This window comes from Vanacampus margaritifer, chromosome 3 (assembly GCF_051991255.1).
Source record: "Vanacampus margaritifer isolate UIUO_Vmar chromosome 3, RoL_Vmar_1.0, whole genome shotgun sequence".
Taxonomy (NCBI): Eukaryota; Metazoa; Chordata; class Actinopteri; order Syngnathiformes; family Syngnathidae; genus Vanacampus; species Vanacampus margaritifer.
Genome location: NC_135434.1, coordinates 21,760,682 through 21,904,860, shown reverse-complemented (window position 1 = coordinate 21,904,860; position 144,179 = coordinate 21,760,682). Strand labels below are relative to the sequence as shown.

General features: G+C 39.4%; 3 protein-coding genes across 9 annotated transcripts; 1 reads left to right on the top strand and 2 right to left on the bottom strand.

Annotated features, from left to right (window-relative positions):
• Positions 1-57,312: 57,312 nt before the first annotated feature.
• tbx1 (T-box transcription factor 1) lies at positions 57,313-65,589 on the top strand. Of its 2 annotated transcripts, none has more exons than XM_077562600.1 (8): positions 57,313-57,822; positions 58,884-59,214; positions 60,506-60,607; positions 60,834-61,005; positions 61,758-61,913; positions 62,619-62,686; positions 63,220-63,320; positions 64,634-65,589. In XM_077562600.1, the coding sequence occupies exons 1-8, from the start codon at positions 57,639-57,641 to the stop codon at positions 65,014-65,016; spliced, it is 1,497 nt and encodes a 498-aa protein (XP_077418726.1). In that variant the 5' UTR covers positions 57,313-57,638; the 3' UTR covers positions 65,017-65,589. The 2 variants fall into 2 exon arrangements, with proteins under 2 accessions (XP_077418726.1, XP_077418725.1); XM_077562599.1 differs by having other exon boundaries at positions 58,833-59,214.
• Positions 65,590-67,864: 2,275 nt separating this feature from the next.
• On the bottom strand, positions 67,865-113,181 carry gnb1l (guanine nucleotide binding protein (G protein), beta polypeptide 1-like). 6 transcript variants are annotated; one of them, XM_077562523.1, is made up of 9 exons: positions 113,071-113,171; positions 112,711-112,838; positions 98,255-98,409; positions 95,884-96,009; positions 95,630-95,792; positions 89,967-90,059; positions 83,105-83,320; positions 72,222-72,534; positions 67,865-69,416 (listed from the first exon to the last, which is right to left on the bottom strand). In XM_077562523.1, the coding sequence occupies exons 3-8, from the start codon at positions 98,362-98,364 to the stop codon at positions 72,265-72,267; spliced, it is 978 nt and encodes a 325-aa protein (XP_077418649.1). In that variant the 5' UTR covers positions 98,365-98,409; positions 112,711-112,838; positions 113,071-113,171; the 3' UTR covers positions 67,865-69,416; positions 72,222-72,264. The 6 variants fall into 6 exon arrangements, with proteins under 6 accessions (XP_077418649.1, XP_077418648.1, XP_077418650.1 ...); XM_077562522.1 differs by lacking the exon at positions 67,865-69,416 and having other exon boundaries at positions 70,246-72,534; XM_077562524.1 differs by lacking the exon at positions 67,865-69,416 and having other exon boundaries at positions 70,246-72,534; positions 112,717-112,838.
• Positions 113,182-123,149: 9,968 nt separating this feature from the next.
• On the bottom strand, positions 123,150-144,012 carry txnrd2.2 (thioredoxin reductase 2, tandem duplicate 2). Its single transcript, XM_077561635.1, has 17 exons — positions 143,926-144,012; positions 143,487-143,552; positions 143,344-143,400; positions 143,131-143,275; positions 142,291-142,365; positions 141,419-141,497; positions 141,098-141,160; positions 139,658-139,728; positions 135,379-135,398; positions 134,889-134,980; positions 134,642-134,816; positions 131,215-131,351; positions 129,216-129,311; positions 128,930-129,022; positions 126,658-126,729; positions 126,027-126,124; positions 123,150-125,943 (listed from the first exon to the last, which is right to left on the bottom strand). The coding sequence occupies exons 1-17, from the start codon at positions 143,999-144,001 to the stop codon at positions 125,820-125,822; spliced, it is 1,539 nt and encodes a 512-aa protein (XP_077417761.1). The 5' UTR covers positions 144,002-144,012; the 3' UTR covers positions 123,150-125,819.
• Positions 144,013-144,179: the final 167 nt, after the last annotated feature.

The window sequence follows — 144,179 nt, the reverse complement described above, 5'->3', positions numbered from 1 at the left end:
AGAGGTCTATCTCTCAGAGTTCAGGTAGTGGAGGGGGGGGGGGTGTTGGGGTTAGCTCCTAAACCTGGAAAAGGAAGCTAATCCAGGGTTAAAGAGGGTCACGGTGTTGACTGAGATTTCACATGGGGACTTGGGTTTTTATATCCAGCATCTTCATTAATAGACTGCACCTGGGCCCGAGACCAATCCTAGGGGAGCCCACTCATGGTCACCACTAACATGCACTGCCAGCCAGGCCCTTAAATCTGTCGCCAACTCTTTATCCTCCACCTATGCATCCTTCCCTCTTGTTCTACGCTTTCTTTCATTTGGGGTCAAACTCAGAGTCACAATAATGAGCCAGTAAAGACAGGAAAGGGATGAGATAGGATTAGAGAAAAAACAGGAGACCAGGTTTTGCAACTTGAAAAAAAAATGTTAGAGGTGTCTCTTTTTCCTGTGTCCTTGGGATATATATTATTGTATATATCCTGTACATGTAGCCTACTGTACAGTCTTCGAGCGGTGCAGGGTTCAAATTGTGCTTGATTGCTTAAAATATCGCATCCACTGGGTAAATATTTTACTTTGATAGATATATCCTCTCTTAGTAATGGATTTCCTTGATTTGAGCTAAATCTAAACAACCAGATGTCTTCTTATATCAACTACCAACAGCTTCACTCCATTCAAACAAATAAAGCCCATAGTTGAAAAATGTTGCAAGGCCAAAAGAAACTTTATTTTCAATCTGTAAAAGACAAAAACTGTATTTCACATTACACTGATCGGATTTTTGTGATACTTTGTTAATCTAGTCAAGAATAATTCATAGTCAAAATAAACAAACAAACAAATAAATAAATAAACAAGTAAATAAATAAATAATTGTATGCGCACTAAAGGTAACATTTTGCTAATTAAACATCCATGCTTTTGATCTCCTAAAACATCCGTGTGTGTCAGCATCGGCTGATTGGCGAGCTGCTAACTAAACAGCCTTCAGCAGGTTGACTGACCGGACTTGGATGTACTCGAATGACTAAATACAACAATAAATCTGAATATCTTCAATCACAATCTTTGGTTATGACGTTTATCAACAAGTAATCAGTCATGAGAGCTGTAAACGTTTACAAAATATGTTGTGTGAAGTGTACATGATTTGATTGACCATCATTTCTCAAGGTAAGCATGCATGTAAACCGCCTTAACTATCATTTTAGCCTGTCTGCCAAACTTGTTTCACTCCGGGAAAACAATGTATACTGAACTGAACTAAACAAAGTCAGTATAAAATGCTTCTCATGGTTATACTGTATTTCTGACATTGGTAATGTGTCTTTATACTGTAATAGAGTACCTACTGTATTTAAGCTTTTGCTAAAACCACATCTCAACATTAACCGCGTCTGATGTATTGCGGAATTCCGCCGTATTTATACAGTATGTGCTATGAGGTGAATTATTTAATTGGCGTTCCAGTAGGCTTGTTTTCTGCCACGCCATATGCGCTACAGAGAATTTGTTTACACCACTGAGATTTACAAGGCAGTAATTTGGACCAGCCAGCCAAGGCGGCCGTGGCGTCATGCAGCTGCTTTGTCCTCTTGCCGGCCTCAATTTGTGTTACTGTATTGTTGCTGGTTGCATTACCACGTTAATTGTGACAACGTACAATTTGTAACAATAAGAGCAAATTGGCTTGATGGCATCTGTGTACAACAAACGGAATTCTCTGCGAGCAGACGGAGACGCAGACGCACACAATGAGAGAAATGAGGCTGCACCCAAAGCATACGTGAGTCCCTCAAACACAGCCAGGCTCAGATTTCAAGCCTTGTGGTCTCCTAAAAATATATCAAAATACACATCAGGCTGCGTGTCACTACTGTTTACAGGAAAGTGATTTATGGGGCTTTTTGCACAGAAGAGGGAAGGGTTTAAGAGAGAAGGTCAAGTCAATATAAGGCCTTTAAAGAAGCACCAAAAAATTCATTAATGAAGATTACTATTCATTTTTAGACAACAGCGAATATGATATTAATATTTAATATCCACTTGTTAACCAAAACAATTGATTAAATGAGTCTTTATAATCAAGTTGTTTTGTGGATTGATAGAAGGAAAAAGTCTTCAAAATTCATTAGTAAATGCCAATCATAGTGTGCATGCTGTCAAATGTGGCAACTTTATGACACCGTCAGATGTCTGCGTTACCGTATCTTGTTTTCATTTGACACACTCTTTGTGTTGGATCTCGTAGAGAACAACTGGTCCGCCTGGTAAATGTTCTATTTTCATTGTCGTTTAAATGTATGCACGCACATTTCCACGGGGATTGTTGCACATGTGCACATTTTACGAGTCCCTAACTCTGTATTGTGAAAACATCATCATGTTGTGAGTGAATGTGTCACTAGGGAGTCATGGTGGCATATTGTTAGGAAAGATAAAGGAGTGAGATAAAAATCTTTTGCACAGGGGGAAAAAAACTCCGTTCATCTCATCATAGCAAAGTGTGTTGCTTTTCACATGACAGTTGGTAACCTGAGCCTTGTTTTGTGTGTCACAAGACCTATCTAGACAAAATCTGCTTTCTTAAAGTTGTCAATTGAAATTCCAATGACACCACAACCATTGCTCACATATTTCCATTTCTTTTTCATGAATAGATATTGTGTGTACATGTACTGTACATGAACACACAAGCCGATCCAATACAACGAGATCTCACTCTTATTCAGCCTTATTTGCCAAATTTTATAGTTCATCCTTGATGAAAACCTTTAAAGAAATATCACATCAATTAAATGATGTGTGTAAATTAACTGATCAGTTATGCCTGTTTTGGAAAAACAAAAGCACTTCATCTTGTATTTACAAGGTCAAATGTGCTATGCAGGATGTCATACAATCCAACTACTTTATATCAATCTGGGCTCTGCAATTTGGCCTTCTGGACGAGCTACAGCGCTTAAAATAGGCTTGAAAAGTAATCAATCAATTTTATCGATACTCGGAAATAACGCATTGGCTGAGAAGGTAAAAGTAATGACATTCTGTACTTGGGTAGACATATAATTATTTGTGTAAAAATGACTTTGGTATCAGTAAAAGCACTCATCAAATGTTTACTAAGTGCAGGCTCTAAAATTTCCTTGGAGAGTACATGTCAAAAGAGCAAAAGTCACAGATCTTTAAAACTGGAAAAACAGGATTGGTTTTAAAACGGTGATGTGACAAATCAGGCAAGTAGACCTACTTCCTAGAATTAGGTTTATTGGTTTAGATCGTCACTTTTGTAAATGTTCAACAAGAACAAACAGTCATTTGGGAGCTTCACCTGCATTGTCCAATATCCCCCACCCCCCCCATACACAGTCACATTGGTTGAATTTTTGTCTAAAAGGTTCAAATGAATTGTTTCGGATCGTGTCATTATAAATGAACCATTATCGTCATTGAATTGGTTTGGCAATCTAAATTTGTGATATGAATCAAATTTATGTTAAAACAAAACGTTACACCCCTAGCGCTATGCTAACCATGCTATCAAGACACCCCTTCCATTTTAGTTTCACTTGCCGATTCAAGCAATTTTGATTCCCATTACGAGTTTGATAGAGGTCAACTAGTGAGCAAAGCAATATGAGCCACATGTGGGTTGCTGCACTTACAAACCACATGAAACAAAGGAAACTTGAGGGTGAGAGAGGGCGCAGGTCACCAATTCAATCCAGATATGTCCACATTTAAACAATTGACGGAAGGTGGCCTGGGCTCAAGTGCCAGGCGACCACCCAATAGGCACCTTGTGGTCTCACTAAAGATAAATGGGCTGCTGAGGTTTGATGCAGCACACAAGGATAGATCCAGTTTCATTGTTGCACTGAAGCTTAATCGCTACTCTGGGTGGTGTTTTAATCACTGAATAACACTAAATAGTCACAAGAATCCAAACAAAGCTGAGGTACATCAGGGGAAATAAATGACTAAAATAAAATTAGTGGTTATGGTTTGGGGTTTTCTGCAATCTCTGCAAAGCAGGGTAGGGAAGACGGGAATGAAACCTGGCATCAGGCCTATGCCAACAACTTCCTAATGCAGCATCAAGGGACAGATGCTGCAAACATTTGGCTGCATTTGGCCGCATTCCAAGTTAAAACAAAGCTCAACTCACAGACAAGGTGTTTGTCTGTAGTGGCTTGGGAATAATTTTGAAGGGTTTCTTCAATTAAGGGGAAAGTTTTTTGACTAAAGTTTACTAATTCCATTCCCTTGATCCACAACTTCACGTCTTCCCCCACACACAGACACAGCAGGAAAATCCCTCTGTGGCCGGGCATTCCTTTTTAACATGATATGCTTGTGAATCACCCCCAGAGTTGCGTTGCTGCTCTACTAATGAACACAGAGCCCACAGACAGAGCTGCCCATGGCCTGCTATGCTCAATGGCCGCATCAGCAAACAGGATCCAGCTGCCCAGCACCCTGTCATTACAGCAGAGAAAAAAAAATCTCCCAGAACACCCTCTGTTTGCCCCTCGACCCAATTCATAACCACTTGAATGCATCCTATGGTCTGGACATAACCTTCCTTCATGACTTCAACTCCAGCTGCAACTTCGATAGAGACCACCACACAATATCACATCTGAAGTTAGAGGAATTATACAGGATTTTGATTTTCCTCTTGATGGACAAGTTGTTTGTTTGTACTAAATTCACATAGCGCAGCCAACCATGCCATAGTCGCAGATTTATTTATTTTTGGGGAACCTATACTCTGGCCTTGTTCAGACTGGTGAAGAGGAATAAACTTATTTGTCCTCTTTGCGTGTTCCAAAACTTGAAGACAGATTTAATGTAAGAAAAAACACCTTTGCAAAAATGATTTTAATCTAACAGAGATCTCTGGACATCGTGACAGTCTCCAAACATCACATAACAGGTGGAATTTCAGAGTGCCGAATGTGTCTCTTCCGCGTATAAAATGGCTTCTTATAGTTAAAACCGACCGCCTCTCTTTCATTTGTAGACAAAACATACTCTCTGGGTACTTTTCCATGAGCGATGGCGAAAACAGAGTCAGGGGTGCGTGTTCGAAACAGATTCTGTTCTCAAGGACCAAATGTGTTTTCCCACAGAGAAGGAACTTCTAGACCAAATAATATGTCCCAGCTTAAGGTCAAATTATACTGAGTTCAACACTACTTGCTTTACACGTCTATAAAACCTTTCAACATGGTTAATATAAAGAATTAAGATGTTAATAATGTATAACAATGGTTAATATATGAAAATAAAGAATTTAAATGTTAATAATATCTAACACTGGCAGCCCAAATCCGATTTTTAGCCCATCCAGATTGAATGTGGATGGCTCTTTTGTAGTCTGAACAGTCACAAAGTAAATAAAATCCGAATTTTGCGGGACGGATTGAAACCACATGCCGGAGATAGTTTCATATACGACTTGGACAGGATACGTCTAATCAGCTCGAAACACTCAGAACGGATTTGACTGTCCTGACGTCACTCTACGCGTGCAAAACCAATGCAATATCCAATCGGTTCGCTGCCCGACTGTTTCCTCGCATGCTCGGCAGTCAATCGCCTTGACGGCTCCACTGTCATGCTCAACCGGAAATACAGTGACAGTTTACGTTACTTGCGCTAAAGCCGGTCTTGCTACCCCATCAGATCTACACATGCGCAACCGGAAATAGCGAAATAGTGCCCGATCATGGTCGTAAAAAAAAAAAAGAAAAGAAAGAAAGAAATATCAAAGAAAACCAGGAAGTACGGAGCGGTAAACAGCGTCACATGACATCAAACACTACACGCCCTGGGCGCCGCCTCCGTTCGACGCCTCTGCTATAGCAACCTGTCAGATTGGTCAATAATTTGGCTCAGTCTGAACAGGGCCAGATCAGATTTGGCCACTTGCTAAAAACAGTCTAGACAGTCAGCCAGGATTTGAGGAGGCCTGCAGTTTGAACGCAGCCTCTGTTATTCACTGAAATATTCATTGGCTTGCAATTTTCACAAAAATCTAAAGTACCTGTATTTTCAGGGTAAATTGTTGGCTACATGGTCGCTCACCACATTGATCGATTAGCACCTATGACCCTGCGCTAGTTTGCAGGCAGACGGTTTCTCCGGCCTACAAGGACCTACAAGGTCATTGCCATTGTCTAGAAGGGCACCATCGATGTATAATATCCCACAAAAGTGAATACAACCCTCACATATCTGTAGATATTTCTTTATATCTTTTCATGGGACAACACTGAAGAAATATCAATGACACAATAAAAAGCGCACATCAGTGTGCATTTTATATAACAGTGTCAATTTATTGTTCCCTCAAAATAACTTAAAATATAGCCAAAGCTAATCCCCAGGCAACAAAAGTGAGAACACCCTCTAAATGAAAATGGCCAAAATATCAATATTTTTTGTGGCCACCAGGTCAGGGGTTTTTAAATTCGTCATCACCAAAATTCATTTGAACCATGCCATTATGGACATTCATGCATGTTTTGTGCACTGAGGCCAGTCATGCTAGTTGGATGCACAGAATGGAGGATGAAGAATGGATTTGCATGGCATTGCATGATATGCTACGGCATGGGATTTGGCCCACCAGCTCAGATAGGCACCACTGACATTTGCACAGGCAGACAAAACATAGCCCACACGCACACCCACGTGCAAGTGCACATGCCCACCTGATACCAGCATCAGGATAGAGTGAGTATCTGAGGCGCTAAGTAAAAAGTAAACAGCACTCAGGCATCAGGGCTTGCCACTCTCTGACACACCAGCTTGCATAAAACTTGTCTGGGAAGTTCAGCATTGTGTGCGTGTTGCATGCTTGTGTACGTACGTACCTGTGTGACAGCTGTGGAAATGAGATTGTGCTTGGCCATAAAACAGCATGTTCTTGCTGTCAAACACACAAATTAGATACAAGATTTGTTGCCATTAGGAATTTAGACTCTTGTACGCCACACACGAACACCAACTGCTCATCATCAACCTGCTCTTAGGTTTTCCTCTAAGCTCTCTTGCCTGGCAGCTCCATCCTCATCATCCTTTGACCAATCTTCAGCACTCACTATCTCACTGCTCTTTTTTTTCCCAACCTTGTGATTCCTAAATGTAACCTCAACATCTTCATCTCAGCCACCTGCAGATCCACCTCTTGTCATCTCTAGGTGTCGTCTACTGTACATCATGGCTGGTCTCACCAGCTTCCAATACTCTACATTTTTGAAGCCCTCGCTATCTCTTTTCCGTGTGGCCTCACTCTTAAACTATTCTAACATATTTCTCTACCACTCCAGACTTCCAAAAATAATGCATCTGACACGCTTACTTGGCATGAAACCATGCTGCTTCTCACAAATACAGCCGGGCATTAACTCATGTGTTGGTTACAAGCCTGGCAAATCTTAATGAGAAAAAAACATGTAAAATAAAATACAGTAACGTAAGTTTGGGAAAAAAAATAAGACATTCTCATCTGTCAGTCGACATATCTGCTTAATGCACTGAACCCATGTCCTGTTCAATCAAATATGTTTGTAGGTCTAGCATTTTTCTTATGCCTATAAATTCCTATATGTTTGTGCCACTTAAATACAGGTATATCCCACAGAGACATTTTGGTGGCTTTTACACGTTGCGACAAGAAGTGCTAGCCACAAGCTATCTCCTTCCAGACGCAAAGGACAGGCAGCAGGCTTGTCCAATACGTCATCGCCTCACTTTGTGTGGTGTCAGTGTGTTGACCCACATAACAGAGACACTTCATGGAACCGTTTATAAAACTGGGATGCACAAATTATCCAGTAGCTCATGCTTCATGACTGACATTCAAGCACATGCCACCTGCTAACTAAATAATGTACTCACAATAACATTTCATCATATTACAGTCGCCTGAATAACTCAAAATATATAACACTGGGGAATTTTAATAATAACACTGAGTTGTTCTGTACATTGTGACATGCAGGAAAGATGCAATTTTCAAGGAGTAGGCATAGCTACAGTAGCTATGATGTGAAGTGAAAGAAACAGGCCAGGTAAGTATAGCAGCTCGCAATTCCGAGAGACAGCCGCTAATGTGAACATAGACACTCAAGTCCACAAACAGTGGTAAGGGGTGACTCAAGCTAGACAGAACATTTTTTTTTTTTTTAAATAAACAGTTTACTGAGGACAGGTCAATGTTAACGCACGCACCTCCTCCCCCGCTCCACCTCAGCCAGATAACTGTTGAAGGAATTACCATTAGTTGTAATTGTTTGCGTGTTCAAATAATTGCAAGATGAGATTCTGGTGAAGAGGGTCCTTGCAAGGTTGGTTTATTACAGAGATCCCTGGTCACACAGTTGCACATCACCCAAGCAGTGTCATCCAATGTGTGTGTCTTCTTTTGCCCACACAGCCTCTTTATTCAAAACATGAGGAAACGCCTCTGTCATCCCAGTAAACTATATCGTCCTTGAACTTTTGACAACCGGATTTCTGATGAACAGCAACTAGACTTCTTAGATAAACATAGAAACATTTTAACTTTCTCATTTCTGGGAAAACAGTAGAAAAGATAGCAAGAATGTCAAAAGCATTACTCACACAGGTTATATCAGGTCAACATAATTACACCTTCATCAACACATCTATAATGAAATGTAAAACAGGTAAAATGTAAAATAAACCAATAAAAATGTTAATAATGTCAACACTGTTATGAATCCAGTGACATTTTTTGTTTGCTCTCTATCCCCTGCCTATAATCATTTTATTGTGAAGTATCTGTCTCATATACATCACAAACAACTGAGCATAAAATTAGCCAAATGGCCACCTAATTAACTAGTTTAACTCTATACGCTAAATCAATAATAATAGATAACGTGTTGACGATGAAAGGAAGCTCTCTGTGGTCCATGCATTGAAAAACATTGGACTTTGGATCATTGTGATTTGATTTGTGGGGATTATTTTGAGTTCAAAATGGGATGAACTGCTGTTTGAGTCTGGTTTGTATTATGATAGTAGTCTCAGGCAAAAGCAATCCATTACGTCGTCGGTGGTCGAAGCATTTGCATTGAATTGCATTGTGGAAATATCAGAAATGCCCGGATGTTTGGAATTGCAAATGCCTGTGAAAAATACCCTTTTGCTTTCTTGTAATGACAACAGTCAATCTTATTCATTCTCGTACCCTTGGTCTGTTTGGTTACAATTTATCTATTTATTGGCTGGAAAGGGGGTGGGGGGTGTTATACATTATTAACATTTTTAATACTTTATTTCATATATTAACCATTGTTATACATTATTAACATTTTAATTCTTTATATTAACCATGTCGAAATGTTTTATAGATGTGAAGTAGGTAAAGTAGTGTTGAACTCAGTATAATTTGACCTTAAGATGGTACATATTGTTTGGTTTAGAAGTTCCTTCTCTGTGCGAAAACACATTTCTGTTCGTGAGAGAGAGCGCACACTTATATAACTATATTACATTAGGAGCTGTCGAGTTCAACTTGTTTGTGAGATTTTTGTTTTGGGAGAAAGTACGAGAAGTGCCTTGAAAGTATATTTTGTCTAGAGACGAATACAGCTGTATCTGTGTGCTGAGAATTCTGTTTTTCAAACTGTTTTTTTTCCATTATATAACATATTTACTTATTCATGAGGGCAGGAGTTGGAGGCATTGTTCTTTCAACTTGATTGTAATAAAAAGTTGGCTCTTCGAAAGAGGTGTGGGATTATTAATCTGAAACTGTTTGAGTTTTATTCAATGATGTGACGGAGATCTCCGGAATAAATCATCCTGCGCAGGAACTCTGTTAATTTCTTATCTCACAATTTGATTTATTGGACACGCAAAAGTATGGATTTTTAACATACTCCTTCAGGGGAAGGAGCTATACCTACAGCAAACAGCCAAGCGAAGCATCTCCCTGCTCTCTTGGATGAAACCAAAGAATGAAGATCAAAGGTCTTAGCTATCATTTTGTACAAACCTTAACGGTAAGTTATTTCTATGCTACAAGTCCTGCAGTCATGTTGCCCTAATAGGCTGTTAACAAAACTAGCTGTGGGAGATTATTAATTATTATTCTTATCATTATTTTCATTATTATTATAATATGTGTGTGTAATGTTTATTGACAGTTCCGAACATCCGGGCATTTCTGATACTTCCCCAATGCAATGCAAATGTTTCCTTCATACGGTGAAAGCAAACGTCTTTTGTCTGTGACTTATTACCACAGATTTGAGATCTACTTGGGTGGGTGGACTCGGCGAACTAATGTTATATGCGGTATATCTGGTCGCGACACTTTAAAAAAATACATGTTTTTATTACATTTTTCTTGAAATCTACTTGGGTGATGGCCAATTTAATTGGGTGGCCCGCTCAAGTATTAACATGGTGTGGGAAACACGTCACTATTATATAAGCTACATCGATTGTTATAGTAGTCAAACGACATCTCATCACATTTTGAAATCCAAATAATCCTCACAAATCAAATTACAACAATCCAAAGTCCAATGTTTTTCAATGAGCAGATAGATTTCGTTCACCAAATTGACCACCATCTTGACTTGTGATGTCATCTCAGAATTGTCAGTAAGGTATATTTCATATGTGCAAAAGCACCCCCCGGATCACTTGTCCCTCAAAATGTCTGTGCACGGCAATGTCCACAAGTATGTCATCAGGATCCTTTTAAGTGAGTTTCTAACAACAACTGTAATCATTGCTACATCCTGGTCTAAAACTATTGTCTTCCTTTTCTTCCATGATGGAGTGCAACAACACCAGTGAAACTTCCAGATACAATAGTACACATTCTTACTGTTTGATATAGTCCAAAATTTTTTTTGCTGAAGCACTTGCAATGACTCTTAATCGATTCCATACGTCGGTAGCGTTACATTTCAAAAACGTCTTGCTGATCAATGAAATGTGATTCTTCAATAGACCCATCCACTGTGCTTGGGACAGATATAGTTTCCCATTCCTGTGTTTGTTGATATGTCTGCCAGTTTGTTGATGCGCGAGACTGTGTGCGTGTGTGTGTGTGTGTGTGGCGGACTTGGCTTTCAACAGACTTCCATGCTGCCAGTGTTGTAGAGTAGACACAATAGAGACACCATCAAACATTGCATAGGAAAAGCTAACCTATCTCATCCTATACAATAAAACACCATGTCGCAGTCTGCCTTTTTTTTTTTTGGGGTGGCCCCCAAATGTTTAACAAATCATGTTAACAAATACCTCCGTTGGCGTATCCTGTGGTTTGGCACTCCCAAGTACAAGGACTTGTGAGCTTTTGTTGTGGCCACTGATATTCAAGATGTTTTTTGAGGAGGCCACGGGCATGTGAAAAATATTTGTAGCCATAAAGAAAGGCCAATTGGTATTAATGGTGTGGCATGCACTTGAGGCCACAGGAAGTGTATGTGTATGTGCGTGTGTATAAGTGACTGTGTTTGCTTTAAGTCAGTCAGACACACTTGTTTCCCAGAAGGATGGATCTGATGGGGGCCACAGGGCAGGCAGCAGACAGATTCATCAGAGTCGTCAGCTCAGGGTGTCCAGTATCCCAGAGCGCAGTGCAGCTGCCAGGTCTGCAATGGTCAGCCATGATGGGCTCCAGGTGGACTGGACAGGACCTTTAGTTTGTGACCCACTCGTATTTGTCCCCTGTCCTCTCTATAGCATGTATTGGAGGAAATTTACAATAACGCATGCAATTAATTTATTTCCTGTAAAAATACAGTAGATGCTACAAATAAATAATAGGTTTTATTTCATTATATGTCAGAGATGTATTACTCAAATATGTAAGGTATCCTGTGCAGCAAATAAATGTGTACTGGTTTGGGTTTTGAATCTGAAATGTCCTGCATGTTCTTAATCATAAATTGTACTGTAGTGAAAATAAAGACAGGGTCTGACATCTTGAGTCAACCCACAATCCTCGCATGGATTATAAATCCACTGACTTGACCCCTGTGAACCCATGACCAAAAACACATTGGTCATTTCTCAGCAGTCATGTCCACTTTACGCCTTGCTCTTCAAGGAAGGAATCAGCTCAGCTGCATAGCAGAAATATTTCTGGCTTGGGCAATAGTCACAAAAGAGCCTTGAATAAATTTATACAAAATTCATGCTAAATTCAGTAATAATAATTTGAAGTTGCTTATAATTCTTCCTAACAGTTCTCGTTTAGACTGCTAAAACTTTACTCTACTCCTAATCATATGTTTGACAAATGGCTTTAAGGAAATCTGGTCCATAATGGATTTTTGTCTGTCTTTCCTCTGACTTCAGGATGCTTGTTAAATTCTGAAATTTGTGACAAGTTTGATTTAGGACTGTTTGGACTGAAACGGCACAAGCTCCTCATAGCAATCCATCAAATCATCCTGAAGCCTGTTATTTTTTTCTCAGCTGACATGCATTGTAGAGGTACTACGCAAAACCAATAAATAAACATACTTTACCTTGTAGACAACTTACACTTACAGTGCAAGGAACTAAGATGAAAGGTTTGCTTGTTGTGCTCTCTGTGGTCATGTGCATAAAATGCATTTATCCAGTTGGACCACCAACAGGTGGATGTCAAGGTAATTCGGTAATACATGTAGTGATTTATGTCAGTGAATTACAATCCAAGTTTTTTTTCTTAGACATTCAGTAACATTGCACCATCGAACCACAAACATTTGACAAAGAGTTTGTAACAATTCTGGGAAATGCCTTTGTGCATGTAATAAAAGTACAGGCATGTCAATAATTGAATCCCTTTGTGATGTGTGTTTATTTAATAGGTGGTGACGTAATAATCTTTAACACCATTCATTTAAAAAAAATCTGTCATAGAAAACATTGTTCAGCAGTTTTTTCTTTGCTGCACATTCTTATTTCATTGTGCATATTGACTTATTTTTGTTGTACGAAGCAATCAATATGATCTTTAAATAGCATGCGACATGTGCAAGGGTTGGTGTAATTTAATGTACATATTATATCGTCACCCCCTTAAAATAATTGCCTAATTCTTTTTTTTCTCTTTTCTTTTTTTTTTACAAAAAAATATTATTTTTGCCTGTACCATCTCCTCATGATGCAAATGGTTACATTTTTTGTGTTTCCTGAAAATTCTGAAAAAATAACTTAGGTGATTATTTTAAGAAGGCATTTTTATGTGATTTGTGTCCCTATTTGGGTTAAGGTTAAACGTATCCCTTAAGAGACTTGACGAGGAAAAAGGCGTCAACAGTCTCCTACGAGCGATTTCCATCATCTCTGTGGTGTCAGCTTAATTCCTTTCCAGCGCTTGAGTCTCTGACAGTCAGATTCCTGTCTCTTAAAGAATGTACTAACTAAAGATTTACGACATACAGTAAGCCAATACATGAACCCGGGAAAGCAGACGCTGCACCCATGTATTAAGGCAAGACAAATTACAGCAACATTCTCTCACTTTGGTCGTATAAAAAAACACAACCAAAGAGTAACATGTTGATACCAATTATCTATTACATCATACAGTTGACAAAATATTTTTTATGTCCACTCAACGCCTCAGTAGAAGAGACACAAATAAGTAATGTAACAAAAATAGATCCTAATGTATCATAATTAATTGTAATATTACTTAATTATCTATCATCTTTGTCCAATGACAACTTTAATATACACAAACTAATAAACAAAATGACTGTAAAATTTTCATGCAAATAAAAGTATGTCCGCGTCAGAACAAAGACATTGTCATAACATAATTGTATGTATGACACATTAGTGCCGTGGCACAGTGGTTGTCAGATCATGGCTGCCAGATCGTCAGGTGTTGCCGCAGGAAATCATCCACGGCCCTATTAGGTCGCAAGTATATTATCTCGGATCTGTGCCCATTTCCTGAAGAGTATATTTGCTTTATGCTTGACAACTGGCTCGCATTTAAACTGAGTAAGTATATCTGTGGATAAACTGAGACACAGATCATCATTATTTCAGTATACGACATGTAATTTGTTTGACATTTTTCTTTCATGGTGTCCCATGAGATTTTTCTTACAACAAACAATACGTGGCTCAATAAAGGTTGGGAAATAATGCTCTCGGCTTTTGGTGACGATTGGTTTTCAGAAATCAAAAGTGTGTGCAATTGGCCCAAAGCCGCAATTGCACTGTCAGTAAATCAAACTCAGGATTTATGGGGGGTTTGTTGAACCTGTCTAAACATGTTTAACAAGAGCTAAAGCTTATTCATGCTCGTACTTACTACGTTGGTGTGATTCTCTGTGCTATTGTTGGATGACCAAACTTGAAAAGGGGGAATTTTAGCATTCTATTCCTTACTGACGTATAAAAATATCACATGCAAGACTAAAACCATTTCTGTGAAGACTTTCAGCTGCGGCAATCCCCTTGATGCCAAAAGAAGGCAAGATGATGCCATGCCCTTTGTTCTGTTGCGGGAAATAGCTCAATTAAAGTAAATAACACTTAGGAATATTTATACAGAAATAGAATACAATATAAATAGGCTAGTCGCATTCCATATTTTGAGCACAACTCAACATAACTCTTGAATATCGTCTCACGAGATCAATAACGTTTTTTTTTTTTCTTTATAACATGTACGTGACACTTTTATGACATATTAATTCATGACACTTCAAAATCCGTTCTTGGGCAATTATTTCAATTATTGGACAATAATATTTCCACTTTTACAATTTTCTTTAACTGTAAATGGATGGATGTTTGGATGGATGGATGTATGGATGGATGCAATAATGTAATAATTACTGTGTATAGATTTGCTATATAATTCGATTTTATTAACTTCTAACACACTATATCTGTTAAGCTGTTTGTTAGTTAGCTGACTTTCTTACTTGGGTGCTAGTAGGACTAAGCAAAAAAGAAAACCACAGATCCAAGTCGAGCAACTTTCAATCAATTTTAGTGCAATCTGGATAAAATGGTGGCGGAAGGATGCAAGTCACAATGGAACCATTCTCCTGCCCCAAAATGCAAATTGTTGAGTCCCAATCATCTAATCCAGTATATATTTATAGGGTGGTCAACCATTTTTCACTTCAGTTCAGTACTTCTCAACTATTTTTTTTGTTATGCCCCCCCCCCCCCCCCCCCAAAATCCACCGCGACTACAAAAAGGATAATTTGTTAATACTCTTTGTGCACTCTATGACAATGAGAGCACCACTGCCACCTACTGTAGTGGATGTGCAATTAAAATGTATTCTATTCCTTAAAAAAAAAAAACGTTCCCTGGGTTCACACGCACCCTCCACCCCAACCCACTGACATCGCCAAAGAACTTGAAATGAGAATTTATTGTACAGTATATGGGTAATGTTTGCTCCTCAGCTAAACTATTTAAATTTTATTTGTACAGCATTAAAAGGTTTAATTATGTAAAAAGTTATTGATTAAATAAAATAAATCAATTCTGAATCCAAGTAAGTTTTTGGGAAAAGCCTACTGTGGTCCAGTTCCAATTGTCTAGAGTGAAATCAGTCATGGAAAGTGTGAAAGATCAGTTAATACGTCACTTTAAATGTTGGCTCTGTGTACTAATTTTCTATTTGAGTTCAGAAAGTTCTGAAATAATTCATCTTGGTCCCATTTTACACACACGCTTGACATTTCATCTGGAGCGTTTGTTCTCACTGTAAATCCACCAGCATATTTGCATGCAGTCATCTGAAGCAGCTGAGCAAACAAATATCCTTAGTAAATATGATTTCTGATTAAACATTATGAGCAAACACTGAGAGAAGAAATGAACATGATTGCCCTCTTTGCAAGCAGCCTGATGCACAGCCCTTGTACCCATAATACGGCTTCTCATGCTTATACAATGCGCATATCATATGTGTCTCTTTTTAAAAAATATATTTCCTTTTGTAAGGTGCTGAGAAGGAATCAAACAGGCACAGCAGCCAGCAGGTTAGCTGCTGGCGAGTGTCCAAAAGTCATGAGTCACATCTCACAGACAGCAGATGGTGCGATAACTCAGCTCCTTGTTAACTTTGGCAAGGCGCAAACTCTCTTGCTGGAACCCATCCCACCCGTCCATCCATGTTCCTCCTACCATGCATCGAACAACACCAGAGGCGTATCATAAAAACAGAGACATAAATTGCAAAAGTAAAGTTTACCCGCACGAACAATAGTACAAGCGGAGGTTATTTTTAGACTGCAGATTCCAGAAAGGAGATGTAGCTTCCTTCTTTTCTTTTTTTGCTCTTTGAGAGCTCAGTATTATTCACGCTGCAGCTTTACCGAATAAACATTTCATAATCATCTTTTTTTCTTCTTTTTTTTGCATGTGTGTGTATGCGTGCGTGCATGTGTGCACTCTTTAATTCCCCTGAAACGCTTCACCTAAACCGGATACTTCAGAGTTCCAAAAGAGTCGTGAAGTTGTCAGGAGACCGGAGGAAGGATCAAAGGAAGGAAAGATGACGCAGAGTGAAATCCAACACCAACCAGGCATCACCCTCTATCCACAGAGTTACAAATCCAGAATCATTCACCAATCCCAGATACATCTGAATTCCAACAGGATTCAGGAGACATCAAGAGAGCAGAGGAAGGACTAAAAGAATGATGGAAGGTAGGATACATGAAGCAGAGTGAGATCCACAACGCCAACCTCCACTGATTCAGTGACCAGTGGGAGAAGCAAATTCTTTTTGCGTTTCAGTAGATGCTGTTACGGTGGATCTCGCATGCATGAGAGACTCCACCTAAGAGGGGAGCCGTCGACCTTGGCCTGACAAGGCAAGCACAGCCCCCTAGAGTCCTCCAGCCCGTGGTATGGGGCTTCTTTGCAGGTACACGTCACCTGAGTCCCTGTCCGACATGACAAAGATATCTGGAGCACATTGGAAAGATCAGTTTTGTTTGCTTAACTACTATTGCTGAAATGTGTAAATATCACAAACACTTATAACCATTTGTGATGAAAAATATTACATGCAGAAGTCATTATGATAAAGTAAAATTCTACAACATGGCAAACTATAACCACATGCATGGATACTAATTTATCTCTCACTGTCAGTCATAATTGAGCATTATTATGTATCATATTTGATAAAACTGTTGTATTGCATAAGTGAGAGTTGTCTCGATGTGCGCGGTATGATGAAAAAGAAAAGGGAAGGAAACGTCTTCACTCCTCTTCAGACCAGACAAATTCATCGGTGTGGATAACCATTGTGCTGCAGGCCGACACATTCCAGAAAAGACGACAAATAGCCATTACCACCTGTGTTATCAATCACGCATACAGTGCACTGTCACCGGCTGGTTTGGTACATTCCAAATGACAGTCATGACTTGGTCTTGAGCAACTTCCTCAATCTATCAATGCTGTCAGAAGAATAGCATGGCGTTGTTGAGATTAATTACACTCTTGCCGGTAGGAGCTGTCACTCATCTAGTCAGGTGAGGTCCACGCTATCACTATCATGTTGTGAATGAGAGCGATGTCATGAGTCAACTACCAAATATTGCGATAAACATTTAGACAAAGAGATGGGAATGAAACCAGAAAATCATTTTGCTGCCCTTGGGCACGGTTTCTCTATTGTCCAGAAGAAAAGAAACAGCTGCTTGCATTAGTGTGTGAAATGAATGCTTATCCTCTGAGACAAAGCAAAGCTATGCCACTGTTGTTCTGTGCAGAATTTGAATCAACCTGGAGGGGATCTCAGGGGAAGTGCGCTTGCAGCAGAGTTACAGTAATGTGTTTAGACTGGCATAACACACATCTGACCAAGAGATTCCTGGAGGCGCATTTCAATGCTCATAAACTAAATATTCCCCCGTTTCTTCCTTCTGCTTGTCATGCAGATGACGTTGAGTTGGTCCAAAATGAACACATTACTACAATAAATACCCATTGTGTGCGTGCGAGTGTGTGTGTGTATGTGTGTGTGTTGGCTTGTGTAAATGCATAAGTCACAGCTTGTGTCCGTGCCCAAAAGGAACACTTGGCTGTGTACCAATGTAAGAGTATGCAGTACAGAAGGAATCCAACCTCTGTTTTGCACCTCTCCCCATGTTTACATTTGTATGTGCTGCTCAGCCCTAACATAGCTGCCTAAACAAACAAATGTAAACATTGAGGAAAACTAACAGTTTCAACATCCAGGGAATGGAATTTGAGGTTGTAATCTGTAAAATAGTGATGCTCCCACTTCTATGACAACCGAGATCCCAATACAGGGAACAGCAATAATAATAATTCACAAGAATAATTTTTTGTAATTCTGGAATTAATATACATATCAGGGGTGTAACGGTTCACAGAAGTGACGGTTCGGTACGTACCTTGGTGTTGGGGGTCACGGTTTGGTACAAGTTCGGTATAACAGGAAAAAGCAAGAAAAAGTATAAAAAAAGCAGAGTTCCCATTTTCTTTAGCAGACAAGTAACAGTTTGTTCAACATAGTTTCATTTACAGTTTGAACTCGTTCATATTTTTAACGAACATAAACTGAATGTAATGCATTGTTGCTTTGTGGACGTTTCTATGAACGAGCTCATTCAGGGGTAAATGAACAGCTTTGAATGCATAGTTAGGAAGTAAATGCCATTATCTGGCAAGTCAGCGGCGACGAACGGTCGAAAGGCACATACGTCATCAAAATGCGACACGAGCTTGTCCGATGTAACTCACAGCATTGCTGTGTGTTCCTTGCGTGGCAAACGCAGAGTGTATGTGATTCTACCGTCCCTAAATAACACACATCGGATATTTAAATACAAAACATGCTTCGTTTATAAAACATCGCTGGCGGGTCCCATTCAAATGCTAATGAGAAATTAGCATCAACTTCAGGAGTGTTATTCCTTCAAATAAACGGCTATTCACACACAAACGCTTTGGAAACACATACACACAGTCACACAGGTAAAATAACACGACTCAAAGGTACAATTTTTTTCCCAAACTGTGAAAAACGACTTGTATTACATTTAACAAATCAAATGTGGCCTTCTTCCATCCCATTGTACTCCATGCATGCCCGGCACACTGCCGCTAAGAGACCAACATGTGTAGGAACCATCCGTCTTTTTGTTCTTTATTATTTTATTTTAAAATTGTCAAGTTATGCATTATTTATTTTAGTGTACACTATTATTATACTACTTTCCTACTAATTCCATTTCTCATCGTTCTTTCTTTAACCCTATCTTAAGTTATATTTAAAGTATAAGTTAAAAAAAAAAGAACTATGAACTAGTTCATTTTTTTGGACCAATCAATTTAGTTAAAAAATAAATAAATTATGAACTATGGATTGAACTAGCTCGTTTTAAAATTTGTGAGCTGAACTTTGAACTAGCGTAGAAAAGGAACTTTCCCAACACTGGTCATTTAGAACTTTTAGAACGATCTGAGACAACTAAAAAGCTTGTTACATTGCAAGCTTGAGCATTTTTATGCTAGATTTTTAACCGTTACTCCACAGCTGTTGAAATAAACAAGTCTTAAAATTATTTTTATTAATTTATAGACCAGTTCAGTAACTGTCGCATCATGGTTGGGTTTTATTTTCCCATTTTTGATGGAAACATAGTAGTGTACTAGTGTTTGGCATATCTAGCTTGTAATTGTGAGATTCTGGGTTTGAATCTCATTTTTTTTGCATGTTTTCACCCATGCTTTGTTTTTTCTTTGGGAACTGCAGCTTCCTGCATGCCAAAAACATGCATCTTTAATTGAAGTCTCTGAATTGTCCACAGGCGTGCTGTCAGTGTGAGTGGTTTGCCCTGGGTGGAGCAAACCTAAAATGTGGATGTTCCCTGTCAAATTTGGCCATCTGTGTATTATCCCATCGACTAAAGCACTTTTTCTCTTAAGTGCTTCTGCGGCTGTGTTACAGTTTTCCGCCGTTGGTTTGGCTCATTTCTTGAAATAGAAATTACTTTTCATGGATTTCATTGACATTCACAAATCTCAGGGAATCAGTATTTTCCATTATTTCGATTCAGCCAACTTTGTCAATGAAACCTCTCTGGTATCGTTCACAACTTAAGCGTGGTGGGTGTGTGGACGGTAGAATACCCGTAAATGAAAAACAGGTAGTAGCACTATGGGGCGTGGTGGTCATTGGGAATTTTATGAGTTTTCCAAATGGCTGGTCAATTTTCGGGCCAGTCGTCACTAGGGATCACATTTGAACCGGTACTGTTCCAATTCTCTGAATACCTGGGAATTGATACCGGTACTCAACAGTATCAATTTTCAATACTTTTGTACTCTTTTTATAATTTTCTTTCTTTTTTATGTTATTTATTTATTTGGGTGGTAATAAATGTTTATCATTGTTTATTTAACAGTAAAAAATTTTTTTTTATCTATTTCACGATTATTTTTTCATGTTTAAAACTTGACAAATAACACAAATGTAAAATTTAAAACAAATGAGCCACAGAAGAATCGTAAAAATAAAGGTATAATATTTTACAACTACTGAAGTCTAATTTATACACATAAATTAATATTACAAAAAAACAAAGTGTAAAGCAAAGTTATGTGCAATGAACAACACGAGGAATGAAGTTAAACACTAACAGTAAATATATAAATTAATAATCGATGTTATCTTTGTTTCTTGTGCAGTTGTTTTTCAAGAACATGAAGCCTGCCTCACGATGAGTTTGAAGTTCGAAATATAGCACAAACAAAAAAACAAAAAATACAATTGGAAGAGGACATGACATGAACAAAGAGAATAATTGGGTTCAAATTAATCATTTGAATGTACCCCTCGTGGTCTGTAACGCTCACTATATTTTGGCCACAGGCTTTATTGTTCCAAATTACAATGTATGTTTACCGTAAAGGTACAGCCAAGTACCTTCCAGCATGATTCGATTCGCTGGGGGAAGACGGACCTCTCGGTTTGGGTGTTGGTGAAAAAGGCGGGTGACAGCACGACGCGCCCGTGCTCCCTCTACAGCAAGTGAAGACGGCGCCAGCACGTCCCTCTAGCCATGCACGGACATTGCCATTCTCCACCCGGTGCGGAGTCATACTTCATAAACTAAACTGTATTTTGTTTGGCTTGGCACCACAAAAATCTTACTCGATTCCAAACCAGGAAATAATTTTTTTAGCGGGTGAAAACCAGCGCGAGTGGATGGCGTCAGTACGCTGGTGTATGTACAATGTTGCGTTCAAGTGTGCCATGGAAAATTGTCAACTCTTCTTCTCCTGCACCGGCACAACTTACTTGACGTGCTTCAGAACTGAAACATGGCACTGTTTGATTTTACGTGAATCGGTGCTCGAAAGTGCAGACCCAAATCGGTCTATACTACAAAAAGTACCATCCTCTGTACCCATCCGTAGTCGTCACCCCGCTGTTGATTAATAAGAATCGCCGTATGTCGGCGGCCACTGTGAGCATACCTCTCCCCTCGTTTAGGGTTCCTCCGCTGCTTAGAGATTGAGACCAAGAACCAAGAAATGCATCTCCATTACACATGAACCTCTAGAGGCAAAATGTGGGACCAACAGGATGCAACCCTTAGGGAGTGTCCATTGTTTAACGTGTCTACAAGTAAAACCAGGGTAAGGCCATCCTCCGACCACATGCTAATGCTACACGACTCCAAGTACAATCTTACCCCTTGATCCTTATCCTTGTCTGAGCAATACAAATGCAAGCCTGCTCATCAACACTTTGACAGCACTCAGGCAAAAACTTTTCAGAGTTCTGTGTGGAGCCCCACTGGTGAGTGTTTTGTTACAATATTCTTCTTCACTGGGCGAGTGCTTGAAACCAACGTTCCAGCTGAGGAATTCTTGCATTAACATGTCATTCTGCTTTGATGAGGTCCATATGCAAAAATACAATCAAGTGAAAGGGAAAAAAAGAACCTCGGATCAGAGAAATAAAATCATATGAATGTCATGCCTCACTTGGAGTGGCGTAGTACAATGTGGTGGTCTGCATGAAGGAAAACAAATACTATGTCTGAATACACAGTGTTTGTGGCTGCTGGTTTAATGGGAATCGCATGAGCAAAAGTGAGCATCGAGGTGGCTAAAAATCTGAAGCTTTCGTTCAGTTGTTTATTTATTTCACGGTAGATTGCAGGAATACTTTATCTTGTCCTTAGGAAGTCTACCAGCCTTTTGCTGGGACATGTCATAAACCAAGATCTCTCTTGGTCACAGGTTGTGTTGGTGCAACACTAGGTGGTCACATTTGGCAGCTTTCTATGTTTTACACTGACTGTGATCATGGTCCTTTTGCCTCTCCCTCCTACCATGGATGAAACACATTCATGTCATACTGCATCTGCAAGACGGAGACCAAGTCCCACCCTCATTTTCACAGTTGACTGTCAAGTTCCAGGTCACTCAAGCTGCGGGGGGACATCCATCTTGCTTTTTGACACACATCACAGATGAAAAATGAGACAAACGAGATTTCCACATAAAGAGGTACTCAGGCTACTTGCAGCCCTGCCAGCTGAGAGGCATGCATGCATGCTTTTGGCTCACACAATAAAAGACTTTTATAATATCATTGGCTGTATTTTCCATATTGTGTGTGACTGACCAGCCCAGCTTATGACAGTTCTGCTATATAGCTCAGAAGAAACTGACAATACTTTTGGTGACGTTCATATTTTTTAGAGGTATCATACACCACCAAAAGGGGGAATGGGATAGAGTCATCAGGATTTTCTGATGACTCTGGTTTCATGTCCTCCCCCCTGCTGCTCGACCCTTTCATCGAGTAGCGCAGTTGTTGGTTTAACTCAGACCCCTCTCAGCAAGCCATGGCACTGGGGAGGAACCTGGGGCCAAGCAGAATTTGGCCAGAGAATGAGGAAAATCTTTTCCTCAAGTACCGCCTACCTCCAGTCATGCATTAGCCAGACTTAGAAAACAGTCTTGTCTAAATATATCCTGCAAAAAAAAAAGTCATTAATATATATATATATATAGATATACATATATACATACATATATATATATGCATACACATATATATATATATATATATATATATATATATATATATATATATATATATATATATATATATATATATATATATACACAATAATCAGGCATCTTGGCGGTCGTTACAACATTTGTGTTTAAGTGCTGCAGCAGCACGTCACACACGGGGAGATAATGACACGCTTTATTAAATTGCACACTCACTTCACTATGGGTGGTCTAGTTGGGCCATTGCATAGGGAAGAGGCAATTACCATTCAGGTCAGACTTGTACATCTCTGGTTTATACATTTGACATAGCTGGACTTAAAACCGCACTCAGATGTAAAGTACCACAAAATGTTTGTTGTTGTTTTTTTGTGCTCATGTGTGAATGCATGTGTAAGGGGTGCATGCATGTTGCATGTGTAACTGTGAAAGTACTTACACTCTTCTCCTTGTTTTTGTCTGCCTTCAGTGGGGATTGTTCTAAGTTCATATGCTACTGTATATTCTACTGAACAGAGTATTTTTTTACACTGGGGAACAATTAAAAAAATGTTGAGTTGATTTTTATGCTGCAATATACCGGCAACCAGTTCAGGGTGTACCCCGCCTACCGCCCGCCCGCTGATTCCAAAATTGCAGTCACGTTTTTTTCTCCACAGCGTCCAATTTCCAAACATTCCTCGACGACTTCGGAGACGCAAAGTGAGCACTCATAGGCAGACAAACGAGGCTCGTAATTAATGCCGGTAAAATGAAAGCATACGCCTCATAAGATATAATTCCACTGATTAGCTGTAGTAAGACTGCACTGTAACAAATTGACTGTAGAATTTACAGGAAATAACTGGCAAAAAAGTTGCCAGCTAATTCTTGTAAAATCTCAGTACATAACTGTATTTTTTTTTTACTGTATACAAATCACAATTACTTACTGTGTTTACTTTTACAGCAATTCACTGTAATCTAGTTTACAAGCGTTTCTTGCATTCTACGTAATTTACTGGAATGTACTGGCAACTAAAGTTGCCAGTACATTCCTGTAAATACATAATACAACATGTCGTTGTAAAATCCATCCATCCATTTTCTTAACTGCTTATTCCTCAAAAGAGTCGCTGGAGCCTATCCCAGCTGGCTTTGGGCAGGAGGCGGGGTACACCCTGAACTGGTTGCCAGCCAAACGCAGGGCACACAGAGATGAACAACCATCCACACTCACAATCACAGCTAGGGATAACTTTACAGTGCTCAATTAACCAGCCATGCATGTTTTTGGAACGTGGGAAGAGACATGAGCACCCGGAGAAAACCTACACAAGCCCGGACTCGATCTCACGCCCTGAGCACTGGGAGGGGGCTGTGCTAACCAGTCAGCCACCATGCCGCACTTGTTGTAAAATCAACCCTCATTCTGCAGCTGCGTGCATAAATGAATGTTAGCTGTAATGTTGCCTGTTTATCGGAGAAATGCGATGTGAAGACAATGCAAAATATTGTTCTTGTCCTTGCTCCGGTGACAATACAGGGTCCGCTATTTGCTTCTTCTTCAATAGAGATACCCGCCAAAATCCAACAATCTTTACAGTATTTACCTGTAATCCACATATATTCATGCCAAAACATAGTTGCTGTAAAATATAACGTATTTTACCGCTAATTATACAGCAAATTACTGTACTTTGCTTTTACCCATAATGCATTGCAGTATACAGTTAAATTAAAAAAACAAGAAAATTCTGTAATTTTTATACTGTAGATTTTACAGTGCCGCTCCTAATTGGTCACTAGGATCAATATCTGCAAATAAAAAGCCTGCATAGAATTAAAAGGATTAGTGTTGGATTTTCTCTTACTGTATCTTACAACCACAGGCATACCGTAAGGTCTATTTTGTGATTTTTTCCATAGCTTGTAACTATTCCTAGCGTGTTATATACACACATGTACATTTATTTCATATTTCTTAAGAAAACAGGGCCCCATGGAAGGACAAAATTGAGGTGATCCAAACTGGCCTCGCCAACGGGGGACAAAATCCCCAATCAATGCATTGATACTCAACAGGTTAATTTTTTCCCGCTGCCCTTTGTTCCTTCTTGTGTGGTTTGGTCTCATACTATTTATGTAGCTGATGCAAATATTGCCATCAACATTTATAAGACTGTAGTGGCCATGAATCTTTGCGAGAGAATGCAAATGATTATTTTTTCCCTACCATGTCACCTTAGGGGCTCCTTAAGATCCTTAACGCAAAGGAGAAAATAATAAATAAATAATAAATGGTAGACCGCGGTCCAGCTCCGGACCCCGAGACCCGGACCTCCAAGAATATGTACTGGGGGGAAATATATTCAGTTATACCGATAGACGATTTTTGAATAGGTGCGCGTGAGGGCAGCTATCCTTGAGCCGGGGTTCAATAAGCTCACAAACTTTTATTTGTTTTTCGGGGTACACACATTCTCACAACCATTGTGATGAAATATGGCGTTGTCAAAAGTCAGAAAAGAAGACACTGAAAACTGAATGGAATGAGGCGTATGCTTTAATTTTACCGGCATTGAGGGCTACGAGCCCCGTTTATCTGCCTACAAGTGCTCACTTCGCGTCTCCATGGTCAAGGAATGTTCGGAAATTGGCACACATGGTATTTGAAGAGAAAGAAAGACAGCAACTTAAGGTCCGTCAAATTCCCTTGCTATCCACAACAACAAGAGCGGTGCTGCACCCGGAGGATGTGCACTCCCAGATGGACAGCCACAGCGCCATCCAAAGTGCTCGGTGTGTTTCACCAGCTGTGGATAAATCAATTCTCAGCTTTTGGTATATGTTCGATTCTATCAGACTAAAATGATTATAGAGGATGAATATTTGCACAATAGACTAAAAATAAGTTGAATTATTTAAGAAATTGAAGTTTTTGTCAATTATTGACATGTTTACAATTGAATAAAAAAGCAGAAAATTAAATGAATGTGGTTGGGTGTTTTTCATGTCCGGACCCCGGTCAATTGGGCTGATCGGGTTAGTGGACCTCTTGCCAATTTAGTTGGGGACCCCTGCTTTATACGTTCACCACAAAATGTGCCAGGCTTAGGTACAGACAGTAAGAAAACAAACAACAGCAGTACACCAAAGGGTTAGACGGACCCATAATGTGGATGTAACAGTCTAAGCCCCAGATAGTGGTTTGTGTGTGTGGCCATCCTGCTGTGAGATACCACATCCTTCATCATCTTATTACAGAGGCTTATAGGAAGGATAAAAATGGATAGATACGCTTTATAAAGAGTCATCACCATGGGATATTTGGTTATCAGAGTGGGATATCATACATATACACTCGTTTTCATTGTTAGACAGCTGTGGCTTTTGTTAACGCCGTCTGATCTCAAAGATTGTGCACGGTCAGGTGTAGCCGTCAATCAAAGCTCTGGCTCCCACTCGGCAACTTGGCAAATAGCCTTGAAAGACTCATCCAAATCCACTCTTAGATACCTGAATTTGTCATCCCTATAAAACAGTCTACATCTGAATCATCTTTCCGAAACAGCACAGTCCGTACATTGCGAACGACTTTTTGCACCGTGTATGTGTTGCTTACAAAGTGGCCTATCCCATCCGCCATCAAACTCTCAGATCCAACCTTGATGTTTTAGTAGCAGTTGGCAGAGAATGTTGTCTATTCAAAAGGACATGTAATCATTCTTGGCTGTGCAGCTTCTATGCTTGTCGGTGTAAAGACAAGCAGGAAAAGCCCAGAGGGCAATGCGTCAATCCTTTGAGTGTCTTGGAAGATGGCCAAGGTGCGATTTTTCTCACCATGCATGCCGCAACACACCTTCGGCTCAGGAGATAGATGGAAAGATTGAGGCATGAATTACTGTATTGATAGATAATGCCGCTGCAAGTTTTTATTTCATTTGTCTACTTCGCAGGAAACTTATTACACAAAATGAAAACGTTTGTGGTTTGTTGCCCTGATGCTCATGAAGTTCTTTAGGGTTTTGTTTTATGATTTCTGTAAAGATTTGACACTCCTAATGTGATAAGATAACATGACGTTTTAGTTGTCAGCTTCTTCTAATGCTTGTAGGCACTCATACCAAACAACGGCTTTATTTGCTAGAGGGAATATGAATTGAAGCCCGTGATTTCAGTATAATAATGATTCTGATAGTCCACTTTTTTCAGGAACAATTAATCACATTACTTTTGTCAGTCAATTAGTAATCAGATTACAGTAAGTCACAAAAGTATATTGAATAGCCTTTAATCACGTTGACAAGAAGGTGACATATTGTTGTTCAACAGCGAATAGAACTGCAGTCAATTGCCTGTGGGTTGTAGTAGTGAGTAAGATTTCACATTTAATTAAAGATCACATATTTTACATGCAACAAAATTATCAGTCCCCTGATATTAAAATACGGCGAGGCACCCTCTTACTAGCTTAAAACCACACAACAAAAAAATGTGGAACACAATTATGGAAACATTACTACAGTGTTTACAGCTTAACGAGAGGCATTGTGGGACTTCACAACTTCACATCCCGTCTCGGGAGTGACGTGATGTTGGCTAACTATTGGAGCACAATGGAGGAAGGAGAGAGTCACACTTTCATGCTTGGAAGCACAGTGGCTATTTTGAGTTTGTGTCAGCTAAAGATGAACATTTAATGTTACGTTACACTCTCTGTGCTGTTGACAAAGTGTTATCCAGCTTCAAATACATTACTTCAAATTTACCACAAGTTTGTGTGACTGTCCCAAATTTAGCATTTACATTTATAAACAATGTACTGTACATTACAAAAGTTAAGATTTGCCAATACAATATTAACAGTATGCAGCTCAAAAAAGACTACCTGTGTTTTTATTGTTAAAAAAAATTACATTTACTCATTTTAATTGTTTTATTTATGTGAAGTAATTAAAAAAATGTAATGAAAGAAAGAAAGAAACAAAAATAAATAAAAATAAACTATTTTTAAACGTTATGTTGACAACGGACTTGCATTTAACCGGTTGTCACTTAGATAGCTAATCAGAAATTATGCGGCAATCAACATAGTTACTTTTAAAATCAAGTCAACTTTTTCAAGGGAGCTGTGACAACACTGATTACACTGGCCAACAATGTTGTTGTATTTTTTAGTGGCAAAGATATTTTATGGTTTTTGGATAATTTTGGGCTGCAGAGTTAAACAATCGCATCTGGTTATATTAATCCACTCAAATTTTTTAGATATTGATATTTTTGCCATTTAAAGCAAATACGATTTGATTCTTCAATTCATATTTTCATATTTCTGCCGATGAAACATTGATTTACAGCTAGATTAATGTAACCTGAGGGGGTCTGTATCATTTTTACTGGCACTAACTAACTTTGAGGTGGATGGTGTGAACTCTGCCACGCACAAAAAACCTACAAAAGTGTCCTTTCCCCAGTCGTTCCAAACGGAAGTCGAACGTCTACGTGCGATTACTGTTATCATGCAGAAGCTACAAAACACCCCAAGAAACAACGATTTTTGTCTAAGGCGACAATAATAATGATGATAAAAAGCCTAAAGAAGGTAAGATCACAACCACCGTCTGTTGTTAACATACTTGACAAACGTTACAGTGCTGTATAAAGAAAAAAAAGAAAAAAATGGAATGGGAAATGTGGTTCTTTCAAGGGAAATTAAAGGGAAAACAATATCGCTTTTGTCCAAAGATGCCGCCATAATCAACGAAAGCCAAATGCTGCTTTGTTCTGCTTTAATTGATTGATAATTAATGTGATTTGTAGTAGTGTTTGTGCTTTGACGTTGTTCTTGCATTTGTTGACTGCTGATATTGTGTTACCTTCTGAATGTTTGCTAGATTTTCACATGAAACATGATTTGCATATAAAAGACTCTCCGAAATAACGATTCCTACTTTCACAATTTTGCATCAAAAATGAAAGAATATTGTTTGGACATGTTTGAAAAGACAGATGCAACCTCAAAATATGGAATATCTCAAACACTAGATTCAGTTTGGGAATTCAGCGACATGAAAATGCCCTAAAACCGTTGAAACTTTCTTGGCACCAAATTGTGTGTTGGCCGATGTTATAGTCTCCAGTTTACATGTAACTAATGCAGAAAATTCCCTACAGGAGAAACATGATCCTTTCAGTTCTTGTCAGCGTAGAGATGTTTCAAAGCATGAGATCATGGAGTGCATTTTACTTAATCTGCAGGATCTTGTTGAGTCTGAATTTTAGGTGACATCACTGAAGGGAAACATGAACAATTTGTCACTATGAGGTATACTGTACGTCACACGTCATGAAACATGCAGAAGCAAAAAATGAGTATGACCTTTTCATAATTTTGTAGACACAATATAAACTCTCCAACTACATCATAAGCACTCTCTCCTAAAGCAATAGTTTGATTTAAATAATAATAATAATCCCTATTTTCACTTATTGTATTACAGTTGTTTTAGGTTGTACTGTGGAGAGGGATAATATTTGATTTAAGTATGACCTAGTATACAAATCCCTCCACGCTATCCATGCTAAGATACACGTTATTGGTGGATAGGTTCAACAAGTGTGTTCATGTAGCAAGCGTATGCAAAGATTTCCTCCAGTTCCCCATCATTCAGAAGCTTGGCAACATTATGTCTGTTCCCTCTCTTGTCAATTAAAATATTGTCCACTGAGTTTTGCAGTTATCTAAGACTGTCTGTATAAACGATCAATCCTCTTATCTAGCTGTTGTCGATTGGTCTACCCATTGCCTCTACCAATCTGTGGCCAGACGAACTCTGTCCATCCAGTCAGTCCTCGTCCACTCAAAGACATTGCAGCTGTCCAAGCTTCCTTCCAGGTCAAAGGGAAAGTCCTAATGATCATCTCACTTCAGACTAGCACCTGTCTGCCCCGTCTTACCCCGAGCCTCCTAAAGAAAACAGAGAATTCAATAAAGCAAGCTTAGAGCCACGAGGCCCGACGCAGTCTGTGTTCAGACTACTCACGTCACCTTTCATCCCTTCTCATTAATTAACAAAAAGCCACCCTAACAACCAGTTAGTGGTAATCCAGTGACTCCGGTGCATGTGTTTGCCACCTAACAGCTTGGTTCCTTATCAGTTTTAAGTCAATGTGATGTTCAAATGCAAATTTCGAATTCCATAACTGTCACGCTTTGCTGTGCCGGAGGAAAATAGACAATGCGTGATGTTCATAGGTGATCTTCTGCAGTATTACCAGAAATCCCTGACACAAAGAAGGGATTTACTATTGTGTGGGAGGTCCATAGGAATGAATGTCTGTGCATTTTCTGTGATGTAAGCTGTCCTAGTGACACTTCAATCCTCACGATCCCACTGGGTTCCTGTATCACGCTCACCTCTGCTTGACTTCCAATTAACTGCAGTTGTTAATAGGCTCAAGTAGAATTTACCCTGTAAGCTGATCCTACGATTAGGACTTGACTTTGCATAAATGGGGGCCCAGCTTCCCGAGGGACATGAGGCAGAAGAAGGGCGTCTTTGACGGACTGCCAGGCCTGGACGGACCTCCTGAGATGTTGAGGGCCAGATGGGGGGGGGGGGGGGGAGTTGGAAGTAGAACACATAGAGGGAGCTCCTGCCAACAGGCTTCCCCTGAACCCTCTGGGGTTGTACAGGACACTAGTTGAACCTGCAGGAAGCCAGATGAGACCCAGTGGGCCAGTAAATCTCAAATGCAGATACTCAAGAAGATTCCATTGCAGGAAATTTGGACACTTTTTTTTTTTAAACCAGAAAACCCAGCAGACCTCCTTTCCAATCCACGCATAGTGATCTTGGTTTGATTCTCTGCTCTTGTTTTTCTGTGAGGCAATGTAATTGAAGGGTTTAAATTGTGGTGTTAATGTGAATGTGAGTGGTTGTTAGTCTATTGCGAGTTTAAGGTGCGCAAAGTTACATGTAATAGGCTCCAACTCACCAATAATATTTTTTTTTGTATTATTATTATTATTATTAATGCTACGGATGTTCGATACCACTTTTTTCAGATCGCTACCCGTAAGAGTACTCAACTCGAGTAGTCACTGTCTGATAGCAAGGCTCGATACAGGTAGTACTTTTGATACATAAAATTTCCAAAGAAAAACAATGAGATCATTTAAAAAATATATCAATATATCCTAATATATACTTTTTTCCCTTTAAATTGCATGAAATGAATGGCATTTTTCTATTCATTTCATTTCAAAATTCAAATTTTGATCGTAAAGCGGCTACAAGAGGTCACAAGTACCGATAACTTAAAATAAGGCTCATATTGGCACAGATACCGAAGCCTGGTATCTGTACTCGCCCAACCCTAATTAACAGGTTAAATAAAACAAATATTGCTCACTAGGATCTGTTTATTTTACAGTTCCAGAGAAATAGTGGCATTGAGTACAGATCAGAGGTGGGCATTTCGTCAGTACTGATGGTCCATCAACGACGGATGCCCGTTTTGTTGACAATTTACAAATAACAGCAAACAAACAAAAAAATGTTGAGTTTTCGTCCATCAATAGCCGGGTTTACATGGAGCCATTTATTCCTATTAGAATGAAGAATACGTCCACTTCTTTCTTGGCACTGTGGCCGAGCCACTCTTTTTCTCCTGCAGTAAACAAGTAAATAAATACACACTTACCAGGTATGCTAACTTTGTCGCACACCATTCTCCAAGCCTTCTTTCTTCTGGCTCTGTCCCAATACTGATAGCAGGCCATGTTGTAAAGTTCGGGTGACTCCAGGCTGTGATGATCCTGTTGTAAATTATTCGTTATTGCTACATATATGCAAGCACTAGTTTAGTGTTCAGTTTGTTTATTTTACGTTAGGCAGGTTATTGAACAGTTGAGGCGTCCTAAAAAGGTGAGTCTGTTGGCCATGCGCAGTAGTATTTGCAGCATTTACCACTGTGTGCACGTACTATATTAGGCGACATTAGTGAGGAAAAGAAAAATGTCAAGCAGAAAATAGTGTATAAATGTATTTTAGCATGACGGAAGTGTGGTTAAAATAACGTTGGCGGACTCACAAGTGACGGAGTGCACCCATGAAATTTATAGTCAGCCCTAAAATAGCGGCTGTAATTTAGCGAAGCCTAATTAATACAATGTTGATGGATTGATGATTATAATTTGGTTCGGCTTGAAATATTGAGGGATTGCTGACGATGTAAGGGTGTCCTGAAGATTGCTGAATGACAGATACTCAAAATTCATTGACGCACCAACCTATGGTGCCGATTCAATGTCTTTCTTACATGATGTACAGTACATTAAAAATATCGTTGCCCAAATACATCTAATAGATTGAGATTTTCAGACTGTAGTTATCAGGGGTGTGAATTGCCTAGTACCTGGCGATTCGATTCATATCACGATTCATAGGTCGATTCGATACTGATTAATCCCGATACAAATCTATAAATTGATTGTTGCGATTTTTTTAAAACTCAAATTTAGAAAATACTAATAACTTGTACATGTACATGTAAGATTTGTACGAAAATGTATTTATCTGAAACTTTAGGCTTATAACTGTGAGCCACTTTATTTAACCAACAATCCGTTTCATGTTTGAACAGCATTGAAATAAAAATATTAAGGCTTAATGTTCCATTAATATAACATTCTTCCATGCTTAACGTGTGAACATTAACCCTAAGTAAGACGTTTAGTTGAATATTTCCATTAAAAATTGATGTTTAAAAATCGATTTGACCGCATATTGAATCGATTCGAGAATTGCGTGCTGTGATATCGCGATATATTGCCAAATCATTTTTTTTTAACACCCCTAGTAGTTATCATACATGCGCAGATTTTTCTTCTGTGCAACACGGTGAACACATCATCAATGAAAGTATTATATATCATTATATTGTGCAAGTTTAATCAATGTTGACTTTGATACAAGTTCACAAAATGCAACATTTGGACTGGACATGGTGCATTTCCCCCCTCTCTACTTTTCTTAATCTTGAAGCCATTTAAAAATGAGTGTCTGAAAACTAGAACAAAACCATAACTCGCGGGTACTTGTCAGGTATTTGCAGATAACAAGAATATTACTGCAGGGGGATTCATGGGCCCAGCTTTGAGTGGGAATTACCTTAGAGGATTTATTAGTGGAAAATGGACTTTTTAACACAGAAGAAAAGAACGTCCCTCGCAAATCACAGTGTGTAAACTTTCTGATGACTGGACATTCATGTGAAGAGACAAGTTCACACTTTCCTTGAATGATCAGTAATTTATGGCAGTCTCACTGTGCTTGGTGTTTGGTCTGCTCAGACTTTCCTGTGTAGAGTTTATATGTTCTCCACCTGCTTGGGTAGATTTCTCCACATAGTCCTGCTTCCTCCCACATTCACAACGAATGCATGCTACGTTGAAGACTCTAAATTAGTGGTCTCAAACTAGAGGCCCAGGGCCCATTTGCAGGTCGTAGGATTACGTGCGTGTGTGCGTGCATATTTTTAATCTGCAAAATGTATTTCCAAAGTGATACCAATAGGAAGGAAAAGATATCCTGTCACCGAGATCGAGTCATGTCTTTTTTCAAATCTGCCGTTAAGAGAAATGTTTGCGATGAGAACAGCCAATTTCAAGATATACAGCAGACAGGGCTTTATTTTCTATCTTTACAAAACATATTAAGATATGCTGACAGTGACTGGGGAATTTAATTTATAACAATTTCCATACTTAACTAATTGCCTTGTCCAGATTAGTTTTCTTAGTTTCCGACTTCCAATTCCAATTCAAGTGCTCAGCCACATCTAGAATGTTTGTTTTACTTGTGTATGTAGCCAATGACATCATTATAGCCTGTGTTTCTGTGAGACACATGTTTACAACATGTTTACAACACTCCTTATCAAAGACTAATTAAAGATGCGATAAGCACATGTGTCTGAAATCAAGTGCCTGTTATATTGATCAAAGGGCTGTCATATTTTGCTGATGATCATGATGGCTGTTTAAAAAAAAAAAATACAATGTGTTTTAGATTTAAGGTCACATAGGGTGCGATGGCTTCAGTCCACACTATTTTCATAGAGAAGCGCCTAAAATCTCATCTTCATTTTTGTGCCAAGGCAACTATGTACCATTTTGGGAAATTTTAGACTGCGTTGAGCCTCATTGTCTTCCAATGTATTCGATTGCAGGCCCCCAGGACATCTGGCAACTTGGTGACCAGAAGTTAGACTAGATTTTAGACTAGCTAAAAGCAGGTCTAACTTGGGGCGCATTTTGATCGATTTGGGTGAGGTGCAAGCAGACGGATCCTGAGCTCCGCAGACATGTCATATTTCATTCATAAATGTGACAACAACGTGGGACAATCCCTATGAATCACATTAGAAATAAATTCATTGAACAAATGATTATTATCATCTGTGGTGTTCCTCACATCCTGAACAGAGAGAGAGGTTCCGAAAATTGATGGATGGATGGAAGCAAAACAAAACAACTGTGAGGCACCAGAGTCCACCAGTGTTTGCTTTGTGGTTGGACCTCCTGTTGAATCAGAGGTAGAAGAAGGTGAATCTGCCAATTTGGCTGATCTGTCTGCACCAAGCTGGGCTTTCTGGTAAGAGTGTGTTCTTTAACATGCAACCAGTGTATTTGGTGTCAGAAAATCTCTCTAACTTTACTTCTGCAGAAGTATTGTTGTCATAGTCTGCTGTGTAAGAATTTCAGATCTCTGACCTCAACACCATCAAATCCTTCGTGCTAAACTTAGATGAAGTACATCCATCCATGCTCTGTACTGCTGATCATCTCTATGGTCGTGGATGTAATGGAGCTCACTGACTTTAGGCGAGTGGTAAGGTACACCCTGGTGGCAAGCCAATCGTAGGGCTTATATAGACAAACAACCTTTTACACTCACATTCACACATACAGACTATTGCAGAGTCTTCAATTAACCTACCACGCAAGTTTTTAGAAAGTGGGAGAAAACTGCAGTAGCAGAAGAAAACCCACAGCCAAGGGGAAAACTCCAGAGAGGAAGTCCATCCTTCCACCTTTTTTTGGGTTACTTTGTCACAATAGGGGGACAAAGTCTTCCCGCCAATATTCTGCCTACAGAAACGCATGTCTTACTGAAGCTCCTGTGTAAAAGAGAATTCCAGAACAGCGAGGCGGGGTGGGAATCTGACTCCTCGCATCAGATTGTATAAAAGAATGAGCAGTTGCTAGATTCTGTGTAAAAAGCAATGTATTTACTTTTATGACTCTGATGCAGCTATTTTGTGAGATCCTTAATGTGTGTGTAAAAAAAAAAGGCTTAACACAACAGCACAAAGACTTGCAGCTGTTCCGAAGGAGGGCGTTTGGGCAAGATATGTGAAACCATTTTTAGTAAGATACTTCATCTTTGATCTCACCTCCAGACTTGTAAAGTTTCCATGACTCAAAAGTGAATGTGGACGTGTCACGTTAAGTGAATATTTCCAACATTCAAGGGATTTAACGTGGATTGAAGTGGACTAAAAGCCCATACATTCATGAATCCCTGTCAGACCCACCCTCATGAGCTCACCTCACCTTGATGAATAGCTTTAGTTGCAGGTGGACACACACTAGTAGACAGGGACACACACGTGCAACAAATGAAAGCAAATATGGGCTTCGATGTGCCTTTCCAAACATGTAGTAACACACTCAGTCAGTCGCAGTATAAAATGGGAGCACAATCCAAGATGGCAAAACTTACTGTTATATTGTACATAAATGTGCATATCTTCATTATCTGATATTGCTTAGCTAATTCTAAGAAACATTTGTTTAAAAAAAACAACAACAACAACAAAAAACACCGTATTCACGTCTTCACTGTCATATTTACGTCATTACATGTTCAAAGTCATAAGAATGTGACATCTATCTTCCCGGGTCTTACGTATTGTATATAACATATAATATTCAGCAATGACAAGCTACACATCAGTCAAATCCACTTATCAAGCCATCTACAGCTGTTCTCATCAGACATCAGTCGCCAATGTTAGCAGCTAGTGGCCAACAGCGAGCTGCCTTGGCCATAACAGTTAAAGGTCAGTAGTGTGAACAGCAGGGGGCTCAGCACACAACCCTGCATGCGTGTAGCTAATGCTGAGGGTGATGGAAGAGTGTCGTGGATCCAGACAGTCCGTGGTCAGTTGTTTAATTAAGAAGTCCAGGATTCAGTTCCTAGTGATGGACTCAGCCCAAGAATGTGTATCTTTTTCACCAGTCTGTTGGACGGTGGTGTTGAAGGGGAGGAGAAATCCAGGAAAAGCAGCCAAACGCAGGAGTTCCTGCTTTCCGGGTAGGTGAGGGCTGTGTGGATGGATCACTAATGAGACGGCAGCCTCAGTAGAGCAGTTCTTCCTGTAGGTGTACTAGAGATAGTCTACAGATATGGTTGTTGATCTGCGAGATGATCAGCTTCTGGGGCTACTGTTTACTGTCCGGCCGTTTGTGGCAATTAAAATGTTTCACGCACATCCTTCTGATGGATTGACAGAGTGGAGGAATTATTAGAGCCTTTGGTGATGATGTTGGGGAGCACAGGGGTGTCCAGTCTGATGGGTTATCAAAGCAAGAGTAGTGGGTGATGAGGCTCTACTCTTTCGTCTAAATCTTCCGTCTAATCTGGACACACTTTTGACTCTGGCCATCAAGACCGATAAAAGAATAAAGGAGGGAGAGAGGGAGTTTTTCGAGTAATTCACCACACTCAATCGCTCACATCACCACTTCCTGACTCACTTTCTCAGCAAATTAGCTTCCAGGTTTTAGATTCTGATTACATGGCACCCTGGCTGGTATTACATAACCCCCACATTGCTGGTCTTTGGGAACGGCAACTTTATGGGAAACAAACTCTCAAGGCCAGATGTGACCTAAGACTCTTGTTCTGACCAATGGCAGCAAGGTCAATAGAGGGTGCCATGTTGCCGTCCCACCACTCAGCAAAGTCACCTTGAATAAGACAAAATGAAATTAGGAAAAATATGTTTGAAATATATTTGTATTTATTTCTATATGAGCAGGATTAACAGCATAAAGTTAATAATGAGTGAAGTTGTTTTGTACATCCCTGTTTGATTTTTTGATGTATTTCCGGTTTGGCGTGCGCACAAAAAGAAGAAGAAATTAAGTAATTCAATGAAGTCACTTAATTAAGGCAGCACCTTTTGAGAGGAGAACATAAGAGCTGATTATTAGTACCTCAAAAAGCAAAAGCACACATGACTCTATAGACTTACCGAGGAAGACAAGATTTTCAAGAGTATTCGGTTTAACTGGCTCCTTTCTCAAAACTCAGAATCTGACCTATCATGGATTAAGACAGCTATGACTCATTTATATAATAATATGTCGCTTTGTAAACGGGCAAAGTGTTTTTGTTTTAATTGTGCATGTCAGGTCACAGCATGTCACCTGGCGTAACAACTGGGGCATGTTACAAAATAAGAAAGTGCTCGGAAGTCCCTTCAACATGATCACGTCCCTTTTCAAAGAAATAGAGTACTGCTTGGACAGGTTGGGGAGCAACAAAAAAATAATGCATGCTAAAATTGCGAGCCTGACTTGTTTTGCTGTTGTAGGCGGAGCCATGCAAACAAATACAACCTATGCTGAGCCTTTACTGGTGTCTGTAGGTTGACTAGGTAACACCACCATAAAACTTTATAAACATGAAGGAAAACACAAATTATCAGCAATTAATTTACTCTAGGCTCATGTGCAGCAGCTCAGTTGCTTTTTTCAATTACCAGGTCAGTTGCCTCAACTAAAGGGCTGCATCATGGGCATTACGTCAAGTTTTCGGTATGATGAAGGTGTACACTGGAGCTGAGTAGAATGCCAGCCCAAATGCTTCAGCGTGTGTGGATTTGATCTAAAAATGTAAACAGTTAACACTTCGACATGGAGCTTGTTGAAATATTTATTAACACTAAACACAATTTTGGTAAGTTGAAGAGATGCTAAAAATAGATGAGAACTTGACACTCCTAGGCTTGGAAAAATCCCCAAATAAGCCACCATTGTTTGAGCCGCAGGGTTTAAACCTGAGGGGGGGGAAGTAATGGTTTATGGTCTGAACTTTACAGTAAGCCATTAAGTAAATGATCTTACATGAAGAAAATGTTCAGGCCTGTAACATTCTCTTGAATTTGTTGAAATCAAGCCTGTTGTTTGTTGGTGGCTCTGGCGTTCCTTTTGTAAATCTGCAATGTAGATCGTGTTCTCTAGAAACACATCAAGTCTATTGATTATTGTGGATGCAGTGTCACATAGAAACATAAAGGAATACATCAGGAGGAGATTAGCACAAAAGACAAAGCAAAGATACGAAACTTTTGGACTTGTATTAGGGGGAAAAATGCCACTAATGGCTTCTGAAAATCCCGCAGGATGAGGCTGTGAATGAGCTGCTATGTGTGTGTGGGAGAGTAAAGTGGCGCATAATGCCTGGGAATAAGCCTGTAATCTAAGGTATCAAATTCAGTGTGCTGGTTAAAGGCCATCCAGGCAGTGAAAGAGCTCTTTGTGGAGGTTGTGGCGTGCAGCCTCATTTGCATCCAGTGATAAACGTTGTTTACCCTGCACATACAGCTCTGTGAAGTGGTAGGTATACACTGTATGAATGATAGATTTACGGCCTCGTAGAAGAGCAGGCACTTCTGTAGTGAGGGCACACACACAAATTCACATAGACCAATTTATGCAAACACAAGCTTCACAGTTACATATATGCAAACATACATGTTCAGATGAACTATTTCATGCAACAAGACTGTGACATACAAACACACAAACAAGATCCAGTCTCCTGGAAACAAATTCACAATTACATACCAATTATATCCATTGGTCATATTTCTGTCACTGTCGCCATAACACCCACACATTGTCTATGTTCGCCTTGTAGATTTGCTAAACTCGTAGATATAAGATGTGGAGCTCCTAAATTGAGAGGGTTAGTAGGAGACGTTAATGGATGAGGCTGAGCAGGTCCACTGCATCATTCCAAAATGAGAAATCGCTTCTCTAAGCAGGTAGGGCAGGCAAAAGGGAGCGAGCCATGGCCACGAGGGAACTTGGGCCCCGGTCACGGGACAGCAGGTGATTTGTCATCCTTTTAACCAGTCACCAAAAAGAGTTTGGCTGAGGTGGTGGAGTGGAGGTAAGACATGGCAGACGGGGCCAGCGATTTAGGGCTGGAAATGGGTTTCGGGTCACTAGTATCACACACTGGTCCAGTCACTCGGCTCTCAAACTGGACATGTTGGAGGGAACGGGATTAGGATAGAGGGTGGGATTCAAACTTTTGCCTGCTTTACACAGCCACAGCATTGCTTCGGAATCTCCATGTCTGTGGTCATTTCATCTTGTTCCTTTTCTAAACAATGCAGAAGCCAGGGTATTTTTTTTATCTAATAGTAAACTGGGCTGCTTTCAAACATATGCGAGAATTCATCTATGCTGAGAAATGTATTTTCAAACCACAAGCCCACAATGCTCTCTAAAATAAAAGGTCCAGTGTGTTCAGCTGGCGTTGGAGGATCGTGAGTGGATGGACGTATACCGCTGTTGCATATATAGTAGAAAACTGCCCTCATGCCGCCGCAACTCTACTAAAGCTAATTGTATTTGGCCAAACACTCGCTTGCCGTAGCAATACATGTTTTTGCTCAATAGGAGAGTGGCCATCGATCTTCACCACTGGTGACTATGTCAAAGTGTCTTTGAGCGAGTCTCTGAACCCTCATTTGCTCCCAGTGAGAAACGGCAGCACCTTGCATAGCAGCAGCTGACCAATGGTGTATGAATGTGAGTATTTGAATGGCTGAATGTGATGTAGAAAGCGCTGAATAAGCTCAGTCCATTTAACTTATATAAGACTTCATTCATTTTCAATTATAAATGTGTGAGCTGTAATAATTATGTTAAAATGCTACGATATTGTCGGTGATCAAAAATGCAACAACAAAAAAAGCATCAGCACAAAAATACAATATTCATATGACTAATTGTCACTGTTGTGCGCCATTGTTCACCTGTGCTCTTCAAGTGTTCCTCAACCCAGCCCGCCACTACTCAGCTACTCCCACCTCATTAGTCACTCTACTCACCTTGAGCTCCTGTCACCCATCCTGCCTCCTCTGACGTGTACCTTGTGAGTGCTGCCTTCGCACTTCCTGCTTTCTATCTGCCTGTCCCCATTGCAGCAGTAAATTCCCTGTCCTTCTAGCTGTGGATTTCTAAAAATTGAGATTTGTACTTGTCCAGGCCACAAATCAGATCTGCAGTCCCGCTTCATCTGAAAGCTGAAATAAACTGCATAGCGATTCATCTTTTTGTCTTTGGACCTGTTGAAGCTGATATTAGAAGTGATTACAATCATTCCTGTGAGCTAGTGTTTTAACTGATACACAATTAGGATATGCCATGCACCATTGCTTCTGCATGAAACCATAATAAGGCTATCATTATCATGTTAGACTATTGAACGACATTTCAACACTCCATTAACCTCCCTTTAACAGTTGCAATTTTGTAACGACAGTATAATTTTCTTCTCAGCATTGATGTTTTTTTTTTGTGTGTATTTCTTTAATTCTCTAAATGTTATTTCATTGCAACTTGGATGAGAACCGTGAGAATAAAAAATTCTGTCACATCCTACATTTACAGCTGCCCACATCCCTGATGAAAAATGCCATTAAAAAAATAAATAATAATGACTTCAGTGCAATCTGATTGGAGGACTAGTACATGCTTTGAAGTGATGTCATAACGCAATTCTTCTCTGTATCTTTTCCGTCCATTAGTTCACCCACCCATCATATTACAGTACACTACTTCTTTTTGTCCCATTTAAAGCCAAGTGGTAGAATGCCAGCACAAACCCTCACTGCCTTGTGATGGCAGAATCCCAAATTGCCCCATTTAACTGCTGCAGCATGGCAAACAATAATTGCTTACACACAGTTGTCTAAATCCTCTTTTTGAGAATCGCATGAAGCGATATAGACATGCATGCAACACACAAGACATGATTTAGCTGATTTTGACAGAAGCCTGATTGGTGTCTCTGCCTCTGGGTGGGCTGACCTAAAGTGTCCCCAAGGTCTCGTTCCAGGTAGAGAGACAGACAGCAGCCTGGAATCCAACTCCTCTTCATCCCTCTACGACAGCTCCACCCCCCACTCCTGACACCCTTCACGCAGACACACACGTCCTCAACCTCGTTCGTCCACTCTGGAACCACAACTTCTCACATTAGCCCCAGTTGTCCACATCTTAAAGATTGCATGGGTTTTCGCAGCCCTTGCCCATATGATGATTTAACACACATTCCCGCCTTCTGGATTATTATTGGAGTGAATTTGCAGAGCCTTTTTTTTTTTAGCTGGATCTGCATGACATCAGCTCTGGGTGACTGCAACCAGGGCAAACTGCCGAGCCATGTGGGCCAGGGAAAACAGAACATGGGATAAATCAACTAAGTGGGAGAGAAGGAGGGAGAAATGCCAAGGAGCCAAAAATTGAGTGTTCTTTTTAAAAAAAATCTAAAAAAAATCTAAGTAGCCTAATTATTGACCAAGCAATTAGGCCAAAGGCCAAAATATATTAATGTTATGATTATCATTGCCTACATGTTGATTGCATGAGTTTAAATTGTAAATTAATTATAAATGTTACCATCTGTACACAACTAATTTCGCAGTGTTTATCAGAATTGGTGTTAAAGTAACTCTTTCTACAGTGTTAACATTTCAGTGTAAAATTAACTCAAAACTGAGTAAAGATTTAACGCTGGCTAACACTGCACAGTGTTAATACAATTTAATACTACAGGTTCAATAACTCTAGAGGGAGTAAACATGATTCCAGCAGTTTTGATTGTTTACTCTAGTGTGGTAGAAAATCAACATCTCACTCAAATGTTCTTTAGCAATTCATTGAGTTATGGAAGATTAACAATGGAGACTCAAATAAGTCTGGTAAGTGTTAATTTTACACACTGCTGTGTAGAAATGCAAATATGTTTTGATATGTCCTTCCTTTATTGTATTTTTTCCCCTTTTTTCCCCTTTCGGACATAGTAATAAACAGCCTTCAACGTGGAATTTACTAGATAACAACATCCAAAAAGAAAAATGTCTGACAGGTGATGCCGTGGCTTATTAAACCCTGTCCCCAATACATTTAAAATGCATCAATTATCAAGACCGTGATTTTTAAATCAGTCAAGTGGTTAATGTGTATGTGTTTTTTTTCTAGAATCTAGATTTGTTTTTTTCTTTGAATTTAAACCAGTGTTTTGAGTCAATTTCACCTGCAAGTGACAGATATTGAAGCCTATCGATATCTGTCAATCTATATTTTCAAATATTTATAAAAGCATAACAAGTATAAAGGTAGTTATTCAACCCAAATGACACTTCTGTAAGATTAGAGAATAAAAATGTATCAATTGGTTTGATAAAATTTGTATTTCTTAACATTTAATCTACTTTATTTTTCCTTTTGTAGGCTGAAAAAAACACGTGTTGTAACTTCAAATAACAAATCATGTGGGGTCCATTTTTAGGTGCCCACAACTTAAGTTAGCAAATGTTCCATGGTTCCTTGCCTGATAAGACTTAAACACATTGAATGCTTATGAAGCATTCTGAGCATTATCATATAACGAAACACGAGCTGACCCCCTCACTGTACATGAAAACTAACTATTCTGGTGCTGCCAAGTAGTTGTCATCCAAATGGCATTTTTCCACTTTTAAATTGAAATGAATATCATGGATAAGCCTTCAGAGGTAACCTGAAGCCTGTTTACTTGCCCTAATGCAAACAGTCACAAACCTGCACACACACACACACACACACACTTACATTTGCACACTCACACGCTCAGACTTTTCTAAGTGAGTGACACTCACGGCTGTTAGAAGGAAATGGGGGTATACGGTGTCCAGTGAGGGTGGGTAACTTTGGTGTGGTAATCACAAATAATCCATGTCCACAGTTATGCAGTAATGAGCTGCCTTCAAAGCTTAAAAGTGAACTCTCTTCAACTTTTAAGGTAATGGCTGGCTTTAGAGAAGCACTGCACATTTTCACACATTTTAGCGACCCCTTAAGATAGAAATTAGCGACGTTCGATACCACTTTTTTTCTCAGACCAATACCAGTACGAGTACTCGACTCTTGAGTAGAAACTGATACCAAGTATCGATACACTAGTACTTTTGATACATAAAGTCCCCCCACCCCATAAAAAACAATGACGGATCATTTTAAAGAAAAAGCTATATACTGTATCCCAAGATGATATTTTATGTTAAAATTGCTTGAAATTAATGCCAATTTTCTATTCTTCTAATTTCTAATTTTGAGTTGCTGATCATAAAAAGGCCATCATCTGTCACAAGTACTAATACCTTGAAATAAGACTGAATATGATGGAGCACATTCACCCGTGTGAACATATATAAAGACATCCAATCAATGCTTGCGAGTACAGTTAGAGTTGAAGGTGGGGGGAAAAAACATGTATTATATTTAGTTGTTAATGAATTCAACCAGAACCACCAAGTCATAGGATATTTTTCAACAAAATTGGCCTTCACATTTCACTTATTTATTGTAATTTTACTGGCATGCACTGATTTGATGTGTTTATAATTTAGGTCAGTCTCAATGAGACCCTTTTTTTTTTTTTTATAATTACCCAACCTCCCTAAAGGTGAATGTGTTCCATTATTCATGTGTTTGTTTGTAGTCTGTTCAGTGAAGTTAAATAAAATGTTTTATGTTTTATTTTTTAAAAGTCCAATTTCCACACAACTTAAGCAAATACTGGTTCAATAATAATTTGTCTAGAAAAAAGCAATTATTATTGTTAATGTCATCATTCGACATTCTTAGTACACAACACATCCAAGTGGTTCCCACAATGAACAATACTTTTGCTGGAGAGAAATGTGCATGCACATTGTTGTGCAGATGTGCTTGCTAACCACAGCAGCTAGCTACCACATAGCAAAGATGCACTGAACCCTGAGGTGCTCCGCACAAGCTCCAACCACCTTGCGTGGCAGCTACGACACAGGCCATTCAACTGCATGCGTTTGTTGAGGCACACCATTTTTTTTGTGTCAAGATCAAACGGCAGCCTCACTACAGGCAACTCCTTTAAACGTAAACTTGGCTGCGTTCAGTAGTCAACTAACCATTGTATTGTATGTTCAAAGATAATCAAATAGCTTTGCTAATATTATTGTTTTATATTATCAAGCTAGCTGTGGAGATTTGAATGTGAATTTTAAATATACAGTAGCTCCTCCCCTTAGCTGTTACCTTATCCTGGTGGAGGGGTTTGTGCGTTCCAGTGATCCTAGGAGCTAAGTTGTCTGGGGTTTTATGCCCCTGCTCGGGTCACCAAGGGCAAATGGCTCGTGGGTGAGGGACCAGACACCTCCTAAATAAAAACATTGGACTATGGTTTTCCTCGCCCTGGATGAGGGTCACAGGACCCTCCATTAGAACTAAGCCTTAAGGTGGGTCTCGATGGCGAGTGTCTGCTGACCGAAGCCTACGCCAATAGAGTCCAGCCGGACCAAGACTGAAGAACCCTCAAACATGGGCTACTCGGTCCCTTTATGACCAGTGTTGGCACTTGTTTCCAGTGAGAGTCAGCCATGATGACTGGTATGTTGCAGCTAATAACACTGATGGACAGAATTTCTAGGTGTAGCCTATCAATTGAGGAGGTCCAGTTTGGTAACCTAAGCATTATGTCACATTACGTCAAAAAAAAAAATACATAATCAGTGAACTTAAAGTTTGTGAGATGAAGAAAATACGGACAGGAAGTGGTTACCGATTGTGCTGATCCTAACTAGGATTGACAAGAAAAACAGATCGTGCTTGTGATCATAAATAAATGCATTTTTCAGCTGCTTGGGACGTGCACTACGACTAACATACCTGAATGGTGAGTTTGATTGAAGGCATTCCTTCCTTGTGCCTGAATGCACAGAAGTGGGGAGGGAGAGAGACAAGTTGAGGACCCCGCTTGCTCCATAGACTGTTCCGCTCTTCGCTCTTTTGAAAGGTGCCGACCACTAATTTGTATCTGTAAACAAGTCATGACGGCTTTAAAGTGTCAACACCAAAAATACCAAATACCAAATGCTTGCCTGTGTGTGATGTAATGCTTTTTAATCTTGACAAAACTTTTGTCATTTCAAATAGGACAGTATAGATGGACCAATATGTTTGGGGGGGGTTCATGGCAGATACTGATACTGATCATTAGTAGTGAAGGAGGGCCAATGTTTTGAGCCGATATTCACTTTTGCTAAACGTGAAAATATCGGCATGAATTATTTTAATTTTTTTAATCATAAAAATACAAGCTCCAACCTTTGTCAAAATGTTTTTAAGCATATTTTTATTGAGCAACTTTTCAGATTCTAACAACAACAAAAAATCAGGGAGCTCCTGGGGTCAGAAAAGTACATACCTGGTGACGAATTCAGGTTTACACACCCAAAGGTGGCTGGGTTAGGCTCCAGTACATCTGCGACCCTTGTGAGGATACGTGGTTCAGAAAATTAATATTTTCTAGAATAAATAAGTTTTCCAAAATTTCAAAAGATCTGAAATATTACATTTTCATTTATCTTAGTTATAATTTCTAACAAAAACAAAAGGTGCAGAGAGTTTAAGGGTCAGCTATCAGGTATCTCTTATAAAAATAACTGAAAATGTAAATAAATAGTTCTTTATATAATTCTATATTATCTACAGTATTATCTACATTCGCCAAAATGCTTCATATCGGTGCCGTTAATCAGCCCAGCTGTGGTCTATCCTAAATGAACATCACACTGTATATTTTTTATTTTTCAAATTATTTTTTTTATATTAATTCTCACCTTAATTTGATTAATGGATAAATAATGGTAAAAAATTGCAAACATTTGTATGATGAAATGCAAACTGTTGTCGCAATAAAAAAATAATCCCTATCTGATAACATACACATTACAGTATTATTTCCTTTAATTATTTAGTGCAGACTTTTGATACAACACTTGTAGTGAATCTCATTAGGGAAAGTGTGCCAACATTGTGGCCGGTATGCAATGAATCCATCAATGCGATTGCAAGTGTTCATGTTTCTTTAAATGTGCTGCCACCCACAGAGAGATGTCAGTTAAATATTTCAGGGGAGAGTGGCGATGAAGTGTCCGGAGGGGGGCACATGCCATCTGAAGCTTTCCAACCAAGCATTTGTTGTGGACGCGGACACCCGATCCTACATTAGGCGGCCTCTGAAGCCATGCACCGTCACACTTCGCCCAAAACAGAAGCTTGCACCGAAGAACCTGGCCCTGCAGCCAAATGAAAATGACCTCCATGCTTTGGCACATTCACTTTTCTTGTTTAGCTATTTAGGTTAGTCACATGCTCGCCCCTCTCATGATTTTGTACATTATATACAATACTTGTTGAGTATTCTGTAATTCAGGCAATAGTAGCTCTTAAAGTTAGTCCTTCCTATGAATGGGCCAACGAGTATGTTTTTGTGCCCTCGTGCCCACCTCCGCCCCTTGCTTTTACACCAGAAAACCACACAGTGGAGCTACAGCTTTTTGCAAGACCTGGATTAGACAGGCATACAAACTCACACACATATACACACATTATTTTCAGACACACATTCCCTTCAATAATCTGAAATGTCTGCAATTAATAAAATGTAGTCTAATCATGCAAATTGATGACCCATGTTGTTTCTCTATTTTAATCTGGATTGCTTCCCCATATGAGTAGATTTTGCTTTTTTTTTTAATTCATTTTTCACAAAAGTCAATCATGTGTCAAAAACCATTACATTAACTTTCATATATCTAATGCAATTCAAACCACTGTTCCTGTTATCATACATAAACAATATGCAGTCAAACAATTCAGTGAGGACATCCAGTATTGTAGTAAAAAAAAAAAAAAAAATAATAATAATCTTTTGGACCTGGTTGAAAAAAAAGCACTGCAAAACTCATTCAAGACGAGCTGAGAAATTTCACCTAAATAAAAGTTTGACTTTTGAATTTTCCTCTTATCTGCATTGCATGCTGGATTTCCAGAGAAGAGAAAATAAATAAAAGTAAATTTTGAAATACTACATGGTGTGTTCTTTGCTTATAATTGTACATCGACAAGAACAAGTGGTACAAACATTTTAATACAAGTGATAAAAAATTTAAAATATTGTGTCTGTTTTGGCAAAGCATCAGAACTGTTTATGCTGCTTATTTTGTTCAATTCATATTCTGTTACAATTTTGTGTTTGTTTGCAATAAATGCTCTGTCTCTGTAAATACATGTTTGAGTAATAATGGCTATAAAGAGTTTTTATAATGCGTAAGCACAATCATATATTTATCATGCATTACATATAGTACACAATTTTTGCAGTTCAGATAATGTGCAAATGTCAAAATAAATTCACAATTTAAAAATATCCAGAACATTAAATATGGAGCAGAATGACAACAAATGCATTTATAAAAAATATATATAATTAAACAATTACACTCTAAAAACAGTTGGGTCAAAAGTATCTCGATTATGGATCAAAAATGGACCGATCCACTTTATGGGTCAATTTGACCCAACTTGTTGGGTTGTTTTAGACAAAATTATGCAATTTTTTGACCCAAGGAAAGGATGTGACCAATATTTATAAGTTGATTTACACTAAAAGACCCATTTGTTGACTCAAAGTTGGGTCAAATTGACCCATAAAGTGGATCGGTCCATTTTTGACCCATAGTTGGGTTTTTAAAGTGCATAACCCCCACCCCACCCACTCCCCCCAAAATAATTAGCAATATGATGCTTAATGTGAGCATGTATTTGATGTATCCTCAAGGATTCCTTGAGTATTTTTGGAGTCAAGAGAGTGATAGGCAAGGGAATGTTTTCATTATGCAAAGTCCACATAATCTCGGGAGCCTTTGTTTTCCTTGCTTTTTCTCAAATGTTGCTCGCCACCTCCCGAGCAGGCTAATGGATGCCGGTGGAGGAAGTGTTTGACATTGCGGACACAGCAGTGCTTGTTTTAGAGGAGCTGGTCATGTGGTCTGGCCCCCGAATGTGACCCGGACCCCCCAGCCAACTCCAGGAGGTTTCAGGAACTGTCCGCTCTGGGGGAACTGAGTGTCAGTTTAGTCCCCCAGTGAACACAAGTCAACATGCCTTAATCCCCGCATCACCTAGAGTTACACTTTCGGCTCTGCAATTAGCTAAGCCGAGTCTCCGCCGCGCCCACTTGAGCTCGCTCTTTCTCAGCCCTGACATGGAGCTGTGAGAAGGGCCGGATCCATTGCGCTTACATCCAAGCTGGGACTACCACAGGCGCGTCGGAGTGCCTTCTTGGCCACATGCGCCCTCATCGTTCACTGTCACCGAGCTGGACAGGAAGAGATCAAAACAAACATGTGGTGGCAGGGAGTGACTAACATGATGAATCGCAGTAATCAGCATCAGGCAGCACAGAATGCACTCTGATTGGTCGAAGCTACAAAATTTCCGAGGACGAGGCACATACTGTAGAGCGACATTTACATGAACTAAAGCAGAGTTTTTCACAACTAAGATGAAGAAAAACTCTCTCTAAGGTCACAAGACTTTGCATACTAAAAATGGAAATGTTGTCAATCCATTATTTAACACCTGAGATTAACAACACTAGTCTGTGTGAAACATCTTCCATCCAACATGTATTTATCCTATAAGGCAATTGAGAACAGATTCTCATTTGCAATGCTGGCCTGGAAAAGCTAAATCAAAGCAAATACAAAAGCATATACAGAAAATTATACAAACTCAAATAGATATTCGCATATAAATTACATCATAGCATTAGGTGGATAAAAAGTTCGTAGCAGACTAAAAACAGGTGCAGCGATTATTTACCACATCCTCACTGACTTTACTCAAAGAGGATATTGGGATGAATGAGGTGAGTTTCATTTTTTGTTGCAATGTGCTCCAGGGAGAAAATTGAAACGAACAAGAGGCTTTGGTAACAAAAAGGAAAATAAATCTGCTTGAATGGAGAATGAGGGTGGTGGTATGCATGGTGAGCAAACAGCAATGATAGGAAATGCATATGGATTTTTTCTTTTTTTTAATCAGGCACAAACAGAGTTGTGTGCGTGTGTGTGTGTTTGTGTGTGTGTGTGTGTGTGTGTGTGTGTGTGTGTGTGTGTGTGTGTGTGTGTGTGTGTGTGTGTGTGTGTGTGTGTGCGTGTGCGTGTGTGTGTGCGTGTGCGTGCGTGTGTGTGTGTGTGCGTGTGTGTGTGTGTGTGTGTGCGTCCGTGCGTGCGTGCGTGCGTGCGTGCGTGCGTGCGTGCGTGCGTGTGGTTGTAATACTTTTGGAATTTGATAGATAGTTTTTGTTTCGTTTTGTAGTATTGGGTTTTAAATTTAGTTAGCTTTGATTAGATTTCAGAGCTTTGTTGTTCAGAGGTTTGTTTTTATTTTTATTGGTACTGTATTAGTATTAGTATATATATATAAAACATATGTTTGGACATAACTTTTCATGCAATGCATTTTCTTTATTTTCATGACTATTTACATTTTAGATGATCATTGAAGGCATCAAAACTATGAATGAACACATGTGGAGTTATGTACTTAAAAACAAGGTGAAATAATTGAAAACATGTTTTACATTCTAGTTTCTTCAAAATAGCCACCCTTTGCTCTAATTACGGCTTTGCACAATCTTGGCATTCTCACCTCTGGGAACTCCATCAATACTGTTGGAAAACCATTTCAAGTGACTACTCTTAAAGCTCATCGACGGAATGCCAAAATTGTGCAAAAAATAAATAAATCATCTGAGCAAAGAGTGTTCTGTAGAAACTCTAATATCCATCCATCCATCTATTTTCTTAATCGCTTGTCCTCACAACAGCGAAGGCGCTGTAGTCCATCCCAGCTGGCTCCGGGCAGTATGCGGGGTACACCCTGAACTGTTAGCCAGCCAATCGCAGGAAACTATAATACAAAACATGTTTTCAATTATTTCACACTGTTTTTAAGTACATAAGTCCACATGTGTTCATTCATGCTTTTGATGCCTTCAGTAAATAGTCATGGAAATAAAGAAATTGCATTGCATGAGAAGGTGTGTCCAAACTTTTGGCCTGTACTGTATGTATATGTATATATATAAACACTTGTTACCTATAGCATCACTTTTTGGGCTGATATATGAATGGACACATCTCATCTGAAGCCAGAGGGCAGCCATATACTGTACGTTACCACTTTTACTTAGAACTTTTTTCATTGAAAACACTGTTATCTGTGTGTTTTTTGCTAGGATCCCATGTATGGAGTAGTGAGAGCCTCTCCAAGAATGAACTTTACTGTTTGCATTGACCATTTAGACTATATCATCTCGGTATTGTGAATTGTGACTGACAGAGGTTAGGTTTACATTAGTTATTTTTCTTTTATTTGATTCTTGATGGTTCAAACAACATGATGCAGACAAATCTTTGAGTAGTACTGAGAGTTTTACCATATTAAAAATCATATTTTTAGCGATGAAATACACATGTAGCGCTTCTCCGATTGCTACAACCACATACATTGTGGCATTTTCACCGTCGAGACAGAAAATAATGTGAAAACGCCGCAGAGAGATTAATGTAGGCCTATTCAAGCTGGGCGTCCTTACCAATTGCCAATTTAAGATGGCCGCTGGTGGCTTCACGTCTCCCGACGGCAAGTAAGCGGTATTATTAATCCATTCATATATAAATTTGCATTCCAAACAAGCAAGCCATAAGCAGGGCTGTCATCAGCGACATCATCTGGTGGTGCTTTTTTTTAATTGGCTGCCGCAAGATGACGTCAGGTCTCAAGACCACACAAAAAAAGAAACCACAACTCTAACGGCTAACGGCTGTGCTGTAATACCAAAATAAATACATTTAAAATCATCCCGAGTCTCATGTAATATATTAATTGCCTAAGATGCAAAGGACAGTTTTGCTATAATTATAGTTATTATAGTACCTTTAGTTAGCTTTGTAAAAGTAAAATGAAGTTTTTAAAAGTATTTTAGCTTTTATTTCATAAGTGTCTGTTACTATAGGTATGCATAACTACTCCATGCTCATGTTCATGCCTAAAGTGAGATCTAATCACTGCTTGAAAACCATTTCGGACCTCCATGATGCTTTGGTCCATCAAACAATGCAGTGTATCGTTTCTTCCAAAGGAAACCGGGTGTCCTTGTACGTTATCATCAAGGGCTGAGCGCCGTATGATTATGAGGGTGTACATTCCAAAGTTTGGTAGCGACTCCATCCTGCACATTGTTTGCCTCCTCTGAGACTTCCTGCTAAGAAGAGGAGCCACGAAAAGGACCAGCAGTGCCAGCACAGCCCCCTCGCAACTGAAATCTTCTGGACGCCCAAACAAAAAGTTGCACGATAGCTCGCTTTCCTGTCCCCTTCTGCTCCAGGGGGGTGTGGTGTTGGCATTCCTCAAGGTCAAATCTCTGCAGGCTACTGATCCCCTAATTTCACTGTCTGGGGTCGGGGGGCCACTCTAATGGACATGTTCACCACTTCCTGCTACTCAGAAGAGACTGATGTCGGTATGAAAGTTCTCATGTTAGAACACCTTCAATGTTTCTAACTGGAGATTTCCAAGGGGGGATCCGAAGCTTCTACTCAAATGAGCCAAAGGAATCCAGTGAGTAGGCAAATATGGTTTGTTCTTGAAAGACACATTTAGAGGCTGGAGTGGTTGTAAAGGAAATATTCACTCACTGGCTGAAGTATTTGGAAGGAAACTTGCGAGCTCGAGCCACCTTTCTGGCTTGGCTGCGTGTAACGTGCTTATTAACTCGAACCGGGGAGGGACACGGCTTAATAGGATATGTACTCATATGTGCTGTAGATGTGCAGGCCGCCAGGCGGTACTGGCGCTTGAGCAGAGGTCTGTAGTTCAAGTTCACGAAGGGAGAGGCTGGTGAGGAGTGAACAAGCCAGGATGGCCCGGCAAGGATAGATGGAGCCGGTGATTGGGGATGGAAGAAGTTGACGGGGGTTGAGAGACGTGAGGGGGAGGTGGAGAACGGGACGTTTCTCAGCCCTAAGCCCCCTCGGCCAGAAACAACAAGCGGGCCTTCTCATATTCAAATAAATACCAGGCCAGTGGGGAGCAGATAAGGAGGAGGAAAAAGGGGCAAGAGCTCGCTTCTTCCCTCCACTCAAGTCTATTTAGGAGCACAGACAGCAAGAAGGACCAAAGCATGCACTCGGGGACATATTTATAAATGTCCTTGCGTTTCATACCCGGCTTAAGATTTATTAGAGAGACAAAGGCCCCCAGATCCTGCTTAGGCAGAAGAAAGGCCCTAATTAATTTGGGGAGATCACGGAGGCCCCAGGCCCACATCATCAGCCCTTTGTGGCAGGAATGCCAACTATTCACCGGCGCTCCAAACGGGCTGCGGAAAGACACCAGGTGATGACGTCTGGGCAGCAGATAGGAAAAGGATACTTTTCAAAAGCTAAAAGCTTCCCAGTTTTAAAACAAAGAGGAAAAGGGAAGAGGACTCATTTTTGAAAAGGGATCTCATGCAAGACGGCTCCACTCCCAGCCAAGCACACACACACAACCTCAGGTGCAGTACAAATTCTGTACAGTAAATTTTACTCTAAACTGAGTCTATTTTGTCGCACTCTAAACAGAGCAACATTTACACATGAAAGAGAGTCAATTTTACTCTTAGTATTTTTTGTGTTTAAAAAAACCTATTAAAGATTTTTCACTCTGAAATACTAAGTAGCCTAAAGTTTGCATAGTTACACAAGGGTTGAGAAACGAACTCACGACCTTCAGCTTGGGCCACTCAACCACCTGAGCTATGCCACTCCTACTGTTTGCAAATATCCAAGCGGAAACTAAAGACATTGTTTTTGGTTTTGGAGTTACGAAGATTCCAGCTGACACGAGCGATATACTAGCACACAGCAGGAACTGCGTGGCTCGGGGAATCGATTGGCTGTCTCCCAACCTGAAGTTGTGGGTTCGTTGAGTGACTTTTTTTTTTTTACTCTTTTCCAAGTGTAAATTTTACTCTTTTTAGAGTGTGACCAAATGGGACTCGGTTTAGAGTCAAATTTACTCTACAGAATTTACTGTGTGCATTTCTCTGTCTTGATGGAAAAAACATAAATATAGAAAAGACCTTATGCATTTTCCTAACGATCCTGCTGCTCGCTGGATATACAGGGAGTGTTGGTATGGAGTATGGCAGCAGCAGGGGCCCAGCTTGAAGCCTGTTGAAGGGCACAGTTGGCAGCTGTCAGGCTCGCATGTGGAAAGAGAAGCCACCCCACACCCTCAAAAAACAAACATGCAATCCCACCGCCAGGTATCTGCAAAGGGGAATGCCAACGTTTTGCACTTTTCTTTAATGTGTGAGAAAATAGATGAAACAGCTGGGAAGGTTACATTTCATACAGATCTTAAATGCTGTAAAGGAAAATATAGGAATATGCTAATTTCAATGTTAAGCAACATGAAGATTAGCTATAGGCTAATCAAGTCTGTAGTGTCCTAACGTATGTGTGGGAATATGCACTGGAATTTGCCTGCAACGATCACCAGGGAATGATGATTTTCACCTTTGCTCAGCCATTGTGTTCATTTCCATTGTGTTTTTATGCACGTGTCCTTTTATGATGACCCCCCCAAAAAAAATACAAAGCGAGCTGAACAGGAAAGCCACCTTTATATGCCAACAAGGAAATGTGTTTCAGGCCATTTTCCCCCGTTTCATTTCGATCCTTTTTCCACAGAAATGACGAGAAATTGTTCAGGCAAACAGGATGGGCGTGGCCTATAGTTTTCCCAGAACACTGGAAATAAAATGAGCTTAGTGATATCTTGGGATTGGAAATGTTACATTTTCTGATAGTCTACAGTATCTCTCATCATAGCTCCTGCATGAATTTACTTTTTAAGATGTATAACAATCAAGTTAAGATAATTTCCGAAAAATAAATGGGCCTAAAACTGATAGAAGAAGAGCATATTCTTAAGGAATATTGGTACGTAAACGTTGGAAACTACAAAAATCATTGCAAATAAAGACAAAAACAAAAAGGATTAATGAACATCAAGACGTGCTTATTTTTCCGGAGCTGTTGAATTTCGTTCTGGAAAATTAACTTTTTTTTCTCGCTCACACTTTTCTTTTCTTTTTTTTTTCTCTTCGATGGTTAATTAAAACAGATCATTTTAGAAAACACAAAAATGAGGCACTAAAATATGTTTTCAAAATTTCTGGTGATAAAACCACAAATGAAACTTTACAAAATATTTTCTTCTGAAAATTGCCAATTGCGAACTGGCCTGTCACTTGAACTGATTGTTGCGTATTTAGCGACTTTCCAAGCTGATGACCAAGCCGATATTTCCCCACAGCATACCTGCGTGTATTTCATGCATCCCCGCGGAGAGCGGGGACACCCCAAGACCCCTTCTGTCAGCGGTCAACTGTTCACTTCCTCTCCTGCTAATTCTGGGATGAGGACTAATATTTGGATAGGGTTGGGTTATATCTGTGGAGCACGTCGCCTGGCTTTATGTTTGGGGGGCATCAATGTGGAAATTGCAACCTTTATTATCTGACAAGAATTTATTCAATTATTATGTGACAAGATTCAATTAATTTAAAGAAGTGAAGCGTACACAGATCAAATATTAATCCACATACTTATTGTGAGATAAGCGTAGACCGACAGAAGAAATGCCCTCCCACTGGGTGTCTTTCATGAGACTTTTCTGTTTAATAAAAAAATAAATACAAAAAGTAGCAGCCAATGAGCCTTGACGTTTACGAGATACGTGCCATTTAATGAGGCATGAATGGGATCTGTCATGTTAGCACAACAAGACGCACACGGGAGACCCAAGCCTGGCTTGATGGTGTCTCATGGCCCGGCCTCACTTGTAAAAAACAACACGATGAAATTCAGCAGCTTTCCACATGCAGTCAAAAATAAAGAAAAAGGAAAGAAACTGGAAAAATATTTCACACTGTTGTTTTTGTTGTTGCAGATTTGAATGAAATATAATTGATTCATTATATCGTGCGTAATTGCGCACGACAAAAAAAAGAACTTGTCAGTCCTCATGTATTCAAGTTGTTTTAAAACAATATTGTACTGAGCAATGTTGGTAAATTATTATTGTAACTCTTATTTTCATTTTTGATCGATTTAAATGGTTAAAAACAACGCCAAAACATTATTAGGGCGGGTGGGAGCGTTAAGAGAAATTATAAATATAAACAGAGGGTAGAAATAGCTCCTATTCAAATAGAAATATTTGATAATTGAAATTAGCATCTCAGTCTCGCATATGAATGCCTCATTGTTTTGGCGAAAAGTTTAGTAAACGTTACAATCAGTGTTTAGTCGTGGCTGTTATTATTATTATTATTATTATTATTATTATTATTATTATTATTATTATTATTATTATTAGTATCATAAATAAATAATTAAACTTTTAAATGAGCCTTTTCTTTTAACATGCTGACAGAACACAGAGCAAAACCAAAAATATCTATCTATCTATCTATCTATCTATCTATCTATCTATCTATCTATATATATATATATATATATATATATATATATATATATATATATATATATATATATATATATATATATATATCTAGTGCAGTGGTTTGTTGATGCTCTCTGCCTCCTATGAAACATCCAAAATAAATAGAGCTAATCCTCTAACTGCTTTATCCCATTAGAACCCCGCTGTTACATCCCCGCTTGATTCGGTGACCTCATGTGTAAATTGAACTCTATCCGGTTAATGTCCAACAAACACATTTCGGTTTGGACACCGAAGCCCAACACAGACAAGCTGAGAAGCCACAATACCAAGACGCTGGGTGCAAGAGGTCAAGTCCAGCTCCCTCCAAGGTGTTACACGTGTTAAAAAAAAAAAGAGAAAAAAGTGTTTACTGACTTCCACGCGTGTTGCTCGTCTCCATCGCAGTGCTTTACGCGAAGTAGTCTATAAATACCGTGTGAATCTCGGATAAATCATCGTTGAAATGAGGGACAATATCATAGCGTCTGAGCATCACGTTTGCCTATTGCAATGACTTTTCGAATTACCATTGGTTATTTTGTTTGTTGAATTAAATTATATATTTAAATATATAAATTACGTGTTTAACTCACCTGATATTATTTCAATGTATTTGCGATTGCCACGATGTTATTGATCTCAGTGCAATTTTATGGTGATGTGAGATAAGGTTTTTCTTTTCTTTTTTTAAAATTAGTTTTCTATTGCATCCTAGACTGTTGATCTAATATTGTGCATGAATAACGCATGAAAATGTATTATAGATACAGGCGTGAGCAAAGTAGTAATTTAGCTAATTCAATTCAGTTGTTTATTTCAAACTCAATCCATAAAAGATGCACAATTAAAAGTGGGAAAAAAAGAAAGAAAATCAAGTTAAACAGCTCAAATATATATTTTCAAACTATATGCCCTACACAACAATTTCTGACAGTGTCTTAAAAACGAGGATGCAACCAATCCAAAAGGATTACATTCGAAATTTATAATAAACATTCTCTTTGACACCGCCGGCCTATCCATGATGCTGCGCACCTCACTATAATTAATTACACATTTTGTGAAATGTTGAACTATTCTTATTTCGCGGAGAGTCCCAATTGTTAAGTCTCATATGAAAAAAAAATCCAAATATCATGTAAAATATATGATAAATGATTCAATATTTGGGATCGTTTTACCTCCAACAAGGAAATTCGTTGTTTGAAAATGCCGATATGTTAAAAAGAGGCGCGTGCGCTTAATAGTTCAGCCGGACATTGCAGTGAGGTGGACGCCATCCAAATGAGTGACAAACTCTTATTAAAATAAAACACGCCGAGTTGCGCGCACTCACGCACGCAAGCACACGCGCGCACGTCCTCCTCGCGAGGGGGGAGGCGTGGATGTGGATGTGGCTGCCTTCACATTCTCGTATCAGCAGCAGTTTCTGCTGGAGGCAGGCGGGCGGGCGGGCAGCCTTCGCATGACAACACCCGCAACCGCGCGCACACCGAACACAAACACGGAACGCGCGCTCGCCCTCCTCTTGGCGGATCGACTATGCTTTGACACCGGCGGGACCCCTTCCCCTTGCACGTCGAGGTTCTTCAAATGAACCCGGGACATTTGGGCGTCTTCACCAGCGGGAATAATTTCCAAGCAGGCTTTGGCCAGTGTGGGCATGTGAGCAACTTTTTTCGCGCATGTTCTTCGCCTTTTTGCGGAGCCTTCTCCTGCTGTGTGGAGAAGGGGGAGGCGGCGCAGGAGTAGGCACGACTTTGCCCTAACTTGAGCCCCCTGCCTATGGACGACGGTGGTCCCCTCTCTCCCAGGGCAAATGCTTTCAGTATTGCCTCTCTGATTTGCGCTGCAGAGCAAGCAGGAAACGCCGCGTTTGACAAGCCGAGCGCCGGCCTGGACAAACCAGACGGGAACAAGCAGAGCTGCTGCACAATGCATTACAGCACTGTCACCCGGGAAATGGAAGGTAAACGAGTTTGTTGATCATCTTATCACGCATGATGAAACGTGACATTCAGATCCGCGGTTTGAGCCCAAACTTGTTTCCATCTTACTGTAAAATGCGCATTCTATTTACAGATCGCTTTAAAAATATTTGGTCAATGATAAGTCGATCATGCGGAGTTTCAAAATAAAATAGGCATGAAGCGCTCACATTTAGGACAAAATAAAATTAAAAAAATGTATTTAGTGTTGTGGGAATTGATTTAACAATAACTGTCCAAGTCTTAATTGCGCAGTGTTTAAAATCCGCCCAAATGAAACTAAACATTCGCTATCAACGCCATTTTAAATTTCGACACAATCCGCATAATAAAATGAAAACTAAACAAGAGGAGAAAATCTGTGCTGCGCGTAATGGTGAAACTTGTTAACTCCTTTCAATTATTTGCCCACTGAGAGCAACATTCAGCTGCTGCATGTTTGTTTATTCATGTAAATCAATGTTGACCGGCCCAGTCACTTGTTTACACTGCTCATCTCCTATTGTTTTTTTGTCAACGGGGTGATGCGGGCCCCATCCAAAATAGTCCCGGAAAGCCCATTAAACAGAAGGGACACACTCGTGTGTCAATCAGTCTCTTCACAAGGCGAGGAAAAGGCACATTACCTGCAGTTCCTTATCTAAATAGAAATAAGAACCGGTTTTATCGCGAAGGGGAGGCCCTCCGCGCCAGATAAGAGCGCAGGCTTGCCTTGCGTTCGAACACACACACGCACACACGCTCACACGCTCAGCAGTCAGCAGCACAACAACACCGAGGAGAAAACATTGCAGGATTCCCCCGGGATTCGCTCCATCTTGGACGCGTTTTGGACATTTGGATGCTACCTCAGGGGATTTATAACAAACCGAGACGGAAACTTGTTTAACCAACCTGACATCTTTATTCGGAACTCATTGCTGTTTTTTTTTTCTCTTTGTCTGTACTGCAAGAGCGATTAGTAAATCCAGTCTTTTTGGGATGATTTCAGCCATATCCAGCCCGTGGCTGACGCAGCTGTCCCATTTTTGCGATGTTGCAGCCTTCGCGACCAGCAGCCTGAGCAGCCTCAACACCCCGGGGGGATACCACCTGTCCCCCTCCCCCGGGGACCCTTACACCCAACACGAGGCCCACTTTGAGCCCTGCCCGGCCGCTCAGCCCAACTACAGCTACGCGAGCCAGCAGGCCCCGCCGAGCGACCCCGCCGGGACCCCTTGCTCGTCGTCCTCGTCCAACTCCACGCCCAACAGCAAGAGCATCGTCAAGAAGAACCCCAAAGTGGCCAATATTAACGTCCAGCTGGAGATGAAGGCCTTGTGGGACGAGTTTAATCAGCTGGGCACCGAAATGATCGTCACCAAGGCGGGGAGGTGAGAGCGTGATGGTCAGCGTTTCGTATTTGGAGCGTCAAATCCAAATAATGTGACATTTTAATTGTTTAAGTTTTGGTATTCTTTTACAGTTGTTTCCTATTCATTTCTTGGTCTTAAATTAATTTGTGAGCAGTTTTCAAAATTAAAAACAGTTTCAAAATGGTAATAATAACTTTCTTCGATTTACGCACGACGTGTATTTATTATTTAAAGACCCCCGCGCGACTTATGAGTAATCACTTTGCAGGTTTGCAAACATGCGTGTGTGTGCGCCGTAATGTGTCTGGTGTGTGTTGTGCTTCAACTGCAAACATTGTGTGTGTGTGTGTTTCCACCAGTAACATGGCATGGCGCACGGTTTGGAGATCATTACTTTAATTTGTCATCAAGTAGAAATTATTTTTATTTAAGTTGGATTTTTGCAGTGTTGCTTACTTCTTAAATTTAAATTGTCTCATTTTAAAACTATTTTCCTTTCTTTTCCTGGCGTACTCTGTTTTAATTTGGTTATAACTCCTTAATTTTGGTCATTGAGATAGTGCTGTTAACTTATTGCACCATATTCATATTCAACCCTAAATGTATAGGAGGAACATTTATTATATTAAGGGACAAGAAAATAAGCGGGAGATATTGTAAATGGATGGGAAAGAGAGAAGCATGGCCTGCATGTTAAAGATAATGTTGACGGTGAGGCTCCTCTGTGTGGTGCAGTGTGACAAGTATAGTTGCACTTTAGAGGCTCCTTCAGCCTCAGCAAGCCTAAACACTGACGCTAATTGAGCGTTGATTTCGGCATCCCTTTCACTGACATGGACATTAGTCAGCTCGTTCAACTGGTCAAGCACACAGAAGTCGAGGAGAGAAGAGGAACGATTAAATATCAAGTTCAAAATCAACTTAATGCACTCGCGGTGTAGGTGGAAATGATATGCCCATAAATCTACATGTGTGGTCATATTTACACTTATGTGCGTGGAAAGAACAAAATGTAAATGCAAGGAAGTGACAAGTTGGCTTGTTTAGCGCGAGGGCACATTACTGCCTGGAAAATATCCCCAACATTTTTTTAAAGACAACAAACGATCACGTCATTTCCACTAAGTGGACCTTTTCTACTACTTTTCTTCTCTAAATAAATTTTTGCAAGCATGGAAAAAATAAAGCCTAAATGTGTGGATACATGTTCTTGATTCAACAGTTACCCTGTGCAAATGCGCTCCACGTGTTTACATTCACGCAAGCGAATACTTGAGAATTGAATGTACATTTTCTGTGCTCTTTCCAGGCGAATGTTTCCAACATTTCAAGTGAAAATATTCGGGATGGATCCCATGGCGGACTATATGTTACTAATGGACTTCTTGCCAGTAGACGACAAACGTTACAGGTAGCAATTCTACAGCATGAAAAAATGCACACACAATTGGTTGGTGCAAAATATGCATGCAAAAAAAGAAAAGAAAAGAAAAGAAAGAAAGAAAGAAAGAAAACAATAATGGACGTCCAAATTCAAAGTCAAACACGCCGCGCATGCGCGCATTGCACGACTTACTTGAAATGATTTAAACAATAAAAGTAATGGAGTGATAAATGACCGCAGTGATCCCCTGCAGGTATGCGTTCCACAGCTCCTCGTGGCTTGTGGCGGGCAAAGCTGACCCGGCGACCCCGGGAAGGGTCCACTACCACCCGGACTCGCCGGCCAAAGGCGCCCAATGGATGAAGCAGATCGTTTCTTTTGACAAACTCAAACTCACGAATAACCTCCTCGACGATAACGGACATGTGAGTGCAATTCATATACCATAGTGATATTTATACCTGCTGTATTTTGTTTTTTTTTAATATCTATGTTATTTACTTTATCTATTTATTGATTTATCTTGTATATTATCTTTCTTTAATTTTGTTTTACCGGTCTTTATTGCTTATTGCTTGACTGATTTTTACTCCATGTACAGCACTTTATGTGCCGCAAGTTGTTTTAAAGTGCTTTATAAATCAAATTGAGTTGAGTTGATGCACGTCGCGTTAAAAATAAATAAATAAAATAAAAAGAATGGCCGGGTGCAGTTTATTTATGGATTTGTGATTCTGATCACCTTCTTTGAGTCTGCACAAATAACCCAATACATTATCTTCCTTTAAAACATGAACATCTATCCAGTAATTGATTAATTAATTAATACATTCCCTAGCTTACCGCTTGTCCTCACTGAAGCTTTGATTCGAACCCATAACAGGCGTGCTAAAACCACTGACCTGCTGCCATAAAATGTGAACATTATTGTGTGTATTCTGAAAGGCAATGTTCCAATACGTCATTTGATTTCTATGGTTTTGTGCTATATAACAATAATAGCCTATACATCCTCATCTCTTTTAGAATGTTTTACTATAGGCATAAAAAAATATAGGCCATTGAAAACATACCAAGCATTTATTATTCTATTTTATTTATTAATTTATTTATTGCTCTCCTTTTCCTATCAGTGTGATCTGGGTCAGATAGCTCATGCGGCTTTTCTCCCCCCCAGATCATTCTGAACTCGATGCACCGCTACCAGCCCAGGTTCCACGTGGTCTACGTGGACCCTCGCAAGGACAGCGAGAAGTACGCAGAAGAGAATTACAAAACGTTTGTTTTTGAGGAAACTCGCTTCACGGCGGTCACGGCCTACCAGAACCATCGGGTGAGAAAGTCACTCGCGTCGTCGATAGCGTCCATGAAACTTTATTATCTGAGATATGTTGATAAAACAATACCACGATAAAATACTTTCAACTTTTTGCTGTCACTTTGTTTGAGATTTGATGAGATCCTATCAAGTGCATGCTGCGTTTAGTGCTGTATTTAAACGAACCGATAATTGACGTGCAATTATATAATTTGAACACATAATTCAAATCATAAATGAACTTATTACATATGTGTGCATATTTACATAATGTCTTGTATAGTTATTAGGCTATATCTTAAAAAATACGTGGCGTTTTCACATCAACACTCCAAGTTGTTCACTGAAAATAAAGTGGCAGTAAGAGTAACAACGGTGCCTTAAAAATGACGTCAAGTATAATGTTTTTGATTTTCTTCTCCTTTCTCCCTCTCTCTGTCTTTCTTTCTTTGAAATATTTTTACACAAATAAATACAGTAGGCTACACATTAACATTTAAAGCAGCTATATTATGTCTGAATAAATGGATTAATTCCAGATGCAACATGAAATACAAATAAAGTTTATGTTTAAAAAGTTAAGCTTGTAATATATTAGTCTTGTAAAGCCTGTGCTAATTACGCAAGCGTTGTTGACACGTTTAGCTCTAATTCCAATTTCCAACTGACCACATCGACTGTGGCTGCATGAAGTCATTTGTTTTGATTTTGTGACTTCAGATCACCCAGCTGAAGATCGCCAGTAACCCATTTGCAAAAGGCTTCCGGGACTGTGACCCAGAGGATTGGTGAGTTTTTGTTTACACTTTGACAAAAAGTCCTCTTGACATGTTTGTACATGATATGAGGAAAGGGGACATTTGCAAGCATTAGGAAAATAGTTGAGTAGTTTGTTTTAACATACGTGTACGTGCCAGTTGGGTGGAATTTGCGTGTCAAAAGTACACAATGAAGGCTGTGAGCGTTGCAAAACACTGGATATTGTTTCAAAGATTATCATCCGCTTTTCAAGTCATTGATAGATTAGCAAAATTTCTCCATGCACATCTGGTACGGAAACAAGTGACTCCATTTCTTCCAAATGCTGTTCATTTTTCCCCTTTCAAGCTTTAACTAAACAGATTACTGTGAAGCGCAGCCTTATTAATCACCGAATTGCATCATCAGACTGACTTTCTACTTTCAACGTTCTAAATGGAAGATCGGATGTTGTAGAAGGATTCAAGACATGCATTGCTGTTAGAACACACATCATCCAAATACCATCTGAAGAAATTGTGGCCTTGGCGTTCATGAAATGACTCTTGTCTTCTTCCCGCAGGCCCAGGAATCACAGGCCCGGCTCCCTGCCAATAATGAGTGCTTTTGCCAGAACAAGAAACCCGATGTCATCTCCTCTTCAGCAGAACGGCACAGAGAAAGGTCTGCAGCTCCCGAGTTCTTTGTTCCAACGTCAGCTCTGCCTGCCAGGCTGCTGACCGACATCAAACCAAGTCGGCTTCTGTCTTCCTGACAACTGGCTTGCTGTCAGCGTGGGCAACGTTTCATCCAATTTACGGCTTAAAAAGTGATGCCTTTGAAGGATTGAGCCAACACTGGCCTTTAATGAAACAAATAATAGCCAGTCGCTGACCACAAATAAATAAAAGGGCCTTTTGTATAGTGATTTTCTTAAAATCACCCTGATTCAACACTTTCATATATCAAATTTTAGGTCAATAAATTACCTCTTTTTTTTGGGCCATTCCAATACTTCAGCTGACTTGCATCAATTCAAAGTCAATAAATGAAGTAGAATGACTTTTCTGTGCCTGTAAAGTCAACTTTAAATTCCAATTAATCTAAACATGTTTTTGTGTGGAGCTTTCATTGTACGCTAGCTTGATAGCTAAATGGATAGCTACATAGATAAAAGACGGAAAGATCTAAATAAGACTAAGTTAGATTAGTCTCCCCAAGAACATCTAAAAAAAAATAAAAATAAAGAGATTGTTTTGGAGCTGATTGTCAATAATGACAAATGTACAATGTATATGCTAGGGGTCAGTGACCTTTCCTGTCAAAAAAGCCATGTTTGGCCAAATAAATGACCAAAAATCTGCCCAAAAACGCTAAACATTTAAACATTGTGATGAACACAATACATTTTTCATACTCCATTTTTCATACATTTTTAGGCTTTTCTGCCTTTCTGTTAAATTTCTGACATTTTTGGCAATTTTGTGCACATTTTACGGTAATTTGGGGAATTTCTTCTTTTGTTTTTCATGGTTACTTTTTTAACATTTTCTAGTCTGCCTTTTTTTTAAAATTCAATTCTCTGTTACTTTTGGCAATTTCATGGACGTTTTATGGTAATTTTATCCTTCTCTTCTTTCTTTTTGGACATTTTACAGTCACTTCTTGGACATTTTTAGAAATGTTTAGAAACTTTTTCGTCTACTTTTCATCTTTTTCTGACAACTTCAAATTTTGACTCTACTTTTTTAATATTTAATTATTCCTTTTTTGTTTAACGATTAATTCATTTGAAGACTATTTTATCTAAAAAATAAAAATGTAATCCCCCCCCAAAAATTCTGCAAGTTTAAAAATTTTTTTTTTTAGAGATCCAAGCGAGCCACAGGAGACGTATTAATGTGCCACATGTGGCTCCAGAGCCGCAAGTTGCAGACCCCTGGTATATGCAAATATGCATGCTGGTACCTCATGTGACAAGTTGTTATCTTCCTCAGATGACAGCAGGCGGGAATACGAGCGAGAGCCCGGCGGCACCCCAATCCACGCTGACCCGGCTCACCAGCTGATGTCCCGCGTCCTCAGTCCCGCCCTGCCCGTCCCGGGAGGCCTCCACGCCGTCCCGCTCACCGGCGGCCGCCCGAGTCCTCCGCACGACCTCCGGCCAGACCCTCACAGCCTGCCCCCGGACACCCTGCACCACCATCCCTACAAGTACCCCAGCACCTATGAACACTACCTGGGAGCCAAGACCAGGCCGTCCCCTTACCCTTTGCCCAGCATCAGAGGACACACGTACCACCACCACATGAACCCGGCCACAGCTAACATGTACTCGGCTACCAGTGGGCCCGTAAACTACGACTATGGGCCCAGATAATGACTGCTAATGGGAATGGAGCCAGCCTTGAAACTTTTGATGCAACCTGCAGGGTGTGTTCACAGACTCCTTTCTGCTAAATAAACCCTGCTGTATTTATTGAAAGAATCTCCGCAGGAAGCACGGACACAAGAGGTCTTGTGTGACCTATGAACTCAACGGCAATTGCTCCGCATCAGCCAACCCGGGCAGTTCAGTCACTGAGCCAGCGGGCCGAGGAGGACACGTTTGATCACAGACTGGAATTGAATATTTGTTTGTGTTGAATGCACTTTTTGATTTGCTTTGTTTCTAATGCTTTCAAAAAAGCCATATGTCATATAATCCCTCGACCTTGCAGGTAGACAACATGTTTGCATGCCGGGCTCATCGGAGCGGCTGTGGAACCACATCAAAATGTTTGTTGTCTGCTAACGAGGGAAAAGAAAGTTGGATCATCAAACGTGGACATTTTTGAGCCGCTCTGAGAAGTTTGTACCATGGCACTGACTTGCAGCAATTCAAAGTAAATAAATGAAGCAGAATGATTGTTCTGTGTCTGTAAAGTGAACATTAAATTCCAATTAATCTAAACATGTCTTGTGTGGAGCTTCCATTGAATGCTATCCAGTTAGCTACTTAGCTAACTGGATAGCTGGAGAGTGTCATAGCAATAATAACAGGCTAACTAGCTAGATCAGTGATGTCATACGTACGGCCTGTGGGCCGGATCAGGCTCACAAAGGGGGTAAATCCGTCTCACACGTGAAAAAAAAAAGAAAGTAATGTCAGCCCAATTAATCAGCCGGCCACAGTCAAAACATATAAATTAATTATCAAGCAATTCTCAGATGAATAATGCAACTTGTATGATCTGGATGTCATTATTTTACACACAACCTAAAATTACGGTTTGTTAAAAAATAAATATCCTAAATAAAAACATATATCATCATAAATCAAACATAAACGTTCTAAAAACGACGCATTCAACAACACAAACACATGATAAGTATTAACGTCTGTATAACTTCATTAACGGCGCCACACAATGCATTCTGGGAAAAAAATATATGCAAAACTGGTAGATTTAACACACCCGGAACTCATACAGCCAAAGTCTTACCGCATTACATTTGCATTTGTGTTATTTTTTGGAACAGTATATTTACAATTTAGGGCTCGCCCACAATTCTGCGTATAATTGACGGCAATTGTTTTAAAGTTATATACCATGATTTTACCTATCCGGCCCACTATTTCCCCCATGTGCCCCCTGCAGAGCTAATCTGAGTTTGATACCCCTGAGCTAGCGAGACAGCTAATTGACAGAAATATCTAAATACTAGGGGTGCACTGATTAATTGGCCGGCGGATTTATCGGCCCCAAATTCCTTAATTTGAGGGAAATTGGTGCACCCCTACTAATTAGACTACGTTTATTTTCAAACATATACACAACCTCTACATGCACAAGAAGATACATGAACTACATGTAATATCATATATAAAGTGGCTACAATTACACGGCATATCGTGGCAACATGTTGCTGTTGTATTCATTCATATGTGCCATAAAAAGGATATACCATCACCATCAGCCTGACAGCAAGCAGAATCATATTGTTCTGTGTCTGTAAAGTGAACATTAAAGTCCAATTAACCGAACCATGTTTTTGTGTGGACTATAGCTTCCATTGAATCACAGCTAGCTAGCTCACTGGATAGCTTCAGGATTTGTGTGTGTAATTATGATACAAAGAGAAATGTTTCATTTTTCATACTGTATTTTTTGCTTTGAGGCCAGCTGCCAATTAAGAGGAAGCGGAGTAAAAGAATGCCTGAGGGAGTCTGACCTCTGACTGTTTAATGGCTTGTAAAGGTGTCAGAGGTTAAATAATGTTTCCACTCATTTAAACTCAGACTAATTGGGTGTATCATTTTCTGTTTTGTTTAGGGTTGCTTTTACAAAGGCTTTTGTGCACCACCTTTGCCATCAAAATACTCGCAAGTTTCATCATTTAACATTTTTACTATATGTTTTTATAAACAAATACATTTGAAAAAAATAATATTTATTTATTTAAAGTTTCGTTTCGCATCCGATTTTATTAGTAGTCGCCGTCAACGTTAGCATGCAAAGCCACACGCTGGTCAGCACAACATGCGTAACCTGTTTTGTCTGGTCAGGAAGCGGAGGTCTGGAGATGTGTTGGCCGCCTGGCGCGCTCTGTCGCCGGCCTGCAGCTCACGCTGAGACTCGCGCAGCCGGATGGTACGAATAAGAATTCATTGTAAAGGTCTTTTTCTCAGTTAAATGAGCCGTGCCGTACGTTTGGCATTGGTCAAAATATTTTTCAATGAAATTAACTTGCAATCCCGAGTTACACTTAAAAATAAAGAAATAAAGAAAATACAGTGGATTTTCTAATAATCCTGGCGAATAGGCCTTCTATCAAATAATCCGTTTTCCTAATTAAAGCATATGAATCATTTCACATAAACCTACATTAATTAATAAATAAATATATATATATACATATTTTTTTATAAATATTTTATATATATATATATATATATAATTGTATGGGTCCAGTAATCAGAGCCAGATTTGTTAACATTTCAAATAACATATTGACAACTCCCAAAAAATAAAAATAACGCACCCCAAAACAAATTACACAAAATAAAAACTACTTTTCCAATCCCATGTTTTCAACTTAAACTTGTATATTTATTATGCCTTCATTATTTAAAGCATTGCATATTATTACTCAACCAGAGAAATCTGAACTACAAAAGAGAGCTGGGATTTCTGGAGTTCCCGGTGACAGGATGCCAAGGATGTGCCATTGAAATATGAGGAGATTGATGATGGATGACAATGCAACTTGAAGCATCATGTCACACTTATCTGCATGTGGAACATCTGCTGCATGCAGCACTACAATATGTGGGGACTGTTATTTAATAACGAGTCAGGTCAGTCCTCCTTATATATGGCACAGAGTTCTTTAATACAATGGAATGCATGAAGCAGCATTTTTTGTGGGACACAAAAACAGAGTGAAAGCATATACACATGTATGACATCACCGAGCTTTTGGTACTCATAAACTGCAACACCAACTCATGAGTACGTCCTTCCCCAAAGTTAAACTGAACTTTGACCCTCAAAGCCAAAGACGCCACACGTTGGGTGATAAGTGAAGCACAGTGTCTATTGTAGTGTGGGGGTGTCCTTGTCCATTTATTGACTTCCTAAAAGATCCATTATGAAGTGATTTACGAGGTCCACCAGCCTCCAGTCCGACCGAGCAGCAGGTTGCTGTCTGTTCCATTCAGAAGACATCTGCACCAATGGACCCGTCATTTGATTTATCAGAGCAAAGACGGAAGCTGGCCCACGCCGCCGTTTGTGTTTGTTCAAAGCTAACATGAGACTTAGGAAGCTATTATGAATGGGAGATGTCAGCAGAGAGGTCAGGGACAAAAGGCAGAGACGGACCTCTGCGGGGTACAAGGAAAACATGTCCTGAAAACCAATCGAGTGAGGGGGGAGAGAAGTTCATGTATCCTTTATATTTACTAGGGGTGTCAAAATTAGTGAGTTCATTTTTGAGTTAATTTAAAGTTCATTTAACACCACACATTTTTTTAATGCGCGATTAATGACCGCCCCTTACTTGGAGAGCCTGTACTGGTAGAATTCCAGTCGCAACGTAGCAGACACGTCCACAACAAAATTTATCAGTGATCAATTTAATAATAATGTGATGCATATATTTGTGGAGACTGGGGTCAAGTTGTATTGTATAATTTTAAAAATGTGCATGATTTCACAAATTACTTAATGTTAAAGATTAGATAGCTCTTAATATGAAAAGAAAAATGCACTGAGCTGTCACCAACGTCTTACAAATGCAATTATGCCATCTAGTGGCAGAAAAATGACCTCAACACAAATCAATATCACAGTCTATCTCAGTACCTCTTTTTAATTTTAACTCAATTTTATGAATTATGAAATTACTGTATTAATGACTAAAAGATGCAGTCATATTTCTATTAGTTTTCCCACTTTTATGTTACAAGACTATGAAAACTATAATAAAAAATATTTTATTGTACATTTAAAACATCCAAAATTTGCGATTAATCGTGAGTTAACTATTGAAGTCATGCAATTAATTACGATAAAAAAATTTAATCGCCTGACACCCATAATATTTACACTTGCTGAGGTACACAACACATGTTGAATGAAATCCAAAAGGGTAGAAGGAAAGAAGGGAGATTAACACATTAGCGGTCCCTTCTCAAGGTTTCTCAGTTTTCCCTTGATGTTTTTTTTCTTCCTTGCCCTCTAATGGTTCGATTAGGGCAGGGGTCTGCAACCTGCGGCCACATGAGTTCCTCTCCTGTGAAAATAGTATATATATATATATATATATATATATATATATATATATATATATATATATATATATATATATATATATATATATATATATATATATATGCATAGTTTACATTTTTAGATAAAATATTCCATTAATGTCAGAGTCCAAATTTGTAAGAAGTCAGAAAAAGTGATAAGAGGTAAATGAAAAAAAAAAACAACTAAACATGTCTAAAAAGTGACCATAAAATGTCCAAAAAGGAAGAGGAAAAACAAATAATTATTTCATGTACACAAAATTGCCTTAAAAGTCAGAAAATGTATTTTTAAAAAGGCAGAAAAGAAAATGTTCAAAAAGTAACTATAGAATGTCCAAAAACAAAATAAATCCCTAAAATTACCATAAAATGTCCACAAAATTTCCCAAAAATATCAGAAAATGGATAGCAAAATGGACGAAACAATATCTTCATAAAATTGCTAAGAATATCAGAAACTTGACAAAGGCAGAAAAGTCTAAAAATTTAAAACTAAGTCTGAGAAATCACACGCACAAATAAAATGAAAAAATGGAAGACGAAATGTAGAAGAAAATGAATCACAAAGTATTGGATGCTGCATATTTTCTGTTATCGTGCAGCTCTAATTAGCTGGTTCATCAAAATGTTCAAATGTTTTGCAGCTCTAGAGAAGATTTTTTTATTTCTTTGGCCTAAAATGGCTCATTTGACAGTAAAGCTTGCTGAACCTTGGATTAGGAGGTGTCGTTGATATTTGTCAACTGTGGGCATGTGCAGCCCTTCCAGACTCGTGTGTGATTAAGGGCTATAGAAATAAACATGACTTGATGAGTTTGCTTAACTTATTTTGCTAAACAAAAGGCGGACATCTATAGAAACATAATTTATACAACTTCAAACCATATAGTATGAATCATACATTGATTATAAAAAAAACAAAAAAACTTTTAGGCACATGATCTCAATTGATGATTCGAAATAAAATGCTCAAAGTACCATAACGCTACGGAGCAAATTGCAGCTTGTTTGGTCAACCTCGTCTTTGCTCCCGACTGTGGTTGTGGTTGTTATGCCGGTCTCGCTATTTGAGTTTCCCGGCCTTTCCTGTGCCTCTCGTGGTCATCCCAGGAGACCAATCCTTTATAAAGCACAATGTCCAGCGTTTGAAGCCATGGCCATTGTCTTCTTTGTGGGATGCGCAAACACATCAGCTGTTAACTTTTGCTTATCGAATTCTTCGTGATAAAAAAAAAAACACGTCTTTCGTATTCCATTTAAAATAGTAGTTCATACACTCTAAAAACAATTGGGTCAAAAGTAACTCAATTGTGGATTACTTTATGGCTCACTTCGACCCAACTTTCTGGGTTGTTTTATACAAAATGACCCCATTTTTGGACCCAATAAAAGCATCTGACCAATATTAAAAAGACCAATTTCTTGACTCAAAGTTGGGTCAAATAGACCCAAGTAGCGGATCGGTCCCTTTTTGGCCCAACCGTTTTTGAGTGTAGTATTTGTCAAGCGAAAACGATGACCTCATTTATAAACAGGTAGTGGCGGCCAAAAAACAGCTGATATATTAAAGCAAAGTCTCTCTGCTCTCCAGCTGTGATTAACCTTGCTCGACAAATACGGCGTCGGTGTTAAGCAAAGTCCTGTTACAAAAACAACACAGGATTACGTAGCTGCTCAGGTGCGCCTTACACTTCATATTCAAGTCCACGGGAGCAAATCACACGCCAGGTTAGTAAACAATAATCACATCGTTTCATCTGGTTTGGCAAACGACTCTGCGGCGTGCTTTCAAGGGGAGGCAAAGTTTCGCCGGCATCAAGAAGAGTAAAAATAATCATCATCATCATCATATCCACGGAAGGAGGCTTCGCTAGAGGGGGATGGCCATGGAAAGGCGAGCCATTCTGGTTAAAGTAAGCCATTTTACCTCATTCACTGCCTTTGACGGCTATTGATGTCAAAAATTCATTTGAACTATTTCTATTAGTTTAACTTTTTTTTTCCACTTTTGTTAAAAAGAGTATAAAAACCTAGAATATTTTTATTGTACATTTAGAACAGATATACAATTATTATTTTTTTAAATTCATCCACTGCCATTGACGGCTATAAACGTAAAAAAATCATTACAACAATTTCTATTAGTTTAATATTTATTTCCACTTTTGTTTAAAAGAGTATGAAAACCTAGAATTTTTTTATTGTACATTTAGAACAAATATAAAATGTATCTTTTTTTAAAAAAAATTTATTCATCCACTGCCATTGACGGCTATAAACGTAAAAAAATCGTTACAACAATTTCTATTAGTTTAACATTTTTTTCCACTTGAAAACCTAGATTTTTTTATTGTACATTTAGAACAGATATAAAATGTGTGATTCATTGTGAGTTAACTAGTGAAGTCATGTGATTAATTAGGATTACAAATTTTAATCGCCTGACACCCCAAATTTTTAATAATGTTTTCTCTCTTTTTTTTTCTTCCATTCACTGCCGTTGACGGCTATAAACGTCAAAAATTCATTTCAACTATTTCGATTAGTTTAACATTCTTTTCCACTTTTGTTAACAAGAATATGAACACCTAGAATTTTTTATTGTACATTTAGAACAGATATAAAATGTGTGATTCATTGTGAGTTAACTAGTGAAGACATGCGATTAATAAAAAAAAAAAAAAAAAGTTAATCGCCTGTCGCCCCTAATTTTTAATAATCTTTTTAAAAATGAATTTATGGCAGTGAATGAGTAAAACTAAAAACAAAAATGTGCGACCTAGTACCGTGGACTCGGCTCCTACGTGCAGCCCCTTTTTTCACTGAGTATCAGGTCCCCTCGTTGTATATTGACCAGAGGCTGATGCGTTGGTCTTTGGATCCAGCAGCCAGAAGTCGTTCCCGGGGGTCCTCGTGGTCGGAGAACGCAACGCTGAGCACCATGTCGCCGTGGTACTGCAACACGGCAAGAGGGCGCAGCTTCTTCCAGCCGAATATTCGGACCCGGTGGTCCCAGCCTGCGGATGCTAGCAGTTTACCGTCTCCTCTAATACTCAGCTGCGAAACGCCAGGGTTGGTTAGAGTCACGCAGTCTCCAAGCTACAAAGAGAATAGAAAGGAGGTCATAATCAATCTCAAGGCTTTTCGGGCAACAAAATAATTGTAGCAATACAATTGGAAAAGATTCATCTCAAGCAATTATGCACTTTTTCGATTTAGGCGAAAATTAAGTTTGATTATTGTCAGTTCAACAATAAAGACACAGTTGTTAAATATGTCTTGTGTGTTCAACTACAGTTACACATATGGGTGTGTTATACTTTTCTGGATAAAAGTTGAAATGTAAACTAAAAGAAAACATAGATTAAATTGTCAACTTTGTCAAGTAGAATTGCTCCTCATTTTCGGCCACTAAAATGGGATTAAACTAAAATACAATCAGATGACTAAATTATGACTAAAACTTGAATTAATTTTAGTCAAAAGACTATAACTAAAACTAAATGTAAATTCCTTGTCAAAATTAACATTGGTGAAAATATGTGTGGTTCCAACCTCTGTTTTTCGGGTTATCTGTGGATTTTTTTTCAAGAATTTTGCTGACTTTAAAATGAATTATTTTAATAAAAAAATCCAACACATGTATAATGTCTGTCAATTATATGCAGATTTTTTTAGTGGGCCGGCCTGGGCCCCATCTCCCGTGAATAGCGTTAAGTTACAATGATTATTTCACATTTTGCATCTTTATAGTGTATTGTGAAGCGTATTGTGTGTGAAAGTGAAAGCGGGTGGATCAATCTTGGAAAACTCGGGCCATGTAGCAGGCATGTAGCTTGTAATTGGATATTTGTCTCATTGTTTGTAATACACCGGAACCTTTGTGGTTCAAACGCAGAGCTTCAAATCGGGAGTAAACATTGACATCGCTCGCATTTGCAGGACACATGAGGTAGATTCAAAGTCCCTTACGCAGAAGGGCGTTTGAAACTCAGATGAGAAAAAGAAAAAAAACTCCATCAAGGCATAACTACAATTATATAAACAATGTGGGCTTTCTTACAATTTATAAAAGCTGACAAAGTAGAATCACTTTGCTGTTTTACTTAATTACAATCGATGGTCCATCTGGCCACTTATCTTACAAAACATAATCGGTCGGCCTTCAGATTCCATTCTAGTAGTTGGGATGTCAAATGTTGAATATTCAATGAGTTTTATTACTGCCCAAAGGCCTAATTAATAAACAACAAATCATTTGGGTGCCCTAAGATTTACACTGGATTAGAGCTGTCAAAATTAATCGATTAATCGGCAAGTAATCGATTATCAAATTAATCAACAACTGTTTTAATAATCGAATAATCGTTTGGAACCATTTTTTTTATTTAAAATTGTCCAAATCTTGAGATTTCAGCACAATCAATCACTGATTTCTGTAGTTCTTCATGAAAGAAGAATGATTAGCTTCTTTGTTTAATCAAAATAAGACATTTGCAAACATCTGTTTTTACTTTGGAAAACAATGACCGAAATGGTAATATAGTACATCTTTTTTTTTTTAAAACAGTATACAAATACGAAGTACGAAATAATCACCAATCACTGGATAATAAACAAAATAATCAAAATAAAGTAATTAGGGGGGGAAATGCTTTTGTAATACACTTTAATGCAAAATTAAAAATAATTTGATTAGTCCATAGAATAATCGATAGATTAATCAAGTCTAAAAATATTCCATAGTGACAGCACTGCACTGGATGTATGTAAAATTATTAGTAGTGTTTAAAAATATTCACAATTATCATTTTTATTTATAGAAAAACATTTTAATTAGTATCCTTATAATAATTACTTTAATTAATCCAAACAAAACTAATTTAAAATTGTTGAGCTGTGAGCTATTATTCCACTGCTTTTTACTGACGTTTGAAGTTCTTGACATGGTATCGTTTCAGTGTCGCTGAAGGAAAACATTTTGGTATCGCGACACGTGAACACTTCTCAAGCAGTATACAGGCCTTGCCATGCAAACAGGAAAATATGATTAAGAGTATTCAATATCCACAATATATAAAAAATATTATATATGAAATAGGTAACAGGTAAGTAATGAATTAATGACTGCCTTTCAGCCAACTATAACCAACCCAAAGAATGAGATTATCAGGCGTCGTGATGACAGAGGTCCCGATTTCTGCTGATCCTGGCCCGTAAACTCCTGAGTCTCAATCAGCAAGCATAAAACATTACGGCATGAGGGCCATGACCAAATCTGTCTGCGTCGCTCTATTTGGTTTGGATTTAAGGGTGGGGGGTGGGTGGGGGCTACAGTGGAAGCACGACGGGGTTTGGGTCACCCTCGTCACAGTTTGCAAGCAGGAGAGAAGCCTTGTTGGTGAAATGCTTGTTTGCAGACGACTTGTTGCTTTAAGCGCCTCTGATGAATTACATTTGCACTGAAAGCTCTGCTCAGCAGAAGAAGCCACCTGATTAATACGCTTTTGGTAACGTGTGCCTGCTAAAGATTAGCCACAGCTCTTTTCCCACCGTGAGCTACGGTGTTTCAAGACGTCTCGCTAACTTTGACATCGCATAACAAATGAACCCAATGTGAGGGACCTTTCGGAGGTGGGCATTCCTCGCAAGAGATACGTGCTCTTTTGCTAGCCGGGGATCTCAGCTGGATGGCGCACATCTGGATTTGGGGGCCTGAAATCCAACTGGACAGCGTAAAATTGACTTCATGGCTTGTGTCTAAGGAGACTAATGGCCTCGCATATAAAAGACATGTTGGCGAATTGATCTGCTCCTGTTCCGGGCTGGAACGATACACAGGCTGCATGTGGGAGATAGAAGCCAGGTACTCGCTGCCCGAGTGGATAAAGAGGAATGCAAGTGAAAGAGAGCAGAAAGGAATGTCATTGATCAGGGAAAAAAAGCAAGCTTTGCTCACAAGTGTGATTTCACTTTTTTTTTTTTTTTTTTTGGGGTGATGATGATATTAATCAAGCCATCATCACTGGTACCAACGGTGTCAGTGTGTGGCTGCTTAGACCAAACAAGCCCAGGCGCACTTCTGCAGAGAAAACTTTGGGGTGACAGATTGTTTGGAGCTTTGTTATTACCTCAAGAAGTTGGTATGCCACGACCTCTCCCCATCTGGTTTCAATTACAGGCCTGATAATGATGGCTTAAAGTGTCTGTTTGTGTTTGTTTTCAATTCCCAAATTTGCGTCAGGAAAGGGCATTTGCTTCATTGAAGGGTCAATTGTAAGCAGTAAATACTAATGATGCAGTAATCTTCATTTTGAGTGTGAAGGGAAGACATTGTAATTTACAACTGGGGCTATTTTTTCATAGCATATCATTGTCAATATTAGGGGTGTAAATTGCCAAGTACCCTGGCGATTCGATTCGTATCGCGATTCATAGGTCACGATTCAATTCGATACGATTAATCCCGATACGAATCTATAAATTGATTTTTTTAAAACTCAAATTTAGAAAATACTAATCAGTAAACTTGTACATGTACACTTTAAGATTTGTAAGAAAATATATTTATTTATCTGAAACTTCAGGCTTATAACTGTGAATATTTAACAAATCAGTTTCACGTTTGAACAGCATTGAAATAAAATATTAATTTTATGATTAAATGAATTAATTCCATTTTAAAAATGTATGTTTAAACATCGATTCGGCCGCATATCGAATCGATTCGAAAATTGCGCATTGTAATATCGCGATATATTGCCGAATCGATTTTTTTAACACCCCTAGTCAATATATTAATTAGCATTTGTTCTGTTAGACATGATGCTCATAAAAAGATGACTTGACCTCAACTTTTTCTATTTTAAGAATTTGAACCAGACACAAATACAAGATCTACTCACTTTTATCGTTTACCTTTATAATAAATACAGAGGTTCTTAACCTTGTTGTAGGTAGTGAACCCCACCAGTTTCCTATGCACATACATTGAACACTTCTTTATTGAAAAACACGATTCTTTTTTTTTTTTTTAATTGAAGACATAGGCATAGGGTTTACTGGTGAACAAAATGAACAGGGAAAGTAGCCTTTTCTTCTAATCTCTTCATCTTGAATTCAGAAAGCGTGTTTTTGTTAGGGTTGGGTATCGATTCTATTTTCCTGAATTGATTTGATTTAGATTCACAAGAGTTTAGTTTGATTCAATTTTGATTTTTCACGATTCGCTTCGCTTCAATCCGATATTGATTAATTATGGAACATCAAATCTTCTTAAATATCAAAGTTATGGATGCATGGATAGATGATAAAAATTCAATAAACATTAAATTCCATATTGAATTTTGCGGAGGCAGTAACTAGTTAAATGGTTTAGTTTATTAATCAAAGTAACACGTTATAATCACTTACATGTTATACAAGCATTGACATCAGCAAGGATGAGATGAAAATATTTTCATAATTCTAATTCAGTAATTGTAAATATAAATTAAAAATATTCTGAATTGTCTTTAAGTACACTAAATCAGGTCTTTCATAAATGTAAGAAAATACTTTTAAATTCATGTGAACAGTAAATTTCAAGAAAACAGTGAAATACAAAAAAATATATTTAGCCTTTAAAATTCTATTTTTTTATTAATTCATGGGGAAAAAGGGATATTCAATTCTTGTATTGGCCATCTCCATGCAGCTTCGGGAAGTGTTCCTATAGTTTTGCTAAATAGCTATCGGTAGATGTACTGCACTAGAGTTGCTCAACTTGACATTGAAAATCACGCAGTTAGGACGCTGAGTCCCACCACTCAACACAACTCTAAACGTAAAGAGCACTTTAAAAACAACCATCGCTGTTTTCTTAAAATGGAACCCAGGGGCAAAGGATACAATAAAAACAGCAAAGGCCCCAGAATTGAACCTTGTGGAACACCATACGTTCCGTTATACATGTGAATTCCTATTGCATCTATTCGTCCAACCACTTTCTTCTTTTTGATCAACATAGCTAGTATGAAGGGATTACAATAATAAAGAAATCACACGATGTACCATCAATCATGGCTTGTCTTGGGGGCTACCAGTTGTGCTCAGCCGACCGGCCTGGATACATTCCTCAAGCCCGTCACACATCCAACATAAACTCACACTTTATCATCTCTCTGTAGCATCTCACCAACATAAGAAACATTCAGGAGCGTCCAGTTGGCAACCATCACTCGAACCTTGCTCCACTTTTCTCCCTCATCTTTTGCCTGCCGTTCATGCCGATCCACTGAAACGTCCCATCATCGCTCACTCACTGGAGCCTATCGACTTTTCACAGGCATTTGTGACACACCCTGGCCCCGAATCACACTCACGGAGGAGGAGGAGGAGGAGGAGGAGGAGGAGGAGATTACAGCCTTTTGTCACCTTGCCTGTCAGAGTTCAGGTCTGGCTGACAGGAGATGGATGCGTCACGCAGGTGAGCAGCTCCATTCACAAAAAGACATATGGCCCCTCAATAGGAAGACCTGTAATTTTTATGACAGGCCTCCCACCGGCACGTTGGCAGCTAAATGAGCTTCCATTTTGCAAAAGACAAAAGAGTGTGATTCCTTAACTACAACGTGCTACAAGAGATCACAACAGGTGTGCCGTGGGAAATTATCGAGTCATTATTGATGATGTCCGTGTGTTGTCTTTCTTCCGTTCCTGTGATCAATGAAACGGGCCCAAATTTAGTAAGAGAGTGAATTTGTACATTCAGACAATATCATATCATCATTTCAATTGGGATGTTCGATATCACTTTTTTCAGACTAAGCACTCAACTCGAGTAGTCTCCGATACCAAGTACCGATACATTTGTACTTTTGCTGCACAATTTAAAATAAAGTGACAGATAATATTTAAAAAAAAGACCTATATATCCCAATATAGCATTTGTACTTAAAATTGCATGAAATCGATGGCAAATTTATCTTTTGCCCATTTGTTCATAAAATACATATTTAACATCGAATACACACTATAATAAATTGTAATAAATAAAATGTAACTCATAATGCAGTGACCAGAAAAAGTCCCAACAAAATATGTGGTTGTACATCTTAATGGGCATTTGTCAAGCATGAATGAATGTCTTTAGGTCCGGATCGTAAAAAATGGCCACAAGAGAGTTCTGGTATCGGCTACCGTCGTGAGTACTGATACCTTGAAATAAAGCCGTTTATCTATCAGTACTCGCCCATCTCCAATTTAAACATACTGTAAAATCCTGTGAATATCACTTTTTTTGGGCCAAAAAATGATAACAAATCAATCATTTAACAAAAACTGAAAAAAATTCACGTTGTTTGGATGTTTACCATTCCTAGGGGTTGAAGAGATTTAAAAGCAAAGTAAATACATGAAAAAAATAGCTTACTTAAATGACTAGAAGAGAGTACCGTGCAAAAACAAGATGTTTAAAAACATGCTTTTCAAAATACTTTGAAAGAACTTAAATATTATTTGGGAAAACAGTCTAGTTTAGCTTTATCGGTATATCTTGAATATTTCTTCATATGATTCCCTCTGACAATAAAGCATACCAGCAAATTGGGGGACTGTATTATACACAAGTACAGAGCAAAAAAAGAAAAAGAAAAGCAAAAATACGCGGGTGCATGTTATTGTCGGGATTTTACAGTATAAGCATTTTGTACAATTCTTGTTTGCTAATGCGCCGTGTGATTTTCTAACGTGGAAACACTACATTACGCAAAGTGACTATTTTGACATTTAAGTGGCGATGAGGGTGTGGGCTTGCACCTGTAGCCAACTGTCAAGTGGCTGTCTTGCAGTCATGCTTGATTTATGTCGCTAATCTTCCGCTGTTGATTCCTGCTGTCTGTGTCCAGCCGGCAAGCTTTTTTTTCTTCTTCAGTGCTCTGTCAGTGCATTTGAGTAACCGCCTAAATAAACGTCTATCCAACTTTACCGTTTGTAAATCCTGACATCCACACCTGTGCAGTGTAGTCCAACAAACGTAAGCTCACAGGCAGAAAAAAAGAAGAAGATGATGCTTCATTACTACAAGCACCGAGCGTCCGGGTCATTGGGCAGATAACGGCAGTTGAGAGCCATGTGCATCGCATTAAGCTCAATTCCAGAAGATATCTGTCTTTATCTGGCCTTGATAAGGTTCCTTCAAAAAAGCATTCGGCTTCACTAAATCACAACCGCGCTGTGTTTTGTCTCATTAAGTTTTCCCTTCATTTCACGACTCGGAACATCTATCTGCCCTGCCAGGCAACTCCGCAACGGAGGCCATGTTGGAGCAGTAATTCATGGCCAGCGGGATACTGTGGCACTTACGGCCTCGTCAAGCTTTATTGCAGCTTCCCACTGAGTCTACTGTTCCTTTTACTGCAGATGTGTTTTTTGTTTGGTTAAGGGGCCTCCAAGGTTTTGATATTTTTATTACCTCTCAGGGGTCGTCCGTCAGGACCTGAGGCCCGGGTGCGCCACCCAGCAGTTCCCTCGCTGCCCACCCTCCGACTACTGCCACACAAAAATACTTCTGTGGGAGGAACTGAGCGTTGCTGTCTGGACTTCACACTGAGCTGCACTTAGGAGTAATTTAAAAGCCCCTGGTGGATGCTTTTGCTCTCGGTGTGCTTTTTTCCTGTCATACATACTGAATCAATATTTTGTTGCTCAGGCAAAATAAACTAAATGATCGGTCTTTCTCCTTTGCTATAGCAAACAAAATCCACAATAGAATATTTACAGACATATTTTAAGGGTGGGAAAAAAACAAGGCTTTGCAAATATTTCAAATTCAAGCATTCATATGCGAAAAGCCCTGGAAAGAAAAACAGCCTTCACTCTACTGGAGTGGATTCCATCAGCTTCAGGTTCCTCACCGGCACTGATTCATGGAAGTTGGCTCCAAAATGGAAGCGTTCCCTTTTGCTCATGAAATGGAGAGAATATATGGCTTCTAATGAGTCGCTAGGTCTCCGAGGTGTTGACTGTTACGTAAAATGAATTATGAGCTCAAGTGAGCTTTTTGATGCGATAGCCTACGTACTAGTGAAAAATATGGATGTCTGTGTGAAAGGAAATTAATGTATTATTACAGTGTTCCCTCTCTACTTTGCGGTTCAGTTATTGCGTATTCACTAGTGATGCACCGAATATTCGGCCACTGAAATAAAATTTAAGCCGAAAGAGGATGCTGTGGTGTTGCAAGCAATAAATAAAGAAATAAAAAATGCTGCAAGCAAGTGTGTGTTTGAATTTAACACCGAAGACGGGAGTGAGTGTCCGCCTTGTGTCCGCTTGTGAGTACCGGCAGCTTGAGAAGGAGAAGGAGAGGGTCGCTTGGTAAACTATGTCGAAAAAGAGAGCGCTACAGAGTACTGTACAGTTGAGCCACTCTTTCTCCTGCAGCGTCTTCCTTTTTTTCTTTAATGAGACCTCCTCGAGCGCTTCCACTTTTTCACTTACTTTCTGGTGGCCGTGCTAAATACTTATGCTTATGTTAGCACTATCTCCGGGTGACTACAGATGTGTACAGTACGCCGTGTGTGACTTTGCAGTCTGTTTCCAAAGCCGATTGGCTGGTGGGAAGAAATGTATTTGTTTTCAAACGGTGGTGTGGTGAATATGTGAATGTGCCGATTTTAAGTGCGCCACCGTGTCCCGCTTCAAACGTGTCATTTGCACCGCCAGAAAATGCTCGGTTGCTCACCCCGCCCCGCGTTTGGTGTTTAATGTACCATTCGAAAACATGGACGCAATTCAATTTTAATTGTGCTTTGTTAAAATGCCCGTGCTAAATAGGCCTAAATATTTTATAATAATATTAGAACTTTAATTAATTATAATAAATGCAATGATAATAAAATAAATGGCATAATTTTTTTCTCTGCGTTTCGGTTTTTGGTTTTAAGTCAAGCATTTCTCATTTTCTGTTTTTGGTTTTTCATTCCGGTGCATCCATAGTATTCACTCTCGTGGAATTTCGTTTGTAACATTTGTAAACCATTTCTGATTAAGTTTAGCCATTTTAAGATTAAAAAGTAAAACTTGTGAGCGTACTGTAGTTATTAAGATTGTAATCCTCATGTGCTGCCACGGTACACACTCACATTAATTTATGAATGCAGCCTATAATCAGCATCTTGTGGAAGCCGTTTGTGTGTGTGTGCATGTGTGTGTGTGTGTGTGTGGGGGGGGGGTGTAATGGCTTATTAGAGGTGTAAAAAAAATACATTTATAATAATAAAGAAAAATGAGAGATGACTGTACATTTTATTTAAAGGGAGACTGGCTAAATTACGGAATATGACCTCAGTGGTAGTTACTAGCTTAGCTAGGAAACTCACCTAAAAGCTGGAAAAACACATCTCTATAATTTATTGCACTTTAAATTCACAATCTGGTGTGTCCATATCGGCTACAATTCACACAAGTGAAGTCACGAGAGTGTCAATTTGCATGACACTCCTTTGAATGACAAAATGGATTCAAAAAACTAATTCCAACTGTTTACAACATTTTGTATTTTTTTGGGCAGACATAACTCTTGGCATGCATGCAGATGCTGTCCTCCACGAAAAGGATATATTTGCGCAAACCTCTGGGCAAGGATATGCACGGTGGTGTGTGCAGTCATATTACAGGAATTTCTGGACTATAAGGCGCACCTGACTATAAGCCGCGCTAGCTAAATTTGGGGAATACTCGAGTTTGTTACACATATAAGCTGCACCCGACTGTAAGCCGCGGGTGTTTTAATATTACCACACCGGGTTTCCGCTACTTTCTTTTCCATACCGAGAGCGCAAATTGTCTCTCATTCTGTCTCTCCTACTGTGTTTGGGCTCACTTGGTTTGTTTTGCTCTGCCTGACGCTCTTACGCTTCCTTTATAGTGCACCCCCTTGTGATATGATGTATAAGCTGCACCTTTGTATTAGCCGCAGGGTTGAATGCAAGTGAAAAAAGTAGCGGCTGGTAGTTCAGAAATTACTGTACATACTAGGCAACTTATTCCTGGCGATTGTATACAATCGCAAATGCTCCAGTTCCATAAGAAGTGAGACCAAAATGAAGACAAAGTACTAAGTAGGTAGAACTTGTTACAGCTGCAAAGAAAAAACAATCACCATAAAAAAAAAAAAAAATAGTATCTCTTTAGGTTTACTTTAACTGCTAAATGGGGGGGTACTGTAGGTAAAAAAAAGAATGAGTTACTATTCTAAAGTGATTTTTTTCATTAAAAAAAAATCCTCTTATGTTTTTAGATTTGGTGGTACTCAAATAATATTATCCATGCTTAATGAGTGCCCATGTGAGTTTATGTGGGTGGTTGCAGTCCTGAATGACATTCATAGAGCCCCCTCACTTGGCCCCTGGCCTCACACAGACTGCATAACCAGCAGCTGATTTATAGCTAATGCCCTCCTAAGCATTCCGAGTTCCACTTTTTTCATTTCCCCATCATTATATTATTTAATAACCAAGCCTTGTAATATATTATTATTCGTGACCCGAATGAGGCTAATCGGTACAGATGACGGATGGATCAAGAATTGTTAATATTAGCATCATGATGCACTTAGGAATCAGAAACAAAAAGAAATATGACTACTGACAACCTTAAACTGCTTATTTTCTTGGCCTCCACTTACCTGCAGGTTATTCTGCCCATCCAGCATCCATGAGGCCAGTTTATTCTCTGAAGAAGCCGATATGCCCCTCAGACTTTTTGGGTCGAAGGTCAGGCACATGACAGGCTCGAGGTGGACTTTGGTTTGACTCAATATGGACCTCTGGGTTATGTCCCATAACAACAGTGATCCGTCCTCATACCCGGCCAGCAAGAGGGGTCCAGAACCTGATAGTGGCTGAATGTGAGAGGATGATAACAGATAGAGAGAAAGTCAGTGAAGATTCAGCCCTTAAAGAAGCTTACTGGCAAAATGACCTTAACCGCTATGCGATACTGGAAGCTGAGCAGAGCAGAGGTTATCTTTCTGGAAGCTTCTGCTGACACCCACAGAGTCACTGCGGGCTCCATTCATCAGGCTGCCGTTCTCTCTTGACATCACTCCATTACACCACTACTCACTTTACTCCTCGTCTACAATACTGAGAGTTTGGTACTGAATAACAGCATGGAGTAAAACTTTTCTTAGAAGTATGGGGGTTTTTTTGCACCTGAAGCATTTTTTGGGGGGCCAAATTCACTAAACACAATTGCATTTGAAATTACTGTGCTAGTATCACGTGTCGCTCTTTAACTATCAATTTACAGTACAGTACAGTACTTATTTAAATTTATTTATGTATTTAAATGTATTTAAATTTTTTGTAGCAAATTTTATTATTATTTTTTTTTTTTGAGAGGTGGTTGCAATTACTTTTGTTCACCATTTCACAACAGATAGACCACATGTAATCTTCACAAATTGCAAATTAATCTCCACCGCAACATTTGGAAGACAAGAAGTAGCACGATTGAGCAGAAATGCAAACAAGGCACATATTAGGCAATGCTTGAAAGGATGATGAAGTGATGTCCCTGTGTAGTGGGCAGTCAGTGATAACCTCTCAGTGCCTCCTGCCTTCTTTTAATAAATAGTGTGTGTAGATCAGACAGGCACGGGATGGTGCAAAGTTGCCAATACACAGCGCTTGTAAATTACTTCAGTGAAAGAGAATATACAGGTGAGCTGATAAAAAAAAGCTGAGCTTCAGATCTCTCAAGGGAGGCAGGGGGAGGAATTGAGAGAGTGAAAGAAACGGGAATTAAAGGTAATTGAGAATGAGGAAGGTACAACTTGAACCTGTTTTTGCAAAACACAAGAAACAATTCACAAAGAACATACATTTTTACATCACGACATATTAGACATACGACTGCTTCACAGCACAAACGTGCGCCTTTATATTACCAGCAACAAGGAGAGAAGCAAATTTTTTCCATATGTGCCAGAAGGGGAAGATATTTTCATCCATCTTCAAGTCCTCCTCTCACTAAACACAATATATTTCTCTTTTTCAAGCTTTAAACAAATTATAGACAGTCATGTATTCCCTCCAAATACATCATCCAGGATGAACACTATGGGATCAAGAAAACAAATAAAAACAAGTGAAAATCAGTGGCCCCTACTTGCCACCAGGGTCTGGTCTAAGCGTTCCAGGCTTGGGGCCCACCATTTCACTTAAATGGAGGACCTCCTTGATTGACGATGTTATGGGCCAGAGGTCAGGGAACCCTGGGTAGACACCTAATTCATTATATCCTACACAGGCTTTTCTACACGAGGGCTCTCTGCTGGAATGGGGCTGGGGCTATGCGAGAAGATTCATCACTGCACAGCAGCTGGAAAGACGGATGGATGGTGATTGGTGGGAGATGCAAAACCAGGTTACATTAGACTTCTCCAACATGGCATTTACAGAATATGTTATGTTATATGTACTTTAGTATTTGAGGAAGATTTAAATGTAACCCTGACACTTTAGTCAACAGATAATGCAAAAAGCTACTTTCTTATCTATCTTTCGGGCTTCTTCAATCTCATGTCCAAATGAAAGCTAAGGGCACATATGCGGAAAGTGTGTGCTCTAAAAATGTGTGTGTGAGGGAGCCATTCTGCACTTCTGCCCTACTGTTACCAAACAGGAGGGCTAATTAACATAACCACCACCACACAGTTTCCCAATCATGAGCTAAAGAGACACTTTGACATGACTGCATGAGCACCTACCATGTCAAAGCCAAAAAGGTAGGCACCTCTGCAACGTTAGCACCACAGATATAAACAGGGTAGATAGGACACACCTTTCGAGCTGGGTGCCTATAGCGATGCTAAGCTAGGAAGGGGCAATGTAGGCACGTCAGTTTGCCAGACTGCTACAGCGTTCTGTCAAATCTAGTCTTCAAATGCGTAGATAGCACAGATTATCAATAGCTCACAGTGTTTGTTGACGTGTCCATGCACATCATACATATAGAATGAATTTACAATGTTTTGATTGTCTTTGAAGGGAAAATCAACCCAAATTTTTTCTGTCCAATAATAGCTCCACTAAGTCTAAAGATGGTATTCTGATTAATACTGAAGTAGGCTATGTGGAATATGAATAAAGCGGTAAAATCCACCCGTTTTTATCCATCTCTGCGAGCGGCCATTTTGCCAATTGCTGTTGACTGAAATTGGCATCACAGTTGCTGAGGGCTCAGGTAACAACCGATCCTGGCTCAGCTTGCAAACGTCAAATAACCAAACTCAGAAAACAGGTGACAATATATAATAAAAGTATTTGTAGAAGTAGTTCATATGAGTTCTATTAGTCATTGCCATATATCATATACTGTATGTGGCGGCCGTGGCTCAGTGTGTAGAGAAGACCGTTCAGTAACCAGAAGGTCGGCGGTTCGATCCCTGCTCTCCCAAAGTCATGCGTTGTTGTGTCCTTGGGCAAGGCACTTCCCACACATTGCCTTCAGTGCTACTCACACTGGTGTATGGAAGGTGTGAATGTCTGGCGGTGGTAGGAGGGGCCGTAGGCGCACACTGGCAGCCCCAGGGCAGCTGTGGCTACTTAAGTAGCTTGCCGCCACCACAGTGTGAATGAGTGCATGAATAATTTATCCATTCCATTGTAAAGCGTCTTTGAGTGTCTAGAAAAGTGCTATATAAATCCAATGCATTATTATTTTTATTATTATTATTATATCATATACAGAATTGCCATTAGCTGGCAACCAGTTTAGAGTGAAATTTCGCAAAGAATCAGCTAGGACAGGCCCCAGCACAGCAGTGACCCTAGTGAGAATAAGTGGCACACAGAATGGATGGACTGATGAATGTTTTATATATTCACATATAGTATATAATAATTATGTTGCAGAACATTAATGATGTACAGTGGAACTTGCTGAGAAAAAAATTGAAGATTTTTTGCCAATAAATTTTAAAAGAGTGATTATTGTCTTTGGCTTGAGTAGGGAACCTTGGCCTTACATTTGATCCAAATGTATCCTTCAACTCCCACATCCAACCAATGCCAAGAACATTGTTTTTTTTTTATAAACTTGCGTAAGGTGAAAAATAAATCCTTGCCACTTGCTCATGCTGACAAACCAGTCCATGCTATTTGTGACCTCTAGGCAAGATAGATTAATGTAGATTAAGTAAAATGCGCTCTGTCAAGTTTCTAAAGATTGATCTTTTTTTTTTTTTCTACCAGCTTAGTTCAAGATGCTGCTGTTTAAGTACTGACTAGAACTATAGGAAAATATAATATTTTACAGTAATGGCGCCGCTGAATTACAGCAGCTAGTTGAATAATCAAAATGCATTAAGCAACATCATCCGAAAAGAGATTGTGGAGCCCTGTTAACTCACAGAATCACTAAAGTCACTCTTCCAGATTCAAGTTAGTGCTTAATTATGCTGCTTTCTACTCCGCTCTTTCTCAACCTGTTTATTTACAGTAAGCGCGGCCTAATTTATGTAAGTAACCCCTCTCTATCCCCTTCTAGTAATGCAACAAATAGTTACACAGCAATTTCTGTAGTGTAAATTTGACTCTATTTAGAGTACATTTGACTCTATTTAGAGTGGGGGCAAATAGACCCAGTTTTAGAGTAATATTTACACTTGAGAGTTAGAAAAAGAATTGAAAAAAAAGTTACCTAAGGGTTGAGGAACGAACTCATGACCTTCAACTTGGGAAAATGCCACACTACCACCTGAGCTACTATGGAGGACCAAAAGTGCCCAAATTAAATAAATGAATGCACCATTAAATAATTAAATAAATGTGTCAATAATTCATTATACGTTTCATTTATTAATTAAATATGGAATTAACTAAATCTATGCGTTATTAAATGTCATTAATTGATGAAATTACCTATGACTAATTGTAAATATACTGTATATATATATATATATATATATATATATATATATATATATATATATATATATATATATATATATATATATATATATATATATATATAGTTATGGTGATAGTCAAAGGCCAAGGTAAAAAACAAACAAACAAAACCGCCAACAATACAGAAGATCATGTCATAAATACTAGATGCTAATGTCATTTCCTGTTATTTTTGTATTTTTAAGATAATCATGCACAATCCCTCCATCATGTTTTGGATATAACCGGTATTTCTGTGGACTATCATTTGCACAAGATCAATGCCAACGAAACAAAGAAATCGATATCTCCAAACTATGAATGCATCCCGGTCTCAATTTTTCATTCAGTAAGTGTAAATAAATGGTTGCTACACGACATTTCCACTTCAGTCAGGTAACACCCCTACATCATTTTGTCCTTCCGCTGCTGGTTCTGTCAGAAATCCTCAACAGCCATACGCCCAGCAGCCTGTTTACTATTGTGGCCAGTAGAGGCCCAGCGTGGCACTGTTCCAACATACGGAACTAATCCCGTTTCCTTGGGTTTGTGTCCACTATGTTGTCATGGGTACGAGGCATCAAGGTGATGAGCTGAGAGTGATGAATATCTGTATAGGAACATTTCCTTTTCCTCGCCGGCCTCTGTTCACAACAAAAGAGCCTTGCAGATAATACATCACTACTGTTCCCCAGGTCGAGCCTTACATCACAAGTGAAGTCAAACCCACATATGGAGGCACTTTCTTCCCACACTTTTCAAAGCTCTCACTTTCACAGCAAATCAGCGATAAAGAGTACGTTCTGTCAGCTTCAGGATGAGGCTGAGAGTTTCACATTAAGGTTGGGAGGGTCCTTTTTGAAGGAACACACAAGTCAGATCAACGTGCTATTATGATGTTACCTTGAAATAGTAAACAGTACATTTTGAGTTTTGCTCACCTGACTTTAGCTGATTAGCTGACAGTGTCATTTTCAATGAATAATGAATCCACAGTCGACATAATCATTAATGTTGATTAATTAATTGACTTATGGCCGTCCCTAATGTTAACCTATCAATAATGGATATTGAATATCAATAATGAATATACATTCCTTGTAATTTAGTAAATTACACTTAATAACTAAAAGGGGTGGGGGGTGGAGGGTTTCCACTTAGTTTGACTTATCTTTTGAAGCAGGTAATGTTACACTTTTTCTGCATTTAAATCCACATTGCCGACAAACTACAACAGTGAACGGTTTGGGATCCGACCTGAAAAGTGCGCAAATGTGTGACATGCATACATATTACAGTGATTTCAGTTGTATGTGCAAGACTGTATGAATGTTGTCCGCTGTATGAGAAACAAAATTGCCAAACCTTATAGCAACATAGGATATGCTGGTAAGTTCATTAAGTAATTCACATTACTGTTTTAACCGTTATTACTGTTAATTCCCTGGCGGTTAATCACGAATGTGTGTTCAAATCTGATTGAACTTAGTTTGCTTTCCACTGCACAAATTTACAGATTTGCCTTTTTTGTAAGGCAAACACACATTTTCAATTTAGGTGTTCAGAGTTGGAAGGGCCAATAACAAAAGTTTAGTCTACAAATGTGCACACAGTGTTTCCTTCCAGGTGTTTTGTCTGAGGCAGTAGAAGAAAAGAAATATACTGTACCGCATCTTTACAAAGCAATAGCCTGAAATAATTTAAATAAACTTTGAAGTTAGATGGTGGTATGTCCTGGAGGTCAATGTTAAAATGAAAAAAAGCTGTCGCTGAATGAAAAAAAAAAAAGAATAGATAATGTTAATCAAATTGAGAATGTCTGTTATGTCCTCATTCAAACACAATTTTCAAAACAACCCCCCACAAAGCTCAAAACTAAGCATGTCAATTATTAACCATGAAAATAATTACAGGGACTCGTTAATTTACAAAACAGAAAGCAAACTTGTGCTGGGATCAGATTGGATGTACAGCTGCAGGCTGATATATGACTGAGAACCCCCAGCCATTCCAAACACTCTAATTACAGTGTTGGGAATTTGCAAGTTGAGAAGAAACGCTTGGAAAAATGGCCCAGGACAAGCTGTCGGGCTCTAAATTATGTGCCACGTCTTGCGTGTTCATTTTTGTTGACTTTCCTGTTAGTGCCCCTTGTTATGGGTTGCTAACCAATCAGAGTGAAGCATAAGCATAAAAACGTATAGCAAGGAAAGGGGTAGAATCTACTGTACCTCATAAATATTGAGAGGGTGAACCTCCTGAACCCAATATGCACTTTAATAGTTAGACAGACACGCAAAGGTATTTGGGCATAAATATGTTTTTTGTTAACAACAGAAATTAGACAATTCATGGTTGGTATGTACCTTCAGTTCTGTTTACATTCAGTACAGTAAGAAAATAAAATGCTACGGTTAAAACTGCTTATCTTTTGTAAAAACAGGAACAGATTATGACATCAAATGGAAAACTCTAACTTGATTGCAGTAAATTCTCATTCAGAAAAATGTAAACACAAATACAAAAACGCTACACATCAACATGCCTTATTTATGCTAATGGAGTGCTGAAACGTTGCAATTTGGTGCTTACCTGCCACAGCTTGACACACATGACCATCCCCAATTTTGAATCTGGTATCAAGCTGCACACCAGCGTCTTACTGGGAAGCTCGACAATCTTGAGCTGCAGAAAACAAAACAAAAAGTTCAAACATCGCAATGAGTGGCACTTTAAGGAAAGTCCCCCCCCCCCACAAAAAAAAGCTAAACAATATGTTCTATGCAGCCCCAGTAATCTAAATACAGTATTCTAGTTAGTATTGTGTTAGTGGAATATGAGTTAAGCAGCAAAATCCAGCAGTTTTATCAATACCAGAAGGCGGCCATTTTGCCACTTGCTGTCAAGTGAAAATGACATCACAGTTGCTCATGTCTCAGGTAACAACCAATCACAGCGCACCTTCAGAAAACAGGTGAGCTCTTAATGGTCGTTGCCTGAGCCATGAGCAACTGTGATGTCTTCAGTTAACAACAAGTGGCAAAGTGGCCGCCCCAATGAGATGAATAAAAACGGCAGGATTTTGCTTCATAACTCATATTCCACAAATGTAATGTTAATCAGAATGTCATGTTTAGACTAGTGAGGTCACATATAACATATTATTGTCAAGAAATGTTTGAGGTTGACTTCCCGTTAAAGAAAAGACCAAAACAACAACTTGAGTTAACTCAGATCAGGAGCTTTGTGTGTCCATCATGCTTTAAGGAATTCCTGGTAAAACGATACATAACTGTAAGGTATATACAGGAACTTGTTCTCAATTAGTGTGACAAGCACTAATTTGCATTTATTTTTTAAAGTGCTTTGTAAAGCCTTTATGCAAACATATACTGTAACTGCTGAGAAAGGTACTTTAGATATGGGAGAAAAATTGTTAACATGCTTTTTCTATTACAGTTAGAGATGATATCAGTTGGAGTGAAAAACTTCCAACCGTGCAGTGCGCATGTATGTTGTCATAATTTAGACTCATTTATACACAGCTGTGTGCATGTGCATCAAAGATCCTGTAAACTGCTTAATTTGACTGACTGAATTTCTCCCCCCAAAAAGCAAGGTTGTAACCTGAAGCTGTCGCTGTGGCTTCAGGACCTCCTCGGATCAAGAGGTTCTGCAACAAGCAAGATGGTGATCCATCATCACAGAGCAGCCACCGCACTGTCTATAATAAATCCAGCTCCAGCTGACATATGACATGCCATGAATGGTCTTTTCCTGCACATGCTGGTGCTGATTCGAAATAGCTCGAGTGAGGCTTGTGGCAATTCCAGGCGTACGCAGATCGCTACAAAACCTCCTTCCTACGTTAGCCGTGTTGATGATTTGCAAATTCATTCTCATTAGGCCTCACATTCAAAAGCCCTATAGGCATTCAATCTGTTTTTCTATCCAGCATGTTTACATACACACCTAATAAAGTGGGCCTTAAAGGCCCTGCCATTGCCCCAGGATGTCTGCTGTTCACGTTGTTCATCACCTGGACCATAAATAAAACAGTTGTGCTATTAATTAATTTCTCCAATTTGACCAGGGTCATAATGAGTAATAACTACCGTCACAAATTATTTTGTTGTATTGGTTCCACATTCATACAACTAAACTACATTTTGCTCATGGCTTTGAAAAACAATGCTGCTGCATACGGGCAAATTGGCACTGGCATTTATCATTGCTTCTAATCACGGGTGTCATATTTGAGCATGATAAGCATCTGTCTGCACCAGTTATGCCTGTGTAATTGAGTGGAGAGACAAAATGGCAAAATCAACAGTGGCCTCCTTCTTGGTCTGGGATGCTGCATGTGTGTGTGCGTTTCTGTCCGTGTCTGGTGAGACAATGGTATTATTGAGGTGCTGGCGAGTCAAAGGCGCCCTGGTGCCTGGTCCACTAGATAGGGGTTAGCAGAGGCACATTTGGCTGGATCAGGTAACTATTCTGTCTCTTTCAAGTGTGGCTCCTCCAAAGCACAGCAAGTAACATGAATCTGAAGGCAATAAAAGATGCTTGAATAGCAGGCTCCCCTCTACCCACTTTGACACTGGCCCAGCACCAGACATTACAGGCCAGTGGGTGTTGAGCATGACACATGACCAAACAAATGACCAGACACAATGCTTTTATCGAGAACTCAATCTCATTAGGCTAGAGCATGCCACTTCTCGCAAGTCTATAACCAACATATTGTCACAGCGCACATACACTTCCCTCTAACGTTTGTACAAAAACAAGCCTCTAAATTTCTGGAATAAGTTTTCATTGTCTGATGAGACAAAGATGAACCTTCATTAAGTGATTAAGTGAAAACTTCGAGAAGAAAAATCAGCTCATGAGACCACTCATAAAAAGCTCATTTGTGAAACTTTGCAGAGGTAATTGGGCTTGCATTTCTTTACCTAGAACCTGCTCATTAATCCTCACGAATGAACAAGACAAAGGTAGGAAGAAGTGGAAGGTTTTTGACTGGCCAAGTCAATCGCCAGAATTAAAGTGTACAAGTAGTAACCCCCAAAACAAACTGATAGAGACTGCAGTGATTGTCTAGAAAAGCTTCTCGGTGGCAGGGCCTCGGGGGTGGATGAGATCCGCCCGGAGTTCCTAAAGGCTCTGGATGTTGTGGTGCTGTCGTGGTTGACACATCTCTGCAGCATCGCGTGGACATCGGGGACGGTGCCTCTGGATTGGCAGACCAGGGTAGTGGTTCCCCTTTTTAAGAAGGGGGACCGGAGGGTGTGTTCCAACTTTAGAGGGATCACACTCCTCAGCCTCCCAGGTAAGGTCTATTCAGGGGTGCTGGAGAGGAGGGTCCGTCGGGAGGTCGAATCTCGGATCCAGGAGGAGCAGTGTGGTTTTCGTCCCGGCCGTGGAACAGTGGACCAGCTCTACACCCTCAGCAGGGTCCTCGTGGGTGCGTGGGAATTCGCCCAACCAGTCCACATGTGCTTTGTGGACTTGGAGAAGGCGTTTGACCGTGTCCCTCGGGGTGCTTCGGGAGTATGGGTTACCGAGCCCCCTGATAAGGGCTATTCGGTCCCTGTAGGACCGATATCAGAGTCTGGTCCGCATTGCTGGCAGTAAGTCGAATTTGTTTCCTGTGAGGGTTGGACTCCGCCAAGGTTGCCCTTTGTCACCGATTCTGTTCATAACTTTTATGGACAGAATTTCTAGGCGTTGAGGGGGTCCGGTTTGGTGGCCTCAGCATTGCATCTCTGCTTTTTGCAGATGATGCGGTGCTGTTGGCTTCTTCAAGCCGTGACCTCCAGCTCTCACTGGAGCGGTTCGCAGCCGAGTGTAAAGCGGTTGGGATGAGGATCAGCACCTCCAAATCCGAGACCATGGTCCTCAGTCGGAAAAAGGGTAGAGTGTCCTCTCCGGGTCGGGGAGGAGGTCCTGCCCCAAGTGGAGGAGTTCAAGTATCTTGGGGTCTTGTTCACGAGTGAGGGTAGGTTAGAGCGGGAGATCGACAGGCGGATCGGTGCAGCGTCTGCAGTGATGCGGACGCTGAATCGGTCCGTTGTGGTGAAGAAGGAGCTGAGCCGAAAGGCAAAGCTCTCGATTTACCGGTCGATCTACGTTCCTGCCCTCACCTATGGTCACGAGCTGTGGGTCGTGACCGAAAGAACAAGATCCCGGATACAAGTGGCTGAAATGAGTTTCCTCCGCAGGGTAGCCGGGTTCTTCCTTAGAGATAGGGTGAGAAGCTCGGTAATCCGAGAGGGACTCAGCGTCGAGTCGCAGCTCCTCCACGTTGAGAGGAACCAGTTGAGGTGGCTCGGGCATCTGGTTCCGATGCCTCCTGGACGCCTCCCTGGGGAGGTGTTCCGGGCATGTCCTACCGGCAGGAGGCCCCGGGGACGACCCAGGACACGCTGGAGAGACTATGTCTCTCGGCTGTCCTGGGAACGCCTTGGGGTCCCGTCGGATGAGCTGGCTAAAGTGGCTGGGGAAAGGGAAGTCTAGGCTTCCCTGCTAAAGCTGCTGCCCCCGCGACCCGACCCCGGATAAGCGGAAGAAGACGGACGGACGGAAGTAGTAACCCCCAAAACAAACTGATAGAGACTGCAGTGATTGCCTAGAAAAGCACTGCAAAAGAATAAGGCAGAAGTTTTGTGTTGTCAGTGGGACATAGGCTTGATGCTGTTACAGCACTGCAAACAAAAGATTTGCAAGATTAAAGAGTTCATAATTCATATTATGGAGAATTTACTTTTTAATTGCTTGAATGCAAATGTCTGGGTCTCTGGAGGGCCTGCCCCCCCCATTAAGAGAGGAATTATTCCACCAAGTAGATCATTGGGAGCTGCCGCTTTCCAAAAACGTGTCTGTGAACAAGCTCCTCAGAATTTTGCTATTTACATATGACCACCCCCACACAGAGTTTCTCCGCCTATGGCTTGGCAGCTTGGCTGGGTGAACATAAGTCACCTTCAGACAAACACCTGACTCCATGAAAACAAAGTCAAATGGTAAGAAGAGCTCCAATTTTTTTTGTCATGCATTTCCTGAAAATATACAAAACAAAAACAACACAAGGTATATTATAAAATTAAAATAATAATAAAAGAAAGGCAGTAGTAGTTTTCATCTTTTGATTCAAATGTGAGTACAGATTCTGAGTACAGATTCGACTTGTATAATAAGAATGACAATATTGCAATAGCTTCTGATAACTGTCAAATAGCGGTGTGGGGGAATTTAGGAATTTAGGAATGGTGATGTGTCCACTGCATCCATTACATGCACTGATCTGTTACACTAACTGACATGCATAGTTTGGGAGTTTTGTTATGAAGTACTGTGTCCATTAATGAAAATACAATCAATGTGATTTGCAGTTTGCCCCTACATTTTTTTTAAAGACTTGGGGCTCAACAAATAACCACCTCCTACATCAAGACCAACCTCTTAAAATGGCTTCTTTTTTTCTTTTTTTTAGATGTATGCTACGATTCTTGGGTATTTTGATGACAACCTGACTGTTGAACTATTTCAAAATTGTGAAAAAAATGTGCACAACGTGTCTGTCTTGTTTAAGTCTTATTTACATTAGTATACTTAAGTGACTGTTCCATTGCCTCTGCACACATTTTTAACTGAATTACAAATATTACCTTCTAAGTTGTGTATATGATGTGGCTTGTACATAAAAGCTGAAATGTTGATTGCTCTTTTCAGACTCATCTTGTGAAGTTCTAAAGCAAAAATAAAGGAATTAGCTTCAATGTTCCAATACTTTTGAAAGGAAGAATATATATGCATTAAATCCATTCACTAAACTGGATGTTGGAAGCCAGAGCCAAAATAAGTGTGTCAGCTATTGTTGTCCAAAGTGTGCCTTTTTGCTAATGACACTATTTGCATTGGATTGCCATACAAGCACTGATGAGCCCACTTGATTCAATTCAAACCATCAGGATTTAGGGGTCTTAACACATGCGTGATACATAGGAGAACAGCAAAAGAGAATTAGACAAAGACGCTACTGTTTATACTTTTTTAGGTTGCCTTTACAGAACACAACATTTTTAATGTTACTTCCCCCAAGCACCAACGCACAAAGGCAAGAAGAGATAGTGTGTTGATCCCGACAACTGAAGAAGTTAGGGCAGTCCCAGCATACAATGGGTGAGAGCAATCACTCAACCTAACCTATAAGTTAGGAGATGATCATGGTGTTCAATACCGTGAGGTCTGACCTCCTCAGTTTGTTGTCCTGCAAAGGCGAGCAGGCAGGTCCTCTGTCCCATCTCCAGCAAAGAGCACTGACAGAATCCAACACTTCCTGTATCCAGAGAGTCCACCAGCTCACTGCCACCTTGACACAGATTCCAAAGACAGATCCTCATGTCCCGTCCTTGACTGATCCATCAGGTGAAAAGCAAGAGAGACAGATGTTTCAACAATTGAAGGAAGGGAACCAGGACCATATAACCAACAACAGCATACTGACCTAATGAGCGTATCTGCAGAGGGAAGTGTATTGACCCAGATGACGGAACTCCCAGAATGACCTTCTATAATTCTCTCCACCCTCCTGTTGTTCAGATTCCACATATGGATATCACCCTTCCCAGACCTGCAAAAATGAATAATTCAATAAATAAAAACTACACGTACAAACCCAATTCCCAAAAAGTTGGGACACTATACAAATTGTGAATAAGAACTGAATGCAATTATGTGGAAGTGCCAAATTTTAGTATTTTATTCAGAGTAGAACATAGAGAACAGGTCAAAAGTTTAAACTGAGAAAATTTATCATTTTATGGGAAAACTATGTTGATTTTAAATTCCATGGTGTCAACAAATCTCCAAAAAGTTGAGACAAGGCCATTTTCACCACTGTGAGGCATCCCCTCTTCTTCTTACAACAGTCTACAAACTGGGGATCCAGGAGACAAGTTTCTCAAGTTTAGGAATAGGAATGCTGTCCCATTCTTGTCTAACACGCGTCTCTCTAACTGTTCAACTGTCTTGAGCTTTCTTTGTTGCACCTTCCCCTTTATGATGCGCCAAATGTGCTCTAGAAGTGAAAGAAGTGGACTGCAGGCTGGCCATTTCAATACCAGGATCCTTTTCCTACGCAGCCATGATGTTGTAATTGGTGTTCTCCAATCTGAATATACCTTTGTGCATTGACGACGCCTTTCCAGATGTGAAAGCTGCCCATGCCACACGCACTCATGCAACCCTATACCATCACAGATGCAGGCTTATAAAGTGAGTGCTGATAACAACTTGGGTTGTCCTTGTCCTCTTCAGTCAGTATGATATAGCGCCACAGTTTTCCACAAAGAACTTCCAATCGTGATTCGTCTGACCACAAAACAGGTTTCCACTTTGCCACACTCCATTTTAAATGAGCCCTGGCCCAGAGAAACGCCTGCGCTTCTTGGTCTGCTTTATAAATGGCTTCTTCTTTGTACTGTGGAGTTTCATCTGGCAACGGCGGCTGGCACGGTGGATTGTGTTCACCCACAATGTTTTCTGGAAGTATTGCTGAGCCCTTTTTGTGATTTCCCTTACAGTAAGCATTCCTGTTTGCGGTGCAGTGCCGTTTAAGGGCCCGAAGATCATGGGCATCTAGTAGGATTTTTCGGCCTTGACCCTTAGATTGTTCCAGATTCTCTGAATCTTTGGATGATGTTATGCACTGTAGATGATGATTACTTCAACCTTTCTGATAGGTCTCCACTCCACTATCTTTCTGCGCAACATTGGAGGAATTGGTGATTCTCTACCCATCTTCGCTTCTGAGAGACACTGCCACTCCGAGAAGCTCTTTTTATACTCCAATCAAGTTGCCAATGGACCTCATTAGTAGTAACTGGTCTTCCAGCTGTTTTTTTATAAGTGCAATTGACTTTTCCAGCACCATGAAATTTACAATCAACATATTTTTCCCTTAAAATTTCTCAGTGTGACCTTTGACCTGTTATCTATGTTCTTTTCTGAACAAAATATTGAGATTTGGCACTTCCACACAATTGCATTCAGTTTTTATTCACAATTTGTAGTGTCTCAACTTTTTGGGATTTGGGTTTGTATCTGGCTCATACATTTCCAGTTATCTTCCACACTTATATTAGGGATCTAACTAATAATTGCTGACCAAGTGTTTCCACACAAACTAATTAAGTAACATACTACAATACCTGATGCCAAAAACCACAGCAAATGGGAGCTCTGTGGCTAAGTTCAAGAACGAAAAGCAAAAAAAAACGTTTAGACAAGAACATGTAAAAGAATGATGAGACCGATTTAACACCCATTTCGTAGTGTTTATTTCATCTTAAGTGATTATCTGCATTTCAACACTTATGCTACATGATAAGCCATGTGCCATATTCTCTTGGTGACATACATATATCTGTTTTCTTTACTAAATCTGTAATACTTTATTTTCTCGTTGAACCAAGTTCTCACATGTTAGTGTGACCGGAATGAACTCCATTGTTCAACAATGACCTTGTGCCTCGTGCCATTACATGATTACACTATATTTTTATGAAACCTCAAATTAAAACCGAGAATGAAAGTCTACTTTTCAATAACATTTAATAGTTTTATTCCAGATCTATTATTGTAGTGTGTAATGGCAGAATTTGACAGCAACAGGGCTGCATACAAAAAATACTATGTTAAATTTCCTAGCTTGGTTTTGGTTTTCTGTTATAGCTTCAAAAAGCAATTCATTTCCTGGATATACCATAGTAGCTTGTTACTGAAGCTAAGTCAAACACAACTACTGGTAATAAAAACAAAATGCTATCTTGTACACCCCCCATTTTGCTGGGGATGAAATGAGTTGGATATGTTACCCAGAGAAGAGCAGGGGAGTGTCCCCTCCATGGCAACTGAAGTGGAGGGTGTTGAAGGCTCCACTGGCACCCCTCAGGGTGTAGATTGGTGAGGGAGCTGGCCGAGACATCACCACAGGTCATGAAGTCACAACAAAGCTATATCCTGGTACTCACTAAAACAGAAAAAGAGAAAAACAAAATGTCATGTGTTAATATATATATATATATATATATATATATATATATATATATATATATATAGAGAGAGAGAGAGAGAGAGAGAGAGAGAGAGAGAGAGAGAGAGAGAGAGAGAGAGAGAGAGAGAGAGAGAGAGAGAGAGAGAGAGACTACTGGTAATATTAGTAGTTTAAACAGAAATACAATGGGACAAATGGACTTATGGTTTGGTGGTGCAAAAATGGGCACAGGCTTGATGGCTCACACAAACAGACAGAAGTAGAAGCTGATCTACTAACCAGGCACACCTAGAATTGCACCTGCAAAATGCACAGAATTTGGGTTCAATTTTGCATGTGCTTGGAGAAGTAGCATGTGCAATGCCAATGGATTGATGAAATCGGAATTGAATTAATTAACTGGTCATTTTGTATCTTTAAATACAACGTCTGAAAGGCACGTGCAAATCGGCCTGCTTAATCCATACAGGAGTGCCAACATGGCAAGACAAAATTTCACCTAGTCAGCAATGAAATAATGGTGCTTGTCAATGATCTAAATTCTAAGGGCTGACTGAGAAACAGTCACATGAAGGAGTCATGCCATATCACCTCAAAACTCTGCCAAAACTCTTTTCAACCCAGCATTGCCTTGTGTCTGAGTCATTTCAGCGCGCTGTAAGTTGCAACACTTGGTGTTGGCCTCTCCCAGAACAGTTTTAAGTACAAGGTTACGCAGGACGGGCAAGTGCGTACAATGCACACACATTTGGGGTGAGTTAAATCAAACAAAACGGATTGTTCATTGTATGCTGGCATTCTGAAAATTATTGGAGCAATAGATTTATTTTCTGCAACTTTGTCTTCCACGCAATTTAGTTATTTGGGATCTTAGTAAATTAGGCCCAAAGTTTTGAATAGTTTGCATATTCTAAATTCAGATGGCGAAACACGCGTGGAGCATCTATATTTCTTTCCATTCCATCTAGTTCTCATTTCTCAACTAACAACTTTGCTAAATTCTGCTGACTGCTGCCTATCAAGCCCCACCCGTGAGGTACTGTACCAGTGAAACTGGCATCCAAACAGAGATGTGCCAAATAACCAGCCGATGCCCTTCAGAACAGTGATACCAAACTGAAGCAACCTGTACAACTTGGTGGAAACAGCTCACTTGCATTTTAAGGAGAGACTGCAACAACACTTCGTCACACCAGACGGTTTCATGTACTGTCTGTATTTTCCCTAGTTTTAGTGGCTACAAACCCTGCAGCTATTTGCTGCAGAGGCTCTCGTTCTTGTCGACTTCCTCCTTCCAGTTTATAGGATAACACCTCTTTTACTCAATATGTCATAAATCACAACTTGGGACAGCTTAATTACAGTAAACAGATTCTGGCTTCTCACTCCAAGAGGCACATGTAAGAGCTGAGGCTTTTATGTCGTCTGTCAGTTGGGCAGCTGAGGAAACCCATCCGACCGCAGGTAATCTGCCAGAAAACGATACACTTTAGTGCCATCACATAAGCACCTTTCAATAATTTGGTAAGAGTGCTAACCTTCACCCTAACTTCTTGTCGATCAAATCTGAAAATATCATGTCAAAATGCAACAGATAAATCTTTAATGTTACATTCTTAATACACAAGCAACAGGTATGGACACTGTCGCTGCTTGACGTCCAAATATGTGTCGTCAGTGCATCTACGAACTGTGACCTTGTCATGTGAGAAATGGACAGGAATGTTATGTGCGTTCACATTTCATTCTTATTAGAAATGGGATTTGGATCCTAAAATCATCACAATAGTGTTATTTTGAACAAGAAAAATATCAAATGAACAACCTTGTGTACTAGTGCACAATTGGAAAAAGTTAACAACAAAGAGAATTTTCAAATTATGCACGCAAGACCTTACGAAATTTACTTTAAAATGGCTAACACGTGATACATTTAATATTGGTGGGACTAGGGTTAGGCAATAAATTTAATTTATTTTATTTTAAACATTGAATTGTTGAAATGTAGCTAAATCGTGAAATCGAGGTGCACATAAACACACTCTTGTTTTCTCCTGGATTATTAAAAGCTGTTGTTCTTAAATTATGTTACTGGGTATAAGCAAACATTTTAGTGAGTTATAATTTTGCACAAGTGGCAGAATGCTGGCTGGGTGGTTTACAAGACGTGTTTATGATAACTACCAATTCAACTACTTAATTGTGGCATTTGAGCACAAGCACAATTTTAATTTTGGGGCCATATCGCCCAGCCCTAGGTCGGACTACAGTAAAAATAATCATATTAACTACAGGCTTTGGAATTAATTATTAATTAATCAAATCTAAATAATTCACACAATAAACATTTTTTTCACATTTTTGTGAATGGACAGAAATATGTGAACATAAACAAACTTCAATGAAAAATTTGCTAAATTTCAGATGTAGAGTTGTCATGTTGACAGTATGTATCTGGTGGGTGTGTTTCCACCACACAACAATGTTAAAATCCTGGACAGGACCAATGGTTTGAGAGAGGAGTGAAGGAAGCTACTTACTGTACAGTATTTTAAATGAAAAAGGGCCTATTTAAACAGAGGAAGAGGTTTGTGCCATCACATGATTTCTACTTACAAAAACATACCAACATCTCTCCTCAAATAATTGTCCCTCTTTAAGTGCCCCACAAACAAGTCGATTGCCACTAAGACAGTGAATGACCGGTTGTTATGCAACACAGTCATTCACCAGTCACACCTGTCAACAACAACAAGCCCCGTATAACCACACCCAAGGGGACCACCCAAAACAAAAACAGGGAAATTCTGCACCTATGATTTAGAAATGCCTAGGGTTGCACGATAACTGTTTATTTCCCACCGATACCAATAACTTCATGCTCCTCCAAACCGACACTGATAACTTTTTAAATATATCTGTAATCGGACGGTGACATAAAAAGTGGTAACGGCAGCGTACAGTCACATGGAGATCACGAATCAGTTATCGAATAGTCAAGCTTTTGAACGGCTTTTTTTCTGAACTCAAGCACTTTATCCAGGCGTGAACGGTTCTTGCTGGAGGCTACTGGCCGAGTTCTTGTACTTAAGGACTGAGGTCAGACACATCTGGACCTCAGAAATAATTCACACAATTTATTTCCCAATATAGTGTACACTCCATTGTAGACCGAGGCAAATCGCCTTTGCGCAATAATAAAACATTACAAATATGACAAATAATACCTTCATACATTAGACTTGTTAGCCGTATTCAGTTATCCTTGTTGAATTTAAATGTCACAAATTCACAACCAAACTCTTTAGTTAGCGTAGTAAACATTTTTTTAATTCTATTTTGACATCTGATGTGAAAGTATGACATTTCCACATATTCCATGGGGCTCATCAGTCTTTTGCTTATTTCCCTTGATTATCCATTAGTATCACCATTATAAATTGCACAGTAACTGCCCCTTCCAAATGTAGACAAATTTGTAGATGGCATTGATATAATCTGAGTAAACCTGACAGGAAACGTTTCGGTATAACTGTACAAACTTGTTTTAGTGTGGTATGAAGAAAATGGCAAAAACCAACAACAGTGTTTTTGTGAGGGTCTATCGCTTAAGCTAATGGGTGGTTAAATCTGCATTCCGGGCCAGAGTCTTGTGTCTGTACGAGTGTGTGACAGGGGCAGACTCACCCTGATAACAGGTGGATTAGGCTTTACTCATTGTCCTCTTTTCAGAAGGACCATGTGTAGCTGTGACTCATGGAGGGCAGAGTAGCTTGTTTTCACTGTCTTAAAACATGGGGGGGGGGCTCAACTTTCCGCTGGCAATTCCCTGCTCCCTTTCACATAAACAACAGCAGGGCAAAGTGATGGAGGTGTCACTGTGCAGGGGCCGTAAGCTGCCAAACCAAACTATGTTCATAAGATGAGTACAATGGCCACTTTCCCCTGCCATGACTTCCTGGAGGACTGCTTCTTCTGTTTAACCAGGCGTCAGCATTTCCATTCGCTGAGCATCGCTGAACAATGACCCTGTTGTGGTGCCAGCTCCAGTCACCCACAAACCCAAATACAAACAGCTCTGGTAGGACCTACACATTTGTAAACAAAAAGGTAGCAGCTCTATTTTAAAGGCCCCAGATAAATAATGCCAGATCCAAATTTATTTAACACAAACTTCAAAGTGAACTTTACAGCTCTAACTGTAAGCAGAGGCCGAGTAATTACTTAATTGATATCCATCATGTCACAGCTCAATAGTAATTTACAAATAAAATACATATCAAAGTAATATAGGCTGTCTGCTTATCTCATTAAAGAAGCCCACATATTAACATGTCAGAAAGGGGCAAAAGACAGTCCAGGAGGGTTGAAGCTTCTGCTGCCTGTAACAGATAAGACAGCTCTGGGTAATCTGAGTCTAAGTCTGTGGATAAAGGCAGTTTGTCTCTTCTTGGGCTGTCTGTCCACACCTACTGTGTAATTAGGCCTAATTATGAGAAAAAGGTCCGCTTCCCCTTCATGTTATTAAATAAGAGCCTGCCTCATCTGCCAAGAATCTCTCAACGCCAGCAAGGGGCTGGCGACCTTCAGATCAAACATTGCCACTATCTGTGCGCCTGCCCCACCCTTTCTTCTCCTTACCACATAGGGAGGCAGCGTTATGATGCCAGGCCCTCAAGTTTTTGGGTTTTGGAGGTAGAACTGATGGGGGAATTCTGTCCACATTCCTCGTTTGACTCTCATTTGTGCTGGTATCGCCAAAATCAGCAGCTCCCCACCTGAGCTGCTACCTTGTCAAAATCTGCCATTCATAAATAACTGCAGGCAGGAGGGCCATGTTGATCACAGGGGCTCATCTTAATAGAGAAGCTTCATTATGGCCCTGCTTCACAGGCACTATTATGGAGGCATTGGATTCCTAGATCCTCTGCTCTGATATCAGTTCAATCAAATAGATCTGAGCAACATAATGAATACCGTATTTTTCGGACCACAAGATGCACGTAAAATCCTTTAATTTTCTCAAAAATCAACAGTGTGCCTTCACTGCCTTGTAAAATGTGGTTCGCCTTATGTATGGATGGATTTTCAGTTCATCGTCTTTAAAGCATAACTCAACACTTAGCCAACTTTTTTTTTGCTGATTAACTGTATAAACTGGTGTCTACAAATGCAGACTACATGTCCTGGTCATTATTTTAAAATTGTAATACATGTTTGTTAAAAGCTTGATTTGGGGGCAAAAACCGTGTTTGGTGCCATCTTAGGGTTAAACACTGAGATAAACACAATTTGGCTGTTTGTCCTCTCATTACATGAGACGATACGTACTACGTCACCTGTTCCGCATGACGTAGTCGCCCCGGCCACCCAACGGCTCATTCTCGTACATGCCTCCTTAAATGGCTTCTTAGTGAGTTGCTGTTGTCAATCACAGCCAGACCACGCCCAACCCTCTCCCCATTCGCAACCCAACGGTCCTCCAGGCAACACCCCCTTTGAGCGCCGATTTCAAATCTTAGTGAGAGGTGGATCAAGAGTCGAACTTCCTGTTGCGTAATCCTTCAATTCAAATTCCTTCCTATTACATTGACATTCTTACAGAACAAGATGGAATTTAGCATTAGCCAATATAATAACACAACCACCAGTCACCAGATTGACTTTTTGTTTCGTCGGAGGATCCGCTCCACCGCTCAAAGCAACCCTGTGTTGTTGCACATTGTCCGGTCTGAACCTAGAATATTATTCTAACAAATAAACACACAAAATAATTTGAATAAACAATTTAACATACAAAGCTTCGCAGAGATAATGCATCGTATAACCCGATGCGTCTTATGTATGAAAATGTTTTAAAATAGACCCGTGCATTGATATTGCACCTAATAATACAAAGTGCCAAATGTAAGCAGCTCTAAAATTTAAAAAAAAAACAGCAGCATAAAACTGTGATCGGAACATCTCGACCTAATATCACGTAAATCATCCATTGCTACCAACTTGTAAATGAGCCTCAGCTCAGTGGTACATGTGAGATGAATGTGGTCCATAATCGAAGAGTCAGGGTGTTTGCTAATCCAACTATTAAAAAATTCAGATTATGATGTTTACAGGCATATAAAAAGTTTGATTTCAATTGATTTAATGAAATTGTCTGTTTTTTCATGCAAGTAAGCTCAGACATCTCGACCGGGGAGCACTTCTGGTTGTTCTGTAGTTGGACAGCTTTTCTGCCCTGGCCTCCCACCATAGATAGTTCGGAAGAGGAAACCAACTTGCAGAAAGGAGAGGCAGGTCCATTATTAAAGTCCAGTTAGACAAACAACATGGGAAGTGGTTAGGAAGCCACACACCCATTATTGTGTCTTGGTGGGGAGATCTGGACTGGATAAACAGCCTTGTGTCAGATAGATGCTGAAGTCAGACACAAGTGCACCAACACCCACTGTCAGTCACAGATCCACTGAACGGGAAGAGGTGGCATTGTTTGCGTGAATAGCGTGAATGCTAAGCAGGGGCCATAGCAGATAAGGCCTCAATGCCTTGTGGGTGTCATTGAGGCAAGCATTGATGGAGCACCGTGTCATAGGCTCCTGATTTAGCAGGTCCTGTCTGTGGTCAACAGGTACCAGAGTGCTTATCTGTTTGCATTATCACCCATTTCCTCCATAAAGTCATTTACCTGGACACTACGGGCTAGAGGAACACAAGAGGGTCAATAGACACACATCAACACTTATTTCAGTGTGATGGCCTGTAGATCCGCAGAGATGTGGGTGTAAAAAAAAAAAAGGGAAAATAAGTCCATTGTGTTATGCAGGTTGATCCAAATAGTCGATTATTTGATTTGTCAAATTTATATTGGTGTATTTGCAGTATTTGTTTATTAATTGCCAATCATCATTGCATACACATGAACACAAGATGTGGTGACTGGTAAAATGGTCTCTCAAGGATATCAGAGGTTCTTTTAGCTCACCATGTAATACATCTTGATCGAACACACAACAGGAGCATCTGAGATAGTAAGTCACCAAAATGATATCATCTTGGCATTGGTATGAAGATATACAGTGTTCCCTCACTACATCACGGTTCGGTTATTGCTGATTTACTCTGTCACAGATTTTCATTTGTGGCCAGTTTTACCTTGCTGTTTTCTGGATTTTCTTGCTATTCATCTGTCTTCTAAGTCAGACCAGTCAGAAATGTCGATTCTTCTGAACGGGAAATTTGTTTAACAAAAAACAAGACCATGAACACCAGACCGCTTGTCGCCCCCAAAATCCCGTTCTTTTATCGTGGGTGCGTTTGGAAATACGCCTCAAGTACGCTGCTTCACACGTTTGGAAACTCAGACAGTTGTTCGAATGTGCCATTCAGTTACTCAGACCCCAAAAAAGAGAGCAAGTACAAGGAAAGTCAACAGCTGTGTTCATAAATTATAACAAAATGACACAAAAATTGACACAACTTGGATTAATGCGTACACAGTACACTAACATTTGTAGCTTTGCAGTCAGTCTATTCACTCCTTGAGGATAGTTTTGGTCTAGCCTAATATGACTACGGCAAGTGCATCTCCAAACTTGTGCATGCACACGCACTCACACAAATATCTGGACCATGGCCGATAAGAAGGTGGCCACGCCCTTCACATTCTTTTGATTGGTTCAGACCACAATGTACCTAATGTGAGTCACAAAGACCTCCTCCATCACCCCTCGAAAGGCTGGTTGCACTGGTGCAAGGTTTTATTTGTATTTTTTATTTTTTTTGGGGTATCTAGGTGCCCAAATCTAGATCCTTGTGTTTATTAGGGGTGTGAATTGCCTAGTACCTGGCGATTCGATTCATATCATGATTTATAGGTAACGATTCAATTCGATTAATCCCGATACAAATCTATAAATTGATTATTGCGATTTTTTTCAAATTTAGAAAATACTAATCAGTAAACTTTTGCATGTACACTGTGAGATTTGTATGAAAATGTATTTATCTAAAAATTCAGGCTTATAACTGAGCCACTGCATTTAACAAACAGGTTGCAGTCTGTTTCATGTTTGAACAGCACTGAAATAAAATATTAAGGTTTAATGTTCCATTAACATAGCATTCTTCCATGCTTAATGTGTGAATCCTAACCCTAAGTAAGACGTTTTGTTGAATATTCCTATAAAAAAATGTATGTTTAAAAATCGATTCGACCGCATATCAAATCGATTCGAGAATTGCGCAATGTAATATCGCGATATATTGCCGAATCAATTTTTTCGAACACCCCTAGTGTTTATTATTTAAAAAAAATAAATAGGGATGCACAATAATATCAATTTGTCAATTTAACCTCATACAGATAAAGAAATTATCGGCCCTTGCCTCTCCTATGGTAGTGTCGCATATTTGTGAAGTCATAATGCACGCGACCTCGTGTTCACAGAAGATGCATCATGGTGACAGTGTGGGCTTTCTTTACTGTCCTGTTATGGAAAATAACTATTTAACACAAATTAACATAAGTTTATGCTGTATTGTGGATACCTTTTTTTTCTTTAACAATGGGCTTTTCACTTCTTGTACATGGAGCAATATCGAATTGACCTTGACTGATAAGCCTGCTCAGAACAGACTGCTTGCTTTCCTGTCTAGCTGACCCTCCCTTTCTCCTCCCAACACCTAACCAGGCTGCATGAAAATCTTCCCATGATAATTTACTGTGCACACTCTCACAGATCACTTCTTGTAGACTGCTTTGTAAGACTTGCATACAGTATATTTGAAGCTTCAAATATAAAGACACCCAAAAGACCATTGTTTTCCAGGATGTTATATTTATTTCACCTAATTACTGAAAATTCCACAACACTACCCAAAATGTTATCATCACAGTTTTTGGTTGCATTTTTAAAACTTTTTTTTACATTTTTGTTTTGGCCAACTCAAAATGATTTACTGGTTGTCTTTGAAGCAGAGATATCAATAAAATTCAGCTTCATGGTGCTTTACACAATCTGTCAATGTCGTTGTACACGTTAGACTTATAATAGGATTTGAAAGTATATCTATATTCAAGTTAATTTTGCAAACAATTATCGCCTTACTTATCAGTTATAGATGTCGGCACTTTCTAAATTATTGGTTTATCGGTATCAGTTGAAAATAGAATTATCGTGCATCCCTAAAAAATTAATAGAAATGGAAGCCTACAGTGAAGTCATACATGCATATATATATATATATATATATATATATATATATATATATATATATATATATATATATATATATATATTTATATGACAAGGATTAACATCCTTATTTCCATGCACTGCATCCTGCAGGTCCTAAAGCCTGGTACACACAAGGATTTTTCAAATCTTTAAAGATCTTTTTATCTTTGTCAGACCCCACACATAAAGATAAAAAAACGGGCAATGAACAGTTTTGGCCATATTGTGTGTGGGGTGCTCAGATAATCTCATCACAGCTCCCCACACATAAAGATTGTCTTCCGCCACTGGTCAAGAATCCAGTCCTCTGAGGAAAAGCTCTCGCGTGATCACATGTAACTTCACAAACACAAAAACGACCAGGCACTTCCGGGCATGCGCCGATGATTGCCGAATTTTTCCGAAGGGAACATGACACGGGAGCAGTATGAAATGTTAATGTCTGCAAGGAAATAATTGCTTTGGAACATTAGTTCTGGCGCCTGCGGAACCCGCGTTTATACAAAAATGCCACTGGGTAGGCATATATGCTGTAGTAAGAAAAGACAATAAACAGAGAAAGCGGGGCTCGATCCCGTGACCATGTGCTTGCGGGGTAAAACCTCCAGCCCACACGAGAACCCACGGGTTACTGAGCAGAAGTGCTACTTGTAGTCATGACGCAATTCAGGCAAAGGTGCCTGGTCTTTGTTGTAACCACTTGGTATTCATAAAATGGATGGATGAACTTCAGGTAGGTGATATTAATTTGTTTTATGTTCGGGTGCTCGTTTGTCAGAGAGCTTCTTTGTTTGGCTACATTCCGTTCACGTCACAGTCTGTAGAGTCAGCTCGGGACTGAGGAGAACCTCGGCTTCCCCAAGATTTTTGTCATAAATATTGAACATGTTCATTATTTAAGATTGTCGGCCCCAACTGGTTTTGGATCCAATTATTGGGACAAATCCACTCTTAACACAGCTCACACATAAAGATAAGACAATCTTATAGGGCGTTTGACGTCATTGGTCGGGACGGGGCAAAAACAGCCAGATTGTCTTTATGTGTGTACCAGGCTTTAGTGTATGTAGGGAGTTCTTCACATTATCAATCTGGAACTTCACTTGGCAGATCCGCTCAGGAAAGGAGGGACTTGTTGTACAATACTTCAAGCTGATTGGACGATACGACATCCAGTACATGTTTGTTTTGACCAATCACGGCAACTGATGAAAATGTTGTCTTTGGTCTCGTCTTAGAAAAAAAAAACATCTTTACCAGATAAAAATACATGAAGCGCCTCTCACTGTACAACATGCAACAAGGAAACAGTGAGTAAATCTGCGAGAACAGAATAAATTCCAGCGTCCATTCGTCTTTGTTAGGTTTGTTTGTTTTCCCCGGCATCGGCACTTTCTGGTTTCGTCACAGTTGTACCTCCCTAGCCTGGCAAGCCACACCCACTTTCTTGAAAAAGAAAGTGAAACTGGCCAGGCGTCCATTAACAGCGATTCAGCACCGACCAAAAACAGGCCGGCCAATCAAATTTGTCTATTTGCGTGATGTCGTCTTCATGAGCAAAGTCACTCTTCACTCTTCAACTTCTTCCCGCAACATCACTACTGTTTCTCTTCGGCTAGTAGCTATGTTGGATTTTTACTTAGTCTCCGCAAAAAAAGAAAAGAAAAAGAAAATACTTCAACGAGTTGCCTTTCTGACGTCATGTTTGCCCCGCCTCAGAAATGCGACTGATCGGGCGGTTGACCAGACTTTCTGGCAAAGCTGCAAGTGAGTCTGAATTTCCAGGCTAGCATGTCCCGCCCTAAACAACACCTGATTGGTCCGACCTAAAAAAGGTCTGTTGCGAACGCATCACCGGAAGCAGCAGCAGATGTATTCTTGTAATATTTGTGAACAAATACCGTGAGAATTCAGTTAGCTGGCAAGGTTCGTATTTCATGAATTGGTGTTAGAACTGTACCTTGAAAGCATCTAAAACAGATTGGATGAGCAAGTCGGGGATAAGGAGGTGCTCAGGTCAGCAGCCAATAGGCAAAAACCAGCGGCAGCCAGAGAGAGTGAACGAGGGAGCATTTGCACTGCAGTGACAGCCACAACACACACTTTTCCAAATGTTCCCATCGGGCAGACACTACATGAGCTTCACAACCACAACAACAGGGCTAAAAACAATTTCTACCCAATGCCATCAGACTCCTAAACTACTGACAGCAAAATCTGTCAAGTGTCAACCACCCGGTGCAATATATACAGTGCTGCTCAAAAGTTTGTGAACCCTGAAGGCATGGTCAGACTTTTTGTATGTTTTGACAATGCTGACATTGAAAATAATGGACTTGAAAAAAAGAATGATAATATTGTCATTCTTTCTTGAACAAAAGTTGTTGATTTAAGAAAAACTCAGATATCATGGGTGCAAAAGTTTGTGAACCTCTCACTTAATCGGACATTGCACCCACTTTTGCAATGAGAACTTCATCCAAAGACTTTCTTCAGTGATTTATCAGTCTTTCACATCTACTTTGGGGGATTTTTGCCACTCTCCCTTGCAAAATACAGCGAGAGGTTGGACAGGTGTCTAGCATAAACTGCTCGCTTCAGGTCCCGCCACAGTATTTTGAAATAATTTAAATCAGGATTTTGACTGGGCACATCCAGAAGATGAATCTTGTTGTTCTTCAGACATTCCTCAGTTGTATTGCTGGAATGCTTTGGATTATTGTCATGTTGCATGATCCATCTTCTACCAGGCTGTAACTTCACAAAGAACGGCTTCAGGTTATGATCCAGGATTTCACAATATTCCTCTCAATTCATGATGCCCTGGATTATGTGTTGTCCAGGTCCTAAGTATGAACAATTTAAAATAATTTAACATTCTCAACCCCATGCTTCACTCTAGGGTGAAGGTTCTTTTGCTGGTATGCAGAGTGGACTTTTCACCAAACTTGACTGTGACCAAACAGTTCAATTTTGGACTCCAAAAAGCTTAAGTGTTGTCCAGGGCACTCAATGGCAAAGTTGAGATGGGCAGCTTTGAAATTTTTGGGGGGAGCGGAGGCTTCTACCTAGCAAGCCTTCCATGAAAGCCTTGTCGATTAACTTTTCTTCTGATTGTTGAAGCATGCACATGTGTCCCAGATGCAGCAAACGAGGTCTGCAAATCCCTCGATGTGATGCACAGGTTGGGTTTCACCTGAATTATCGTTTGTCTTGTGGGTCTTGCTGATATTTTTAGATAGTCGTCCACTTTTAGGCGCGATTGTAGTAATTTTCAGTGTTGTCTAGTTGCAGATGATCTGTTTCACAGTGGAATGATGAAGCTCTTTTTTTTTTTTTTATGACTTTATAGCTTTCCCCAGACAGATGTGCTTTTACTACCCACTTCCTGAGATCCTCTTCTTCTCAGTATGACTGACCTGTATGGGTTCACGTGGGTAAGACTAAAGTGATGTGGTTTTGTCTCTGTTTCAGTCAGTGATGCACAATTTCTTCGCTAAACCTCTCATTTCATTGGTCCATTTCAGTGGTTAGTTTAGCTACTAATTTGTCCTACCTGATCCTACTTGGCCGCTTGTTTTAAGCAATGCAGCTCAGGGTTCACGTACTTTTGCACCTACATGAATTGACCAAAAACTCTTTGTAATTAAGTTTTGACTACACAATTGATTTAAAAAAAAAATAACAATGCATTGAATTGATAAACCTATACCTGTTATTTCATATAAAATCTAATAGTTCAGATTGAACAACAAAATCAGGTTGAAACAATTGGAAATTCCAAATTGCTCAAGAGGTTCACAAACTTTTTAGCAGCACTGTATACTATGTATACAGTACAGTATATGTTTTTGTAATTCTGCCTACTTCAACATTTACACTGAAGTACCTCTCAGTTGCTCAGCAACAATACAATACTTGAATGGACAATTCCAAATATCTGGGCATTTCTGATATTTCCACAATGCAACACCCCCGTTACACGGTGAAAGCAAATACATATATTGTATTGCTTTTGCCTGTGACTATAAAAAGCTCTCAGAAAATCATGCCTAAAATTTGTTGTGTGGTTGGATATTCCAACCATAACATAAGGGAAACTAAATTATCATTCAATGCTTTTCCCATGGACCCCAAAACGTCAGAGAAAATGTCTAAAAGCAGTGAAAGAGTGGAACCAGACAGTTGGAAATGAAGGCTAACCAAGACCACAGTGTTTTGTGAGCACTTCGCAAGTGGTAAGCATAATTTTTGAGTGTGACAAAATGTATTGTGTTGTTTTCTACATATTTTAAAAGTTAGCGAGCTTGCATTATCAGTGTTTACCTTTTTGTTCTTAGCAAGAGGAGGGAAAACCTAAGGGTTAACTAAATAAAAATAGGCGAAACATCTCTCTAATCATCTACTGCTGAAATTATTAATGCAAGTGTCCAACTCTTTGTATAAAGTATAAAAATAATGTACTTAACCATCACTCTGTGCTCGCTAACGTGTCATATGCTAGTCTTTTGACATGTTTTAGCTTACATGTCGCACATTTTAATTTTCTATGCAAGTTTTTTACATTATTAGCATAATGTAAAACATTCAGATGACCTAATAACTAAACTGTATATATTATGTGGATTTGATTCTTTAATAATGTACTAAAATACAATTGCCTCTTGGCTGTTTAAGGACATTCATCTAACATTAAATGATGTCCAATTTCGGTTCATATCGCTCTTTTGCCTCTGCAGGCAGATTATTATAGTGCTCAATCGACATTTCATCACATTTTATAATGAAAAATAATCAACACAAAAGCAAATTAAAACGATCCAAGGTCAAATGTTTTTCAATGAGCGGAGACTTTTTGAGCTTGGAATTGTCCATAGTCAAATGCCTGCATATTTTACACATTGCACATATTTTTCTTTTTGAATTAATCATACTACTCAATATATTGTTCGCCTCTGTATTTAGCTTTCATTACCCCCTTTTCCCCTAATTCTCTACAGAAGGCGAGAGAGACCAGCTAAGCAACAATTTGATTACTCACTGCTACCGTTGTGTTGTAACTGTGCATATGAGATGCTCGTTCCTGGCTACGATCGAGCTGCCTCCCCGCAGCTCAAGAGATGTAGCACTGGTTGTGCGCCCCTTTCACTCTCAGTCTCATGTTGCATCCTGTTTGTGCGTAAGCAAATGACTTCAATGAGACAGTTGAACTTGAAAGTGACTCATAAAGAGAAACTTCTCATTATTCTGCATCGATATTGACAGGAGAAACACCCAACAAACTTACAAGAGAATTAGCAGATGAAGCGTGCAAGAAAAAGGCGCAGACAGCATGACACGCAGACACAGCTTTCAGATGAAATAAATGTATGACGGTAGCAAAGAAACTTTAGTACACTACCATTTGTAGAGGGCAATGCTGTTTTGACAGTTGTCAGGACTCAGGAGCCGGTTAGCGTAGCTAGGCTGTGATACAAAACATGCGCCGGTTTTCGAAGGACCCTTGTTTACATCAAGTGAGCTGTCCTTACGATGCCTGTACAAAAATCTCTGGTGCGCTTCCCTCATCCTATCTTGTCCATTTCTTCTCTATTTTCACGTGTGCGTGCGTGTTTTAGAGCGGAAGAGGGAGGGAGAGACAGACACGGAGAGAACCACACAAATCACAATATGTTTTATGTGAAGCATTTTTGGGTTGCATTCCAAAGTGTGAGAAGCACTATATAAATAAAGTTTGATTGATTGCTTCATATTAAATATATTAAAATGTCTTGCTTTGACCATTTATTGAACATAGAAGAAAAACACAGAGATCAGTCAATCCAATTTACATGAATCATATAAAAAATAAATAGATGAGTATACAAATAAAAAGAAAAACATTTAAGTATCTCCAAGAGGTATTTTTTAAAATGTTAAAATTCAAGTGTGTGAAAGAATGTGAGTGTGACGTGTGAATGATAATGAGTGGCTGGTGAGTGGTGACCTGTCCAGGGTGTACCCAACTCTCGCCCGAAGCCAGCTGGCATAGTCTCCCTAAAGACTACACCTGCAAGCATGAGCCTGATAGAGGATGGATGGAATATATAAGCATACAATTGTTTAATATGAGTCTGACTTGCATTTTCTGTTTAATACATTTTTTCATTGCCTTATTAAATGACCACCGCCTCCTCAGACCATTTTGGCACATGGCACAACTGTCATTCTTTAATACTAGAAGCTCTTGAAATGAGCAGAGTGGTGGTAAACAGTCGCTCTCTATGAACAGGTGAGTCATTTTGCATTCTTTTCAGTCTAATTGAGAAAGAGAGACCAAGAAAACACGCATAGCCCTAATCCACAGAGCACACAGACCCCTTTCACAAGAGTTCTGGGAGAGACCTTTATTTGTCTATTGCAATCACAGAGAAAGGGGTGTTTCAGGCTTGGGTTGGTTTGAGCTGGAAGATTAGATGAAACCAGAGTGTTTTAAACCTCTTCTGTGGCCATGGATTAGAGTTAGCCTCTACTCCAAAATGAAACAATAAAGGGTACGGGTGGATCAGTGGGAGATGGTGCAAGGCATGGACATCTTGAAACCTGAAGTTATTATCCCAAGAAGCATTAAAAAATAATCAAAAGGGGCGTCATTTGGTACATCTTAACTTTAAGATTCAGAAGGAGTTGAATAAAATTAAACTGCCTCAAATACATACATTTTCACCTCAATGAACGCCAGGTTCATTTTTCATGTTGAGTATTTCAACACATCATGCCACATAAAAAAAAAATGCTAATTTGAAGCGCTAGTCAATTAGTGCAAATGGAGAGATCAGAACCATAACTCCTGAGCAGGAGGTAGCAGGAAGTGTTGGCAGCCCTGCCAGGAGATCATCATCAATTATTCCTGGCATCTCAGTTTACTCGAGGCCAAAGATGATACGTGGGACAATGTCAGCGTGCGCCTGAAAGGCAGAGCCCCCCCTTAAAGGCCTTGAGGAGCCAGTGACGTTGAGGTCCAGGGATTGGCGTGTGTATAAATATTCACCCGAGGGAATGTATGTAAGGAAATCCCTGGAATGGCACTCTCCCTCACAAAGTCACACAGTCTGACACACACAGGTCACTTTACAGCTCATCACCGAATTAGAAAGCTGAGTAACAGCCGGACCACAGTGTGATACATTTAGATGGGCAAGCGACACTTCAACCACTGGCTTTGGCAATTTGGAATTAAAGCATTAAACGGCAGTGAGGGAATACGTCTAAAGAAGAAAACCAGACTGCTTGTCAACTTCAGATCGGTTATGGTTTCATTAGACTGTGAATGTGAGGCAGATGAGGATTAAGATAGTTTTTAGCAATTAGAGCAAGTTAACAAGCTAACGTGAAGATGTAACTGACATTATTGATTGCGTTGGTGGTCAACTCAATCTCTGTGTCTACCATTTTTCTAACAATAGTTTAGTCAGGCTTGTAAATTTTAACAAATAGCTTTGTAAATTTACGGACCATTTTGTTCTGCCAGTGAACGGCACACAAGGAAATTAGTCCCGCAAGCCGCATTGGTTAGGCCACGCTGCGCCATCTTGCTAATCAAGCTAGCTAGCTGAATACTGTAAATACTGTATTCTGTTGAATGACTCCGTTTTTTTTTAATAGTTAGCCATCCATCCAAATTTTAAACGTATTTACTGTAATGTAAATTGCTTACATCCTCTGCTTTTAACCCACTGCACCATAAGTGACACATCAGAGTAATGAGTGGTTTTCAGGGATTTTCACTTCTCTTTTTTTCTGTTTCAATTTCTTGGCAGTGTTTTAACGTGGGGGCGGGGCTTTGAGCATGACAACGCCTTCCAGCTTTTCAAGAGAGGAAAGAGAAGAGTGAGCTCTCTGTTGGCGAAAGGCAATACTCATGGATACAAGTTCACCAGGAACTCCTAAACCACCTGTAAATCTGTGTTTTTTCTACATATAACCTTGTGGCGTCAGTGTTCGTGTTTCTGTAGTAAACCAGTTAGCACGTTAGCTAAATTAGCATGACATGATGCATAAAGTAACTTCAAACATGGAGGTTTTAACGCCACAATTAACATATATAACCACATATAACCTTGTGGCTTACAGGCGGTTTAGGAGTTCATGGTGAACTTGTCAATAGGGGGCGCGCTCTCCTCTCCTGAAAAGCTGGAAGGCGTTCTCGCGCTCAAAGCCCCGCCTCAACCCCGCGTTATAACACTGTCAATAAATTGAACCTGAAAGAAAGAGAAGTGAAAAAAAGTAAAGAAATCTGCAGATTGGCATTGAAAAAATATGCTTAAATAAAAGTGTTTTTTTTTTTATGTCTGTATTTTATTTTTCAATACAATCTTTTTAAATGCCAACACTTTGAACACAGCTTTTTCCAAAGTGACCTTTTTTATTTGAATACCAAATCTTATTGTCAGTGTTGTGGCTCCATACTGGGAGCCTTGCTCAGAGGTAACATAGCATGACTCAGTGGTAGTGAGTTGAAAAGAGCCTGTGACTAATGAATATTCTTGTGCTGTGGTGCGATTAGTCTTAATTGTTTGCTCACATGCACAGGACTTGTGCTGACAAATTCCTACATGGGTAAAAGATAACACAACTTGAATTTTCATATGAATGAAATTCTTGTGAAAACGAATGAGAAAGTAACGTGAGGTCACATGAGTGGAACACTCAAATACATTGTAAGGACATCGTGACTCCCTCAGAAGGAATTTGGAATAATGTGAGCATGTGAAGAGAACAGGAGGAGAGGATGGCGTGCGTTGGAGTGTGTGTTGGATGAACATTGTATCATCTCGTGATTTTCACAACACTCCCTTTCCTGTTTTGCTTGGGGAACTTTTCAGGTGTGAATGAAGAGACCGAGGAGCGTGAGGAGTGACTGGCCTGCCCACTGCATCGAGGAGGAGGATACAATCACACAACTTTAATGAATAGATATCTTGCAAGGAAGGAGACAGTTTATGCACAACCCTATCAGAATGGCGCAACCATCCTCCCTCGCAACGGTACTGAAGGAGTCAACCCAGTCACTTCAGTTAATATTGTTATCAGCTTCTTCTTTTTTTAACCTCCCCCTTTAATTCTCATAGTCAGATTTGATTTTGTTCCTGTGAAATCGGCTTCAGATTGCTTGAACCCTTTCTCAGCAACGAGGACAGTTTTTAGAGTGTGACAAATTCCTTTTTGGTCATACATTTTGCAACACATTGTACTATGATGATTATAATCCAACACACTTTCATTATTACAGAGCAAATCTTTGTCTTTGAGAGTAAAATATTCAAACAAGCTTAATAAAATAATATTTCCAAAGGCATTCCGATCATCCTTTGGTGGCCTGAGATGGGTCGGCATGTAAAATGCAAAAAAATTGAGGGGATTGAGGCTGAGAATCAGCATGACAACTTCCATAGTGTAGGCACGCTACTTGGAAAACAGTTTAGCTACAGTACAAGTGAGTCTAGATGCAAGCTCACCGATCCTGATACCAAGTGCCGATACCATTAGTACTTCTGATACATAAAATTTAAAAAAATAAATAGGTACAGATAAAGCTATTTTTTTAAATGACATGTACTGTAAATCCTAACTACAGTATAGGAAATTTCCTTAAAATTGAATGAAATTAATGGCAATTATATTTTTTCAATTTGCTCATAAAAGTCATTTTGCATAGAGCACACAATAAAACGAATGTTAAAAATTTGATAATAAGATTACAAAAATAATCCAGTGGCCAGAAAAGACTGTCCCAATCCAAATATGTGTTTTTTAAGGACTGGAGTGAATTGAACAAAGTCAATTCCATTCAATAGTGTTTCAAGTAATTCAGTAATATCTACCATGTTAAGAATTCCTCAAGCTGTTTAGTGTGTGATGTTTAATTATATTTAGTTTTGAAATCCATGATTTTAATTTGGAAGGCTGCTCTGTATTTCCGTTTCCTGTTTCCTGTTATCCGGTCATCATTCATCTCATAGCAGTGCAGTAATCAATTACGATATGCAATATACAAAGATCTGTCTGCGCTTCAGAGCTAATTAAATAGTTGAGTACAACTGAAGACTTTGCTCTGTTACAGGAGGCCCTGTGGCGGTCAATAAATGCAAAATAACCATTTCAGCCTTTAGCTCCTGTAGTGTTGTCCATATTAACTTAGAAGAATTACGCTGACTGAAGTCAATTTAGAAGTATTTGTATTAATGGCGAGCTGTAAAAAGGCAGAGAGAAACTAGTGCTAAAGTCAATTTGTTTTGTCAACATGTTTTATATACTGTATGTCTGCAGAGGGTAGTGAAATCTTGCTAGCAGCTTGAACATCGCATACTGCACCTTTAAATGAAACTTCAACACGCCAAAGCTACTCACCAGAGAAATGTAGCAAGTTAGGCAACAATAAAATGACTAAAATAGCTAAACTACATCAACGCTACTCAAGTTGGGTGGAGCCTATCTGAAAGAAAAAGTAGATTTTAAAACTTTGAAATTGGAATTTCCCCCCCAAAAATGATCCGCTGATTTTAGTCAGAAGGGGAGAATCGGGCAAAATCTGACGATTTATTCCACTTTCACACTCTCATGTCTGTTGCTGCGCTCTCTCACACACATACACAACAAACAGCACACAAGCCGTCTCTCAACAATTAAGTGACAAACACAGGCATGCCTAACTTGCTGTGAGCCACAGACATTGATCGTCGCTGCATGAGTGTGATTTATTGACAAACCACTTGTCCCACCACATAGACTCTATTGCCTAAACAGGAGAGACAGAATCAATCAGGGAGGCATCGACAGCAGCCAGGGGGCGAATCCTGCGTGCAGTCAAACACAATCCTGCACATCAGCCTCTGTGCGTATTATTTTTTTTTACAATGTGCATGTTTACAAACAACAAACAAGCAGGAATAGCGCTAGCCAGCATGTGTGAATGGAGAGCATCAATCCCAATGACATTTTTTTTTCTCTTAGAAACGATCACACTCTAAAAACAGTTAGGTCAAAATAAGCCAATTATGGATCAAAAATGGACTGATCCACATTATGGGTCAATTTGACTCAACTTTATGGGTTGTTTTATGCAAAATGACCCAATTTTTTGACCCAAGTAAAGGATCTGACCAATATTTATGAGTTGTTTTACACTAAAAGATCAATTTCTTGACTCAAAGTTGGGTCAAGTCGACCCAAGTAGAGCATCAGTCCATTTTTGACATAACTGTTTTTAGAGTGTGATATTCCACACATAACACAATCCTAATCAGAATGTCGTGTTTAGACAACTTGAGGCACATACAATTACTGTTATAGAAAAATAATAATAATAATAAAAATTGGTGGACCTTCCTATTAATAAAAATTACTTGATATAGTCACAGTGGCCATTTAGTTTCCAGTTAAGCAGCAAAATCCACCCATTTTTATCCATCTCAGGGGGGCGGCCATTTTGCCACTTGCTGTCAACTGAAAGTGACATCACAGTTTGCTCATATCACCTGTTTTCTGAGTGCGGTCATGTGACATTTGCAAGTTGAGCCGTGATTGGTCGTTACCTGAGTAACTATTACAGTATGTTATTGTCAGTCAACAGCGCGTGGCAAAATGGCCGCCGCGGAGATGGCTAAAAATAGGTGGATTTGGCTGCTTAATTAATATCCACAAGCGCATAATCAGAATGCGCTTACGTCATATAGTAAGGACTAGCTTAGCTGTTTTTGTTAATTTTTTTCAAGTTAACAAATCAGTTACAAGGGGCGTTTTTTTTTTGTAACCTTATACAAATCATGTACAGTAATCCTATATTTTCTCTCAACTGAGTATAAGTATATTGTATCATAAGTCTCGCCGAGGCTGCATTAGTTTTGCATCTAGTTCACCCTACTGATGACAGTGATGGATGACAAGTTAGGAGATCCCCAACAATGCACACTGTTAATGTCATCTATCCCACAGTTGTTGAAGCATTCCATAGAAAGCTACCATGACAAAACCTGCCAGGCTCTGCCAGAATTTCGGGCACCGCACAAACTTCGATTACTACCTTGTAACAAGATTCATGTTGACATCAAAAAGAAGATCTTGAGAGTTCCAATAAATTCTATAATAGTATTAGTGTAAGTGTAAATCTCAAGATCTCAAATGCCTTGCTCATAAAAATCAGGCTTGACATGATAGCAAAATCCCTCAAACTTGTTAACACTTGAAAAATACACTTGAACGTGCTGTTCTTTAAAAAAGCACTGTGAAATATTCTAATCTTCATGCTTTGATTCCAGCACTTTGAAAAAATAAAATACGACATTGAAGGAATATTCATATACTCCAGTAACATTGTTATAATCCACGCGCCATTCAAAAGTGTAAAATAGCAACGCAGACTTAATTCTGTATATATATATATATATATGTATAATTAACATTTCAGCAGGTTGTGTTCTTGCAATCAAAATAAATTCACCCCAGTGTCTGCGGTTTGGCATGCAGATTGATTTAATGGCCCCTAATAAATCTCAATAAAGTAATAAAACAACTTCCTGCGAAACACCTTAGTTGGAATAATTACTCGCTCAGAAAAGTCTGAGGATCAAAACCACAACGTATGACATCATTGCACACCCCTTTCTTGTTGCTGGCCAGCGGCCACGGGCGTTTTGTGTTCTGCATAAGGCCGTGTTGTGTCGGAGGCTTCCCAATAGGCCAAATCCAACCACCAACTCCTTTTCAAACACCCACATCCCCTCTGATAAAAGCCGCATGTGTATTGAATTGAGACCATTCCTGAGGGTATCCTGTTCTTATCAGGGGTCAGATAAGCTCATTTCACAAGGCTTCAGCCACCTCCACTGGGCTACCAACGGAATCGCGCGCGGACAAGAGATGACCTTCGACAGTGTTTGTGCTTGAAGGACTGTCGAGAGGGGATGTTGGTTGTTGGCTGAATCTCACTAGGGGAAACCATTGGAACTTATTCTCATTTGCAGCCATTAGATCAGAGACACACAAGAAGGGGAGTATTCTTTGCAAGTGGGAGGACAGTAACAGTCCTGATAATCGAAATGAAAACGTATCCTTGGACTCAGGAGACTGTGGACGACGGACACTCCTGCTTAAACTCATTCACTGCCATTGACATTTTTTCCCACTTTTGTGAACAAAAGTATGAAAACCTAGATTTTTTTTTATGGTACATTAAGAACAGATATAAAATTTGTGATTAATCGTGAGTAACTAGTGAAATCATGCAATTATTTATGATTACAAATTTTAATCACCTGACGCCCCTAATTTTTAATAATCTTTTCTATTGAAAAAATTTAATTATTTAAAAAATAATAATATTTTCTATTTTAAAAATATTTCAATTATAATTTTTTAATATATATATATGTGTTTAATCTTTTAATAAAAAAATAATAAAAATTTTCTTTTTTTTATTATTTGAATTATTTTTCTAAATTATTTGAATTTTTATTTTAATCATCTATTCTTTAAAATATATATTTTTAAATGTTCAATAATCTTTTCTATTAAAAAAAAATCTATATATTTTTTAATCTTTTCTTGAATTATTATTATTTTTTTTTTAAATAATATTTTCTTTAAAAAAAAAGATTATTAAAAATTAGGGGCATCTGGCGATTAAATTTTTAATCATGAGCATGTGCAGTGAATAAAAGTTTTTGAAGTTAAATGTTGAAAAAATTAACACATAACGAGTGCTCTTTAAATTTGGCGGGCAAAAAATGTTGATAAATGATTTGATAGATGAATTGATTTTAATTAAGTGATTAATCGTGATTAACGTTAACGTTGTAACTTTGACAGCACTCATTTTAAGCGAAATTGTAGTGTCCCGGTTTTTTCATTTATAAAATCTGGACAACCTACCATTTCTATCAAGCAGCCCAAAGACCCCATTTCCATGTCTGGGCCCTGAACAGATCTCAGACTGACAAGCCTGCACTCATAATTGGCCCCTATTCATTTCTCAAGGATTATCCTCGCCTCGGCTGAGCCTTTTCTACTCTTTGCCTCGTTTTGGCTCCTATGTTTACATAAGGTATGCATTGCGTTCTCCTCCCCCTTCGACTTTTGCGCCGTGCTGGAGCTTAAAACCCAGCGTGTGTGTTTGAACGTGCGTCTGAGGATTCCGCTCTTCACTGGAGCTGCTCCGACTCAATAGCTGAGGTGACAAAAGCCTTGTGAATGTCTGACTCACAGACAACTGTCAGCATTCAATGGGCTGGATTAAGACGGAACGTAGTACCCAAAAGAGACTGACATGTTGACATGTTCTACTAAGTGCATTTCAAGGTGGATTTGGCCTGTTTGCTCCATTGTAGAGGAACATAAGCGATACAAACGTAAAATGGCTCGCCTGTTCTCGGGACAGACACAAGCTGAAGTTTACTCCCGCTGTCTGGATTTGGACTGACACTGGGTGACGGAGGCTGCTGTGGATCCCGAAGAGGTTCAGGGGTTTCAGAGAGCTGTCCTTAACCAAACAAACAGAGTTGGAATTTCTGCCATTGTTGGTGCGCAGGGTTGAGTGACAGGGCCGCATAGCAGAGGAACCTGTCAGCAGAGACGAGCCGGGGTCAAAGTTTGACCACCCCTGGCGGCACAGATTCATATGAAGGCAAATCTGTGTAGCGTGATTTAAGATGACCTGCGCTAATCCTGGGTGAACACGTTTTGTATCCATAGTGGTGACCATTTTAATTGTATAATTGAATTTGCAAATGTGATATGATTACAATTGTGCAGTAATTATGATGACTAGCAACATGTAAGATACATTTCAAAAGATTGTCAAATCATGTTCTCATCGATGAAACACATCTTAGGTAATTTATTATTTCAGCTGAGCAATTTCTCACCAAATTGCAGGAACATCTAGCTGCAGGTTTACTGGGAATGATTCTTGCAAAGCCTTTTCCTGGAAGTCAAATAATAAAACAGCACAGCATGAATCGACCATTTTATCACAATTGGAGGGACCCTCAGGCAAGCTCTATGTACCTGTCCACACAGCATACGCTGTACTACTGTAACTATAGCCTTTTATACCAAATACATTCTAAAATACAAAAAAACATTTTCCCAGAAAAAAAAAACCTCTTCTCAAAAATGTATTCTTCTTCCTGTATTTCTTACAGAACCAAATCCGTGCAGTATTTATTCATTATCAAAACCTCACTGGTTATTCAGCTGTTAAACTTGTGAAATGGAAAACATTTGCTCATATGTGGATTTCAGCGCCTAAAGAGCATCTTTTTTTAGTCTGTCTACTTAACAGTATACGTTTTCCCTTTTTTGGGAAATATATCTCAGACGTAAATTACAGTACAGTATATGGGGTTATTATCTTCCCATATGCTTTAGTCATCATTGAGCTCTGAAATATGTTCTTTATTCACAGAATATGGTAATTACAGTATACAATAATTTACACAAAAGCACACTGTATGTCATCTTTAATATGGCCACTATGCATTCCAGTATTATGACTTCACATATACATTATGTGTAACAAAGCTTTCATGGAAAATGAGATTTCTCTTTTTACAACTTTGAAAGTTTAAGTTGGCAGCCAGTAGACATCAGCCCGGCACTCCTCAGTTTTGAGTTTTAGTGCAGGTCATCATTAGCTGGTTACCTGAAAGTTGAACCCTGATCCCCCGTGCTGCTCAGAGGAGGCTCATTACTCATCTGTTGAGATGAGAGAGCCCAATCAACAATGTTCAGTACTCCTCCGATTTTAAAGACTTAGAACTTGGGCCCGACCGATTTGGATTTGTTTGTTTTTTTAAGGCCACAAAAAAAAAAAAAAAAAAAAAAAAAAATTGGATGGCATAAAAACAAAAAAACAAATTAATCATCCAATTAATAGAAAATATATATAATGCAAAAAAATAAAATTATTCCCCAATGGATTTCAGTTGGCATAATTATATGCAATTTTCAATAATATAGGATGGTCCTTATTCCCTGTTAATAGCGGGGTCAACCATAAAGATGCTTTAAAAACAAACAAACAAACAAAAACAAACTCAGTTCCCTGAATGCATTGTGTGATGCATTGCATTTAATTAACAAGTCTCAAATGTGTTTGTGCCACAGTTGAATGCATGTCAACAAATTTCATTCAGTATTTATGGATACTGTACTCTTAAAAAGACAATTGTTAAAACAATTTAAGATTACAAATTGAATATTAAGTTTAATTACTTATGAGTTTATTAAACTTAATATATTTACTTTGGAATAATTTAATTCAATCGTGTTACCAATTGGAAGCGTTTTTTTAAATTTTTATTTGGTTAACAATTCCATTTGTAATCTTAAATTGGTTCAACAATCCACTTTTTAGAGCGTACAAGGTTATAGTATAGCAGAAGTATGTGCTAATAAATAACGAGACCAGTGCCATAATCGGCCGGTTGATGAATCGGTCGGGCCCTACTTATAGAACAGAAGTAATTTTCATGTTGTGCTTGTGCTATGAGGATACTGTGGAGCTTGGACGGTTGAGGGGAAATGGATGGCAAAAAGCAAACAGACATTCTAGTTACACTGTCAGAGTGAATGACTTCCTTTGCATTGCCTTCGTCCTAACCTGAGGTCTCCGAAGTGCCTCGTTAAGCAAAGCAATACAGAATCAATTAGCGGCTGAGTGTCGTGTTGCTTTCCTGGGTCCGGTGGCCACCGTTACCTCCTTCATCCAAAACCCACTCGGCCCCTGCCGTGCGGCACCAGAGCATGTGAGCCCTCTGTCCTCTGAGTGATAGAGTCAAGCTGTTCCTGCTGAGCGGAGGTCAGGGTTCTTCAGTCAGCACTTCGGCCCTGAACACAGCACACAGGAATCCCCCCCACCCCGCCCCCCAAACCTTCCCCAACCCAGCTGAAACTCAGCTCGTACTCTTCCCAGGCCAGGTCCAAATAAACCTGGTAGCCTGCTCTCTCTTTTTCCATCGCCGGGCTCGCTGTCACTCCCCTCATCAGAATCATTAATCAGACCAGGCAGATTAAAAATAAACGACACCCACCATTTTGGCCCCCAAATTTGTGTAGCCCATTTCTCCCAATAAACCACGTTGAGGATGTCCAGTTCAGTCAGCAGGTTAAACATTTGAGCACTTTTATCTGCTATGATAGTTATTGATATATACAACTTATCTTATCTCCAAAGGGTGACGACTACTGAGCGTTAACCTTCCATCCATGTAAATACACGAGAGATAAGGATTAGCAGTTGGAGCACACATCAATCCAGTCTACTCTCCAAATTCAACAAAAAGCATATCACTTGTGGGGATTAAGGGAATTAAAACCTAAAAGACAAATGTATTGAAGATTAGGTTTTATCTAGTGACAACTTTATCCTCTCTTTTACACTCAAGATGAAAATTGGCAGGCAATAGTGCCACCTTTGGGTAACATGGAGTAATACATCTCTTGCAGAGCTAGAGAACTAGTGCAGTGATGCCCATGGAATACTGTATGCTTAGCCTGCAGTATGGTATTGTTTGATGTTGGGTCAAGACGTATATCTGGGCCATCCCAGACCATCAAAGAGGCTCGTCTCTCTGGTCAAGTCTTTCCAAGATGCCTGCCCAACTGTTTGTGTCTGTCCATGGGAAATGAGGTTGGTGTCGCTGCAGCGACGGCCCAGGGGCCATCCATCAGTGTCATAGAGGGCGGAGAGTTGGAGGGGGGGTTATGGTATGTGTCACCTTAAAGACTAATGGACAGGAAGTACAGCCACAGGAACAACAATATTTGTAGAAAATATTTTCAGAAAAATGTTTGAACCTGCTCTGTGTTTCTTGCATAATTTCAACGACACGCTGAGAACGGGCTTTAATCCTGATTTATGGGCCTTTCCTTCAAAAGTCTCTCTGCGGACGAGACTTTCACAAACCTGATTTAGAGACTTTGCTCCATGAGAATATACTGCTTCAACTTGTAAACATTCAAAATATTGGTGATTTTTCTCAGTAATAGACACTTGCCCACCAATAATTAGTGACGGAAAAGAAAGAGCAGGCTAAACCAGAATGATAATTTGGACCCAACTAACCCTTTTCTACCGTGTGTGCTCAGTGTTCACAGACCGGGGCTTTAACCTCAGCAGCCGGTGACTGTGGCATCCAATCCAGAACGTTTTGTGATGTTGGCTTTGGTTAGCTCCTCAGCGCAGGTCGGGTGGATTCCAACTGTCCCCATCAGGTGAGAGTACGTGGCACCACACCTAATAAACATAGAGATGACGTTACTTATTTAATTGACCTGAGAAGTCATATTGTACAAATAATAGCGTTTGTAGTAACTCACTGGAGGCCCATGGCAAAACCCTGCATGACTTCCCCTGCATTCGGACCAGTGAAATGCAGACCCAATAGCTCCTGGTCTCCATGCCGCTTGCATATCACCTAAGATGGTAGAGAATGATAATGCATTTGAATTTTAAATATGTGTTAGTGCAGGGGTGTCAAACATACGGCCCGTGGGCCAGAACGGCTTGTCAGGGGGTCCACTCTGGCCCGTGAGGACAAAACACAAACTGCAGTTTTTCGCTAAAATTAACAGTTGTTGCTAATTTTGTCCAATACGAAATTCTGAAATGTGGCTGTTACTTAGGATTTCATGCTAACATTTAAAGAAAATAAATTTCAGATTAATTAGCAATAAAATAGTAATCAAAAAGTGGGAATATTTCCAGAATGTAATTGTAATTATTTGCACCAAAAAACAAGTATTTTGACCCGTCATTATTTATAGCTTATAGGCCATGGACAAACTGGTCCGGCCAACTTGAGAACAAATTCAGGTGAAAGTGGCCTCTGAATTAAAATGAGTTTGACACACGTTAGTGGTTGGTTTGCTAACAAGCCATTAGGATGTGATGTGATTCTGTCATCTTAGATCACTTTTTTCCAAAACATTTTGTGCAATTCAAGGTTACCTTTAAGTAACAGTGGCTAGCGTCACGCTCTGCCACAGTGAATTCCAGAGGCTTGTAGAAGGCATGGTAAACCTGCAGACACACAAAGGCAATTTGAATCAGGAAACGTCTCATCTTTGAAATGCTGTGTTTGCAGATTATGTCATATTAAGGGAATTTTTTAGGGGGCTTTTCCTAAATCACCAACTTTTTAATATATGCACACTTTTGTCTCTTTCACTAGCGAAGAGAGAGAAAAATCCTGTAATGAACATCACAACTTGTGTAAATAATGCAAGTACAAAACTGTATTGCAACAACATAAATGTAATACTTATTAATTAAAAGGCAAGTTAATCTTAACAATGAGATGTTATGATTGCAGCTCACCGAAAAGAGAACAACAAGACTGGAAAACAAATCCCGGTTGCAGCTTATGCTGACAGATTTCCAACTGGGGAGCGACAATGTGTGTTTAATGCGTTTAATTCAATGGGCGAGCGTGCCAACACAAGTTTGAAGGAGCGTGCAGCTGTAGAGGGGGCCGGTGCCGCAGCTCCTCCTAAGATCTAAGCATGCCTGTCATCGCCTCACACACACCTCAATCAGGCCTCCTGCTCGCCTGTCACTCATTGCCAACAGCCCCACCTTACAGGCTAAACCATTTATCCGCGTGGTGTGCAGGTGTTGGCGAACGTCTGGCAACCGGCTCACGTACACCAACACAGAATACACACACTTGTTTGTTTTTGGACTGTATTTGTTTTTAGGGGTTAGAAAACTTTCTCACTCTATCATTAAAATAAATGAATAAACTTGTTTGAAGGAAGCTGACTATCCTAACAAACTTTAGCCCTAATTAATTTTTTGGGGTACAAAATAGATTACAAAAGGATTGGCTAGTTTGGAACAATTTGCAGACTCCTATAATATTAATGCAAATGAAATGCAGAATGATACAAAAAATATAGATGTAAAAAAAAAAAGCATGTTTATGTATTTCCAAGTGTTACTTTGCTTATTTTCTCAAACATTTTATTTTTTCTTACATTTTGATCAATCAAGTGAGATGTATGCATTTTGCTACACCTTTAATGCAAAAAGTACTTTTCACACCTTAGCCCAGAATTTGATGAGAAGAGCATAGCACCTGTCCTACATCTTTGGTATGCATAAAGCTTAGTCCTACCCACTGTATGAAATTGCTATTAAAGGTCATAAACAAATCGATCCATAAACAATTAATTCATGGATTTTCTAATAATTTCTACTACCTCGACAGTCTATGAAAATATAAAAATAAAATAAACAGTCCACATTTGTAAAACACACTGAAACTCTGACCTTCTGTATCCAAAGTAAAATCTTTACAGACTTTATATCCAGCAGATATAAAACGTCTACACACCCCTTTTCAAATGCCAGGTTTTTGTGGAGAAAAAAAAGAGACCAAGATAAATTATTTCAAAACGTTTTCTACAAATATAAATCTGATGCATTCTTATTATTATTAATGTGGCATATAACCTGTTATAACATGAAAAAAAAATATTTTCAAGAGAGCAAGAAAAAAAACTGACACAAGGTGATGTGGCTTTGCACAGAATTAACCAATCACATTTAGACTCATGTTTAATGAGAGTTAGTGCACACTTGCCACTATTAAAATTCCTCTGATGAACCCAAAATAAAGGTCAGGTGTTCTAGTGGTCTTTCCCTGACATTTTTGTAGCCCCATCTAAGAGCACAAGCCATGGTTTGTAGACAAGCTTGTGCAGTATCAGAAGGATCTCATTGTTCAAAGGTTTCAGTCAGGAGAAGGGGATAGAATAATTTTGACTGTTTTATCTGTACATAGTCATCATGTCAAGCCATATTACGTAATGGGGGATACAGATTAGAAATAACCCACCTTAAACTTCTTTTTAACATGACAAAAACTGCCCCTGGACTACCTGCTCTACCGCCCCTGTAGATATAGCAGCTGAACACACTCATGGCATTATTTCCCATCCATCCACTCTCTGTATTGCTTATCCTGACTCGAGTCACAGGTGTGCTGGAGCTTCACCCAGCTGACTTTGGACAATCGCAGGACGTGTTTCATCCCAAACAGGTTTAATAGGATTAAAGTCTGGAGATGAAGCCTTTATTCCGAACTGAATGTGTTTTTTCAACCTTAGCGGTACTTGTTTGTAATTATACCTCTGGCAGGTCACCACTTATGTTACTTGGTACCTTTTCAAGTTATTCACTGGACTTGAATTTTCCATTTATGCCAGCATGTTATTACCTCTATGTTGTCTTTGCCATGCCTGATTTCAGCCTCCTCCTCAGATAGGCCCACACAGCCATACTCAAGTGGGGTGAACACAGTGGTTGGCACCTAAAGGACACACAGACACACACAAAAGTAGCACAATGGAAAATACAACCACAATAAATAAAAACACAATTTAAAACAAAAACAAGCATTTTTCTTTTCAAGGCAGACTTTAACACCACTTTTGTGCTGAATATCATTAAATACGACAATAGTAGGTGGAGAAAATGTGACAGATGTGTGTTTTTTGTCTCACATTGTCATAGTTCATGAGCTCTGTGCTGTGTCCAGCAAGTCTGCGGGCGAGGAGTTTTCCTGCTTTAATCGCCGTAGGTGTCAATTCGGGACGACCCTGAAACAGAAGACTGCATCACTTACTTCAATGTACCTGTAAACTTGCCGTTGTAAATTGTCCAACAGACACATACAAATTTCTCTCTCCAAGGTTAATGGCGTATTGTTCTGAATGAGAGCCAAAGCAAATAAAAATACAGACACACATATGAGTAGTGCAGGAAATAGTAAGGCTGCGGGGCAATTTTAAAGGCATGACTTAGACCTGTTAAATTTCCACCACACATCCTGTTGTCATAAACATCTTCTGCACCTCTACAAATGTGGATGTGATGCACTGTCTGATGTGCAACTGTTTACACACCAGATATCTTTCGTCATTTTAATGCATTTCCTGGCGCTTCATTTGGCATAGAGAAGAAAGAAAACAAGAAATGCAGTGGACAACTTGAGCAAGATAGATATCAAACCTTCTGCTAAAAACAAACAAAAAAAAAAAACACGCCTCCTGTTGCGTTGACAAGATGACAGAAAGATTGGCGTGAAGCAGCACTCATCAAAGCAAGCTGTCAGTCAAAGTTGACTATGAGTGTGTGTGCGTGTCATCATGACTCCTGGGAGACAGGAAAGAGGCACACAGCTGTTTGTGTTGAGAAAGAAAAAAAGAGGCCACACCGACATTACAGCAGCTACAACTAACCACTATTTACATGGTCTAGCGTGAATACAGTGCAGCAGCACTATAAATGCTGTTAAAGAGACCCATCCTGAGAAATTGTAGGTTGAATAGAATACATAAACATTTACAGCTAGCGGCCAATCTCTCATTTTGTCACATTTGTTTATTTCATAATTTCAAAATGTTTGTTTGTTTCCTCCTAGCATACTCTTGTGATCACATTTTAATGGCCGAAAAATAGATACTGATAATTCAACCTGGTATCGTTGGTTAGTTTTGGCAGACTTAAAGTAAAAAAATAATATGTTCTATGTGACACCACTAGTGATGAATAGTGTTTGTGGAATATGAATTAAGCAGCCAAATCAACCTGTTTTTATCCATCTGAGGGGCAGCCCTTTTGCCACTTGCTGCCGACTGAAAATCACATTGCAGTTGCTCAGGGCTCAAGTTTCTAAGTGTTTTCTAAGTTTGGTCATGTGATGCCCTACAAGGCAAAAATGGCAGCCTTCTGAGATGGATATAAAAATTAGCGGATTTTGCTGCTTAATTCCTATTCCACAAACAATATTAATCGGAATGTCGTGTTTAGACTAGTGGGGTTGCATAAAAAATATTGCTGTAAAAATAACTATTGACTTGACATCCCCTTTAATTAATTGTACTGATTATAATCCCCCAAGGGTAACCTTAGTTGACCTATTTCACCAACTTTGCTACAAACTAAGCAGTTTATGACTATTTTATACTTTTTTAGTATCTTTCTAATTAATGAAAACAAAACACACAAGAGTTTTGAAGAAGACCAACATTGTAATTCATTGCACAAATTTGATATATGTTTAAAATTTAAATTCAGCAAACGCTGATGATGTTTCAGTATTAAAGGACATGTGAAATATTCTGCATTGAAGCAGTGAATTTCAAGAAACTCACAATTTGTGTCACTGTTAAAAACTTGGCCACGATTGCAAATAATCTTATATGACATTTCAATATGGTCTCTATACTAATGCATTGCTCTGTAGCGGATATGGATTATCATTTCAACACCAAACAATACAATTGCAGAAACTCCGAGGGTGTGAGGCAGACAGGTTCTGGGTTCGAATCTCAGCTAGGACCTTTCTGTATGGAATTTGTATGTGTCTGAACGGATTAAGCAGAAGAAAATTAATGTTTGGAAAAAGGACGTAAAATTCATCAAATCGATTCAGGAGGACTAATAAGAATATTTTAAAAAGCTCCCTCAAGTGTGTTAACATTTGGTGGTGATGCATACCTGGCCTATGTCCCCAAAAGCGTAGATGTTTGGCACAGAGGTAGATTCATCAGCCCTCACAATTATTTTCCCAGTCTCCTTGTTGAGTTGTACACCAAGCTTGTTCAGACCCAGAGCTTTTGTTTCTGGAGCTCTACCTGCAATAAACATGACAACATTTTTATTACAAATTCTGGATAGGGCTCAAGCTGACACAGCTGACATTTTGTGCTTTAAAGCAATCATTAAGAGTGCTGCGTAAAAAAAAAACTAAAATGTGTCACCTCATTCACATGTCTTGCAATGGATCAAATCAAAATGGATTGCACAAAAAAAAAAATCAAACATGAAAAAGAAAAAAACGAATTAGAAGTGTATAAACAGAAGTTATTACAAAAACAGATCAAAATATAATAAAGTATTTAAGATTATCTGAATGGTGCTTCTTACTTTTTGTTTTTAGACTAAATGAAGATAATGGATAAAACGCACATAACATATGTATAAATGACAACAAAATGACTGATAATAAGAGCTCAATCCTGAAATCAAGGATGTGATGTGTGACACTTCCTAGGGGACAGCCGACTGATGCCGTCAACGCGTAATCTCCATGGCAATGAAGAACTGACCACAAAATCCTCGTCCTCCTCAGCATATTTCCTCAAAACTAGTCAAGGCAGCATAATAAACACCCAAGCCCGAGGTACACATGTAGATGCTATCGGAAAGCAAAAAATAACAAACCCCCGAGACCCTTTTCCTGGCTGGAGCCAAAGAGCAACGTTCTCCCCCAGACCGGGGGACAACAGGGACCTGTCTACTCCACAACATGGGTGGCTGAAGAGGGTGAAAAAAAAGGAGCAAAGTCAACAAGACATTTTTCCCCAAATATGTAACTTCCAATTTTAGACTCCTCCAAGTATACAGTAGTGGAAATTCTGTGCAGAATTGGTAAAAAAATAAAATAAATAAATATATATATATATATATATATATATATATATATTAAACTAAAATATCAAAACCATTATTCTCGAATTCTCGAAAACTAAAATTTGAAAATTACTAAATCTATCCTCCCTTCCTGTCTGTCGCTCCACTTAAGAGTGACCACATTGTATGCCGAGGACACAACACTGATAAGGGATTTGGTTGGAGTACATGGCCATGCAGAACCAACACACACATGCTGAACAATGCCTGTTGTGACATTCTGAGGAAGCTTCCAGATGGCTAGGCTAATTAGCAACAACAAACCTTCATGAAGTAAAATATAAAACGAACACTTATCTGATCAATTAGATGAACAAAGACAAATGGGAAGTATGGCATTGTTTTTCTTGGGGGAGCAAATTAAACAGGATACTAAAAACACATTTCAATGTTCAGGCCAAAAAAGATTTTAAGATGCACATCAATTAAGACCCGACTGACTGGCAAGTTAGTTAACTGCCTGTCGCTTACAACATGAACATGCTATTTTGATTATGTTTATATTTTGTCTGTGAAAATTACAAAAACAATTACTACTTTTACTACTATTGTTACTTGTCATAGTTTTAGCTTGTGACAAAAGCTTGTTCAAGCACAGCCACAACTCTGGTGCCCAGAGTTGTCCAATAACATTATAAGATGTTATTTCCTTAGCATTATTTGAATTTCAATGGATTTGTACAGCACCTTTGGAAATACAGAAATTGTTCTCCTCAGCTCTCTAGACAAATATTAAAACGACAAATCCGATGACATACAGTCATTTCATTTTTCAAAGCTCAACTACTAATGATTGTTCGTAATTCTTGTATTTATTTCTATAATATAAAATAAATTGTTCAAACGTCCTGTACAACATCGGGATTTACTTTGAATAATATTCCGGAGAACTATAGTGTGCACTGAGGCGGAAAAGCCACGTCCACCGTCTGCCTGTCCAAAGGAAGTGGAAATGTTCTGTTTCCTGGTGTATTGCACCTGGACAAGGGAGCGCCATGTAAGCAGGAAGGAATGGGGGAAAGGTGGAGGGACGCATGGCTGGGATAGAAGGATGTTAGACAGTGGTGATACAGTGCCTCGGACCCCTCAGGCCTTTATAACCCCACAGAGGCCCGAACCCTGCCTGGCCTCCATAGTGTAAGGTCACAGTAAAGGGAAATGGCCTCATACTCATAAGTCCTGCATGCAGGGATCAAAGGGCCCAAGCCGTGCAGCCGTGCACTATTTTCTCGCTAAATCAGAATGATGAACAAAAGCATTGATATACCAGTTCACAACATTCATTTAAATCAAATGTATTGGGACACATGGCCATTACAATATCAGAAAATACAATGGGCGCAAGGAGTTGGTTTTTCCTTTACAGTTATAACAGCTTCTACTCTTCTGGGAAGGCATGTGCACGTCTTTCCTACGTCATAATAAGTTCCGGTTCATGATCGTTATTGCAATTTTCAACTTAGCCGCCAACGGTACGCTTCAATAATGAAAGAAAAAACAAAAACTGAATTGTGGAGTTAGAAGGGACACGTAAGTTGTCTACCTGACTTTTTTTATTGGGCCATTAGCAGCCTACTACTTGGCTGCATTTTAACTAGTCAAAAGCAGAGAGGAAATATAAAAGGTCACCGCATCTCACGCATGTGACAATACAATAAACACAGTTTCCAGAATTCAATGCAAATATTGCTCACACCAACAGCCCCACGCTGAAATGATGTGGGAATTCGGCCACAAGAGGAAATGGCAAACGTCATTGCGGCTGCCGGGTCACGCACATCCTTGTTACCGTCACACGCATATGGGCAAAGCACTCTCTCATCACACACATAAAAACATACTCATGACAAAGACAGAACTTTCCTGGTCATGAGATATTTGGAACATTTAAAGGCTTTCCACATTAATAAAGTGGTGACAGTGGACCTGATCTCATCAGTATCTGTTGTTAATCTTTAGGCTGGTAAGTGGTAGAATATAAAATAGATAGAAGCAGAGTTAGATGGCTGGTAGCACTGGAGCGTAACATAAGTCCACATGTAGGGATGGCAGAGACATATGTAGGTTGGTTTCCGCTGGGTTGGCACAGACAGGATGACCCGGAGAAGAAGAACAAAGAGGGGAATACGGTGACCCTGTGCCTTAGTGCATCCTGCCTGGGTCTGTGCCTCCCCACCCAGACAGCCATTGAGCTTCCCCTGGTTATTCCATCACTCAGACTTTATGACTTTGTTTTCAGCTTTGATTTCCACTGTCATTTGCTGACACTGCACTCTATTGAGGATGACGAATGATTGTATGATATAGCTCTTGTATTGTATTCGCTTGTGCAAATTGTCCTAATTTCATCAGTATCAGGGGATTGACACAATTTAATGCTGCTTGAATTCCTTGCTGCAAAACATTTACAATATGATCTGTTCCACATACTCGCATACAATAATGCACTTACCAACTGCCCATAACACAGTGTCGTAGGTGTCATTGTGTTGGTTGCCTGTCACGGCATCATTCCATGTGACTTTCAGGGCTCCTGATGCAAGTTTGTCCACTCTCTTGGGGACACACTTCAAAGTAAATTTGGTTCCATAAGACTCCATGTAGTCTGTCACTAATCCTGCCATTTGCTGTAAAGTTAAAAAGATTAAATCATGAATTTCTATCATGATGACTTGAGTCTATTCTACAGAGAACAATACCTGATCGAAACCCCGGAGGGCGATGCTGCGAACCATCACCGTGGTGTCCAAGCCGATGCCTGTAAGGAAACCTGCACACTCCAGAGCTACATCTAAAGTAGTAGGTTAGGGAATCGTGGTTTTTCATGCATGTTAACTGATAGGGCCAAGTCATACAGTCTACTCTCAATGCATTTTAAGATGGCAGCATGAAAAACACAGTCAAACAGTAGCAAACGAAATAGCACTCAGTGGTCGACTGTATTTGGAAAAATGCCATTTTGTTTATTGTCCAATAGTTTCACATATGGGAAGCATATGTTTTACATTGTGTAAAAACTAAAACTAAAAAGCCGCCTCGTATGGCACCCTGACGTTAAAAACAAACACTACATCTTATTCATGCAACACCAGCTTTATGCCAAGCTTTACATTTAAGTTTACAACTGCACCATTTCCTAACTGACTAGCAGTGATTATTTACACAACATTGGCTGGCAGAAAAGGATACAGCTTGCTCCAACCACAAGCCTGTAAAACACAAATAAATGGACTATTTAGCATAATATGACATTTTAAATTGACGTGAGTATGACTGTCATGTTGTATGTAGGGTGAACTGTGACATATTTAGCTCACAAAGCCCGTTTTTTAATTTTTAGATTCACTGGCAACATAACAGAATAAACCAGTGAAATCTAATGAGATCAAATAGTGAGTGCTGTCTTAAACATTCATATTATATTAAAAAAATACATTTGCGTACAAATACGTTGACACCACCAGATCTCACCAAAACAGAACTGGTTTTGCTTTGGACACAGCAAAAAACACACACAAAAAAAACATGTTTTTCAGCAAATGTGTGTGGTCCAAGTAAATAACACATCTAATCCAACCCTAAGATCCATGGCAGTTAGGAGGCCTAATTGCTACCATTTAAAGTAATCCCTGTGGATAGGGAGTGCCATGTTCAGAGCTCAAGTCCACATACGAGTCTGCTGATTGAAGTCCATCACCTGCAAACAGGAGGCCCTGCTCTTATGTGTTTATACCAGAGCTCCTTCCTTATTCAGGACTGCTGCATGGAGTTGACAGTTCAGAGTGCCTGCAGCTAATCTTGTCCTTGTCCATGCTAAGATTAACCTCTAAAAGCTTCAATGCCCCTTGTCACCGTGTATGTGTAATGCTGAGGTGCACTTATCACATATTGTGAGTGGCTTAAAGGTGATCAGGCAAAGAGCTTTATCTTGATTCTACACTTTCATCAGTGATTTCAGTCAGTTCGTCTAATTGTGTCTTTGTGTCATTTGTTTCAAATACATTGTAGAAGTGAGTAAATACACTATAGGTCAAGCTGACCTGGTGTTGCTCTCTTAAAAACCTCTAATCCAGAATTGGACACTTAAAATCATTAGTTGTGAAATTATCTTTCTATTTTCTTTTTTTGTACTATGTATAATCTGAAATAAATGATGGAGGGGGGCACAATTTGTCATCAGTGCTACTGGGGAGGGGTCACACACTCCTAACCAGATGTAGGCTTATGATGGAAATAAATAAAAAAAACGGACAAAACACATGCATGTGCACAAAATACGCACTCTTAATATTTAAATTTTCATAATAAATTTCACATGTGGAGCGGCACGGTGGCTGACTGGTTAGCATGTCCGCCTCCCAGTGCAAAGGACGTGAGATCGAGTCCGGGCTTCGGCCTTCCTGGGTGGAGTTTGCATGTTCTCCCCATGCTTGCGTGAGTTTTCTCCGGGTACTCCGGTTTCCTCCCACATTCTAAAGATATGCATGTCAGGTTAATTGAACTCTCTAAGTTGTCCATAAGTGTGATTCTGAGTATGGATGGTTGTTCGTCTCTGTGTGCCCTGCGATTGGCTGGCAACCAGTTCAGGGTGTACCCCGCCTACTGCCCAAGCCAGCTGGGATAGGCTCCAGCGCCCCCCGCAACCCTTGTGAGGAAAAGCGATTAAGAAAATGGATGTATGGAATTTCACATGTACAACTATTCAACAACAAAGGGGGTTCTTTTGCATAAAAATTACCATTCAAGAACAGCACAAAACTACTGAAGAGCAAACCACCAAGTGCAATAACTCATTTCGTGCATTTCCCTTCCCCCACAAAAAACAACTCACAATTTTGTATTATTACTATTGAGGTACTATGTTGTCCGGTATGTCATTCCAAATCCTAAAATATTATTAGGCCTACTCACATATAGGGCCACCACTTGATCCATGCTCTAATCTATTTCCTCCCACAGAAGCCAAGGACTACTATCCGCAACATTAATGTTTTGAGATTGAGTAGTAGCCGGCTTTCAGTTCATGCAAAACCTTGGCAAGTCTTCAGAAGCCTCAATACTAATTAAAATGAATTTACTTCTCCACTTCAATTCAAAAGAAACCACTTAACCAAAGAACCTCTAATGAAACAGTTTTTAATCGAATGATGCAATATTGGCAAAAACAGCAACATTACTCATGTCATTTCTATAAATGTATTAACGAGCCCTTCACAAACAAAGGTCATACTCCATATTCTTGGATGTGAAGAACAAACAATAACAGAGTACAGTAAATCTGTGTAAGAGCACAGCCAAACATTAGACCATCATACAGGTAATAACACTGCTAGTGATAGGGTATATCCTGTTTCTAAGAAACATAGACTACCAGTCAATAGTTTTGAAACGTGGAAGTGCCCCAAATCTTTTAGCGAAACAGCATTTTCAAATTCAATTCCCAATTCCTTCTCATGAATGGCAAATTATTATGCCTTTATGCTATTATGCTATTTTTCTCCATGCCCATTCTTTTGTTGTACTTGGCTACCATTTATGGCATTTAAGACATTTCTATAAAGTCTAGAATAATCAATATCAATAAAATCAAATCAATAAATGAAAGCAAAGTTTGTAAGGCAATGTACTCCCTCTGAGTCCAGGTACATTTTCACAGCACATAAACCATCTTACTGCCGTTCATGCTTAGTGTTTTCTCCCTTCCCAGCTTCAGGGCAAGGCTAGATATGTCACTCAGGTGTGTAATGTGCTCCAAGGCCCATTAGACACAGATCACTCACCTGGACTCCCCCACACACTATCTCTGCCTCCAGAAAGCGCTTGTCTGACCTTACCTGCATAAATGACAGCTCTGCAACAAAACAACATCCTCTTGGTAGTGTTTGTGCTGCTATCGTGGAAGAAAATGAAGCTTGTGCTTACACTTTCTGACCCAAGGGTGGTAGAGATCAAGCATGCCATTGAAGGACTTCCTGAGCTCAAAGTGGCATTTCTAAGTGGGTAATTTTGTTTCATACATGAAGGTTTGTGAAACTTGAAATGGCCCAGTGCTTATTAAGACTGGTAACAGTGCACATATTCAATAACACATTCAAGTATTACTTAATTAACTGTAGGTAATGGTAAAAAAGTTACAGTATATGACTACGAAGCACATCAAAGTTAAGTTAATGGATTTGTAGAAAATGCCAAATAGGATTATAATGGCCCTCTGAGTGATAAACATATTTGGATATACTGGTACACAACTCCCACATATGAAATGTCGTTGTATTATTTTGCCTTCATACACCACAATATACTTTAATTCAAAATGATTAACCCGTACCGGAGCCCACCCAGGTTTCAAAGCAAACATAGTGAAGCAGTATTTATGCTCCACACAAATTAGATAAATTGCTATCAGAAATAAAGTCATCCCCAAAGATATAAGCTTTTAAATCTAGATTTTTTAAAACTGCTTTTGACTAAAACTAAAGCAAATGAACTAAAGGTTACAGCAGTAACAAAGTCCTTTCAAGGTATCTCAAGGGAGAAAAGCTGAATATGGATATGTTAATGACGGCCAAGATTAATTGCGTGCAAAAGATTCTCACTCAAAGACTAAAAATGAGGGTGTAAAAATGATGGCACATTATTTACTACTGGTATTTGTCTACGAACTTTTGTTTTCCTGCAAATTGGAGTAATGTACATTAAAAAGCTGTATTTCTTGAATGAAGAAAGCGTTGTTGTTTTTTTGTCAAACAACTAAAAGCTTAAAGTGTACACTTCAACCACAATTCTCATTTAGCATACTGTATTTCATTCAGTGAGGTGGTCCATTAGACAAAAATATACAAAACTGTGTCATTGTCCAAATATTTCTAAAAAAAAATGTACTTGATGGTATCTGTCACCATGACGTAAACAGGCAGCAGGACTCAGGTACATCACATCACCACTAGTCACTGTCTGTGTGCGTTGCCAAGAGGAAACGTCTGAGATAGGCCAATTAACCAAGTGATGACAGGAGCTAAATGGTTGGATTAAAGGGCTTGTTCGGTATAAATCAGGATACTTGCAACTAATCTGAATTACGAAGGTGAAGACAGTCTTATAGGAAGAGTGAAAAATGAGAGAGAAAATAATCGTCACTCACTAATGCATGACAACATTACGTGACAGCGGGATGTAGTGCATCAACAACTGAGAGGCAGTCATCACTTTCATGCTTGTTTTTGTTTTCAAAAGTTACAATTTAGGTATAAAACATGGACAAGAACAAAAAACAAAACAACACTGACACTGATGTACTGCTTACAAGTTTGACTACACCTGTGATTCTAATTGGAAGGCACACCTTCGTTGAACATGTCCCTATGGCTAAATTACTTTCAATCTTAACACCCCACAACTTTGTGTTGATTGCGTTGTAATTTGTGGAATGTCATGGCTGTATTTTGAGTTGGACAGAGAAGATGCTCACGTTTTTCTAGGCGACTCTTTCAGCCAGAATATGTCATCACTGGTGATTCCATGTTCCATTGCTCCTGGAATCTGGAATAAAGATTTACAACTGTAAGCAGCTGTCAATCAAGTGAACAGGATTGCTCCAATTAAAGTATGTTTTAGTTCCTTTCAAAGCAAACGTGCATTCCCCCCACGTTTGGCATACTTTCGTTCAGATATCCAAGGATCAAAATTATAGCATGTTTTTTGACCAATTTCGCTGAAATGATCAGGTTTTTAGAGGCGGTCCAGTGAGTCTCATGCAAATAAGCCACAGCTCATTCCAACCTCCAAACAGCAAGACCAATACAGACTGCTGCGTTCGTTACAATGATGAGCGGGGGGAGAGGAATGTCAGAGTCTGAAGAGAAAAGCGAGCCTCCATATACATGAAACGGAGCAATCACTTGAACACCAATCTGTTGAATTACTCCAGTCAATTAGTGTGCATAGCCTCTGCCAGCCATGTTGACACATTTGCTGAACATTTATGTGCCATTGTGCCAGCTATTAGACACTAACGCTGATAATGCTGCTAACTAAAGCAAATCTGTGCTCGCTCACTTTTCAAAACGCCTTGTTTTTGGAATTGAACAGAGAGTAGGAACTCCACAATAGAAATGATAAAAAGCCAATTTTCCAAAATCAATTTCAATGGTTTAGGGCTTGTTTTTAAATCAGATGCAACCTACACTGCCTTGAAAAAGTATTTGCCCCCTTCTAAAAATCGTATTTTTTGGAACAGTTCCCCCACTTTCATGTTTAATATCATCAAACAAATAATCAAAAAACTATCAAAAATCAAAGCTGCGTGAAATCATGAATTCTCCAAATCATTTTGGCCAAGAACCCACCTAACTAGAACTTGTCTGACAAAATGAAGTCAGTCAAAACATCTAAAAAAAAAAGCTGCCACAAAATGCCATGATCCAACAAATTTCAAGAACAGATGAGAAATTAAATAACTGACATCTATCAGTGTGGAAAGACAACTTTTGAATGGCTTATTGAAATGCTGTAGCATAACCTTTAAAAGTTCATTCATGCTCAAAAACCATTGTTTGTTTCTGAATTAAAGCAATTCTGCAAAGAAGAGTGGTATAAAATATCTCCAGAGATGTGAAAGACTTATTGGCAGTTATAGAAAGCACTTGATTTCAGTCGCTGCTTCTGAGAGTGGCCCAACCAGTTATTAGGTTTAGGGGGCAATCACTTTGTCACACAGGGCAATTTTTTTTAAAATCTCCCTTAGTAAGAAAAAAAAATCTTCATTTAAAAAGTGCATTTTGTGGATACTTGCATTGAATTTGAGGACGGGAAACATTTAAGTGTGACAAATGCATAAAAAAGACGTATTCACACCAATGTATATGATACTAACAAACTACTGTATAATAACTAATCAATTAATACTAACATTTGTGGGGATTTTTGGCCGGCCACCTGTAGCAATCACAATGTTCTTGGCAGTCAGAGTCATCTGCACGAGAAGAGATAAGGATGTGAAGGAACAGTCATTGGTCATATCCTTGGAAAAACAAGGAAATGTCAAATGAAGAATAAGTGGTCTCTAAAGCATTTTGCACTAAAACTATTAAGGAAAAATGTTAGCTTCATCGCTCCTAGTAGGTGTCAATATGATCGGCATTTAAAAAGTCTTACACAACAGTTCTAAAACAGTTTAGTAACTGGATCATACAGGATCAATTAATGTATTTCTAAGGAGTTACCAGCCCACCTCTTTCCCTGCTTTTGTTACTGCTTTGACTGTGTGTTCATCCACAAGGCTGCCTCTCATGTTCAGATATTTCACCTTCCTGCAACAACAAACAATAAAACCCCATTTGAGCTTATTCCTTGATATATACAGTATATCAGAATTGAGCTTTATTGTCATTTCAAAATGAAATGTGTTTCAAGAGCTACGTGCTGAAAATACACACATTTTTAACATCCTCAATCAGTCACAATACACATCAACATGATGGTTAATTTTAGTCTAGGCAATTCACATCATTCACACAAGTTCTCTGTCCAGTAGAAATACATATTTAATGCACAGAATCTGAGCAGCAGTAAGACAACAATCCAGCAGTAATTAGATATTAATGTAATATAATAATTGAAATGTAATTTTAATAGGAGCAAAGTGGCAACTGTAAAGTGACCTTCAGTAACAACAGTTATTGACCCGAAGTGCATAAAACTGTTGAATGTTGAGTGACAGTCATTTATGATACTAGGCCAAAAAACCTGGCAGAATCTGGAAAAGCATGACTTGATTCTGCAAACGGTAGTAGGGAAAAGAGACTGTGAGCAGATTGCGACAGGTGACTTCAATGATTCTTTCATCTGCTCTTATTTTGCATCATAGATTTTTGCTTTTATATGCCTAACAATTCTCAAACCACTCAGTGATGGCAGATGGTCGAATGCAACAATGCATCGGCACCCTCACACAGTAGTGTGTGTTGGGTAAAAGTGGTGAAGAGAAAAAAAGTCAACTTAAAAGGTATGTGTGAAAGGAGCTAAATTATTGTCGATCAAAAACAAGTTGTGTTTGATTACATATGCGCAAACAACAATTTTTGATAATTATGTGCCACTGACTTGTCTTGGAGCTGGACCCGGTGACCCCAGTTCAAAGACCTGACGTGGTTTTGAACAGCCTCAGCCATGGTGACCCTGCAACACACCAAAAAATAATATTATTTTTGGTCCAGACCGCAGACCGTGTCCTGAGCATGCAGTCAAGATGCAGCGGAGCGGAGACGCAACGCACACGCATGCGGTGTAATCCTAAAAACAATACTAATATCAAAATAACATGCATGTTTAAATCACATCTATGTCAACTTTGTCCAGCTGGCCAAAGTAAATATTTGTGATTTTTAAGGAGCTCATGTGGCGTGACTTTGTTAGTAACTTGTTTGGATATATTACTCTCTATGTCATTGTTATAGCTATGACAAATTGAAGAATCATTGATATAGTATGTCCAGTTTTGCTACATCCCTCCCATGCCTTTCCACCCTTCGGGAAGTCCTGCAATGGGGAATGTAATTAATCTAAAATCAACTCGTGTGCACTACTGCAATAAATAATGTCACTAGATAGTACTGTTTAGTCATTATGATCTTGTTTGATGTCTCATCAAGCTTAAATTAATTCATGGCAAATTGGTGCCTGGAAACTATAGTTCTTAGAAGATCCTACTCTGTTATTGTCTTATCATTAACTGACATAACTACTGAAGATTCAATGATATAGCTTTCCTAATTTTCCTCAGTCCTCCCTGCAATAGCTTGCTGACACCCATAGGGGTCACTTCTCCACACTTTTGGGAAGCTCTGTTTGTGTATTAATACAAACATGCCCCTAGATGGTACTGTTTAGCCACTCATGGCTTATTTAACAAACATCAACCATTATGAAGCATTCAAACCTTACCAATCATGGGAAATTGGCCCTGAGAGCTGCCAACCATACTTTTTAGCATCTTTGATTGCAGTTCCAAGCAAAGCCGCCTGGTGCATGAGTTTCTTTGGTATGCAGCCAACATTAACACATGTGCCACCAAGACCCCACTTGGTGCCTGTATGGAGAAGTATAACACAATCAATTTGATGTCTTAGAATCGTTATTATAAGAATTTTGACTCACCTTTCAAAGAGGGCTCTACATAATCCAGAACAGCAACTTTCTGTCCAAGTTGTGCAGCTGTTGGAAACAGCACATAATATATCTAGTTCGACAGAAGGAAATGTGCAAAGCAGGTAGGAGCATGTTGCCCATTCAGAGCTCACCTTCCTTGGAACAGGCAAGCCCTCCTGAACCACCTCCAATAACCACCACATCATAGTCATACTTCCCTGTACGTTGGACAAATGATAGTAGGATACAAAACCACATGACTTTGACAGCAATCTTTTTTTTAACACCTTATTTGAATAAAACATAACATAAAACTACAAGAACGTCACGTGTTCCCGTCACACAGCCAAACTCCTATCTAGACATAGGTTGTTTCGACATGTAAGGGCTTCCCTACCACACTACAAAATTCAATTGTGAAACCAGGCTAGACTGCTTTTAATCGGACTCATCGACTCTAATGTGGTCTCAGACAGGTCAAGTAAGTGGTTCGAGTCGTGTCACTACGCAGAAGGCAAAAAAATAAAAAATAAACTTGTTTATATTTACGCATAGAATATTTACTCCTGTAGTCTCGAAATATAGTGTTACCTGTCAACTTTCTGGTCAAAACATGACACCAATTGATTCGTTTCCAACGGTGTCTACCTCTGCTGAACGCAGCCATGTTGTTATGTATGAAAGGACCTCGACTTCGTCTGTGGTGTTCAAGCATTTGCCTGATAAAGATTTTCACAAGCCTTTAATATAAAAAAAATAAAATAAAACACCAACATGGTCACTTATCTTGACCTGTTTTAACTCTAAATACAACAATTATCTCTGTAACTATGGCACAGCAATTA

Bases quoted from the DNA above. Each gene is read 5' to 3' on its own strand.
- gnb1l (XM_077562527.1), bottom strand. From the start codon at position 98,364: ATGTCTCGGCCAGCTCCCTCACCAATCTACACCCTGAGGGGTGCCAGT. The intron at 96,010-98,254 runs GTAACATATCCA...TCATTTTTGCAG, and splicing joins ACTCCCCTGCTCTTCTCTGG to GTCTGGGAAGGGTGATATCC. The intron at 72,535-83,104 runs GTAAGTGGAGGC...TTCTCTTTGTAG, and splicing joins ATGGGCAGAATAACCTGCAG to CTTGGAGACTGCGTGACTCT.
- tbx1 (XM_077562599.1), top strand. From the start codon at position 57,639: ATGGACGACGGTGGTCCCCTCTCTCCCAGGGCAAATGCTTTCAGTATT. The intron at 60,608-60,833 runs GTAGCAATTCTA...GATCCCCTGCAG, and splicing joins GTAGACGACAAACGTTACAG to GTATGCGTTCCACAGCTCCT. The intron at 61,914-62,618 runs GTGAGAAAGTCA...TTGTGACTTCAG, and splicing joins CGGCCTACCAGAACCATCGG to ATCACCCAGCTGAAGATCGC.
- txnrd2.2 (XM_077561635.1), bottom strand. From the start codon at position 144,001: ATGGCTGCGTTCAGCAGAGGTAGACACCGTTGGAAACGAATCAATTGG. The intron at 134,817-134,888 runs GTATTGTTCTCT...TTAACTTTACAG, and splicing joins CCCTCCGGGGTTTCGATCAG to CAAATGGCAGGATTAGTGAC. The intron at 131,352-134,641 runs GTAAGTGCATTA...TGTTTATTGCAG, and splicing joins CACTGTGTTATGGGCAGTTG to GTAGAGCTCCAGAAACAAAA.